General features: G+C 39.0%; 1 protein-coding gene across 11 annotated transcripts; it reads right to left on the minus strand.

The window, feature by feature from the left end:
• Positions 1-8,448: 8,448 nt before the first annotated feature.
• Positions 8,449-72,000, minus strand: DYNC1I2 (dynein cytoplasmic 1 intermediate chain 2). Of its 11 annotated transcripts, none has more exons than XM_033231137.1 (19): positions 71,419-72,000; positions 71,173-71,313; positions 68,802-68,918; positions 66,182-66,299; positions 51,864-51,954; positions 46,149-46,208; positions 44,936-44,959; positions 43,548-43,663; positions 33,377-33,472; positions 33,005-33,167; positions 32,794-32,893; positions 32,174-32,299; positions 31,131-31,277; positions 30,677-30,790; positions 30,241-30,374; positions 29,242-29,386; positions 14,531-14,671; positions 12,162-12,287; positions 8,449-10,362 (listed from the first exon to the last, which is right to left on the minus strand). In XM_033231137.1, exons 3-19 carry the CDS (start codon positions 68,907-68,909, stop codon positions 10,252-10,254), a joined length of 1,920 nt encoding a protein of 639 aa, XP_033087028.1. In that variant the 5' UTR covers positions 68,910-68,918; positions 71,173-71,313; positions 71,419-72,000; the 3' UTR covers positions 8,449-10,251. The 11 variants fall into 11 exon arrangements, with proteins under 11 accessions (XP_033087028.1, XP_033087026.1, XP_033087031.1 ...); XM_033231135.1 differs by having other exon boundaries at positions 8,449-10,365; XM_033231140.1 differs by lacking the exon at positions 44,936-44,959.
• Between the last annotated feature and the right edge of the window lie 72,179 nt (positions 72,001-144,179).

Below are 144,179 nucleotides of genomic sequence, written 5' to 3' on the forward strand. Positions count from 1 at the left end.
GAAGACAAGAAATAATTAAGATCAGAGCAGAACTGAAGGAGACAGAGACACAAAAAACCCTTCAAAAAAAATCAAGGAATCCAGGAGCTGGTTTTTTGAAAAGATCAACAAAATAGATAGACTACTAGCAAGACTAATAAACAAGAGAGAAGAATCAAATAGACGCAATAAGAGAAGGGGCTATCACCACTGATCCCACAGAAATACAAACTGCCATCAGAGAATACTATGAATACCTCTATGCAAATAAACTAGAAAATCTAGAAGAAATGACTAAATTCCTGGACACATACACCCTCCCAAGTCTACACCAGGAAGAAGTCGAATCCCTGAATAGACCAATAACAAGTTCTGAAATGAAGGCAGTAATAATCTACCAACCAAAAAAAGTCCAGGACCAGACGGATTCACAGCCAAATTCTACCAGAGGTACAAAGAGGAGCTGAGACCATTCCTTCTGAAACTGTTTCAAACAATAAAAAAGAAGGAATCCTCCCTAACTCATATTATGAGGCTAGCGTCATCCTGATACCAAAACCTGGCAGACACACAACAACAAAAAAGAAAATTTCAGGCCAATATCCCTGATGAACATCGATGCAAAAATCCTCAAAAAAATACTGGCAAACCGAATCCAGCAGCACATCAAAAAGCTTATCCACCACGATCAAGTTGGCTTCATCCCTGGGATGAAAGGCTGGTTCAACATACGCAAATCAATAAATGTAATCCATCACATAAAGAGAACCCATGACAAAAAACACATGATTATCTCAACAGATGCAGAAAAGGCCTTTGACAAAATTCAACATCCTTCATGTTAAAAGCTCTCAATAAACTAGGTATTGATGGAACGTATCTCAAAAGAATAAGAGCTATTTATGACAAACCCACAGCCAGTATCATACTGAATGGGCAAAAACTGGAAGCATTCCCTTTGAAAACTGGCACAAGACAAGGATGCCTTCTCTCACCACTCCTATCCAACATAGTGTTGGAAGTTCTGGCCACAGCAATCAGGCAAGAGAAAGAAATAAAGTGTATTCGATTAGGAAAACAGGAAGTCAAATTGTCTCTGTTTGCAGATGACATGATTGTATACTTAGAAAACCCCATCATCTCAGCCCAAAATCTCCTTAAGCTAATAAGCAATTCCAGCAAAGTCTCAGGATACAAAATCAGTGTGCAAAAATCACAACCATTTCTATAACCAATAATAGACAAACAGAGAGCCAAATCATGAGTGAACTTCCATTCACAATTGCTACAAAAAGAATTAAATACCTAGGAATACAACTTACAAGGGATGTGAAAGACCTCTTCAAAGAGAACTACAAACCACTGCTCAAGGAAATAAGAGAAGATACAAACAAATGGAAAAACATTCCATGCTCATGGATAGGAAGAATCAATATCATGAAAATGGCCATACTGCCCAAAGTAATTTACAGATTCAATGCTATCCCCATCAAGCTACCATTGACTTTCTTCACAGAATTAGAAAAAACTACTTTAAATTTTATATGGAACCAAAAAAGAGCCTGCATAGCCAAGACAATCGTAAGCAAAAAGAACAACGTTGGAGGCATCACACTCCTGACTTCAAACTATACTACAAGGCTACAGTAACCACACGGCATGGTACTGGTACCAAAACAGATATATATATATCAATGGAACAGATCAGAGGCTTCAGAAATAATACATCTACAATCATCTGATCTTTGACAAACGTGACAGAAACAAGCAATGGGGGAAGGATTCCCTATTTCATAAACGGTGTTGGGAAAACTGGCTAACCACATGCAGAAAACTGAAACTGGATGCCTTCCTTACACCTTATACAAAAATTAACTCAAGATGGATTAAAGACTTAAATGTAAGACCTAAAACCATAAAAACTGTAGAAGAAAACCTAGGCTATACCATTCTGGACAGAGGCATGGGCAAAGACTTCATGACTGAAATACCAAAAGCAATGGCAACAAAAGCCAAAATTGACAAATGGGATCTAATTAAACTACAAGAGCTTCTGTCCAGCAAAAGAAACTATCATGAAAGTGAACAGACAACCTACAGAATGGGAGAAAATTTTTGCAATCTATCCATCTGACAAGGGGCTAATATCCAGAATCTACAAAGAACTTAAACAAATTTACAAGAAACAAACAAACCCCATTAAAAAGTGGGCCAAAGTTATGAACAGACACTTCTCAAAAGAAGACAATGATGCGGCCAGCAAACATGAAAAAAAGCTCATCACTGCTCATTAGAGAAAATGCAAATCAAAACCACAATGAGATACCATCTCGCACCAGTCAGAATGGCAATCATTAAAAAGTCAGGAAACAACAGATGCTGGAGAGGATGTGAAGAAACAGAAATGCTTTTACACTGTTGGTGGGAGTGTAAATTAGTTCAACCATTGTGGAAGACAGTGTGGCAATTCCTGAAGGATCTAGAACCAGAAATACCACTTGACCCAGCAATTCCATTACTGGGTATATACCCAAAGGATTATAAATCATTCTACCGTAAAGACACATGCACATGTATGTTTACTGCGGCACTATTCACAATAGCAAAGACTTGGAACCAACCCAAATGCCCATCAATGATAGACTGGATATAGAAAATGTGGCACATATACACCATGGAGTACTATGCAGCCGTAAAAAAGGGATGAGTTCGTCCGGGTGTGGTTGCTCACGCCTGTAATCCCAGCACTTTGGGAGGCTGAAGCAGGCAGATCACAAGGTCAGGAGATCGAGACCATCCTGGCTAACATGGTGAAACCCCGTCTCTACTAAAAAATACAAAAAAAATTAGCCGTGCGAGGTGGCGGTTGTCTGTAGTCCCAGCTACTCAGGAGGCTGAGGCAGGAGAATGGCGTGAACCTGGGAGGCAGAGCTTGCAGTGAGTTGAAATCGCGCCACTGCACTCCAGCCTGGGCGACAGAGACTCCATCTCTAAATAAATAAATAAATGAATGAATGAATGAGTTCATATCCTTTGCAGGGACATGGATGAAGCTGGAAACCATCATTCTCAGCAAAGTAACACAAGAACAGAAAACCAAACACTGCATGTTCTCACTCCTAAGTGAACAATGAGAACACATGGATGCAGGGAGGGGAACATCACACACTGGGGCCTGTCTGGAGGTGGGGCGTTAGGGGAGGGATAGCATTAGGAGAAATATCTAATGTAGATGATGGGTTGATGGGTACAGCAAACCAGCATGGCACGTGTATACCTATGTAACAAACCTGCACGTTCTGCACATGTACCCCAGAACTTAAAAGTACTTTTTTAAAAAAGTTCTAGAATCAATTTCCTAGAAGCCAGAAGAGTAATCCTAGTTCCTCTCTCTCACAGAGTTGCTTTGTGGTCTTTTAAATATGCAGTATTATATGTAGGCCTATTTGAGCTGAAAGCTATCATAAAAGTACAGCAACTTGGTTAAGTACACAACTCTAAAATCAAGACTTTGTGTTTAGTTCCTAAACTATGACTCGCTTAATGCCCCTAGTCCCAGGGATATGCTGGACCTGGCTTGTACCAGTCCAATAAGAGGCCACTATGTGTGTATCTTCCCAATTCCATTTTCATTGATACTACATTTGTTGTTTACAATTGGCCATGGTGGGAACATTTACATCATGCAAACTGGCTACACACCAGTTTCCTCTTTTGTAAATCAGCAATCATATTTCCCACATCTGTGTGTGTGTATATATATATATATCATTTAATAAATGCTCAGTAAATAGCAGCAGTTATTACTACTACATGGTCAGAATGTACACAGGCCAGTTCTTTGTAAGGCAGAGGAAATGGTAACTTTAGAAACAGCTGTACATTTCCACAAAGTATAAAGTAATGGTAAAAGATCTTTGAGTGGGTTCTCATGTCACTCTCATCTCTGTTTTTTTTTTTTAAACTTACACTGATTTAGCGCTCTCTTTCAGAAGCAGAATAAAAAAGCTAAGATAAAGATTATAAGTGAATCCCAACTGGTCAGGAAGGCTTTGTGTGGTAAAGCAGCTGTGTCAGCAGAGATACCTGAACTTCTAGGAGCCTGTTTTTAACCTCTAACAGCCAGGAGACAGAGCCTGCAAAGCTTACAGGAGCTACTGAAGATCAGATACTGAATGTGTTGAAGGTTATTTACTTATTACCTTCCATAATACCAGTGCTTCATACCTGTATGGTGCTTCATAGATTAGCATGCATTTTCACATATATTCGGGTATAATTCTCATAACTTCTTTGAGAAGTGGTAGATGAAGGAATAGGCTTAGAGAGGTGAAAACATTTGTCCAAAGACATGGTTAACCGAGTTTCAACACAAGTTGACTCTTAAAATTCAAGGCTGTTAGAACTAGAAATATAAATTTCAAGACTACCATGTTTGAAAAGACTAATCTACCAACTAAATATTAATATTTGGAGTCAATTATTTCCTCTCGGTTGACATAATTCCAATTAAACCACATCTTCTTAACATTCATTTAGCATTTTGGGGCATCTGATCTACATGAATGTATTATTCCAGTTATTCCCTGGTAATGCTGATACTGCAGCACTCATTTTATAGCAAAGAGGGGGAAGGTCTAGAGAGAGGAAGAATTTGTCTAAGATGAGGAGCAGGAAACTCAGGGGCAGTCTTCTTTGCATCATACTGTATTATTCCTTATTGGACTTTAAGCACAAAATAAACATTTTTTCTTGACACAAATACTACTTAAGTAACTCCTGAGTTTGAGGAAAAATAAGGCTCATCATTTCTTTTACCTCTAGAAAATGAAGTTTCCTTCAAATCCATTTAAGAACCCTTAATGTACTGACAAATTCATGACTATAGCAAACATTATTAGAAATGAGGCCCGTTAATAAGGGGCTAGTCATTTTACCACGTTTCTTCCTCAGTGGGTATTTATTATATCAGGTTTTGACTTGTTTCTGGAAATCACATTTTGGATACAGTAAGAGAGATCCCTACCTGCCAATCCAGATGAGAAGCAGGTAAGAGCTATTTCTGCAGGACTGATCTCAAGGTGTCCTGTAAGCCCGACAGCCAATACACAGTTCCTTAAGGAACAAAGGTCTTCCTTTTAGTGATCATCTTCTCACATGAGCACACATTATTTCCAAGGGGACTAACCCTAGGGAGGGGAGAAGGACTATGTAAAGAGTGTTACAGCTGAATAGCTGTTGTTCCTAGATTTATAGAGAAGGGACTGATTCCGGTTCTGCCACTGTGTAACTATGTAGTCTTGAACCAAGTTTGTTCTCTCATTGATTCAAAAAAGGAGTTCCACTTCCCCTTTTCACAGGCTCCAGATACCACAGTCGATGTTCTGTATATAACTAACAGAAGAGCAACTGCTGAGTCTAGGACAGAAATTCAGAATGGGTCATTTTTTTCAACTAAGCATAATCTGTAACTTTATCACAGAATGTAATAAAACATTCCTAGAAAAAATATCACTGATCAAAAGCAATTAGTATTTTTCTCAGTTCACTGCTACTCCTGAACACCTGAGGATTCTGCTGAGGGTTTAAGTTATATGATTTCCTAGAATTAAAACATAATTTCTTGAACACCAACCCACTTTATCCTGAGCTTGTTACATTGCACAGAGGGGTACACAGATGGTCTCTCTCCATTCTTATACTCTTAAAAAGAAAATGAAAAATAAAATCCCTTATTTGTATAGTACTTTGTAATTTACAAAGGTCTTCACATATACATTTTCTCACATAATTGTCACAGAAAGCAAATATTTTCCTCATTTAAAAGATGATAATACTTACCCTTGTCCTAGATTACATTATTAGAAATGGGGGAAATCAGGAATAGAACTTGGGTCTTTTGTGCCTGGTGTTCTTTCTCTCATATACCAAGCCACTCTTAAATATAAGAAATTTTGTTTCAATGCATTTCCATTACCTTGTTCAGAAAAAAAAAAAACCTAGTACAAAAATTCAAAAAAGATAAAATTACTTGCTATCAAAGTCTTACCACTGGTATACCTGATTTCAGGAGTCACGGTGTCAGGTCTCTGCATGTTCAGCCCAACGCAGGTGTGTTCTACATCTATACAATCACTGCCCCACAGCTTTCTGACCAAATCAAGTACATTATAAGAGAGGCAGGATAATACATTACCAGAGACCTGAATAAGTGACCTCAAAAAGTGACAGACCTTTCAGAAAGCTTACCTGAGTGCAAGCTGTTCCATCCCCTGACTGGGAACTGGTAATGGAATATTAAGAAGCCAAAACTGGGATTCCTGCTATGAAACTAACAACACAAAATACCATAATTTTATAAAAGTTTGTAAAAGTCTGCTGATTGGCTATGTGGAAACTATCAGTGGCTAAAAGCTACATACTGAACACTTAAAATACCTGCCATCCATTTGAACTTTTAGAAGTTTGGGAATTGTGAACATGGCAGGCAGGAAGACAATCTAAATACCTAAAGTCCAACAAAAGGAATGAGAGAGCTGGCCTATTGTGAAAAGCATTCCAGTGTGAGGAGTTCTAAGTCTTATAGTTGGTATTCTGGCTAGCAGTGTAGGAGTTTTCTTTAAGATGGACTCCATAACATGTTTCCTATTTATGAAAAGGATTTACAAAATGTCATACAGTACACACAAATTACTGCCATTTGGGGGCTGTAAAACTTTTGAAAAAATTGGTTAAAGAATATTCCTAATTGTAATCTTCCCCTTCAAAAGAAATACTGAAAATGGCTGTTCTCTTAATATTGCCTTTGGGGCAATTTCTAATTCTTTGACAGCATTAGGAGCCCCTAGATTTGTAAGCCAGATCTCTAATAATTTCACAGCATCGATAATTTTTAATTAGTAAATGATAAGGTCCAAGTTGGGAGTGACTGTTCCTCAAACCTGTAAGGTCCTTAAGTTGCCAAGCAAAGGGGTCCCCAACCCCTGGGTTGCAAACCAGAACCAGCAGTGGTCCATGGCAGGCCACGTAACAGGAGGTGAGTGGCAGGTGGGCAGGCGGGTGAGCAACAGCACCTGAACTCCCCATCCTAGGGATCTAGGTTGTGTGAGCTCCTTCCTTATGAGAATCTAATAATGCCTGATGGTGATCTGAGGTGGAACAGTTTGATCCCGAAACCACCTCCCCAACCTCCCTGGTCCGTGGAAAAATTGTCTTCCTTGAAACTGGTGCCAAAAAGGCTGGGGACTGCTGGCCTAGCAATCAGCAAGATGGTATCGGGAAAGCAAGAACTCCTTTCTTGTTGCTGTGTAGCTTGGATTAAAAACAAAACTCAGTGGGAACCCCATCACTAAGTCATCAAGAAGAAGCAAAGCTGTTGGCTATTTAACCTTAGCTTATCCTGAAGACTGAGACATGACACCAGCACCCTAGATGATAAGCAGCATCTGGAGCTGCACTTGGAGCTCCATTCTCTTTAGCATACATTTAATTATACAGTCTTCTCATTTAGAAAACTATTAGAATATCAATGTTGAAACTCTGGGGTTGTGGAAAAGACATTTAAAAATGCACTGCCTAGTGAATGGCGGGTGACCACTGAAATTTATGACAGCGCTTTAGGAAAAAAAAAAACCTACTGTATTTCTGACTTAAAAATAATGCACTACTCAATATAAGGAAAAATAGTATGATATGCTTCACAACAGATTTTCACTCATCCATTCAAGTCTTTCTGTATGGTTCAAGGGGTGGATATTACAGTCTATCCACACTAGTACAGAACAGACTAAAACATTCTAACAACACTGAAAGACAAGGACCAATCATTCCTAAAACTACTTTCCTATAGTTCCTCCCACTAAATTTTAAGTCATCCATTCCTTCGAGATGCAGTATTTCAGCATTATTGTAACAACATTTTATATAAAGAGACTTTCTAAACTTTATAGGGAACTGGATCTGTAAATAGGAAGAAAGCTTCTACCAATGAATATTTGGTTTAAATACCAAAAAATGATTATTTCAGAGATTTATTGCAAGTTAATTGTCTGTGAAGCTGGATATTCCTTAACGTAAAGGTAATAAACTTTAATGTTCCATTCAAAAAGACAAAAACCAAACAACAAAAATTAAGAAATTAACCAGAAAGCTACAGCTTGTTTTCTTACTCAGAAAAAAAAGTACAACTGATAAGGTACAATTTCTGTAACTGCATATTTTTCAAAATTATAAGCCTTTTAGTTTTAAAAGTATAAAGAACTGTGATGCACTTCTAATCAACCTAATCCAAGCTTCTATATCCACACTGACAGTCTCAATACTTTCTCTTTTGCTATTATATAGTCAACTTTAAAGGTAATTCCTTAAAGTAAATTTGTGTGTTCCTAAAAATACAGATTAAAGTTGAATGGGCAAAGGTATACATCGCATTTTCTGGGGGAGAAGGTGAGAAGTCATTCCCAAAAAGTAAAACATTTAAACAATTTTATTCTTTCTTTCACAACTAAACACAACACCTGGAGTTTGAGGAACATCTGATTTGACATATGATTTCCAACCTTTTCTTATCCATTATATTTTAACACTTGTTTTCCCTACTTTTAGTCATTTTTACAAATCGAAGGTAAAGATACAGTAACTACATGAGTAGTGAGTACATGAATATTTCTATATAAAGACAGTGTGATTCTGCTAAAATTAAAGATTTGACTCACAGACACTGCTACAATGAGATAACTTGAGATGTTGTCTTTGGTATATAATGGGCAATTATGGGGTATCCATTTATGAAACTGAATATAGAAAAGCAAAGAATTGCCTACTTTTCTATATTCAGTTTCATATATTGATACCCCATAACTGAGTAGAGCTGAGAGAAAATTCAGAAATCATTAAATCAAAACTTAATTCCCACATATAAAGAATGAGGCACAGACTTGGCTAAAATCACACTTCTCATAGGTGCTTCAGTAAGAATGAGAGTTTGGGGCCAATAATTCCAGGTCAGTTGTTCCTTACACTATACACTACTCATTATTTGGAAATTTCTCTCCCAACAAATCTTTGTTACAATTATTAAAAGAAAAATGTTCAAATTCTGATTTCTAATCTTTCTTCCTAGTTCATGTTCTGTTGAATAAAAGACAGTTACACTTCAGAAGTACAAAAGGTTGGGATCAAGTAAATAGACAATTTAAAGTAGATAAAATCATGATCTGATCATGGTCCTTTCCTCTATTCCTGAAATTCACTGATTTCAATACTAATTCTTAGATATTTGTCACCTACCTTTCTGACTTGTAGACAATGTTGTGGCAACAGATCTCAAGATGTATATTTTAATGCCAAAGTATGGTCCATCTGAGCACTTTGCCTTTATGGCTACTGAAATTATGAAATCAATTTCTCTCAAAGGTTTTACTTTCAGTGAGGTCACATACATAGTTCTTAATCAGTGCTTACAGGCAGCTTTCTATTTATCCTTTAAAGGAAATATGTCTTAGATGGAAAGAATATAAAGTAGTAAAGCAAAAGTTAACCTAAGGGAAATTTTTTCACCAACAGATTATCTAGACATCAATTCACAATGCACTGGGAGATCTATAGTATATACCACATGGTATATTTAGAGCACACAGCTTTGAGATGGCTGCTTACAGCAGGAGCTTAAAGAAAGATATGGAAAAAACATATTTTATAAAAGATGGAAAAATTCAAGTTGTAAGGAGTAAAAATGAAAATTTGAAAAGTTAACGCATATTTGTTTTTATTTATAGTTAACTACCACATGAATTATAAAGACAACAAAGGATGTCAAAATGGAACATGGATAGGTGTATGCATACTACGGCCAAGGAGAAACAATGTTCCTATATATTATGGGTAGTGAGAACATTATCTGTATAACAGGGAACTGTGATCATTTAAAAATATGCAGAACTTATTTCATCTGTGCTTTAGAAATAACTGTATACAGTGTTGTAAGTTGAAAAGAATTCAAAATAACTAATACCAAATATACACCTGTGTATTAGAATTCAAAAAAGCTGCTTTCTGTGAAGTCAATCAGCTATATTAAAAAATGACACAAATCCAAAACGAGATGCATGTTATATATAAAAGGACATTGTAAGTTTCCTTACTGCATTAAACCCATGGTTTAATCCATGAAATTTCCTTATAATTATCATTTAGATAGAAGCATGCAAATAGTCTCAGGATCTACTTAAGAACCTTTCCCAAATCCACTAGTTACACTCCCCTTTTCAGGAACTAAGCAGGTATTCGGGTAGCTGCTTCCTCCTCTGCATCAGCTCGGTTTGCATTTATTTCTGCAAGTGTTCGGCCAAACCGTGCCCATTCATCATTGCGGGGAACAGCAATCTGCTATTAAAAGAAAGACAATGTTTTATATACAATGAAATAAAAGATCATTTTACCCACTATTATTCAGTTTGTGTTCAAATAATTTTTCTGTTAAAAAGTAATAATTGACCTGAATGGCCTTTCCATAATTATGGGGACTATAACAATGATTTACAACATTTCAAAACAAAAGACGGTGTTTGTGAAGTGTGTTGTGACAGCCTCAGAAATGACTTGGCTATTATCACCACCAATCCAAGAGAGAATGACAATGATGCTTTGTAAATATAACTCCTATGCACCATCTCATGGATTCTGCTGGAGAGGAATTCCTTAAAATTTTTTTTACTGTATTCTTGCATACAGTAAATAACTGAGTTTTTTTCTGTAAGAAACAATGTTTGAAGCATGGTTTCATAAGGGGGCTGGTTTCTTGTAAGTATTTTTGTTTGGAACATAAGGTAATCTTTCTTGATACCCTAACTCCTTCATCAAAAGCTATGCTACTATTCACTGCTTTAGTGTTGCACCGGTGGCAAAAGAGGCTTGTGATGCTTTACTTCATAGAGGCAGCTACATATATATATATATAGACACACACACACACATATATATAAAAAAAATTTTTTTTTGAGACAGAGTCTCAACTCTGTTGCCCAGGCTGGAGTGCAGTGGCACGATCTCGGCTCACTGTAACCTCTGCCTCCCAGGTTCAAGTGATTCTCCTGCCTCAGCCTCCCGAGTAGCTGGGATTACAGGCATGTGCCACCACGCCTGGCTAATTTTTGTATTTAAAGTAGAGACGGGGTTTTGCCATGTTGGCCAGGCTGGTCTCGAACTCCTGACCTCAGGTGATCCATCCGCCTCAGCCTCCCAAAGTGCTGGGATTATAGGTGTGAACCACGGCGCCCGGCCCCAATAACAAATATTTTCAATAACTGCCATTATAGTATCATAGGAGTCTGACACTGTCATGTTAGGGCACAAACCACTCACCGTGGCAAATGGCTGTGCCTGCTTCTAAATCTACACTATCCAGTAGGGTAGCTACTGGCCACATGTGATTATTTACATTAAAATTAATTAAAATTAAAAATTCAGTTCTTCAATTGTAGTAGCAGATATTACTTTTGGTTTCTACTACCTGGCTCAAATTAATGAATACAGAAAAATAAATCTTATTTCAATATCAAGAAAACCCCAAAGTCCACCTATAACTCCAAACTTCTCCCCAAAGAATTTATTTTTTTTTTTTGGAGACAGAGTCTCACTGTGTCGCCCAGGCTGGAGTGCAGTGGCCGGATCTCAGCTCACTGCAAGCTCCGCCTCCCGGGTTTACGCCATTCTCCTGCCTCAGCCTCCCGAGTAGCTGGGACTACAGGCGCCCGCCACCTCGCCTGGCTAGTTTTTTGTATTTTTTAGTAGAGACGGGGTTTCACCGTGTTAGCCAGGATGGTCTCGATCTCCTGACCTCGTGATCCGCCCATCTCGGCCTCCCAAAGTGCTGGGATTACAGGCTTGAGCCACCGCGCCCGGCCTAGAATTTCTAATTACCAGCAATGCATGCGTCAAGAAACAAGGTACTTTCAATGTCTTTATTATATTACCCTCAAAATCTGTTGCATGGGAGAAAGACCATTCAGTTTAGAAAGAAAATATTTCAAGAGTTGCTTCTGTGGTAGAAAGTAAATTTTATCTTTACAACCATATAGTTTATACAACTCATAAACCTCAAAGCCTAGGGTTAGCCACAAAGATGCCTTTACTACAACGCAACTAAATAGATGTGTCAAAATTATAGGCAGGGAGTCCCATACCTCTCCCACATCGTATATAACAATCTGTCCTTCAGAATCACCCACAGCAATCTCTCTGCCAGAATGGGTCCATCTCACACGATTAAGAGCAGGATTACCCTCCACAGAAATGCTGGCAGTTGGTACCTAAAGTCATTTAAAATAAAGGACAGTGTTAAAAGTTTCATCAAGATTTCTATAAACATGTAAAACAGTAATTCTTCTCTCAATCTGGCTACATTTTTAAAAACAAAGATGAAAATAAAGAATTTCCCCAACTTTTTTCTTCTTCAGTGATATATTATGAATGACATTATAGTCAATCCTTGAAAATGGTTTGCGAAAATAAGTCCTTGTATAAAAAATTCTCAGAAGATTAGTCACATTATTTTGAAAGGTCTTCTCTTGAATAAAGAGTCCCTTTTTGTTGTTTTAATGTCTTTAAGAAGTCAAGCTGGCCGGGCGCGGTGGCTCAAGCCTGTAATCCCAGCACTTTGGGAGGCCGAGACGGGCGGATCACAAGGTCAGGAGATCGAGACCATCCTGGCTAACACGGTGAAACCCCGTCTCTACTAAAAATACAAAAAAAACTAGCCGGGCGAGATGGCGGGCGCCTGTAGTCCCAGCTACTCGGGAGGCTGAGGCAGGAGAATGGCGTAAACCCGGGAGGCGGAGCTTGCAGTGAGCTGAGATCTGGCCACTGCACTCCAGTCCCGGCGAAAGAGCGAGACTCCGCCTCAAAAAAAAAAAAAAAAAAAAAAAAAAAAGAAGTCAAGCTGTTTGAAAACACATGCACATGGCCAAAACCCATTTAAAAATAAAACACTTCAAAAGCCCTCATAAACAGATTATGGTTCGATTGTAGAGGACAGGAATCACTTGTGTAGCGTGTATCTCTATTAGCTGAAACCTGTATTTGACTCATTGTTCCTAGAAACAGTTCATACTGAAGGTGCAGTATGAGTCTGTCTAAAGCCTCCTGTTCCATGAGCTAGTGGGATAGAACCAGGATGATGGCACCAAAACAATGGCACCAGCTCCCTGGAATCTGACTGTGCCTCTTCTTTGCTAAGGAAGAAGAGTTTTATTTGCTACATATGGAGCAAACATTCAGTGTTTGATTCAGACTAAAAGTATGATAAATTTTTTTTAATTTTTGAAATTTTACAAAAAAATCCTTTGTATTAGTCATCCCCAAATAATTTAACCCCATACACAGAATACCAAAATTGTTATAAAGAAATACTACATTTCAATCCACATTTAATTGTAATCTCAAACCTCTAAGACTGAAATCCAAATAAAGAAAACAAAACTGGTACCATTCTAGGTAACTAGGAAGAGATGTGGGAGATCTGAGTTGACTCTCTCTCAATAATTGTTATTGATAGAAATACTAATATTAATTCTATTACCAATAGCAATATAAAAGAATTCTAAGAACATTTTAAGCTTCTCTAAGCTGGTAAAAATACATGTGACTAAAAATAAGAGTTGCAATTAAATTTAATTGCTAATAAGTGATTTTAGTACAGCAATTAGGAAATTTGACAGTTTCTTTTTTTTTTTTTTTTTTTTGAGACGGAGTCTCACTCTGTCGCCCGGGCTGGAGTGCAGTGGCCGGATTTCAGCTCACTGCAAGCTCCGCCTCCCGGGTTCACGCCATTCTCCTGCCTCAGCCTCCCGAGTAGCTGGGACTACAGGCGCCCGCGACCTCACCCGGCTAGTTTTTTGTATTTTTTAGTAGAGACGGGGTTTCACAGTGTTAGCCAGGATGGTCTCGATCTCCTGACCTCGTGATCCGCCCATCTCGGCCTCCCAAAGTGCTGGGATTACAGGCTTGAGCCACCGCACCCGGCCGGAAATTCGACAGTTTCTATATTCATTTTATAGTAATACTCTGTTTTCAATCCTTCATGGAAAAAACTCATCAAAAATCAAAATACATTTTTCCTTCCTTCAAACAAATCAGGCTAAGATTAATGTTTATGGATGATATACAATGCTATCAAGGCTAAGAGATAATTTAGAAATTCAGAATTAAGGTTAACATACTTCAACAGTCTGAAACTATCTGCTTGCTAGCCTATGAATGAAAAATATCCCAGTTATCTTATGAATGAGACTTTGCCAGGACATTAGAGACATGATAGTGCTTTTCAGAAGTAAAAGGAAATGTCCCAGTGCTCCTGTCAACATTATTTCTCCCTTTAGTTCTTCACAGCATGCTGTTTATTATTTAGGGTACAAAGCTTATTTGAGTTCTTTGTGATGAAGCTACAATCACAGAGCCCTTTTACATTCTTTGGAATAAAAGGAATTTCGCAAGTTATTCAATAAATATCCAATTTTCTATTTTTCAATGCAATTTTTGTTATCTTCCTGCTCACCTCTGTGTCATTATTGAGATTCCACAAATCCAATCTCCCCATGCCATCCACACAGGCAAACAGGGCTGGGTGGGTAGGTGACCACATAACATCATAAACATAGTCTGCATTATCTTCAAATGAATACAAAGGCTTGTTATTCTGAAGGAGAAAAGTTGATTTTTAGCATAGTCCATATATGACATACAAATCATTAAACTACTTATCACTGTTAAAAAAAAGACACACATTCAACAAGTATAACATTTTATGATATTTAACTCAGCCTAGAAAAAGTTGCTATAATTTGTTTCACTACAGAATTACCTGGTATTATAAACTAAGAATCAACTATTGGTTGCATTTTCTTTTTTAACTTGTAGATGCCATACTGCTTAAAAAAAGAAATAGAACATGCTTCAAAAGCATCTGTCAATGAGAAGATTCTGGGAAGATAACAGCAATAGCAGTGTACTTTTTAAATCTCCTCTAGATCTCCCCATAAACTCAGATAAAGCAATGAGGGCGGGAAGAGCAAAGATTCACAGACAGCATCTACAGCAGAATCAGGAAACAAACTTCCAGATAAAATCAGGTGGAAACAAACCTCTGACAACTACGAGACTTGCATGGTATCAGTATCTGTGTGGGAAGAAGATGAAGGAAGGCACAAGAACTTCTGACAGGTGGAGAACAGAACCTCACAGTCATAGCAGATGCTCACTGGACAGTGTGGTGGGCCAATCTGAGAACAGCAGCAAAAACTAGGAGACAGTTTGGCACAATTCCATTTATAAATACATTTGACCCTTGAACCATACAGGTTTGAACTGCACAGATCCACTTATACTCATATTTTCTTCTGCCGTTGCCACCCCGGGACAGCACAACCAACCCTTCCTCTTTCTTTTCCTCCTCAGCCTACTCAACTGTGAAGATGACAAGGATGAAGACCTTTATGATGATCCACATCCACTTAATGCATAGTAAATATATTTTCTCTTCTTTATGATTTTCTTAACATCTTCATTTCTTTAGCTTGCCCTTAAGATGACAGTATATAACTCATATAACATAAAAACTGTGTTAACAGTTTATGTTGTCAGTAAAGTTTCTGATCAGCAGTAGACTATTAGTAGTTAAGTTTATTGGAAGTCAGAAGTTATATGTGGATTTTGAACTGCTGGGATGGGCGCTGGCACCCCTAACCCCTGCATTATTCAAGGGTCAACTGTAAACGCAAGCAGACTACAGTGCAGTAAAAGTAAGGTCTCATGGTACAGTCTGGGTGCTATAAACTCTCAAAATTAACAAATCAAAGTTCCTTTCCAAGACAAAGTCTCACAGAAGAGAAACTGCTGGGAGTAGAATCTGAGTTGTAGAATGCCGGACAAAAGACACAAAGCAAAAAGTTCAGATAGAAGTGGTGGAGAGAAGCAGAAAAGGCACATGTCAGAAAGCACAAGATACATGTATTTTCACTTTGCAAAAGCCAGAGAAGAGAGAGCTTTAACCTAGAAAATGAGCTAAGAAAGCTATCCTTGCCCATTCCCTCCCTCCTAAAAGTACAGAAAAATTCATTTCACTAGCAGACAATAGCAAAGAAAAGGATCTCAGCCAGATTCCATAAAACTTATTGTGGTGTCAAGAAAATTATATGGGAAAGGAATAGTCTTTTCAAGAAATGGTGCTGGGAAGACTAGATATACATATGCAAAAGAATAAAGCTGGCCCAGGTGCCATGGCTCATGCCTGTAATCCCAGCACTTTGGGAAGCCAAGGCGGGTGGATCACATGAGCTCAGGAGTTTGAGGCTAGCTTGGCAACATGGCAAAACCCCATCTCCATGAAAAATACAAAAATTAGCTGAGCATGGTGGCATGCACCTATAGTCTCAGCTACTTGGGGGGCTGAGATGGGTGGATGGCTTGAGCTCAGGATGTTGAGGCTGCAGTGAGCTGAGATCACGCCACTGCACTACAGCCTAGGCAATGGGAGTGAGACTTTGTCTCAAAAAAACTAAAAAAAATAAAACAAAGCTGGATCCCTCCTTCCTTAAGTCATACAGAAAAATTAACTCAAATGTATCAAAGATCTAAATGGAAAGTAAAACCATGAAACTTTTTTTGGTTCTTTTTTGAGACAGAGTCTCGCTCTGTCACCCAGGCTGGAGTGCAGTGGTGCGATCTCGGCTCACTGCAACCTCTGCCTCCTGGGTTCAAGTGATTCTCCTGCCTCAGCCTCCCAAGTAACCGGGATTACAGGCATGCACCACCATGCTCAGCTAATTTTTGTATTTTTAGTAGAGAAGGGGTTTCACCATGTTGGCCAGGCTGGTCTTGAACTCCTTACTTCAGGTGATCCACTCACCTCGGCCTCCCAAAGTGCTAGGATTATAAGCATGAGCCACTGCGCCTGGCCAAAACTATGAAACTCTTAAAGGAGGCATACAAGTAAATCTTTGTGACCTTGAAATCAGCAATGATTTCTCAGTTAAGAAGCCAAAAGCACAATGACAAAAGAAAAAGTAGGTAAACTGAGCTATATCAAAATTAAATACTTTTGGGCTTCAAATGATATCATCAAGAAAGTGAAAAGAGAACCTACAAAATGGGAGAAAATATTTGCAAAACCATGTATCTGATACATCACTGTGTCCACAGTGCTTACAACAGCCAATAAGTATTAATACATGAAAAGATGCTCAACACCATTAGTCGTGAGAGGAATGCAAATCAAAACCACAATGAGGTATCACTTCATACCACTAGGATAGCTAGAATAAAAAAGTAACAAACGTTGGTGAGGATATGGGAAATCAGAACTTTCATACCTTGCTGGGGAATGTAAAATGGTGCCGCCACTTGAAAATTAGTTTGGCAGTTCCTCAAAGTACTAATTAGTTACCATGTGACCCAACAATCCCACTCCTAGGGATATATCCGAGAGAAATAAAAACTTGCACATGCACAGCAACATTATTCACAATAGCCAAAAAGTAGAAGCAACTGAATTGTTCATCTGACGAATGGATAAACAAAAAGTGGTATATTTATACAATGGGGTATCATTCAGCTATAAAAGGAACAATACACCGATACAAGAAATATCAATATGAAGGGATGACCCTTGAAAACATTATGCAAAGTGAGAGAAGCCAGTACACAGTTGAATGATTCCATGAAATGTCCATGAACTGTCCATAACAGGCAGATCCAAAGAGACAGAAAGCAGACTGATTAGTGGTTTCCAGGAGCTGTGGGGGATAGGGGAGAATGTGGAGTGACTGCTAATGGGTATAACGTTTCTTTCTAAAATTTGAAAATGTTCTAAAATTAGATACTGGCAATAATGCATGCCTCTGTGAATATACTAAGAACCACTGAATTGTATACTTTAAAAGGGTGAATTTCATGGTGTAAGGATTTTGCTCAATAAAACTGTTATTTAAAAAGACACTAATTTTAAAAGAAGAGATAAGGTGATTTAGAAAAAGTGATAAAGAAGATCAGCAAAGGTACATCTACAATGGCAGGTCCCGAAGAAGAAAACCAAAGCAGTAATACAGAACAAATACCAAAAACAACTCAAAAGAACTCTCCTAAAATAAGACAGCTTGAAACTACATATTGAAAAGGTATCCTGCGTATCTAGGAACACTGACCCTTTAAAGAAAAGGGAAAAAATCATTTGATCACCCAGGTTTTTAAAGACCAAACTGCAAGTAGGGAAAAGAAAATCAGATTGTCATCAGACTTTGTGACAGCAATGCTTTTTTCCAGAAGTCCATAGAGTAACTAAGGTATGCAAAGAAAGAAAATGTAAGTCATGGATTTTATAAACAATCAAACTAACCTTCATAATCATATACTTTCGTGGAATATGGGAATAATGCACCTGTGGGCACCTTCTGCGTCATATACTATAGAATGAGCTTCAGATGACCAAAAAGACTGAAGAGACATTAACATAATGTCTGGTGGATAACCAAGTCATTTATGAGGGTAAACGTCTCATTATGGAAACAAACAATCTGCAACCACACACATTAATATGAATGACATCACAGGAATGCAAAATTGAGACTGAGAAACCCTACAGCACCAACTCAACAGAGACCAACCTGGTTTCTTCCTCAAGAATATAACAGCAAGAAAAAAAAGAGGGATGCAAACCCTACTTTAAAGAGGAACTTAGAAGATAATGTCAATTGTGGCCGGGCTTGGTGGCCCATGCCTGTAATCCCAGGACTTTGGGAGAGGAGAGCCGAGGAGAGCCGAGGAGAGCCGAGGAGAGCCGAGGAGGGCCGAGGCAGGCAGATCACTTGAGGCCAGGAGTTTGAGACCAGCCTGGACAACATGGTGAAACTGTCTCTACAAAAAATATAAAAATTAGCTGGGCATGGTGGTGGGCGCCTGTAATCCCAGCTACTCGGGGAGCTGAGGCATAAGAATCACTTGAACCTGGGAGACAGAGGTTGCAGTGAGCCGAGATCGCGCCACTGCGCTCCAGCCTGGGCAATAGAGTGAGATTCCATCTCAAAAAAAAAAAAAAAAAGATATGTCAATCGCAAATGGATGGCCTTCCTTGGGATCCTCTTCAAATACATAGTAAAAAGAAAAAAAAAAATTGAACACTGATAGGCCATTTGATGAAAATAAGGAGCCAATGTTCATTGTGGGGGGGTTTAATAATGATATGGTAGTATTTTTTTAAGAGGTTTTATTTTTTAGTGATACATACTGAATATTTATAGTTGAAATGGTATGTATAGGTTTGATTTTAAATAATGCAGAGATAAGTATAGACAAGATTGGTCATGTGTTAACTGTGGAAGCTGGGAACAATAATGGTTTTATTGTATTATTCCCTCTCCTTTTGTATCTGTGATTTTCCATAATGTTTTTAAATAGTGAATTAAAATTTTTGAGATATAGTAAATGTCAACAGCATGATCATTTTAATAGCCAAAAATGTTTGTTTTTAATTTAAAAACCAAAATTTTAATAAAACTTAAAACTAAGCTAAACACAAAAATTAAAAGCCTTTTTATGATCACTGTCTGTCACTCTCCCTGATAACACTACCAAACGAAGTCTCACTCTGAGAAGGTGGTTTTCTTTTTTTTTTGAGATGGAGTTTGACTCTTGTCACCCAGGCTGGAGTGCAATGGTATGTATGATCTTGGCTCACTGCAACCTCTGCCTCCCAGGTTCAAGTGATTCTCCTGCCTCAGTCTCTCGAGGAGCTGGGATTACAGGCATGCACCACCACACATGGCTAATTTTGTATTTTTAGTAGAGATGGGGTTTCACCATGTTGTCCAGGCTGGTCTCGAACTCCTGACCTCAGGTGATCCACCTGCCTCGGCCTCCCAAAGTGCTGGGATTACAGGCGTGAGTCACCATGCCCAGCTGAGAAGGTGGTTTTCAACCTAGGATGTGCAAAATCATTTGCAGAGCTTTTGAAAAATACAGATGCAGGGCTCAACTCCAGATGCACTTCATCAGATTCTGATGCACACCAATGATTAAGAACCACTGTGGTAAGGCCGCTGACTCTTGAGGTGATAGCGTACTTCAAAACAGCTTATTTTTAGGCAATGTTATGTCTTCCACCAAAGACCAAGTAATTCCACTCTAGGTATATACCCAACAGAAATGAGTACTTATGGCCATCAAAAGACATCCACAATTATGCTCACAACAACACTATTTGTAATGGTCCCAAACTGAAATTAATGCAAATACCATCAGCAGTAGAATGGATAAATTGTGGTATATTTACACAATGGAATAGTATACAGCAGAGAGAATAAATAATCTACAACTATACTAAAAAATATGAATGAATCTCACAAATATAACGTTAAGTAAAAGAAGTCAGACACAAATGAGTATTTTTTTTTTTCTGAGGTGGAGTTTCGTTCTTATCTCTCAGGCTGGAGTGCAATGGTGCGATCTCAGCTCACTGCAACCTCCACCTCCCGGTTTCTAGCGGTTGTTCTGCCTCAGCCTCCCGAGTAGCTGGGATTACAGGCGCCTTCCACCATGCCCAGGTAATTTTTGTAGTTTTAGTAGAGACGGGGTTTCACCACGTTGGCCAGGCTGGTCTCGAACTCCTGACCTCAGGTGATCCGCCCGCCCTGGCCTCCCAAAGTGCTGGAATTACAGTCATTAGCCACTGCGCCTGGCTGAGTATTTTATACTGTATGATTCCATTTTTATATGACACAAAATATGAAAAAAGCTACATGCAAATTAGATTAAAACTTACTTGTATTTATAATATAAAAGAAGATTGCTAAATGTATCAGGAAGTGGTTACTAGGCTGAGTACCTGGGTGATGGAATAATCTGTACAACAAACCCCCGTGACATGATTTTACCTATATAACAAACCTGCAAACATACCCCTGAACCTAAAAGTTAAAAAAAAATTCATCTACTCAGTGGACTGATACGCAGCCAGAGACAAAAACAGGATGCATTGTAACTGGGTAAAAGATTACAATAAAAAGAAAAACAGGGCTGGGCGTGGTGGTTCACACTATAACCCAACCACTTTGGGAGCCCGAGGCAGGCAGATCACTTGAGGCCAGGAGTTCGAGACCAGCCTGGCCAAGGATGGCAAAACCCTGTCTCTACTAAAAATGCAAAAACTAATTGGGCATGGTGGCACATGCCTATAATCCCAGCTGTCTGGGAGGTTGAGGCATGATAATCGCTTGAACCTGGGAGGTGGAGGTTGCAATGAACTGAGATCACCCCACTGAACTCCAGCCTGGGCAACAGAGTATGGTCACGAGTCAAGCCATATTTTTCCTAAGCTCTTTAAGGTTGTACGCTGAGTTGAATAGTGTCTTCCTAAAATTTGTATCTACCTGATAGCTGTAAATGTGACCTTATTTGGAAATAGGGCCTTTGCAGATGTAATCAAGTTAAGATGAGGTCATATTGAATTAGGGTAGGTCCTAAATCTAGCATGATTGGTATTCTTAAAAAAAGAGAAAAATTTGGACACAGAGACAAACAGGTAAAATGCCATCTGATCACAGAGGCAAAGGCTGGAGTGATGGTAGCTGCAAGTCAATGAACAGCAAGGACTGCTGGCAACCATCAGAAGCCAGGAGAGAGACAAGAAACAGATTCTCCTTCAGAATCTCCAAAAGTAGCTAGCCTGTCGACACCCTGATTTTGGACTTCTAGCCTCCAGAAATGTGAAAGAATAAATTTCTGTCGTTTTAAGCCACCCAGTTTGTGGTGATTTGTTATGGCAGCTTCGGGAAAAGAATATAGATTACTTTTCAAAGCTGGGGTAAGTGGGGAGTCCTAGATTAATAACAAAGACATACCCTACAGTGAACACGTGAAGATAATAGTGAGATGCTTCCTAGAGAACTGGGAAATAAATATGTCATCAATTTGGATCAGAAGAGCAATAAATGGATTTTCTTTCAAAAGAAATGAATTCCAAGGTCAGAAATACCTTTCTATATAACTTGACTGAATGTATTAACTTTCTGAGACCAAATGTGTCTAGTAAAATAGAAATACAAAGAACAGTCTTATAAGGAAAATGAAGACAGCATCCATTCAAGCATCGTCCAGGAGAAAGGAGTCTCAACCAATGGATTTTGAGAATTACTACCCCATGGCAAGGCTAGAATGAATCAGGCTATCTTAGCTTGGTGCCATTAAACATTCAAATTATAAAATTCCTTTTGTTCCAACTCCTTACTCACCAAGCAATCTTCTGATTATAATTTGGCTTCCCATGTGGATTGTCTACAGGGAAACAATGAGCTGGTCAGGCTCACAGGAGTATCTGGGCCTTCTGGCAGTTATGTTTTTCATTGTAAATTAATAAATTGACATTCTCCAACGTACCAGTGTCTTAGGAGCCTGTTAGCTCCAGTTAGCACTCCCTGTCTAATCAACTCTAGTGTACTGATTAAATTGAGTTTCTGAATATGCAAAGGAGGGGCTGGACATTGGCCAGCAGCAACTTACTGAGGCAAATGCTGCTGTGCAGGCCTGGGTCCACATGAATAGGCAGCCTTCCCTAAGAACACCCAACTTCAAAGCATTTTTTCATTTTAACTTGTCTATGCAGAGTTGTTATTCTAAGGACTAGTAGGAACTTTTAACCCTGTTTAAATCCTGGTGCCCTCTGAGAGTTAACTAAGTAAGCTATTAAAATAAGGAGGGGTTCTAAGACTTATCAGAAAGTGTGAATAATTTCAAGATGTGTATGGACTACAAAAGTGTGAAAACTCCCCCTTCCAGGAAATTACCACATTAACAATCTTAACTTCGTCACTTTATGGTAAATACGGTTCTGATAAGCATTTGTGCACACAGCTCAAAATCCATCTTGTCCCCAAGTAAATAATTCTTATGTTTTAACAGTAATCTGTAACAAGTATAGTTAAATGTGGTAGAACATTAAGCGAATCTACCAGGTTTACCCATAATCAAACTCTTCCAGAATCCTTGTTACCCTGCAGAAGCTTTCACTCCTTATTCTCCCAACCATTTTTCAGACCTGCCAAAGTGCTTCTGTTGTGAATTTAAAATTTGGTATTTTGAGATGGTAACAGAGTCTTTTAAATATATTAGAAGCACCGTCTTATTGGTTTAAACTTCCATATATGGAAAATAATCTATTTCTGTTTGTCTTCTATACAGGTTGAATATCCATTACCAGAAATGCTTGGAACCAGAAGTGTTTCAGATTTCAAATGTTTTTGGATTTTTGAATACCTGCATTAAACTTATGGTTGAGCATTCCTAATCTGAAATGTGAAATGCTTCAATGAACATTTCCTTTGAGTGTCACATTACTGGTCAAAAAGTTTTGAATTTTGGAGCATTTCAGACTTTGAATTTTCAGATTAGGGGGCTCAGCCTGTATTAAAAATAGTTGAGTTCAATAAAGTAATGAAAACAAGTTGATGAACCAGAACTCTGTGACTGAATTATAAATCTCTGGCTAGGCAAAGATTAGTGGCTAGCTGTAGATGACTTGAAACTAAATTTGAGGCTGTGCCAAACTGAGATTCCCAGGGATTTTTAGAGGACTCATAGAAAGAGAGAAAAGGAAGAAATCTTGTTTTGCTATCAGGACAGAGCCAGATCTTAAGGACACAAAGGTACAGCAATATCCCATGATTCAGCCTTCCAGTTTATGAGGACTCAACTCCTAGAGTCAGACAGCACTTAAAAAGTAGAGGCAGAGAAGCAAAACATTTCAAGTCTGTTAAATTCATGAGTGTGAAGACTTTGGTTTAAAATGAAATTGGAACAATGTTTTTAAAGAGAGATTATTTAAAAACACTGCCTATTACTCTTTATCTCATTATTAATTAACATTGCCCATCAGTCATTATTACAGCATAGAGGCTCTATCAGTTTTTCAGCAGGGCAGAAATAAATACCAGCAACACAATTAACCAGGAAGTGTAAATTGACACTGGAGCCACGGTATGGCTAAATATAAAAGAATTCATCAACAGACTGTTCCTTCTCTATCCTTCACAGAGTAGAACTACTTGTGTGCAGAAAGTTAGAATAAAGGGTGATTCTTCTGATAAAGTTTCAGAGGGTCCTTGGGCATTTGTAAAAACACCGTGTTCTACAGTGGCCCATCCTTTGTACACTAACATCGGAGGGACATTGGGGGCAGGGTGAGAGGCATGTATCACAATTGAATGAATAAACGAGTCTTCTATATAAGGCTCAAGGAAGGAAGCAATGCCTAGCCTAATTAGCAAAGAAAGAGATATGCCCACTTATCATCATTCTTATTCAGAAGGCACTTCTATGTTGAAACACATTAAAATACAAGACTAAAAATATCAACCGCCCCTCAACTAGCTGCGTAGTACCACAAAAGCAAGTATCAATCAGTCTGCTATCACAAGATAAATTATTCTTGATTAGTCAAGATGAACTCTTTATTTTCAAATCCTATTGTTAATGTATATAAGGATGGAAGCCTCAAATTTAAAGCCAAAGGATGCTGGCAAACTGACACCCTGAGATAGTAAGAAATAGATAAAAGATTCTTTCACACACAGACTGAGAACAGAATAGGGAACCCAGAAATAAGACCGCACACCTACAATCATCATCGTTGACAAACCTGACAAAAAACAAGCAATGGGGAATGGATTCCCTGTTTAATAATGGTGCTGAGAGAACTGGCTAGCCATATGCAGAAAACTGAAACTGGACCACTTCCTTACATCTTATACAAAAATTAACTCAAGATGGACTAAAGGCTTAAATGTAAAGCCCCAAACTACAAAAAACCTGGAAGAAAACCTAGACAATACCATTCAGTATATAGCCATGGGCAAAAATTTCATGATGAAGATGGCCAAAGCAATTGCAACAAAAGCAAAAATTGACAAATGGGATCTAATTAAAGAGCTTCTACACAGCAAAAAACAAAAACAACCCTGAAAAACAAAAAACTATCAAGTAAACAGACAATTTACAGAATGGGAGAAAAATTCTGCAACCTATGCATCTGACCAAGGTCTAATATCCAGCATCTATAAGGAACTTAAACAAATTTACAAGAAAACGACCCCATTAGAAAGAGGGCAAAGGACATGAACAGATATTTCTCAAAAGAAGACATACAAGTGGCCAACAATCATATCAAAAAAAGCTCAACATCACTGATCATTAGAGAAATACAAATCAAAGGCCGGGCGTGGTGGCTCAAGCCTGTAATCCCAGCACTTTGGGAGGCCGAGGCGGGTGGATCACGAGGTCAGGAGATTGAGACCATCCTGGCTAACATGGTGAAACCCCCGTCTCTACTAAAAAATACAAAAAACTAGCCGGGCGAGGTGGCGGGCGCCTGTAGTCCCAGCTACTCGGGAGGCTGAGGCAGGAGAATGGCGTGAACCCAGGAGGCGAAGCTTGCAGTGAGCTGAGATCTGGCCACTGCACTCCAGCCCAGGCCACAGAGCGAGACTCCGTCTCAAAAAAAAAAAAAAAAAAAAAAGAGAAATGCAAATCAAAACCACAATGAGATACCATCTCACACCAGTCAGAATGGCTATTATTAAAAAGAAAAAAAAAAAAGCTGGCAGGGTTGTGGAGAAAAAGGAATGTTTTTATACTGTTGGTGGGAGTATAAATTAGTTCAACCATTATGGAAGACAGTGTGGTGATTCCTCAAAGACCTAGAGACAGAAATACCTTTTGACCTAGCAATCCCATTACTGAGTATATACCCAAAAGAATATCAATCACTCTATCATAGAGACACTAGCAAAGACACGGAATCAACCTAAATGCCAATTAATGGTAGATGGGATAAAGAAAATGTGGTACATATACACCACAGAATACTATGCAGTCATAAAAAGGAATGAGATCATGTCCTATGTGGGGACACTGATGAAGCTCAAGGCCATTATCCTTAGCAAACCAATGCAGGAACAGAAAACCAAATACCACATGTTCTCACTTATAAATGGGAGCTAAACAACGAACATACACACAGACACACAGAGGAGAACAACTCACACTGGGGCCTATCGGAGGGTGAGGGTGAGGAGGGAGAGGCTGAAGAAAAATAACTACTGGATACCAGGCTTAATACCTGGGTGACACAATAATCTGTATGACAAATCCACACATCCTTTACATGTACCCTTGAATGTAAAATGAAAGTTTAAAAAAAAAAGATCACTTTCAATTACTGAAAAGGAAGTTGGCCAACAATCTAACAAAAATGTGTCTCCTGTGACTATACATAGGACTACTAAGATGAAAGCGCATCTAAAAATCTAGCAACTTACATGGCTGTATGAAGCCTTTAGAGAAATAGTTGGCTTCATCTCACCAATTCTGCATCTTGCTTTGGTTTTATAGGTTTATCTGAAATACTTGGAACCAGAAGCATTTGAGATTTTGGACTTTTTCAGATTTTAGAATACAGGAAGTCCTCACTTAACATCATTTATAGGTTCTTGGAAACTGTGATGTTAAGCAAAACAACACAAAACAAAACCAGTTTTACCACAGGCTAATTGATATAAACAAGAGTTAAGTTCTTATGGCATTTATCTGGTCACAAAAAATCACCAAATTTCTAAATAGTGACCCTAAACACTTCAAATATTAAACATTGAAATAAAATGTGAGCTATACATACAATCCAGAAAGATTATCATTACTTTTTCAGGTGGAGTTTTGCTCATCACCCAGGCTGGAGTGCAATGGTGCGATCTCGGCTCACTGCAACTTCCTCCTCCTGGGTTCAAGTGATTCTCCTGCCTCAGCCTCCCGAGTAGCTGGGATTACAGGTGCCCACTACCACGCCCAGCTCATTTTTGTATTTTCAGTAGAGATGTGGTTTCACCATGTTGGCCAGGCTAGTTTTCAAACTCCCGACCTCAGGTGATCCACCTGCCTCGGCCTCCCAAAGTGCTGGGATTACATGGCCACATTTCAGAAAGATTAATAAAAACAAGATAATTATTAACCCAATTTTTGGTGAACCAGTGAATGATGGTGGTAGTAGAGGTAGTAGGTTAAATCAAGGAATAAATGTTTTGCAAAGTAAAAATTGTAAGGAGCACACCCTATCACCAGGCAGTTCTACAACAATGACAAAGACAGCAGGTTCGCTGAGCGGTTTCACACTACATCCTTTAACTGTTGTGCCTTTATATGATTATTATGTATCTCACAAATTTTTATTTTACGACAATTTGTATTCATTCATTCATTCATTTTCCAACCTGCTTTTTGCAGTTCAAGGTCACAGCTGGTCAGAGCACAAGACAGGAACCCACCAGGGACAGGATGCTATTCTATCACAGGGCACACTCAGACACACCCACACTCATTCAGACTGGGACAATTTACACATGCCAGTTGAGCAATCCTCCCACCTCAGTCTCCTAAGTAACTAGGACCACAGGTGCGCACCACCATGCATGGCTAATTTTTAAATATTTTGTAAACGTAGGGTCTCCTTGTGTTACCCAGACTGGTCTTGAACTCCTGGGCTCAAGTAATCCTTCTGTCTCTGCCTCCCAAAGTGCTGGGATTACAGGAGTGAGCCACTGAGCCCGGCCAGTGTTTTTTCTTGTCAATTTTATGACAAAATACACTATTTGATGACCTGCTGTTTTTGTGTTATACTTATGGTTATACACCTCTAATCCAAAAATCCAAAATCCAAAATGCTCCAATCAATGTTTCCTTTGAGTGTCATGTCTGCGTTCAAAGAGTTTTGAATTCTGGAGCATTACAGATTAGGAATGCTCAACCTGTGCTAGCTAGATTATGCGTTTCTTTGCTTGTGAGCTTTGAGAATCTTCTACCTTTTCCCACTGTATAAATTTCATTAAAAGAACAAAAATTCAAGAACAACCCAAGAAAGGAAAGAGACGACTTATTAAATGTATTCAGGCTCTGTCTGATCTCCATTAAGAGGTAAAAGAGAAACTAAACATTGGTAAGTGCCTATTATTTGCTGGACACTGTGTTAAGCATCTCTCTGTCTCCTTTATTAGAGTTAAGGTAAACACTATTTTTATATCTCCTAATGACAAACTCGAAAATGCTCAATTTTAAAAGGCAAGCTTTTAGAGGCAAAGTTTTCTAACCCATTTCATTATTAGACAGAAAGGAGGCATCAAGAAAGGATAAGAATGCATAATGAGTTCATCCCAGACTTCTAAGGCCAACACTTGATAAATAATTAGGAGTTCACTAAAATAGTGAAGAACATCTCTTACATTAGGTTTTCTCACAGAAACTGAAGAACCAAAGACCTCTAAACTTTGTCTCATGATGGATTATTTAAAAAGTCAATATTTAGGATAAGGCAGATGGAAACAGAAAAAAAAACCTTAGAATTTAATTTAAATAGAATCTGATGCTGAGTATGCATTTTCCCAACAATAATGTAATACCACAGAAAAACTAGATAGCAAAGTTAAGGCACTTTCATTATAAAATGAGATTAAATGAAACTACAAGTCTATCACAGGAGGTAATGTTGCCTACTTGGATTTGTCTTGAGACTTTTTAACAGGTAAGACAATGTCACATTTATCTGGAACTGCTGGAGGATCAGGACTCATTTTATCACATAAATGGGTTTTTTAAATACTGAAGTTTATTAAAACCAAAATAAATGATTTAAATGGCTTATCATAGGATAACAAAAAATGTATGCATCCATGCTGTTACACAATGCTTTCCTAAGGATTCCAGTTTACTACATACAGCCGTATTATACACGACTTAATTATAAATCGGTTTCTCTCTCTTTTCCCTATTTCCCATCAACTCTGTGAACCACTGTAGTTATGAATAAGCTGTTAAAAACTCTCCAAAGGGCAAATGCATAGCTTTTGTGCTGAGCTGAATGACAACTATATGAGGTGCTATGCGAGATACTCAGGGCTTTTTCCCCAATGCAGTTCAGGGTAAACAGTTCTGTATTCAAAAAGACTGAAGTGGTGGGAAGACTGGTCTTTGATTCTGTGTAGGGTCACCATACTTGTTAGCATACTTTTATAAAAACTACAACATCTAGTAGTTCACTCATGCTCTGTGTAACTTCTTAGCAGGTTTCATCTATTAGTAAACAATTGTGATTTAAAAGGTTTTCATCATTCCTGTGTAGTATCAGCTCACCACCTTGTGTCAGAAACCTGAGCAAATAGCAGACATCTATATTTCAGATACCTTAGTTGTCCAAAGCTTTACTGTCCAGTCAAATGATGAAGTGACAAAAAGATGTGAGAAGTCTACTGCTCCAACAGCTGCATGACAATGGATGCCAGTGATTGGTCCTTGATGCCCTTCAAACATCTCACTGATTCCAGCTTTGCTAATTTCATAAAAGTGAAAATGTTAGCGAAGTCTCCTATAAGTAGACCAACTACACACACTTTTTATTATAGGTTTATATATCAGGCCTTGACTTAATTTTGACAGACTTAACTCTGTGCTCATAACTTATCACAATTAACTTTGTTGAGTGTTATTCCATCCACATTTAGTAACACTACTAAAGCAATAAGTGCCTTTGGAACTGTAAACATCATGCTGTTGACAACAGACCTCAAAAGTCCAGTATCTGAAATGGTGTAATAGAAACAAAGATACACTACATTTAAGAGAGACAATCGGGGCTACTTTTAAATCAAAAGCTTTGAAGTGAAGGTGATCTATATTTGAGATGAAATCTGGGCAATTTTTTTTTTAAGGAAGCAATAAGGTACAGCTAGACAATTTCAAAACAGACAGAATGGAAGGAGAAATATCACTCAGTTTAAAATATGTATGACATTACTGTACAATTATCAGGAGACTGAACTAATGCTGAAAGTTCAAATACACCAAAATGGGAAACAGCTGAAAATCTCATTTATAAGTCTATAGGTCAATATTGGCATGTGTATATTGTATTTGTAACTACTGAATGTTCCTGCCTATCACTAACTTATGTGAGTACATGCACACACACAAAACCACAACCCACAAAATCTAGAACACATCATGAATCCCAAATTATCTTTTATACAAAAAGGTATTAAGTTTTAATTTTATGTGCCTGAACACAAAAAATCTGTCACAAATAACAAGTAGATCTATGACAGATTTCTACTTAAATAAGGCAATTTGTTTCAACAGGATTAAAGGAAGAATTTTAAATTATTGCAAATTCCAGTTTAGGTTTACCTGCCATGGCGGCATGCTGTGTACACAGAACCTTCTTCACTCCCAACAACAAAGTTGTTGACATCTCCAACAGGGAAGGACATAGATGTCACAGCTACTGCTTTTGACTGTTTATGAACCAACTCCATGCTATCCTACACAGAAAAACCTGAGAAAATTAGTTTGTAAACTTGCAATTTTAAGTTTCTGTAGAAAAACTTCTAGTCTTTGATTGTAAACAATTCTTTTACTGTATTATTTACATAAATCTACCTCAATTAAATGAAGCAGGTTTCAAAGTAAAATATATACATAAAAAACTATATTAAACATGCTTCAGCTTATAAACTGTTGTAACACTACTATAAAACAGTTTATGAGAAACATAAGTTGAGGTATACATACACGTAAAACGTAACATTTACCTCAAAATTTCAGTTTCCCAAGTATAACCCACCTGTGGATGGGAAAGCATGTCCAGACTCCATGAACAAATTTTTCCATCAGTAGAGATGCTAATCAGATTGTGAGCATTTTGTGTTCCAACAACATTCACACAATATACAGGGTGCTAGCGATATTTAAAAAAAAAAGTTTTCAGGGATTATTTTACCAAAAAGCAAAACAAAATTTTTAGTCTAATTATAAGCATTCTGTTTATTATCAAGTCTCATAACTTGTGGGTATTCTTAATGTGAAGTTTGCTATTAACAGAAGGTTGTCACAGAAGAGAGATGAGTTTCCAATAAATCTCCAAGAAAAACGGCCTTCATTCTTGGTTGCTAAATGGTGAGGAATTCATACACCAAAGGAAGCACATTCTGAGATGACGCTGATGGCCACTACACTAAGTATTATAGCTAAGGGTGAAGGAACACAGAAGCCTAATGGAAATAACCTTATTTACTTACTGTGTGTGCAGCTGCTGACAGTGGAGTTCTTTGCACTGGAGTTCTTTTATTGCTACGGTTATCCCAAAGCACAATTTGGCCTGAATATGTACCACCAACAACAAGATTTGGATGAAATTTTGCAAATGTGGCAGACATCACAGCTGACTGCAAATAAGTAAGATTTTCATACTTGAGATTCAAATAAAAAAAGCCTGACAAGTTCTAAAAACCAATCTATTTCTGAAATATTTCTTTCTTCATTGTATGGTATTAGAGGTTATAAAAAACAACTAACTAAATTAATTAAAAGTTTTCACTGTTTCAGAAATATAAAAATGTATCTTTAAGATATTTTTTGCTTAAAAGTCCAATGTAATGACTATTTACATAAGTATATTTAACCAATTTATCAAAGAAAGCAAAAAGTTATTTAACTATAGTCTTAAAAAGATAACTAGCCCTGCATTAGCCTCTGAGACAGGAATCTAACAGTAGAGTACATGCTAGTTTGATTCAAGTAAGTGTTTACTCAAGATTATGACATTATTAAAATATTTTAACTTATGCCACCAGAAAAGGCTTCCAAATTCTAACCTTCTACTAAATCTACTTTAAAAATCTGCATCTGTTTTCTACTTCAACCATATGTTTCTACTTAAAACCATTTAGTTCCAATTCCTCAGGCCATGTATAAGTAATTCAGTGGGCCAACCATCTAATTGTATATTCACAAATAAGTTCCTGGGAAACTCCCTGTAGGAAAGACATTTTATAAAAGATTCCTTTTATACAGTCAATCACCATAAAAGAAAATCACAACTGCAAAGGACTTTAGGTGTGATTAAACATTATAAGAGATGTCAGAAAAGCTACAAAAGGCAGATCATGTTGAACTGAGAAGTCTTCAGTTTTCTGTTAACATCTGTTTGCAAATATGGAGTGGTTTAGTAAAATGCCAATCCAATGAAATCATTATGTTGACAAGAAAAGAAAAAAGGCACTTGTCTTAATTCATCAATGAATTCTTAAACTTGAGGAAGACTGTTAAAAGACCACCATACCTGGCAGTGAAACACATACTCTGGGGTAGTTTTTTTGTATTTCATATTCCATACAAGGGCCACACCATCAGGCTCATGAGGGGCATCTTCATTGTTATTATAGGAAGCTACAAGTAACTCCGGATACTGCTCAGAAGAATCAAGAGGAAAAGAAATGCTATGCATTATAATAAGAACTGTTTTATATTCCTAGTTATTTGTCTTTATCAGATTATTATTCTGAAAATACAAAAACCTAACATTTCATCGAGAGACATCTCTAGCGTTATGCTCACTAGGACATTAGTACAATTTTAAATTAGAACAGTTAATTATTTTAAATGTTTTAATGTTAAAACATTTAATTAAAATATGTGTCCAAATTTTACACAAAGGATTTGGTGAGCAACTGAAATTAGTAAAACTCGCCTATAGCATCAAGTCCTGAATTTTAAATATAAACAATGCTTCTAATCTTTCTTCCAAAGTACATAAGATGAGTATGTTAACATTAAAGCCATCATCCAATTAATTTTAAATCATATTGATTTATTACACAAAATTCCCATAATTAAAATAAAATGACCTGCTAATTACAATTTTAAAAATGAGTTAAGAGCAGCCATTTTGTTGTATTTTACCTGAGATGACCAATCCAAACAACTAACAACCCGATGCTTCGACCAACGCTCGTCAAAAAATTGTCGATTTAATGACAGTTTAGCACCTGCTTGAATCTCTCTACAAAAAAAGACCAACCCCCACAAAAGATGGTGTTATAATTTTTATCACTCTTAATCTTAAAGTAATTTAACATTATTGAAGCTAAAGATCTTAGCAATTCAACATTACCCTTCTTTGTCTTCTAAATCTCTCCCACTGTAGTCAAAGAAGATGTTAATCTGCTCAGAAAGAGCTCTTTCTACAATTCTTGTAGAATGGTCAAAGAAACTTAAAAATTCCTCAGAGTGCAAAATTTGTTGCTTTTCTTCTTCAGTCAGCTCATGAGGGGGAGCTGGAAAATAAATAATTTTTTGAAGTATGATTTAGGTCAGGCAAATCACATCAACTCACTATCACAGTATGGATCAATGAATGTTACACATTCTTTTTCAATCAGATTCATTTATTTGATTTACAGCATTTCAAACTACTTTAATACATAATAAAAGGAATCTTAACAGAAATCAACAAAATTTTTTAAAGTTTAATTCTTTAAGATACCTTTACTATCATTTTCCTCATCTTTCTTTAAAGTTTTTTCTTCTTCAGGTTCAATAGGTGGTTTAGGAGCCACTACATCATCATCTTCCTCTTCATCTGAAAAAAAAAAAAGAAGGATATAATAAATTATTTTAATGAAAACAGCTGGTAACTTTTGAGACAGTATTTCAGAAGGTATCACAACTCCCAAGATAAAAGTAAAACTAAACCACGGACAGGACAGAACAAGTACAAATAATAGGGATTTTTATCAACATAATCAAATAATTAAGTGGAACCTCTTGGTTTTTATACATACCTATGTGGTACCTCAGCAACAGCCACCCTAAATTCTGTAGCTACATAAACTGAAATAAGATATATAAGTAACTAGAATGAATTCCTCATGAAGTCTCTAAAAGCTTGCAAGCATTTATCATTCTAGACAGAACAACATGCAACTCCTGCATAGTTTTATATAGCATGCTGACACATTAATGCTGTAGAATGAGGAAAATCAAATGTCTAAAATAGCCTACAGAGCTGGCTGCTTACTTGTGATCTGAAACCATCAGTGTCTAATGGGTCTTCATATGGCATAAAGACGGCTTACATTAACTCTCAGGTTGCTATTTGAGAGGCAGATTTTGAAGATAATAGCTATAAGACCACATTTTCTATTCTGTCATTTTAAATGCAAGTCTCATCATCTATTGTTACATGATGTGGCAATAAGCACTTAAAATAATGTTTTCTTAATTTGAATAAAAGTATACATTGGGATAATATACAATGTTTATAAGACTTCTAAACAATTACTAAATCTCTTACATCCCAAACCAGGAAGTAATTTAAAATCATTTATTTTAAAATGTTATAGAACACATAACCCTGCCTACCTTTTCTTTTGCTACACACTGAGATGGGTTTTTATGAAGAAAATGTTTATTTTTATTGCCTAAACACATGAGTTATTTGTCTATAAGGGAAAGGCAGCAGGCATCTGCAGCAGAGTGCAGCTCAAGTAATGAGAGCCTATTCAATAAGGGAACTTCACTTGTTATAGTCATTTCCCTGACTCATGTTCAAAATTATCTAAAACACACATACATACGACGTACACAAAAGAATGGTCAAGAATGGGAACCAGCTGCCAAGTCATGGTCCCAGCAGCCAGGCCAGCTGACTAGATAGCAACAACCAGATGGCACTGCTGGGATTGTGTCTTTCTGCTACAAGGTGGCAATGGGATGGCATAACATTCTTCCGCTTCACTGCTTCCAATCCTGTGTCTCTCCCCAATGGCAGGCCTGTGCAATTACCAGCACTCCAGGAGGCCTAAAGACAAGCCTTTACCCTGCAAACAAAATGCAGCTTGTAGGCCACACCAGCTGCCAAACCACACACATAGTGTTAGGTTTAGAGAGCTATGAAAATCTTTCTAACTCTATAGTATAGACAATAAAAATATAACTGTACCTGTGGAAAGAAAGCTTTAAATGACACTGTATAATGCACACAATGATACAACCTCCAACTTAATCAAAATGATAATGACGTATGCCAATCCTACATTACTTGAAATTGAGCGATTTTTACGTTCTGACAAGTTTACAGAACTAGGATAAATGGCACGAGTGATTTCAATATATGCTCATACTTTTGAACCAAATGGTGAAGGTTAAAATTTTTCCTTTCAAGGGCCTCAATCAGCCACAAAGGAAAACAGTAATCACTGTCTTTTCAGCCAGCCCAACCACATTTGTCAGCCCTTTCTCCGTCAATGCAGCCAGAGCAATCAACCTGCCAAACATTCAGAATGGAAAAACAATCTGAAAATACAGGGTATAATGCACCTGCCAGTGAAAATGGCCATTTCAAGAAAAGCTAGTGATCTCAGTGACCCTGCTGAGGAGGCGGTGGTGCAAAGGGGAAAGAACACGTAAAAGAATTCTTAGTGATCGCCACTCTCTTGCACACTGACACTTCCTTACAAAGCATGCCAATTACAGCTTTTGTGCTACTTAAAAAAATGAAAAGCTTTTTGGGGCAAAATAATCACATAGAGAAACAGAAAGACACTACTCCTTTTTAGATGAATTCTCATATGCAATGAATTATTAATCTGAAAATAGTATAACTGGTAGCAATTCTATACTATATTACTCAAGCATTAGAATGAAATTCTTCCATAAAGTCACCTGCAGGTGTAATGTAATAAAATAATTTTATTACATTTAACTTACAAGTTGTCTTTTAGAATAATAGGACATCTACTTCAACTAAAAATTCACTGTAAGAATATACATATATTCTCCACTTTCTGCTAACGCTACTAGTTACCCTAATCAAGTTTGTTTACTAGTAGGGTTCACTGTATGTAAATCCTAAAATCAAAGATAGGAATTTTGAATCACCCAGGACGGGTCATTCTTGAGCACTGTGAATTATAAATTACAGCCTCCTACCCACATCTTATTCTCCTCCTTCAACTTTGTTGTATTATACGGCCTCTAAGTACCATTTCCAATGACAGGTGTCAAATTCCTGTCATAATGCATATGGTCAGTACTTTAGTGCTAAGTGACCTCATAATTTACATATTTAACAGAAAAGATCTTGTTTATAGACACTCTTTCCCTTTTAAAATTTAAAATGTAGATGAAATATGTCAGACAGTGATCTATATCTGTGTACTATACAGCATGTGCCATGCCTGTTTGTCCACATAAATTATTTCAGTTGTAGCTCAATGATGAGTATCAACTATTTAAACACATGCTCCCAGGGTTTTATTTTAGAATTAAAGTACATACCCTCCCTTTCTACATGGATTAAAACCAGATTTTAAAACTATCATTGGTACTTAAGCTTCATAAAAATGATGAAATTTCAAGGAACATAAAAACAAATAATGCTGTTCTTAAAAACTGTAAAATGTAATCTTTTTGCTGTAAGGTTGATCTTAATTATCAAATTTACTAAATATTTGGCAAAAATGCTTAACATCAATAACATCAGATTAAAGAATGTTCTTCTGAAACAAATACACTTTTCTTGTTATAAGCTAATATGATAGCTACCAAAGGACTATTAACATGGCCAAAAATATAAAATTACAGTTCTAAAGATTTTCTAAGCTAGTCCTTATTACATGATGAGCTATATTTAAAACTGGAAAAGACTGTAACAGAGCAGGAAGACTGAAAAATGGGGCTGCCATGTCACATCAATTTATTGATGAATATTCATTACAATATGCTAAGTGGTTAACTCCATGCTTTCTCTGACAAGGAATCTAAGGTTATAAACTGAGCAGTAAAGAGTGCATAAAAGTAGGAGTTACTTTTAAAATGACAAATCTCTTGTCAATGAATGCTAAAACTAGGTTTAATGAACCATTGAATTTTTACTGAGTTAACATCAAAATTGTGATGTATTTTGGTGAGACAGAAAGAAAAGCTGTTTTGTAAATTAAGCTGCACCTAGAAATAACACGAAAGAATGAAATTCCAGTTGTTGGAATAACCTGTTACAATGGAGTAGGTTAATCAAAGTTAAATCATCTGTGAAATGGGTGGCTTTTGTCAAACTGAAGGAAGGAGCCTTCAGAGCAAGTTTTCTCATCTGTACCTCAAGGTACATTTAAGATATATTTTACATTCAAGATACCTTTAAGATAAGCTAAGAGTATGCCACAAAGCATACTTTGAATTATTTTAAAATATTACAAGACATTTAAAAGGTAATACAGTATCTTAGAAAATCCTTACTGAACAAACATTGCTACTTATGAATCTATCACTTTTAATGATTAAATCTCAATAGGAAGTGAAAAACAAATCCCATCATTAGTGCACTGTTCTTTAGGAAATATGTTTGTTGTCCATCAATTTACTAATGTAGTTTTATTATACCGGTGCAACCCATTTTAAGATAATTTAATATCCTATGAAAAATTCCTAACTTATAAGGTAGTCTGATTATTCCTGGTATAAAGGAAGCTGACACTGAATTCTAAAAGTCAGGACATTTGCTGCATATAAAAATATGATTTGACTTATAAAAATTCAACTTATGAATAACTCCACAAACATCTATGAAAATATTAGAGGAAAATGCTTTAATCATTAGTTTAAAAATACAGATTACATAGGAATGATTTTCCTTTAATATTTTCAAAAAATCCCTTCTTTTCTGGGTGAATTTCATTTTGAATCACTCTATTTCAATCCATTTGTCCATCATTTCATCTTCTTATACCTTACTCTTTAAAATCAAATGTGTATTAAAGAAAATCTTCACTGGGACAAAGCTTCATGAATATATCAATGGAATCCATTCCTTTTCTTTATTTACACCATCTAGAATAAGATGCAAGGTCACTTGGCTTTCTTTGGCTTTTCAACAAGGGAAAAATACACAGCTGACTTTTTAATCAGAAATGATTTCAATATAGATATAACGCTAGCTTGAGGGGGGAAATAAGAAAGGACTAATAGTTTAATTATACCACTTCCTTTAACACAAAATTTGTCTCTCCATAGCCTTTTTGTTTTGTTTTTGTTTAAGAGATGGGGTCTTGCTATGTGCCTTGGCTGGCCTCAAAATCCTGGGCTCTAGTGATCCTCCTGTCTCAGCCTCCTGAGTGCCTGGAACTACAGGCGCACACCACCTTGACCAATCACAGTCCTTTTTATATAAAATTTGGGTTTCATTTTGGCAGTATTAGCATCCTTACACAGGTCATGTTATCTGTGATCTCATCAAATATTACATTTTTCTGAGGCCAGGGTTTCAGATATGCTGGTTAAAGTCTTTCAATCAAGATTAAGAACAAATGCTTCAATTTTCAATTATATTTATATTCTCACAGGTCCTCTGAGGGTTAAAACTAATTTATTAAATGTGTTATTCATTCCAGAATCTTTTAAAAATCCATTTTAATTAATTATTTATTTGAAATAGAGTCTCACTCTGTCACCCAGGCTTGAGTGCAATGGCACAATCTTGGCGCAATGCAACCTCTGCCTCCAGGGTTCAAGCCATTCTCCTGCCTCAGCCTCCCAAGTAGCTGGGATTACACGTGTGTGCCACCACACTTGGCTAATTTTTGTATTTTCAGTAGAGATGGGGTTTCACCATGTTGGCCAAGCTGGTCTCAAACTTCTGACCTCTGGTGATCTGCCCCACCTCGACCTCCCAAAGTGCTGGGATTACAGAAAAATCCATTTTAGGTAAGGACGATGTATTAACCAGAAGGCATACAAATTTGGTCTTCTGGGAGTGAATTCCAAATGTTAAGATCATGCAATAAGTGATTACAAGATATTCACATATAATAATTTTCTACACACTACGAGGCTAATCAACGGGTATTGAAGAAAACATATCTGGCTACTAAGCCAACACCAACAGTAATTATAAACTCCTTCACAGATAAGAAAGTGAAATGGAATAAGAGAAATGGCACTTCACTAGAAATCAAGTGCCAGTTTCTGGATGTATGCCTGATATTCTCTCAGACGGTAGACTCAGACTCACCAATTAATCCCCTTAAACCTCAGTTTCCTCAGAGATAAACAATCTGATTAGATTAGGTAACCATCAGGATTTCTTTTTCCTTTAATAATCTTTCAAAAAATAGCAAAATAAAAAAAAAATCCATACAGAAGAAGCGAATAAGAAAAAATAATGCCATTTTTCAAAAGAGGTAAAACTTTTAAAAGGTAAAGAAAGTAACTTTTTCAGGAGTATATCTGTGGGCACCACGTTCTTGCCAAGAGAAGCTTTCACCTGCCGAGAAGAAAATTGACCGAAGTCACGTGGTACTAGTCAATTTCATTCACAGTAGGTGCTTTAAGACAGCAAAGCACCGCAGTTCAGAAACAGTACTACCAACTTACAGAGTAAACTTGAAAGCAAGAAGGTGGCCAGAAGGGGGAAAAAGAAAAACAAGGCAGAATAAAAACTGCTTTTTTAAAGGAATAGGCTTGGCCATTTTTATTTAAAAAAAGAATACAAAAGAAAGGTAAGAGTTAAGTCTATCACCAATTTTTACCTTCAATTTGGTAAGTCACATTACTTCTGCATGGATTTTACTGCCTACCGAAGTTCAGTTTGCTGTCTGTTACACTCCAATTGTGATCTCACCAATTTTGTTTTACGGTGAGTTTTGGAATTCATTACATCATTCTTTTTTTTTTTTTTTTTGAGACAGTCTCGCTCTGTCGCCCGGGCTGGAGTGCAGTGGCCGGACCTCAGCTCACTGCAAGCTCCGCCTCCCGGGTTTACCGCCATTCTCCTGCCTCAGCCTCCGGAGTAGCTGGGACTACAGGCGCCCGCCACCTCACCCGGCTAGTTTTTTCTATGTTTTAGTAGAGACGGGGTTTCACAGTGTTAGCCAGGATGGTCTCGATCTCCTGACCTCGTGATCCGCCCGTCTCGGCCTCCCAAAGTGCTGGGATTACAGGCTTGAGCCACCGTGCCCGGCCTACATCATTCTTAAATGGGAACCAACCAGGCAAAGTTTGAGAACCACTATATTAAAGTGATGGGTAAGCAAAAGAACAGTTGAGCACACAGTGTTTCCATTATAAAACCTTAATTTCAAGATTTTTCTCTTTCCTTCTTTCTAAAACTTATAAAATTTGGGAAAAGAAACAATGTAAGAGGTCCAGACATGAAAATAACTATAATGATAGAGAAAAGAAATTATCTCATTTTTTTGCCCAAAGGATACTGCCCAAATATCTCATTTTTATAAATATTTCCAAAGGGTAAGGATAGCTCCATCGTATCAGGACACATTTTTTTCTTCCCCTTCACTTATATAACTCAACCTGTAACTAAAAGGATGACAAATCCAAAGAAAGGATAAGCTAGTGCCTCTATATAGAGCAAATAATCTATAAACGTGTAGAATCAGCGCTAGATAACATAAACTAAACTACTTACTACAGGTTACTATAGAAAAACAGGAGTTGCTACTTCAGTTGTGAGAGAAAGTACACCTTAGAATCAGTCATATTTGGTTTACAATCACAGCTACTAGCTATGTGATGCTCGATAAACTAACTCTTTCAGTTTCAGCTTCTTGGTGTGTAAACAAAACCAATACCTAACTTTCAGGGCTTTGGTGACAGCATTACTGATGACGTAAAGTGTCTCATACTATGCCTGATATGTGGTAGGCACTTCTTGGTGTTATAATTTTTAGTCACCAAGTTAAATAAGAAGTTTGGAGACATATTCATTGGAACCAAAACATTAACAATGGGTGGTACACAGCAGTATCAAAGACATTTCCTCTCTATATCCTTTCTGTACTTCTAAATTCTCCATGATATACCACTATAGTAATTAGAAAAAAATATTTTTTAAAAATGAAAGTCTTGGCTGGATGCAGCAGCTCATGCCTGTAATCCCACCACTTTGGGAGGATCACTTAAGGCTAGGAGTTTGAGACCAGCCTGGCCAACACGGTGAGACCCCCATCTCTACCAAAAGTACAAAAATTAGCTGGGAGTGGTGGCACATGCCTGTAGTCACTGCTACTCAGGAGGCTGAGGAGGGAGAATCACTTGAACCCAGGAGGTGGAGTTGCAGTGAGCTGAGATGGCACCACTGCACTCAAGCCTGTGTGACAAAGTGAGACTCTGTCCAAAAAAAAAAAAAAAAAGGCTTCACTTAAACTGGATATAACTATAGATATATTAGGCGTTACTCAAAATAGTTTCAGAATACTTTATATTTGAAACAATCCAAAATGCACTGTACCGTAAGTGTAATAGTGTAACTAAAAATACAATCTCCAAATTATCAGATGAAGAAAAAGGCCTAAATTTATTTTTTTAAATGAGTCACGGTGCCTTCGTTTTGGCTATTCTGCTCACTTTCTGAGTTAACATTATCTACTAAAGTAGCTCCTAAATGGCAGACATAATACTCACCAAATTAATATACTAGTTAACAAAATAGTATTTTCTAGAAATTACAGAATCCTGCAGTATTAGTATTCTCATACTGACAGCTCCACACTTTCTTTCCTTTCTTTTTTAAAAAAGTTGCTTATGTCTCAAGCAAGTTTATCATCAGTGTTTTTCTTCGGTTAGGATGAGGACCCTGCATCTACAAAAGCTATCTTACCAACCAATGGAGCAGCAAGAATGAAAAAAAATGAATACACAGAAAATTTACATGGCCAAGTAAAAAGTACTTGGACATGGCCGGGCACGGTAGCTCACGCCTGTAATCCCAGCACTTAGGGAGGCCAAGGTGGGTGGATCCCCTGAGGTCAAGAGTTCGAGACCAGCCTGGCCAACATGGTGAAACCCCATCTCTACTAAAAATACAAAAAATTAACCAGGCATGGTGGCAGGCACCTGTAATCCCAGCTACTCAGGAAGCGGAGGTGGGAGAACTGAGCCAAGATGGCGCCACTGCACTCCAGCCTGGGTGTCAGAGCAGGACTCCGTCTCAAAAAAACAAACAAACAAAAAACTTGAACAAAAATGTTATACCGATTTCCTCAAAATTTTGAAAGTGTAATTATATGTATCATAATGTTGTCGTCCCCTTTTGAGAAGAGTGAAAGGAAAAGTTTAATGTATTTATTTCATTTCCATCCACAGAGGACAGCAAAAGGAGAATAGTTAAAAGCGTCTGTGATGATCTACTATTAAGTCAAAAGGTTGTAAATAGCTACAACCCTAATTTTCTTTTTTTTTTTTTTTGAAACGGAGTCTCGCTCTGTTGCCCAGGCTGGAGTGCAGTGGCACAATCTTGGCTCACTGTAACCTCTGCCTCCTGGGTCAAGCAATTCTCCTGCCTCAGCCTCCTGAGTAGTTGGGATTACAGGCGCCCACCACCACACCCGGCTAATTTTTGTATTTTTAGTAGAGACAAGGTTTCACCATGTTGGTCAGGCTGGTCTTGAACTCCTGATCTCAAGCAATCCACCTGCCTTGGCCTCCCAAAGTGCTAGTACAGGTGTGAGCTACCACGCCCGGCCACAATCCTAATTTTTTTTTAGGTATATGCAAATATGAAATTTTAAAGATTTTCTTTGGCAGTAGACAGGGATTTCAAGGATTTCTCCTCGCTTCTGCTTACCTGTGTTTTCTGACTTTCTGCAATGAATATAACTTTTGTTTTTCCTTAATGGAGAAACACGGTAATTTAAATAAAAATTTAAAAATACATTAATTCAAACATTTGATAAAATTTCTATTCCAAAATTGTTAACAGCTCCAAAATCCATAACTCATTTGATGGTAAACTCTGACATGACCAGAGATAAAGCTATTTATAATCATTACTTCTCTCACTCAGTATGTTCACATGCTTTGCTGCCAAAATATTAATGCCCAAAATACTACTGCAGTGTTAACACATGATACATATGTTTTATTACTTTTATATAATCTGAAAAATTCAGAATTCTAATACATATGTGGCCCCAAAAGCTTCAGATAAGACACTGTGAAGTGTATTAGGGATCTCACATAAATCTTTTTTTTTTTTTTGGTATGATATAAATTCATTAGCCTTACTAGGAAATGAGATCATAGTACTTTATGCTTGAATCATTAGCTATTTGCAATGCTTTCTGGTTTAAGAACCAAAGGGTCTCCACATTCAATAGGTCTGTGCATACTTCCCCATATTATACACAAATTACAGGCTACTAACTAATCAACATAATAGAGCCACTATATCATAAAAGAAAAAGTTTAAGAATTGAGTCTAGATTTGTTCATTAGTATGAATAACATCAGGGTACAGTGTGCTATTCAGAAATAATTTACATGACTTTGTTTACTATGGGACCCACTCCCTTTTGGGGAAGAATTATGCTCAATGACAGAAATAGAACATTCTTAAGCTTTTTGGCTTCTAAAAGCAGTATATATTAATGACAAAATAAGGGCTGAAAGACTTAAATTTATGTCAACAAAATTAAGAAACCATACATACAGCTTACAACGTTAACTTCTAGTAAGTTTTAAAACTCCAAAAAATGACATAAATACAGAAACTGTAAAGCATTCGTTTTCTCATATTTCCCTAAGAAAATATGCCAAAATACAAAAGCAAAAAAGAAATAAAACAAAAATCAAAGGAAGAAAAAAAGAATCTATGTATTTAACATAGGTGCTCAATGACAATTATATTAAGGATAGATACTCACCTTCTTTGGGTTGAGCCATAACTGGAGTCTGAGTTTCCTTTGTATATGTGACAATTTCTCGAGGAGGAAAGTCGACTTGAGTGATTTTAGCCATTCCAAGTTTAATAGGTCCTCGTCTAAATTGAGTAAATACAAATAATACATTTTAACTACATCAAACCATGTTATTTTCAAAAATTAAGAATTAAACAGTCATTTGCACCCAACATTGTAATTTCAATCCATTTTATTCAAGAAATTTTAGATTAACAATTGGCTTTATTTTAGCAAAAGAATGAGAAGGTAGCAAAAGCAAAAGATATTTCTGAATTCTGAATCATTCAGTGTTTTTATTTTTCATTTTAAAAAGGCAAGTAATTTCATTATTTAGAACAAATGTGTGGGCAATAATGAAGTAAGAGAATAGGAACTTCAGAGTGGACCACTGAATAAGGTTGTTGTCAGAACTGGTTTCAGCCGGGATATGGTTCTTCCTGGATTTTTTTTTACAGAATCAGACATGGATATCACTCAGACCACATTTAGTTGATCTCGCCACTAGGAGAATTCAGCTTTACGACTGAAAAACAGGTTTCTACTGAAAGCTTTTTTTCTACTTTTATTTGGCAGAAATTGAGAATTACACTATCAATTTGGACTTTAAAATGAAATATTTAAAACTTTTAAATCTCTAATCTCTGCATGGTCAATACTGTCCTTGATTCATATATGGACAAACTAAGGTCCAGATATTCTACTTAGACTAAAGCAACAGATCTTTTGAATACCGTAAATCTACTAAAGTCACTTCTGTTTAAGTTAAATACAGGGAATACATTCTTTTTTGACAATGAAAGAGAGCTGTGGCTGAGGAAAATGAACCAAAAGAAAAATATATTTTATTACCTATCTGGAAGATCTTTTATTGGTTTTATTAGATGTTTAAATTGGAAACCAAATAAAGTAGGCTTCCAAACTCCCAAAAAAGTTCTCAGTGATGAAGCTGCCTTAAAAGGGTACACAATAAAGACACTGCTGCAACTTTCAGAATATAAGGCAGGCTATCACTGGTAATCTAACTTTTTTCTTATGTAAATATTCTCTTCAGTTTTGTTTAGTAACTAAATCCAAGTCCTATACAATCTAATAAAGCATAATAAAGTATTATAAAGTATAAATAAAATTAGTACATTTAAAAAATTAATGTTCCAAAATGTGGGCCGTAACAATTTTTAAATGTCTTTTCTAGTTTAGAAATAAAAACAAAAGGGAAAAAAGTATAGTCAAAGAACTACGTGGACGATTTAAGTAACCTGAAGTAATCTAGAAGTCTAAGAATAAAATTTGAAGTAAGAAACTTTATATTCTGATTTTTAAGATGCAAATTATATAAAAAGTAAATCACTCACATAGCTGGAAAAATATCGTCAAGCCTACAATATTAGGAACAAATTACCAACTTGAATGCATATAGAGTCTAACAGACAAAAACCGTAATATTAAACAAACAAAATATTCCAAGATTTTATAGGAGGAGGTGGGTAGGGAAGTAATACCTCACTTATCCAAAAGCTACTTTTACTGAAAATAAGGAAGCAATGGGAGGCAGGGGGGGAAGCCTCAGCATGGCCAATACAGAGGGCTTCCAGTTCATGTACAAGAAACTCATATTTTTCTTCTATGCCTCAAATCAAGGCTTATTTACCTTACTTTAGACACAATTTCAAAAGGTATATTCATATGTTTTAGAAGCTGTAAATTATCAGGGGAAAAGGGCTATCTGAGTCAGGCAAAATGGCAGCAGCAAACATTTATAATTTAAATTAGAATCTAGAATAACTGAATGAATGAATGGATGAATAATCTTATCTCTATGTCAACAAAATTGAAAAAAACCATACATACAGCTTACAGCATTAACTTCTAAAAGAACAAGTTTTAAAACTCTAAAAAACAAAGACATAAATACAGAAACTATAAAGCATCAGTTTTCTAATGTTTCACTAAGAAAATATGCAAAAAAAACCCAAATATAAACGGAAGAAAGAAAAGAATCTATTTATTTAACATAGGGGCTCAATGACAATTATATGAAGAATATTCATCCATACATTCTATGAATAATCTATTCATCCATTCATTCACTCACTTATTTATTCTAGATTCATGAAGTTTTATTCTAGATTCATGAATAAATAGTAATGAATGAACAGTGTAAGGACCAGTATCTCCGTTACTCTCAAAACCTTAGAAATCATCAGTGAATTTTAATACAGAAAAATAAATTAATATTCATATCAAGTAACCCTGAAAAGGTTCAATTACATGTAGAATATTAGAAAAAGTCTGAGAAGTTTTTCAATACATCCTGGAAAACTTGTATTAAAAATACAGAAATAATTTTAAAAGTTTGGACACTTAAATGGACTTAGGGTACCTAGAACATCACATAGAATATCCTTTCACTAAAGATACTGGATAAATGAGGTGTCACAGTAAAATGTAACTCTTGTCCTTACTACATGATACAATATTATAAACTTAAGCAAAATAAAATTAGGACAGTTTCACAAAGAATCAAATTCATTATAAAACAGGGAAGGTAAAAAATCTATTCAATACCCCAAATCGGAATCTGAGTGAAGCTGAAGAACTGATGGATCTGTATCCCAATGCAGCGTCCTAAATGGTTGTAGGACAACCATGAAGCATTAGCAAAGAAGGCCATAAGTTAGTCAAGCAAATACATTCTATGAATAGCTAAAGCTAAAGTACTATTCACAATTTAAAAACACATGTTCTGGTTAGTATTGAAAAAAAATCAAAAAACAAAACAAAAAATCCACCAGGTCACTCAACCATCTAGTACATGCAATAGGCTTCCTATTGTTAAAGATACAAGCACACAACCCAGAATAGTTAAAAGACATTATGTGCAGATTATGGGAAACTAATATTGTATAATAATAGATCTGCTTTAGAACAACTAAAGTCGGCCGGGCGCGGTGGCTCAAGCCTGTAATCCCAGCACTTTGGGAGGCCGAGACGGGCGGATCACGAGGTCAGGAGATCGAGACCATCCTGGCTAACACGGTGAAACCCCGTCTCTACTAAAAAATACAAAAAAACTAGCCGGGCGAGGTGGCGGGCGCCTGTAGTCCCAGCTACTCCGGAGGCTGAGGCAGGAGAATGGCGTAAACCCGGGAGACGGAGCTTGTAGTGAGCTGAGATCCGGCCACTGCACTCCAGCCTGGGCGACAGAGCGAGACTCCGTCTCAAAAAAAAAAAAAAAAAAAAAAAGAACAACTAAAGTCACACAACCCAAGTAATTATTTATGGATAACAAGCTAGCCTATAAAATGGTTGAAATTTTAAGATTCCCAATGAAAGCAAACACATTTAAACCTCTTAGTTAACATTTTAATCTTCCCCAAAGCATTCAATGTGTGCAGGAAATTGTCATACTGGTAAAGGAAATGAGTCAACACATAAGCCTTTTGGTAACAAAACCAAAGACTATCCCACTGGGATACAAAATAGCTGAAGTTTCCAAAATGTGACCCTTCTATAATCTATGGGTTAAGCACTGCCTTGGGCTTACATATCATCTGCTTAAAGAACACAACTAAAGATTTCTGTCTCTAGGAAAAAATAGATTTTTCCCTGGAAAAATATTTTATGTTCAAATATCAATCCTAAATATTCAGTGATAAGTTTTAGCATCGCCTGCTGGCTAAGTAACTTACAGAGCCAAACTTAGTTACTAATAGAACAAAAGGTACTTTATCATACTGACATTTATATAGGTCAGCAATATATAAGATAATTATGTATGGTACTGTATAACGTTCACAGTCCCCACTAAAAAAAGTTAAGCACAATACATTTAGTATTACCATTTTTGTCAAATATATTTTTCACTTACGTAAGACGTTATAATGTACAACTAGTTTTAGTTGCTGCAATGTTTTAATACAACAAATAGTTTCTCTACCTGCCTATATAATTTATCAAGAAAAATAATAATCAATCTAGAGAAGTCCTTCATTTTAAAACATATAAAAATAGATCTTGGAATTTAAACAAGGTTATGTGTATGCAATGTAAGAAGCAGCCACAGTGAAGATCTACTTTGTACTAAGCCATGAATAGCAACAAGCTTAGGCTTTGTTAAATCGAAAGTTCTATGAGATGGTCTCCAAGAAATGTGCTGTCAACAGCCTTTACATTATGTAAGTAAGAGCTCTGTTACCAATGACATAAAATTCCTTGTTGAGGATGTCATTTTAGTCTAAAATCAAGTAAGATTGTACCTCAAAATACAGCCAGTACTGAAAACGCACTGGACATACATGTACATGATTACATTTATTAGGGGCATCTTCAGGCATATAGAGTACAATTGCAAGTACAAAGCTTGAGAAGTACACTGATCAAAAACGGAAAAATGGGCCAGGCGCGATGGCTCACACTGGTAATCCTGGCACTTTGGGAGGCCGAGGTGGGCAGATGACTTGAGGTCAGGAGTTCGAGACCAGCCTGGCCAACGTGGTGAAACCCGATCTCTACTAAAAATCAGAAAGTAGCTGGTGTGGTATGGTGACACACACCTGTAATTCCAGCTACTGGGGAGACTGAGGCAGGAGAATTGCTTGAACCCAGAAGGCAGAGATTGAAGTGAGGTGAAATCACGCCATTGCACCCTAGCCTGGACAACAGAGCAAGACTCCAACTCAAAAAAAAAAAAAAAAAAAAGGAACAAGAGGCCTGGATTACCCCATTGAATAATTGTTCCTAAATTTTTGAGATAACAAATGTAATGCAGCTTCCTAATCTGCAAAGTTAGAGAGAGATCATTTCTCATGGCCTTTTATATTTATTCATAAATTACCACCAGTCCCGACAGAAATTCTTGGCACTCAGAGTGATTCAAACATGTTTAAATAGCATATTTTATAATGTCTTATCTATTCCTACTCCCTGAGTGTACTAATCTTAGACCATCTTGGCCAACTGAAACTACATGTACACGTGCATACACATATCTCACATTTCTTCATGCATTTTCCTATTATATTTCTTCTAACTGTCTTTATTCTTACATTAACATTGTGTTTGCTCAATATGAGTTCCTTAGGTTTCATTCTCAGACCTGGGCACTCTTTTTAAATGTCACATATTGAGAAATGCATTATTTCACTGCCAATATCACCATCACAATTATAACTGCCTCTATGAAAGCTGGATATGATTTAGTAGAATTCATCATTTTCTATTATTGTGTGTGCGTGTATGTATACATAAAAAAGAATATACTCAGCCCTCTTGAAAATTAATGTTTCCAAGTGAGTCTGTGCTCTCAAAGGAGACAATGTACATATTAAGGTTAAAAAGATGTGGCTGGGTATGGTGGCTCAAGCCTGCAACCCCAGCACTTTGAGAGGCTGAGATGGGTGGATCACCTGAGGTCAGGAGCTCAAGACCAGCCTAGCCAACATAGCGAAACCCTGTCTTTACTAAAAATACAAAATTAGTTGGGCACGGTGGTGCATGCCTGTAATCCCAGTTACTTTGGAGGCTGAGGCAGGAGAATCGCTTGAACCCAGGAGGTGGAGGTTGCAGTGAGCCAAGATCTTGCCACTGCACTCCAGCCTGGGCAACAAGAAGGAAATGCCATCTCAAAGAAAAAAAAAAAAGAAATGTAAGGTCACCTCATTCAAAAAGAGGATTTTTCTCTTTGTTAAACTCACAAGAAACGAACTTTGTATTCATTATCTAACAAGAACAAATACTTTAAAAAATATTAACTATTTGTTTTTGTGTTTTACAATTTATCATTTAAAAAAAAACTACGCTTCACATTAAACATAGATTAGCACATTACCCTTACGGCTTTTCAATAAAGCCAACAGTATCTTTAAATTCATGATGTAATCACTACAATGTAAATTCTATGAAAGCAAGGACCATGAATGTTTTATCTTCTGTGGTAAGCCATAGTATTTAATAAAGTTGGTAACTTAATATTTGCTCTATAGACGAATAAATATTTTTCTTACCAGTATTACTCCCTCTGTTAATTTACAATATTCTAAAAGGTCTCTAATAATCTCTGGCTTGTCCATAAAACTCATGGGGACATGTTTTAATTCACATTAATTTAAAAAACTTAAGTAGGTGTCAAAGTACTTTTGAAAGCAACCTTGCTGACACCGAATTAAAATAATCTACTATTCAAAATCAGGAACAACGTGTCATAATGTACACAGTATAGTATCTACATAAAATAATAATATCAAATAAAGACATTTAATAAATATAAAAATTTTTTATATTGGGAAATATTTTTACTATGGTAATGTTGTAGAAGGGAAAAAAAAAACCCTTCACTTAAAAATGCCAGTTGATTATTAATTATCTAAAGGAACAGTGGCTGGGTGCAGTGGCTCATGCCAATAACCCCAGCACTTTGGGAGGCCAAGGTGGGTGGATCACTTGAGTCTGGGAATTCGAGTCCAGCCTGGGCAACATGGCAAAATCCTGCCTCTGCAAAAAACACAAAAATTAGCCAGGCATGGTGGCGCGTGCCTGTAGTCCCAGCTACTCGGGAGGCTGATGTGGGAGGATCGTTTGAGCCCAGGAGGCACAGGTTGCAGTGAGCCAAGACTGCGCCACTGCACTCCAGCCTGGGTGACAGAGACCCTGTCTGCAAAAAAAAAATAAAAAATAAAGGAATAATGACATATTTGTATAAAAATACAGAAGTACAAAATACGAAAAAAAATTTAACCTATAAAAGTGAATTTACATTAGACAAATTGTCCTTATTCTGTAACACATACTATATTATAAGCTAATAACATTATTTCTAAAAATAAAATTTTGATTTTTCTTCAATGAAAGAGTTATGTCATTTACCTCCAAAGAGAGTATAGCTTAGATTTGCAATTTTGGTTCTATTTGGAAAGCACTTCTCAAATTCAAGCTGGCAAGCTTTATGTGCCTTTTAATCATTAATGATAACCTGATTATTCAAGAGCTGACTGCAGTATTGAGTTTACAGATCATCTAGTCACCTTGCTTCTTTTTTCTTGCCCTGTCTTTTAGATATTTATTACTGGTTTGCAACTTCAACTAGAGGGACTAGACAAAAAAAGGATAAAACTTCTAACAGTTTATGTCTTATTAAAAGGTGTGTTAGAGATATTCTTGGTGAGGACATGCAACTTCCTGGCCCAAAATAAGCATTCTTAATCAGCTGTAGATTTTGACTACCTATGTTTAATTTCATTTCAGAAGTCAAAAAGTACAATACCATTAAATACTATTTTGAGTGTGTGTGTGTATGCGTGTGACAAAGAATAAGTAGTGATACTTTTCCCAATATGATCTTTGAAAGAAAGCTGAAATCTTTTTTTTTTTTTTTTTTTTTGAGACGGAGTCTGGCTCTGTCGCCCGGGCTGGAGTGCAGTGGCCGGATCTCAGCTCACTGCAAGCTCCGCCTCCAGGGTTTACGCCATTCTCCTGCCTCAGCCTCCCGAGTAGCTGGGACTACAGGCGCCCGCCACCTCGCCCAGATAGTTTTTTGTATTTTTAGTAGAGACGGAGTTTCACCGTGTTAGCCAGGATGGTCTCGATCTCCTGACCTCGTGATCCACCCGTCTCGGCCTCCCAAAGTGCTGGGATTACAGGCTTGAGCCACCGCGCCCGGCGAAAGCTGAAATCTTACTGAACTTTTGAAAAGCAAGACCCAACATGTATGCGGGATCCTAAAACAAACATGAAATGTAATTTTACAAGGAAGATGCAAGTTCAGGAATACTTGACAGTAAACATTCTTAATGTTGTCCTTAGCAGTTACTCCTTACTCTTGACATTTTATGCATTATTATTCACTATCTTAATTAGCAGAACTAATGACTTAATAGAACAGAATTGAGCTGTTTAACAGAATTGTTTACATTTTCAATTACTGAATGGGGAATCAAGCACAAGAGAGAGGTTTTACCCTATTTACACCCAAAACATTCACATGATAACCAACAAAAAGTTTGTTTAAACAGAAAAATCTAAATCCATTAATATCACTATTTTTAATATAAAATAATTAGCATAAAACCGGTTGACTAGTACTAATTAAATGTGACGCTCAAAATATTATTAACAAAAAAAAAGTTTTTTTCTGCCAATGTCCAACAGAGAATTTCTATACCATTTTAGATTTTAAAATGTTAGGACTAACTTGACACAATTATTTAGAGGCCCTTTAAAGTATCAACAGTATTTGGGCACTGAATGCATTCTATCATTAAAATATTAAAAGGAAAATTACTGTACCTAGATCCCACGGCGCCATCTCCAGAGTCTTGGCTTCCAGCTTCACTTGGAGTGCTCACAGATTTGGAGGATGGAGACATAGGAGGAGGGACTAAATAGTGAAATAGACAGGTATCCGCTGTTACTACACGGAGAGGTTGCTCAGCTTATGACGTTTCAAAAATAATTTAACATGAAGTAATTAACAAAAAAGAAAAAAATGGCAAACCAAAAATCAAAAATATATGAATGAAAATGAACAGCAGAAAAGAAAGGGGAAAAGACAAAAAGTTAACAACACATGCTGAAGATTCATGCAATTTTTCTGGCAAAATGCATTTGAGCTTTATAATTTTTTTAAAAAGGCAAAATTATGGAAGGATGCATCTTCATCTCATTCACCACCAAATGTGGCCACTAATTTTCAAAGGAGAGCATTCCTTCTCCCCTTTGTAACTTTTCACTTTTAATATCACCAGATTATAAATACTATTTACAATTGCTGCCAAAATTCAACTCTGAAATATGTTTCATTAAGTTATTTAATCTCTGGTTTCTCAAGATTTATTTTAAAATATTAACTTTTGCCTAATAATTTTTTTCTTCAAAAAGTAATGTTTAAAATGATTTCAGTCCTCCCAACCCCCCCAAAAAGATGTCAGTTTAGAGAAATGACTGCAGCTAAAGGAATGGCTCCTTTAAAACGTTCATTAGTTTCCAGCAATTTGGGTGAAAAATGCAAACAGGCCATAAAACAGCATGCCTTCTAGACATTATGCATAACATAAAGTGACGCATGCAAATAAACAAGGCAAGACTTATGGGAACTTCCTTACCCCAGTATTCAGAAAAAACTGAAGTGTACAGACAAAGATACAGACACCCAAAATATTCTTAATCCCTTCTTATAGAAAAATACACATTTTTCATAGTATATAAAATAAACAGCAAGTGCTTTCCCCTAGATCCTCAACTTTTAACATTATATAACAACAGCTGAACGTGCACATTTCATGCTATGACATTTGTAAAACTTTTTGATTACCGTTGCAGGGAGTATAGGAGGATCATCACTGCCATCTTCTGGTTAAATATTACCATAAATGTCCCCAATCCCAAGTATCTTTCCAAAATAATTTTTCAGTGTATGATATTAAGTGACTAATACAGTTTATGTTGAGCTGAAAGCCCTTCTTTTAATAGTCTACTGAAAAGAAGGCAAGTTCCTAGTTATAGAAATAAGTAAACTAAAGAAATAAGTATTTAATTAAAAGTCTGTGTTTTTTAGGATAGTCACATCCATTGAACCTTAAAATTAGGTCTAAATGTTTATACATGCTGCAGTAAAAACAGTGGGTTTGGTAATGTAATGAAATGTATAATATATTATGATGACTTGCATCTTAAACATAGGTATAAAACTGATAATCCTTATTTTTTCAATGGCAAATTCTAATTGACACCAATAAGATTAGAAGAAAAAAATCACAACTAGAATATTTCTTTCCTAAGATACAGTGACTAACTGCTTAAATTTCAAAGGACTATAAAAACATAATGTTTCTAATATTGTGATTACATCTGTCAGAAAAAAACTGTAAGACCAGATAGCTTCCTATAGTTTACATGTAGATGATACTGTGCTAGGTGCTATATGTATAATTCAAAGTAGCTAAAAATGATTTTTATCTAAAGTAGAAGAATATTAATGTCCCTTAATTTACCTTAGGTTACATTTCCTCATCTTTTTGTCCATCTTTCACTGTGAGGCTTCCCCTAGTCTAAGTCCCAACTGATACAGGAATAGAGTAATACTTAACAGTTGTTTGCCTACTGTGCTGTAAACACAAATAAATGTTTATTAAATTATAGTGAGGCACCACAAAAATGTTTTCAAGATTTTTAAAGAAGAAATTTTGTACGCTTTAAATTACATACTTAATTTCATACTCAGAAAAACAATTTTTCCAAGTGTACATATCAGAGGGGTTGAAGGAAAATTAGTAAAATTCCCATCAATCTATTTGTGATGAACTAGAGAATTCTTTTTCAGTTTAACATGCTTTTCCCTCTTTCTGATGATTTCAAGTATCAATGACTCCACTGAACAAGTTCAACAGTATTTCACTTGGTTAAAGACTACATTTTTTAAAAATGTTAATCAAAATTCTTCACAGAAACAGGTTAAATATTAATTATACAGACATAAATATACACATTAACATAGCCAGTTCTGAAATAAAAGTTTCAGAAATAAAAAATAAATCCAAAGGGTGATGCTACCATATTATCCCAGTTTCTTAGCCAAACAAAGGCAAAATAAATCAGTGACTTCAAATTTGTAATTATATAAATATCTCCATCCCAGAACTATCTTCTTTCTACCAAAAGATAGTTTCAAGCCAAATGATGGAAAAGACTCTATAAAGGACTCTTAGCTATTATCTGAGCCACAGCTACATCTTGCAATAATAAATAATGTATACCACAGAAGGGACAATCCTAGAAAAAAATTACTATCATTATAAAAGGAGGAAAATTAATTTTTAAAAAGAGAAATGATAGTGTTATTTGGTGACTGCTACATTTTAACCCAATTAGTCTAGAAAAATCAAAGAATACTATAATTACACAATAAGGCAAATACCACTATATTCCCAGACTTCAATAAACCCCTGAGAACAAATGAATGCATGCATTCAGGAGGCAAAAACAAAACAGAAACACTATTCAACTCATAGGTTCTCAAACGTAAGAAAAGACTCGCTTCTGGAACTCATTTTTAAGGATGGTTTTTAAGTCTGATCAGCCTTGAAAATAACATAAACCATTAATAATTTTTGACAAGTATCTGAGATATGATCTGCTTAGTAAGAACAGTGATTCAATCAGATTACCTTTACTCCACAGTTCTGTATATAAAACAGCCTAAAACAGGCTTTAAATGGTATAAAATAAAGGAATTAATATAAAATAAAGGAATTAATATAAACATAGATGAGTATGTTAATGAATTTCAGCTTCTTAGAAGTTTCGAGCACAGACACCTGTTTTCTTTGACAACCATTGCAGAAGAAAAAAAAAAAAAACAGCTAAACCATGGCAGTCACTGACCATATAAGTAATGTGAAAAAGACTGTACCTCTGTACCTCTTTAACTCTCCAGGACAAAAAGCCAATCAAGAAAGCCTTTCCTGTCAGCTTAGACCTTGGCCTTCCAAGGATATAAAATTAACACTGCTGGATTTTGGCCTGTGAAGAAACAACTAGAATATTTTTAGACCACAAAGGACCTGGGAATGCACCTAGATTTAGAATTAGCATTAAGTCTGGGTCAACCACTCAGAACTACACAGAAGTCTCAAGGGCAAAGGATGGCATATAGCTGAATTATTTTTCGAGTAGAAGAAAGCCTCTGGCAAGAAGGGGTTTTTATCAGGAAGAAAGACCTGGAAAAGCTAGACAGCCAAGGAAGGTGAATGTAGGGATTGGGAGTGTTGGTAGAAGACAGTGAAATGCAAGGAGTGAGCTTTTGGGATGCATGTAACCCAAAGTTGTGAAGTCTCTTCTAAGCTCATCAATGATACTCAGTACTCAAACATAGCCCACATTACAATAATGCCCCCTTCTGGACACAAGTGTTCTTAGTGTGGATTATTAAAATTTAAATAACTATCTATTTTTCATACCTTACTCTTTTTTTTTTTGACCTTCTGAAAGATGTTACTTTAAATCTTAACTCTCTGAAATATTAATTTATCCCTTCCCCTTGCTCCTTCTTTTCATAATGAGGTTTAAATATCTTCTACTAATCTCTCTTGTGTTTCATTTCCTTTATTTTCCTTTTCAATGTGATTCAGAGCATTACATTAAAAAAAAAAAGAAATTAATAAGTGAAAATAAAATTTTAGCCCGGGTGTGGTGTGTCATGCCTATAATCTCAGCACTTTGGGGGACTGAGGCAAAAGGATTCCTTGATCCCAGAAATTCAAAACAAGCCTGGCCAGCATAACAAGACTCTGTCTCTACAAAAAATTAGCTGGGCATCGTGGCACATGGCTGTAGTCCCAGCTACTCAGTAGGCTGAGGCGAGAGGACTGCTTGAGCCCAGGAGGTCAAGGCTGCAGTGAGCCATGACTGTACCACTGTATTCTAGCCCGGGTAACAGAGTCAGGCCCTGTCTCAAAAAATAATTGAACTAAATTAAAATACGATTTAGTTGTTGTCCTAATGCAGAATGGCTTTAATTTGCCCTTACCAGGTGGTAAGACATACATGACCTAGAAATAATGGAACAAAAATTTAGGTGTCTAGCCTGTGCTGGTACCAGAGGTAAAAATATAAGTAATATCTTCCGCTTGCTCTCAAGAATCTCTAACAAAAAGTAGTCAAGTCAGCAGGGAATTAAGAATCTACCAGTAGGAAGGGATGGTGACTGATGCCTGTAATCCCAGCATCTTGGAAGGTCAAGGCAGGAGGATCGCTTAAAGCCAGGAGTTTAATACCAGCCTGCACAACATGGTGAGTCCCCATTTCTACAAAAATAAAAAAATTAGGTGGCTATGGTAGTCGAAGCTACTCGGGAGGCTGAGGTGAAAGGATTGCTTGAACCTGGAGGCAGAAGCTGTAGTTTGTGCTACTGTACTCCAGCCTGAACAACACAGTGAGACTCTGTTAAAAAAAAAAAAAAAAACTACCAGCAAAGAAAAGTTATGAGAGGTTTGATTAACTGTATCTCTTTTTTCTTTAAACAAATTCTTTTTAGTAGGAAAAAAAACCCACTTTAGGAAAACAATAGATTGATTTTTTTTAAATTACCCCAGTGTTTTTATACTACTATGATTTAAAAATATTTAATAAATACTCAAGGAGTACATTCTACATTCAAAAGAACAACAAGTATCCATCCTGAGTCATGATACAAAATAGATTTTTTACTGTAGTTTACTGTCAAAAAAGGTTTGAAAGCCATTGCCTTCATCTGTATCCTGTATTTTTCAGGCCAAATTATAAATAAGTACTGGACTTGTAGGCATATGTTTTAAGGACTATGACAGGCACTTAGCCTAATTTTCTAAAGGTAATGAGATCTTCAGAAAGCCTTTAACCCTTCACAGATTCCATTATAATGGTAAATCTGCCAACAAGAAAGGGAAAAATCGTTTAGAAATAAGAACCTCAAAGAAAGGGAAAGATGTCTGTAGATCTAACTTGGAAACTTAAACTCTTAAATCTAAACACAGTGTTAACCTTTTCTGGGAAGGAACAGTCAACACTCTGTTTATAGCTATTTGAGGAAACTGGTAATTCGATTGTTAATCAGCTCAAGCTGCTTTGATAAACACAATCTCACATGCCTTCACATTATTGAAAAGTTCAAATCGATATAAGCTAAATAAATTAAAGCAATGACATTTGGATTGTTTTTCAAAGCATATTTATTTACTGCTCCCTACAATGTTGTATCCTCACCAGAATTGAGTCTCCACTCTTAATTACTGACAGCTAAAAACTCTAAAGTTAAATAGTTCACAATAGATAAGCTAATATTTAATCAAGAGGAAGATACTATTCCGCCCCACTGAGAAAAACCTTGGTTGAAAATTATGCCAGAAAATACATTCTGCAAAAAAAAAATTTTATTAATAATCTATTTATAAAATGACTGGAAATAAAATATGCTACCTTCCCCACTGTCCTGCAACTAATCCAAATATTCAACTAAGTTTAAATCACATATAAAATGTTCTTCAAAACCTTTATATAGCCAATCATGTTCACTAAGGACATTTTTATTTTAAAAAGTGGCTACTTACTAAATTATCTCTCCATGGCTTAATTTAGTAATAACATTAAACTAACAGTATGAGGTTTAGTGATATCTTTCTTCCTTCTCCCTTTCTCTCTCATATCTACACTCATAAACAACAAAAAAAAGTTGGCATAAAGAAACAAGGGGCTGGGCGAAGTGGTTCACGCCTGTAATCCCAGCACTTTGGGAGGACCAGGTGGGCAGATCACTTGAGGTCAGGAGTTCGAGACTAGCCTGGCCAACATGGTGAAACCCTGTCTCTACCCAAAATACAAAAATTAGCTGGGCTTGGTGGAAGATGCCTGTAATCCCAGCTACTCAGGTGGCTGAGGCAGGGGAATCACTTGAACCTGGGAGACGGAGATCGCACCATTGCACTCCAGACTGGGAGACAGCAAGACTCCGTCTCCAAAAAAAATAAAAATAGCAAGGGAACGATATCTTCTAAAGTTTATAGTCTAAACACGCCCATTCAAGATAAATATAAAAATAAAATACTAATACTACAATATTTACTCCCAGCAAAAAGCTTTTTTTTGAGTTCTAATCAATTAAGATAAAATCAGTTTGTTATTGGCTACAAATGGTTTATCAAGACATATTTTTTATCTTAACCAACTTTTCTCAGAGTCAACTCTCAAAAATCAGAGTCACCTAAGAGAGGCTATAAAACTAGGATAATTGGCTAGGCACGGTGGCTCACGCCTATAATCCCAGCACTTTGAGAGGTCGAGGTATGCGGTCAGGAGATCGAGACCATCCTGGCTAACACAGTGAAACCCCATCTCTACTAAAAATACAAAAAATTAGCCGGGCGTGGTGGCGGGCGCCTGTAGTCCCAGATACTTGGGAGGCTGAGGCAGGAGAATGGCGTGAACCCGGGAGGCGGAGCTTGCAGTGAGCCAAGATCGCACCGCTGCACTTCAGCCTGGGTGACAGAGCAAGACTCCGTCTCAAAAAAACAAACAAACAAAGTAGGATAATTGAAAGCTGGTTATAGCTACGATTAAACAAGTCAGTCTTTAGTCTCTACAGTAGTTTGGTTTAATGACCCATCTAAGACACTACCCTGCTTAAAACTCTATGAAAATGCCTTTCATCACCTATAAGGCTACAATTTTTTAAAATGTTGAAATCTCTCAGAAAATCCCTCAAAAATTTGTGACTCTGATTTATGGGTAAATTCTCTGTGAATGTGGGCTGGACTTAGTGTTTCTCTTCTAATGGACAGATGTGGCAAAGGTGATGCTTTGTGACTTCCAAATCTGAGTCATAAAAAGGACAGTTTTCTTCTGACTCTCTTTTTCTCTTGGACTGTTCACTCTGGGAGAACCCAGCTAACATGCTACAAGGATACTCCAGTAGATCTGTGGAGTGGCCCACAAGGATGGGAACTCAGCTGTCCCACTAGCAACCAACACCAACTTGCCAGCCATGTGAATGAACCACCATGAAAGCAAGTTCTCGAGCCTCCGTCAAGACTTAAGATCACTAAAGCTCTAACTGAAATATTGACTTTGACCCAATGAGAAAACCTAGGCCAGAACTACCTAGCTAAGCTGCTACCAAATTCTTGACCAGCAGAAACTATGAGAGATAATAAATGTTTATTGTTATTTTGGGGAGAAAAAACAGATATAAGAAGAAATAGAAAATCTGAAGAGACTATAACTATTTAAAAAACTTGAGCAGTTAGGGAGGCCAAGGCTGGAGGATCACTTGAGGCCAGGAGTTTGAAACCAGCCTGGGTAACATAGCGAGACCCCCATCTCTACAAAAAATTTTTTAAAAACTAGCCAGGCATGGTGATACCTGCCTGTAGTCCCAGCTACTTAGGAGATTAGGCAGGAGAAGGACTTGAGCCCACGAGTTTGAAGCTACAGTGAGTTGAGATCACACCACTGCACTCCAGTCTGGGCCACAGACTGAGACCCTGTCTCTAAACTGCACCCCCACCCGCCGCCGCCACACACACACACACACACACACACACACACACACACACACACACACACACTCCAAATGAATAACCCCTGCTCTCTACTCTCTGTAGAAAAAAGTCATAATCCAAGGCAGTTCTACAATGGAAATCTATCGAGTTTTTAAGAAACAGGCATCTTTTATAAATTATTCTACAAAATAGCAAAAGCAAAAACTGACCAATTTATTTTAAAACCATAACCATGATGAAAAATGAACATGGACAGTACAAGAAAATCAAAGGCAAATTACATTCATTAGTACATATACAAAAAACCCTCAATAAAGTATTAGCTAAACTTTTTTCTTTTTTTTCTCGAGACGGAGTCTCGCTCTGTGGCTCAGGCTGGAGTGCAGTGGTGCCATCTCTGCTCGCTGCAAGCTCCGCCTCCCGGGTTCACACCATTCTTCTGCCTCAGCCTCCTGAGTAGCTGGGACTACAGGTGCCCGCCACCACGCCCAGCTAATTTTTTATAGTTTTAGTAGAGACAGGGTTTCACCATTAGCCAGGATGGTCTCGATCTCTTGACCTCGTGATCCACCTGCCTCGGCCTCCCAAAGTGCTGGGATTACAGGCGTGAGCCACCGAGCCTAGCCTGTGAGACCCTGTTTCTACTAAAAATACAAAAATTAGCTGGATGTGGTGGCAGCACGTTCCTGTAGTCCCAGCTACTCGGGTGGTTGAGGTGGGAGAATTGCTTAAGCCTGGGAGGCAGAGGTTGCAGGGAGCCAAAACCACACCACTGCACTCCAGCATGGGTGACAAAGTGAAACTCTGTCTCAAAAAAATAAATAAAAAAAGATAAAATACATGCGAAACTCATCTGCCATGCCTGGAGGTGACTATTAGTAACTAAAGCAAAAAAGTAAACATGTCTCCTGCTTTTCTACCATTTAGGGTAACCAAAAAGCCCTAGTTATTGAGGAAACGCTCCCCTTTACAGAAGAGCTTTAGCCAATAAATGCAGAAAGAATGGCAGAATTACAAAAACAATGTTGCAACTCCTAATTAAATAACTTAGATGAGGATCGTCAATGAGTATTAATTCCATCAGATAAAAGGCTGATAAAGAAATGAATAGTCACATAGTGCCCAAGTATCACCCTCAGATATTACCTATTAGTCACAAGGGGGTAATTATGATGGAGAGATCAGCTTATCACAATTGTAACCCAATAATCAAGCTTAGCATCGCTCAATAGCCAGAGAGATGTGCTACTGATGTGATACAATATGAAGGACACAACATCACTTATGAGATTTTCTTGCCAAAAAAGTTCAGCCTAAAGTGAATCAAGCTAATTTTCTTTTCTTTTTTTTGAGATAGGGTCTTGCTGTGTCTCCCAGGCTGGAGTTGAGTAGTGCGATCACGGACAGCACCTCAACCTTGCAAATTCAATTGATCCTCCCACCTCAACCTCCACAGTAGCTGGGACTATAAGTGCCTGCTATCACGCCTGGCTAATTTTTTTTTTTTGTAGAGACAGGGTCTTGCCATATTGCCCACGCTGGTCTTGAACTCCTGGGCTTAAGCGATCCACCCACCTCAGTCTCCCAAAGCAATGGGATGACAGGTGTGAACCACCACGCACAGTTCGAATTAGATCAAAATCAAGCTTTTTAATCTAACTTCCAGTTCAAAGGAAATATAAGGGATAAAAGCTAAATGTGAGAATGCCATCAGACAAACCCAGGAGGGGAGACAGCCTACAAACCAATTGGCCCACCCTCTTCAACAAGTAGATATCATGAGGCAAAAAGTAGTATGTGTGTGGAGAATATTCTAGATTTTTTAAAATTAGGAAGGGTATAGTGGCTCATGCCTGTAATCCCAGCACCTTGGGAGGCCAAGGCAGAAGGATCGCTTGAGCCCAGGAGTTCAAGGCCAGCCCTGGCAGCACAGTGAGACCCCATCTCTACAAAAAAAAAAAAAAAAAAAAAATTAGTTGGGCATGGTGGTGTGCACCTATGGTCCCAGCTACTTAGGAGACTGAGGTGAGAGGATCGCTTGAGCCTGGGAGGTTGAGGCTATAGCAAGACATGGTTGCACCATTGCATTCCAGCCTAGGTGACAGAGCAAAACCTTGTCTCAAAAAATAGTAATAAAAATTCAAAAAATAAAAACATATAGCAATGCAATGTATGTATGGTACAGCAACACTCTAGAGGGAAACAAACCAAATTTCTTGAGGGGAAGAAAAATGTTTGTGAACCTAGGACTATTCTGTAAAAGGAACACAGGGGATGATTTTCTATACCAGATATTAGAATATAACACAAAGGTAGAGTAATTAAAACTGGGTTGTGTAGAATCAAGCAAATAGATTCATAGTGAAAATAGAGCCCAGAAATGCCCATAAATATATGGGAATTTACTGTATGACAAAGTTGGCATCCAGACTTCAGTGGGGCGGGAAAGATAGACTAATAAATGGCATTGAGAAAATTAGCTAACTATACAGAGAAAAATTAGGTTGGATCCCTACCTCATATTTAAAAAAATATAACCCAAATATCTACATGTGAAGGGTACAACTATAAAATTAATATGAAAAACACAGAAAAATATATTTGCATCCACAACATAGGAAAGGATTTCTTTTTAAAAAGACCAAAAGCACACAAAAAAGGGTCATACAGGTTGAGTATCCCTTATCCAAAACGCTTGGGACCAAAGGTGATAGATTATTTTGGATTTTGCAATATTTGCATTATACCTAGCAGTTCAGTATCCTAACTTAAAAATCTGAAATCTGAAATTCTCTAATCAGTATTTCTTTTGAGTGTCATGTTGGTGCTTAAAATGTTTCAGATTTTGGGGCATTCTGAATGCTGAATTTTTGAATTAGGAATACTTAGCCTATAATTGCTAGATTTGACCATATCAAAATGAAGGATTTGACCATATCAAAATAAAGGATTCTGTTCAATGAAGAATACTATAAACAGTTAACAGGTAACAGATTAGGAGAAGGGTTTTTTAAAAGACTAAAACAGACAAAAGTCCTCCCTAAAATATACAAAATACACAAAGAATGCCTACAAATCAGAAGATAAAGAACCTCAATCGTAGTAAATGGGGAGAAGGATATGAATATGCAATTCACAGAAGGGAAAACTTGAATGGTTAAAAGATATATAAAGAGGTGGTCAACCTCACTGTAATCAGATAAATGTATATTAAAACATTTCGATGTACCACTTTATATTCATCAAGTTAGCAAAAATTAGAAAGCTGGATAACATCCGGTCATGACGTGAATATGGTAAAGCAGTTACTTTTTCAGGCACTGGTAGTGGGAGGGTAAACTTTATAGCCATTCTGGAGAGTGATACGCAGAACCTAATTAAGCTAAGTCTTATATACAATAACACAGCAAGTCAATTCTTGGGCATACACCCCAGAGAAAGTATTCCACAGTCCTCAAGGGAGAAAATATATATTTTTTGCAGTGTTGTTTATGATGGTAAAGTAAAGAGACAAAAGGAAACTGAGTGCATAGCACTGGGGGAATGGATAAGTAAAATGTGGTACATAATAGGATAGAGTATATTAGAAATAAATAACTAAATTTGTATATAGCAACATGGAATAAACAAAAGACACACAGCACTATGCCATTTATGTATATAAAGTGTGTATACACAGATATGTGAAATCTCGAAAAACAGAGGATAATCTGAAGGATGTATGTTAAAAATTCAAAAGTGGGCCGGGCATGGTGACTAACGACTGTAATCCAAACATCTTGGGAGGCCGAAGAGGGCAGATCACGAAGTCAGGAATTCGAGACCAGCCTGGCCAACATGGTGAAAGCCCATCTATACTAAAGACACAAAAAATCAGCCAGGTGTGGTGGCATGCGCCTGTAATCCCAGCTACTTGGGAGGCTGAGGCAGGAGAATCGCTTGAACCCGGGAGGTGAAGGTTGCAGTGAACTGAGATCATGCCACTGCACTCCAGTCTGGGCGACAGGGCAAGGCTCCATCTCAAAAAACAAAACAAAAAACGAAAAACAAATAAAAAAAAACTGCAAAAGCGGGCACTTAATGCATTAGTGGGAATGAGAATGGAATTAGATATGACAAATAAGGGACACATACACAAACCCTAAAGAATGGTCTTTCGGCCGGGCGCGGTGGCTCAAGCCTGTAATCCCAGCACTTTGGGAGGCCGAGACGGGCGGATCACGAGGTCAGGAGATCGAGACCATCCTGGCTAACACGGTGAAACCCCGTCTCTACTAAAATATACAAAAAATTAGCCGGCGAGGTGGCGAGCGCCTGTAGTCCCAGCTACTCGGGAGGCTGAGGCGAGAGAATGGCGTAAACCCGGGAGGCGGAGCTTGCAGTGAGCTGCTGAGATCCGGCCACTGCACTCCAGCCTGGGCGACAGAGCGAGACTCCGTCTCAAAAAAAAAAAAAAAAAAAAAAAAAAAAAAAGAATGGTCTTTCAAGAATTAATGATGGAGCTGGACCATAGATACAGTTTGGACATCCCCTCCAAATCTCTTGTTGAGATATAATCCCCAGTGTTGGAAGCGGGGTCTACTGGGAGTTGTTTGGGTCATGGGGGCGGACCCCTCATGGTTTTGTTTAAAACTGTGTGGCACCTTCTCCCACTTCTTGCTCTTGCTCACTGCATGAGACATGCTGACACCCCTTTGCCTTCTGCCATGATTAGAAGCTTCCTGAGGCCTCGCCAGAAGTCAGCACCGTGCTTCCTATAAAGCTTGCAGAACCATGAGCCAATTAATCCTCTTTTCTTTTGTTTTGAGACAGTGTTTCACTCCTGTTGCCCAAGCTGGAGTACAATGGCCAGATCTCCGCTTACCACAACCTCTGCCTCCCGGGTCCAAGGAATTCTCCTGCCTCAGCCTCCCGAGTAGCTGGGATTATAGGCATGCGCCACCAAGCCTGGCTAATTTTGTATTTTTAGTAGAGATGGGGTTTCTCCGTGTTGCTCAGGCTAGTCTCAAACTCCCGACCTCAGGTGATCTGCCCACGTCAGCCTCCCAAAGTGCTGGGATTACAGGCGTGAGCCACCCCACCCGGCCACCTCTTTTCTTTATAAGTTAACCAACCTCAGTATTCCTTCATAGCAACACAAAGAACTAACCCAGCCATAAATTAGGAAATATGAACACTTTGGGGGTGGGCAGATCATGAGGCCAGGAGTTTGAGACCAGCCTGGCCAATATGGTGAAACCCTGTCTCTACTAAAAGTACAAAAATTAGCCAGGCATGGTGGCGTAAGCCTGTAGTCCCAGCTACTCAGGAGGCTGAGGCAGAACTGCTTGAACTCAGGAGGAAGCGGTTACAGTGAGCTGAGATTGTGCCACTGCACTCCAGCCTGGGAGAGAGAGTGAGACTCAGTCTCAAAAAAAAAAAAAAAAAGAAAGAAAGAAATATGAACAAGTGAGTTCAGTGAAACTAAAGTCTTTAGAAGAACATAAAAGAAAAAAAAATCCTATAGGAGAAAAACTAAAGCCAATGCACAGAAAAAAAGGTAACTCAAACAAAGGCTAACAAGCAACTTGGTTTAGTTACAAGAAAAAAGTGTTCTGATTCATTTACTTTGAAAATTCCATATTCAACATAAGTTTATTGAATAAATACATAAAATTAATATACTCCAGTCTTCAAATTCTACAAGAAAAGAAAAGGAGCTGAAAGAAATAATTAAGCTGACCATAAGAGTAGCCAGCCTTTTCAACTTGAAACCTTTTAGAAATATCAGCTCTAAGGACAGTTATGTTGTAGTTTCACAACAAGCATAGAGCATTTACAATCTCCAGTATTTGTTCCCTGGACTAGATAAAATTAGCCCACAAACTAGCCCTAAAATGTTAGGTCTCTAGAGGATAGAGGCCATGTTAAACTAAAATACTATTAACAGCACCCAGCACAGAATCATTTTAAGTAAGCATTTATTCCTGATATGTAACTAGATTGTCCTGTGTATCTCTACTATTTCAGCTTTTTTAGTCTAGTACAGTTATCAAAATTAATAACCCAGAAAAATAGTAAGATTAAGTCAAATCACTGCCAAAATAAGCTACCAAAATTATCTCCCTTATTAGCATTGACAGCAGAAGGCTATAAGCTTATCCTTCCAATCCTGTACCTTTGAATATTAATATATTTTGCATACTAACAATGTAATTTTGATTGTATCTCTCTCTAATCTCCAGAAAGGAATATAGAGTTCAGATCAGGAATCCCAGTTATCTTTGAGCTTAACACAGTATGGCACACAAAACTTGCTTAACAAATGTTTGTTGAAATAAATTACTGATTTAATAAGAGAAGTCAATTGGTAGTTCAGTATATGTTAATAATTACTCTTGCAGCTCTTTTGAACAAATAAAAAAACCATGTACTAGCATATCTGGAAAAAAGACAATTCCAAATAAATTACAAGATTAATAATTTTAGAGACACAAGGAAAATATGTAAAATATATCAAGTCAACCCACTCAGCTATGTCTGAGCTGAACAGAATCTATGCCTATCTCTTATAAATGGATATATTCTTAACCTTACCAATGGGGGATTCTGGAGTTAGCCCCATGCTTTGAAGCAATGCTTCAGCTTCTCTTCTTTTTTTTTCAAGATCCGATTCTTCTTGCACAGGAGCAACAGCTTCCTTCTTCTGATCAGTCTAAAATTTTTAGGTTAAAAACTTATGTTTACATACAGTATGAAACATTTATTTGCAAAAATGTTTTAAATAATACGCTAACACCGTATACTTTCAAGGCATGAACTTAGTTTTGAGTACAGGTTAAGTTTTTTTTATAGTCATTAAATGAAAATCATTCTCAACAGAGTTCTAGTAAATAACCTCCAAATGATATGTACTAAACTGCTCTATTTTATATGTAATCAAGGAGTTTCCACAAAAATTCTCCTAACAGATACACTCAAGAAGTACAGTCAACTTCAAATTATCTACAGTATGAAATTGCTGTCTATGGTCAGGAATAATAGACAATTTTCCCCAAGTGGCACAAAAGGTTGGATACAATATCACATACAATGAAAAAATTAAAGTGTAATTATTTAAGAGGTAATAAATTTTAAGTAAATGACAATATTTGTTGAAAAACAGTACCACAGACTTCTGTATAATGTCTTCATTTTATTTGGGATTGGGTTTTGTAAAATTAAACTTACTTTTGCATAGCACAAAACATTTTGTTATGAAAATTTTTGCCAGCTTTTATCTCAGCCATTTATAGTTTTAGCACAATCTTCTGGTTAAACTAAATAAACCTCAATACTCTCAGATCATCCAAGACATCTCAAGTAAGCTTTCCAAGGAAAAGTTTTTTTTATGTAAATCTCAAATCCCTATGCCAACTAGACAACTATTACTCAGATATTGTCTGGAGTGAATTTTGTTAGCCATAACATTCTATACCATTTTGACTTAAAAGTCATCAGAAAAATTAATCAAAATAATGAAACAGGTTGTAGTATCAAGCTGATGCTTCACTGTTGATAAAAATATATTAATAAACTCACAGTTTAATACCATTGTGTTATCTCTTATAACATTTTTATAAACTTTGTTTTTTCCCATTGGTCTGTGTGACTCAATAGTTTTATAAACTTTAAATTAGGTATAAATCATGCAATAGATATGCCTTAGAAGCCACTTTTGCCAGTTATGGCCATCATTAGAAAACAAAACTGAAATCTGCTCTCAGCACAGAAATGTTTAGGGCTATAAACATTTTTTTGGAATAGCTCTGCCAACCTGAATCATGCTTCTACCAGTCAGCTTTTCATCTAATAGCTAATGTAAAGATCCAACCCTCTTATAATGTATCACAGAAAGGTGCAGAATAATCTAGCAAATTCTACAATTACAGGCCTTTACAGCATCATAGTAAAGCTGCACATAAATTGTACCTTCAACTTTTCTACTACTTATTTTTCTCTTAGTCCCCAAGAGATCGTTCTGGCAGTCTTGGCTATTATTTACGCTACCATATATAAAAACTTGGTCCTAAAGACACACAGGAAAAAGTACCTTACACTAGCTATTTAAAACATATCTGCAGTAAAAGTACACAGATATGTTTAAAGAGTTTCCACAGGGATAAAAGTATATTTCAATGCAGGAACAAGTAAAATGTCTCCAGCTCAGGGTCAACGTACATTTGCTGTATATAACATGATGTGTATTTCTGATACAAAAAATCAAAAGAAGTACCTGGTCCACCTTTATGGTACCATCATACCTACTACTCGGTAAAAATATTTCAATGACTAACTCATAAGAGATAAGAACAAATCCCTTAGTCAATTAAATCATCTATTATGTATATTTTATTTGCCATTAATATTATCCATTCTTACAAATTAGCAGTTCAGAATAGCAAAATATTCAGATAAATTCAAAGTCCAAACTAAGTTATGATATCTATACATACCATATTTAGGAGCTATTATAATATAGACCTCTTGGCTGAGTGTGGTGGCTCACGCCTGTAATCCTAACACTTTGGGAGGCTGAGGCAGGAGGACTGTTTGAGCTCAGCAGTTGGAGACCAGCCTGGGTAACATGGCAAAACCCTGTCTCTACAAAAAATACAAAAATTAGCCTAGCATAGTGACATGTGCCATGTGCCTGTAGTCCCAGCTACTCCAGAGGCTGAAGTGGAAGGATTACCTGAGTCAGGGGAGATTGAGGCTGCAGTGAGTTGTGATCACACCACTGCACTCCAGTCTGAGTGACACAGTGAGACGCTGTCTCAAAAAAAAAAAAAAAAAACCCCAAAACAAAAAAAAATACAGATGCACCTTACTTTATAATATATTCCCAGAAGACTAAATATGTAAACTGAACTTTTATAAATCAAATTTCAGAAATGCATCAATCTATATGAAATTGTTTTTAAAAATCATATTTTATCAGTTTTGTCATTTTCACATATCTTGCTTCTTTCAAGATTCACTTATAGTGCTATGTCTGCAGTCAGAACTGCTAGATTTTTAAGTATCCTGAAATTATTAGGTTTGTGCAAAAGTAACTGCAGTTTTTGCCATTACTTTTAACCACGATTACTTTTGCACCAATCTATATGTAAATATATAAATATGTGAAATAAAACACAATTACTTTATGTTGTTTAAGAAAAAAAATGAAACATACTTCTTTTTTTTTCCTTTCTTCTTCTTTTCTCTTCTTTTCCTCTCTGATTTGGGCCAGTCGCTGCTTCTTACGTTCCAACTCAGCCTTTAATTCACTTTTGTCTGACATGTTTGTGACCTTAGAAACACGTAATCGTTACATTAGTAAAAGCAGTACAGTTGAAAAAACTAGTGTTCCAAGAAGAGAACTGTCCCAAAAGGCCATATAGTTCAATGCTATCTCAAAAGAGCACAAAAATCTTACTTTTAAAATAATGGGGCTGGGCAGTAGCTTACTTTGGGAGGCTAAAGTGGGAGGACTGCTTTCAGGCCATGAGTTTGAGACCAGCCTGGGCAACACAGCAAGACCCCGTCTCTACAAAAAAAAAAAAAAGGCAAGAAAAATGAAAAATTAGGGGGGGCATGGTGGCATGTGCCTGTAGTCCCAACTACTTGGAAGGATTGCTGGAGCCCAGGAAGCCAAGGCTGCAGTGAGCCGTGATCATGCCAAAGCACTCCAGCTTAGGCAGCAGAGTGTCTCTAAAAAATAAACTTTTAAAAAATAAAATAAAGGAAGCATATATATTATTACTAAGACTTTAAAAATGTATAAACAAATATATATAACATTACCTAGAGCAGAGCATAGTAGCTAGCCCATAGTAAGCACTTTAATGTTTGCATACACAATGTCTCAAACTTTTTGATGACAATATAGTAGATACCCAAGATAAAGGTCAAAACTGGCTCTTAAAACAGAGGACAACGTTTGGCAGTTAGAAGCTCTTAAGCTATATGACAGGGATCAAAACTATTACCCATTCTACTGCATTCACAGAAACTTGATAAAAAACAATAGGAAGTCAAACTGAAAATTTCTGTAAGTTCTAAAAGTGCTGTAGTAATACTAAAGACAAGCAAAATGCCGGAGTCACCATCATTAGCTATCAAATCAAATGACTTTGTATTTCTCCACAACAACACCTTACCTATATCTTGTGATGGCACTTTTAGTACAATTATTTGTGGATATACCTGAAATGTTCCCTATTAGATTGTAACGTACTTGAAATCAGGGACTGTTTTTTAGTTATTTTTGTCGTCTTCACAACATCCGGCAGAAGGATCGTAACATTACAATTGACAATGGCTAATCAATAATAGATACGGTAGATAGAATTACAAACTGAGCTTCAAAAACCAATTGCATAAACACTACTTCAGCTTGAGCTTTAGGAAGAAGCAATGAATTAGGATTTTTTTTCTTAAAGTAGCCTAGCAGCTGAGCATAAGGCAGGAGCCAGGAACTCGTTACCTTTTCCACAGGATTGACTTATTGCCTAATGATCAATCTCTTTCAATGCCTCTGTACAAGTGAAGTATTAAATGCTTTAGATCAAGAAAACTAGGAGAATAACCTCTGACAGTTTTGTATTCTCAGAGGTTAGGGGAAATCTCTTAAAAAGCACAATTGTTAAATCTGAATAAAGGTAAGTCAGTCAAGAGGAGAAATTCACCCACTAACAAATGGATAAAGTAAATTTCAGCTACTAAACTCCATTAAGACTGGCAAGCGAACTGACAATTTTCAACCATACGAAAAGGATGAAAAGTTGACATGGCAGACCCTGAAATATATACACAATATTTGTTTGAACAAACTAAAAGCAAGAGACCGTGTTTCTTACTCCACCCTTTCTACACCTCTAAACAGCTCCATCCAAACGGCTGAAGAGAACTTCCATACCTAATTGTATGCTATGCTAGGCATATTATGCTTTGTTCAACGTCAACTGTAAAATAGATATACCAACACTAACTGATATTAAAACAAGCGCATTTTTAGTTAAAGCCCAACAACAAAGTCTTGACCAGCTGAACTATAGCTGACCAATCCTTTCATCCTTACAGAAGCCAGAGCCTTCCTCCATGACTGACATGTTCACGTTCTTAAAACTCAAGAGAAGAGAGACTCTAGAGTTGTGTGCTAGAACCTCCGTGTTCGGGGACTTTCCATCACACTGACGGTGTGGGGCGACACTATCAAGGCAAGTAGAGATGGCCTTAATTTGTAAAATGGGGCAAGGCGAAAAGTAATCACTTTCTCCCCTGGGGTCACCGCCAGGAGGGCGCGGTCCAGGGCAGGGAGTCCGGGAGAAGCCAGTGGGCGCCGGACAAGCCTCAAGGCTCCCTAGGCCGCCTTTGGAGGGTCGAGAAGGGAAAAGAGTGGACTCCTCTCGCCGCGCCGCCAAGAGTCACCGCACCCGGGTCTCCCCGCCTTTCCTCCCCAAAGCCGGGCCGGGCGGGGCTGTCAGCAGGAACTGCCAAGCCGCCCTTCGAATTGCGACGTGGAACACAGGCGGGGAGGCCTTGGGGAACAACAGTCAACCCACCTGCCAGGTGACTGGATAACGAAGAATCCTCCCGCCTGCAACTTCCCGGTAACGTCTCTCGCCTAAGCCCCCAACACCAACTGCAGCCACCACCAGCTCCGCAGCTTTCCAAAGCACACAAAGAGGGATGGGCGGCGGCTGCTACGGCGAGAGCTTAGGGACAAATACACTCACCAGAACGAGGTCGCTCCCAGAAATAAAAGGTGGGGCCCTGCTACAAGGAATGATAGCTCCTCCGTGACTTACCTGTCGTAAAGGAGAAGCCGGTAGATAAAACAAAGAACCCAGCAAACCCAGGGGCCTTAAGTATTTCCGCTTTGCCAAAAACTGGAAAACTACGCCTAATATCCTCGGGCCAGGAATCCAACTACCGCCCTTGCCTTACAAACTGACACGACCAGGAAGAACTACAAGCCCCGGCAACAAGGAAAATCTGCGTGCGACGAGCAGTGCATTCTGGGAATTGCGGTCGCTGGGCGTTGCAAGGTGTGCTGGGACATGTAGTGTGTCCCCTCCTTTAGGTTTCCAACTCCAAGGCTTTCTTCCGTCGAGAAGCTTCTCTATATTTTCGTCTGTTGATCCGTGCTCACAGTGTAGTATGTGCTGTAGTGTAAGATCTTTGACCCAACATTGGCGGAATTTTAAGAAGGGCTATTTTCCAGTGGTGAACCTGTGAATCACACTGCTGCACATTTGGTGAAGACACGAAGTAGACTTTTTAGGATGTAAAACATATATATATATGTACATACGTATGTAAGTTTTAGGGAAAAAATGTCTTATAGAGGCTTCATGTGGCATCTTAGGCAAAATCTAAATAAAAATATGTCAACCAACATAGCAAATAATTCTTCAGTATTTTGTTGCAGTGTGGTAGCATTTTGGTTTTCTCTCAAAGAATTTTAGGAAATAAAGCATTTTGTACTATTAGACTCTCCAACCAAGCTAGAATGTTTTCCACAGTTAGATTTTTAACATATAAAGAAAACAAAAGTTACTGGAACTGAATTTACCAGCAATGTATGCGTTGATACACCTTTTTAAAGTTTAAATAATTTAAAGCATTATTTGGCAGGAGTTAGCTTTAACTAACATCAAGGCAATATCTTTCCTAATGTTAAAGAAAACTGATTGTTCTAGAAGTTGTAGATATTGCCCAAGTCTAGAATGAACCTTTATGATTCAAATTCCAAGTCCTTGGGTTTGTGGTCTTTTTCTTACCTTTCTCTGTATTATCTGTGGCCTTTTGTATAGAAAAAAAAATTCTAAAAATGAATTTGAGAAAAAAATCCTTGGCTTTCCACAGCTTTTCCCAATAACCTAACATTCAAAGAGCTTTATAGCTATGTTATTTTCTTACTTCTTTCCTAATATTTAGTTTTCATTTATTAATTTGAAAAAATATATTATTGATTGCCTACCATGTGCCAGGAATGGTGATGGGTGCTGTATTAAGAGCTAAAATGGACCAGGCGCGGTGGCTCACACATGTAATCCCACACTTTGGGAGGCCGAGGCAGGCAGATCACCTGAGTTCAGGAGTTAGAGACCAACCTGGGCAACATGGTGAAACCTCGTCTGTACGAAAAATAGAAAAATTAGCAGGGTGTGTGGCGTGTGCCTGTAGTCCCAGCTACTCACGAGGCTGAGGCAGGAGGATGGCTTGCGCCTAGGAGGCGGAAGTTACAGTGAGCTGAGATTGCACAATTGCATTCCAGCCTGGGAGACAGAGCAAGACCCCGCCTGAAAAAAAAAGAAAAAAACTGCACATCCTTCTTCTCAAGGGAGAAAGACAGGACACTCACTCAACTAATTATGGATGGTTCCTGACTGATAGTTTAACTTATGATTTTTTTTTCTCATTACAATGGGCTTATTAGAGTAAAATGCATTTTCAACATATATTTTCGACTTAAAATGGGTTTATCAGGACATAACTCAAGGAGCATCTCTGTAATGATGGGATTAGGTAAGGAAGTCATAGAAACACCTGGAAAAACTTTTCAGGAAAATTCTGGAAGGAGGTGATTCTAGAGCTAAGTCTTTGATTCTCAGAGGCTGAGTAGAAGAAGTTAGCCAGGCGGAGAAGATTCAGAAAGGTGCCTTGAGAAGAGAAAAGAATATGGACAAAGGACAGAGGTGTGAGAGCATAGAATGCTGGTGAATCTGGAAATAATTCACAATGGCCATAGGCTAAGACAGGAACTGAGGAATGAAGCCATAAGCAGGGGCAAAGTCGCACATCCCAGTTTAGATTTAGTCCTACAGATTATGTAAATCCACTGATAGATTTTAAGCAGGTGCATGGTATGAAAAGGTTTGCATTTTAGGTAGCTGACCTTTCAAAGTAGTCTGGAGAAAGACTAACATGCTGGTTATTTTCTTTGCCCCCCAGATTCATTTCCTGCCCTTCTCTGCTAAGCTCTATGCCTCTAAGGGTTGACCTCAGTTTCTCTAAGGACTGCCTTGTAATTGGACATAAAGAGGCCAAGGCAAGGATATCAGAAGGTGGGTAGAAAGGGAAATTGGGGCATCTCTTCCTTGCTCCTTCCTTCTTTGAGTGTCACATGTCCGGCAACAGCTTCAATTCCTTCATGACTGTAGTACCTGCCAGATGGCTCTTTCTCCATGGCTCTAGTTTTCCCCAGGCTCTCTGGTGATTTTATGTTCTCCTTTTATCTCTTGAACACCTCCTCTGTAGCTAGTCTCTGAGTGCCTCATCATCTCTTGTTTGTTCCCTTACTACCTGCTCACCCCTCTGTAACTCGTCCTTTCATTAAAGTATTTTCATATGAACTATCTTGTGAATTCTGTTTCTTGTTGAGACCCTTATTGATACAGCTTGCCTAGAGGGATGAGAGGTGGAGAAAAGAGGTGAGGTAGAGACTGGAAGCAGGGAATGCAACTGGAAGACTTTTGGGTAGAGCCAGCATTTATAAATGCATGAACTATTGCATCATCAGTGAGAATTAAGAAAAGCAGATGGAGTGGAGAGATGTTAAGATTATGTGAGACTTCTACAGCAGTAAAACAGACTAGATACCCCTTCCCACTGAAAACCACTAAATATGCTGCCTGGATAATATAGCTTTTAGGTGAGTACAGTGGCTCTTGCCTGTAATCCCAGCACTTTGGGAGGCCAAGGTGGAAGGATCACTTGAGTGCAGGAGTTTGAGACCAGACTGGGCAAGATGGCAAAACCCCATTTCTATAAAAAATTTAAAAATTAGGTATGATGGCACTCACCTGTAGGCCCAGCGACTTGGGAGGCTGAGGGCAGGAGGATTGCTTGAATCCAGGCATTTGAGGCTGCAGTGAGCTATAATCACACCATTGCACTCCAGTCTGGGTGACAGAGTGACATCCTGTTGCTTAAATAAATAAATAAAATTTAAAAAATGTTTTAAGATATAAAATATGTAACTAAAAATCCCCCATGTTTTTGTTGTTTTATTTTTAACACTTTTTTGAAGAAACGCATTATCAGCACTGATTAGAAAGACTGTACCGGCCGAGTGCGGTGGCTCAAGCCTGTAATCCCAGCACTTTGGGAGGCCGAGACGGGCGGATCACGAGGTCAGGAGATCGAGACCATCCTGGCTAACATGGTGAAACCCCGTCTCTACTAAAAAATACAAAAAACTAGCCGGGCGAGGTGGCGGGCGCCTGTAGTCCCAGCTACTCAGGAGGCTGAGGCAGGAGAATGGCGTGAACCCGGGAGGTGGAGCTTGCAATGAGCTGAGATCCAGCCACTGCACTCCAGCCCCGGCGACAGAGCGAGACTCCGTCTCAAAAAAAAAAAAAAAAAAAAGAATAAGACTGTGCCCTGGACATTACATAGTTCAAACCACTATGTCTTCCTACTTTTTAAGTTGGAAGGGCTGGGGAGGAATCCTAATAAGCATATGTGCTGCAGGGTGTTTTCGAAAGGGAGAATTTGCATTTTAAACATTCTTATAATGGTTTGTAGGAGAGGGTTGAAATATATACAGATGAATTTGTTGAACAAATTCATATCTGGATTTACATTTGAGTTCAATATGGCAATGTTTGCAAAATTTTAATACCATTAATATATTGACATAATGCAGGATTTCATTTACATAGAATGCAAAAGCAGGTAAAACTAATGAAATGTCAGAATGGTGGCTATTGAGGTATAGGGATATTGATGGCAAGGGACATGGGGAGGCTTCTGTGGTGCTGGGAATGTTTCATTTCTTCATCTGGTGGGGGTTATACACGTTTACATATCGGTAAAACATTCATTGACCTCTACCCTCAACATGGGTCCTTTTTATTGTATGTATGTTACATTCAAAAAATAATTAAGAAAAAAGTAGCTATTAAACCATGGGACTTAAACAAATGTATAAAACATCAAAAAGATGTAGCAAACACCAAATTGGAAGAGGAAGGAATTTGAAGGGGTTAAAAATGTATTCTGCTACCCAGCAGTTCAGGCATCTCAAAATATTCCAGGAACTCTAGTACGTCCCAAGTAATCAGCTAGAGCATCTATAGCCATTTGTTGACAACCTTGTTATATACATCCTCATCATACAAGTTTTTAATGAAATTATGTTGGGAAAAGAAGTTGTGGCTCCACAGCAATGCATGAAACTTTCTGGTAATTATACTTTCAGTGTTCTTGTGTAAATGTCACTTGATTGGTTTATAACTTTGCTAAAATGACATGTAAAATTTAATGCACACATTCTTGTGACCTTCTTACCGTGCAAAGAACATATTTCCAGGACCTTTTCATAAATATTGGATCGTTATTATTTTTTCCACATTTTGGTCAGAGGCCCTCTAAGATTTCACCTTGGTTAACTTCACAAGGTTTCTACCAGATTGCCTGTGGAATCTTAAGATTGTTCGTTCTTCGCATGTTAACAGCTCTTTCTGAGTCACTGTGTTTTTAATTTTTTTGTAAATATTTCCACTTCACCTTCGGGAAATGTATTTGACGCTTTTAGAAACATTGGCATAAGAAAATATTTTCTTCCAACTTTGGAAACTACCTTGACTTTCCCATTTCCTCTCATGTCTAAGAGAAGCTCTTTAAGAAACTATCTTCACTCAGGGGAGTGTTCACGAGCTGACCAGCAAGTCTCTGATAATTTAACAGCATTACTTTTCTATTATCCTTATTATTGTTCTAGTCTGTATTTTTCCCTTTGCAGTGTTTGCTGCATTGTTAACTTAATATAGGTTTTTTTTTTCATTATTACCTCTACTTGTCTTGATGCACATATTTTCTCTCTTAGTGTCAAAATAAGGTGATGGTGAATTATGAGTCCCTTCTGAGCCTAGAATACTTTTGTAATCTGGTAACCTTTGGCATGAAGCACATATCCTAGTGAATGATGGAGCACTTAAGAGTGATTCACCACTGAGCATTACAGAAAATAGGCTGAGGGGCTCACAAATTCAAGGCAAGTTCCTTCTACTCAGCATGGTGTATATACTGCACTCTCACTTTCCTACCCCCTATTATGTGGTTAAGAGAGAGAACATAATGATGGCTTCTTAAAGTTACTGATAATGCACTAAAAAAAACTCCGTTAGATGTAATGGTTTTAAAAGGCAGAATGAAAACACAGCTAGGAGATCAACACAAAAGGAATCATTTTCTGATAGAGATGGTGAGCCTGTGCTCTTGATAACACACACACACACAGCTCCCATTAACTATAATGGGAATTATGAGTGCCCCGTTAAAGGAGCATATACCCCCAAAATGTGGTAGGGGGATACTCTTTCTTCACCAGAGTTCCTTGTATTGATTTAGTTTCTTATGGTAGAATAAAATATTGTATTATATTTTTAATTCCTCTTGACTATTCAATATATCATCTTTTGAATGTGGGAATGTAAAATAAAAATTGCTAATTGGCAGGTAGAATGTATTTAAACAACCACAAACCCTATGTAAAGCCCAAACCAGACCCAGATTGATTAATTTTCAGGCTAGAAGCATTGACCTGTAATACTCCTCATTGAATAAATATTTATTCAACATTTGACCTTACTGACTTTAGATAAATTTAAGAGTGGTTAAGACTTTCAACATTAATGTTGAAATGAGCTTCTAATTATGGAGAGCTGTTGATTAACAACATGCACAGATTTGCATAATGAGAAAAGAGCTGTGGTTTGCTCGGTGATCTTTCCAGCTATACGTAAGTATAGAAATATAGAAATCTTGATCACTGGCAGAATTTTAGGGTTGTTTTGTTTTGTTTTGTTTTTGAGATGGAGTCTCGCTGTGTCACCCAGGCTGGAGTGCAGTGGCGGGATCGGGGGAGGGGGTTCAAGCCGTTCTCCTGCGTCAGCCTCCTGAGTAGCTGGGACTACTGGCACCCGCCACCACACCTGGCTAATTTTTTTTTTTTTGTCGTATTTTTAGTCGAGATGGGGTTTCACCATGTTAGCCAGGATGGTCTCGATCTCCTGACCTCGTGATCCGCCCACCTCGGCCTCCCAAAGTGCTGGGATTACAGGCGTGAGCCACCGCACCCAGCCAGAATTTTAGTTCTTAAAATGTTGTTTGTGGATATGCTTGAATGTGTGTGTGTGTGCACACATGCACAGAGAAATATTCGCACAAATGTAACACCATTTCCTGAGTTCCCAAGCCGTGCATCCAACTCTCCACTGGATATCTCCTGGAGATCCTGCAGGCTTCTCAAATTCTACATGTCTAAAACTGAGTTGTCACCTTTCCTAACAAGCCTGTTCCTCCTCCCCTGTTTCCAACCTCACTGATGAAACCATCAGTCAACCAAGCCACAATCTTCAAAATCATCCTATTTCAAATTTCATATCCCCCACATTTGTTGATTCCATCTCCTACATATTTTCTGGAGACAACAGGAAGACATTTGTGGTGTGAGTGGGCAGGCTGTAGCAAGCATGAATCTAGCATCAGATCTAGGCAGATGGTCTTCCTGAGAGAAGTGTGAACACAGGAAGTGAGAATCCAGCCACGGGACTGGCAGTGCGGAAATTCAGGCAAGATAGTCCCAAGCTCAGATAACTAATAGATTAGTGGGGAAAGGAAGCAGTAATGAGCAAATGCCAGGGTTAGAGACGTAAGATGGGGAATATATTCCTGGAACTGGGATGGCAAGCAGGACGTGGTGAAATATGGCCTAAATGGTCACTTGCTACAAGTAAGATAAAAGGTCACAACTGGGCCAGCAGTAAACACTTCTATTAATGCAGAGCCACAAAGCTCTGGATCCGTAGTCCTTACATTTCCCTGGCCTGGGAGCCAAATTAAGCTCAGAGGCTGGAGTAGGAATGCAGGAGCAGATGGGAGCTGGGTGGTCCCAGCTTCCAGCTTCTGGGACTTTGCGGCCAGAAAGGTCATCACATAGCTATCTCTGGATGCTATCTGTGTGTCATTAACAGCTCCCTTATCATTTTAATTTATTGCTTAAGATATTTTTCTCTGAATAATTTCACAGTTTCAAAAGAACAGTGTTTGTGCCATGTGTTAATATTTGGCTGTTCTCGGGTATATACTAGATTACCAAGGTACCTAGATTAGGACAGTAAATTGCAAGAGGGCAAATGCCTCATCTTGCTTGGCCACCACTGTTTCCCCAGCCTTAAGAATAGTATCTAGCCCATGGGGGGTATACAAGAAACAGTCATTAATTTTGGTTGAATAACTATGTAATTGTAATGGTATTTGTTACTTTGGACCTTACAGATTTAGATTCTAATAGTTAAGACATCACAAACTGTAACCTTGCTTTTCTCATTGTAACAAAGTAAACAAGGAAAACTAGGAGTGATGTTCAATATATTGTTTTCAAGCAGTTCTATAGCAAAACATTTGAATTAATAAAGATGCTACTTATAAATTATTTTTGAGGGACCAGATGTGGTGGCTTATACCTATAATCCTAGCACTTTGGGAGGCCAAGGCGAGAGTATCACTTGAGCTCACAAGCTCAAGACCAGCCTAGGCAACATAGTGAGACCTCATATCAAATAAATAAATAAATAAATAAATAAATAAATAAATAAATATTGACGTTCCAAACACTCATAGAAATCATAGAAAAATACTAGTACTCTCAGGTATGAGAGGGTGTGAGATAACCACAAGTGATACTGCGGGAACCAGCACAGAGCCCACAGCTGTGGGGGCATCAACACCCCCAAGACCTGAAGAAAGGGAGAGAGAGTAACAGAAACCCGACCCAAGAACATTGTACAGGATGAGGTGTCTTGAACCCAGGCAGCTCAGGTGATCTCACAGGGAGGAAACCAAGGGAATAAGTGACCCTGACTTCACTCTGATCTCCTGGGGCTTCCCATTGGCCAAACCCTACTGGAAGCCAGTAGGCACAGGAGACCATTCACCCAGGTCAGCCTCCTGAGGCCGAAATCAGGGTGGAGAAGGGTGAAAGTGCATCTGGAGGGGCAAAGGGAAGGTATCAGATGACATGTTACAGGTGGTAATGGTAAGCACTTGTTCCTGGTAGACAGCCATGCATTCTTAAGTTTTCAATTTAAGCTGACTGGGCCGGGCGCGGTGGCTCAAGCCTGTAATCCCAGCACTTTGGGAGGCTGAGACGGGCGGATCACGAGGTCAGGAGATCGAGACCATCCTGGCTAACACGGTGAAACCCCGTCTCTACTAAAAAAAATACAAAAAACTAGCCGGGCGAGGTGGCGGGCGCCTGTAATCCCAGCTACTCCAGAGGCTGAGGCAGGAGAATGGTGTGAATCCGGGAGGCAGAGCTTGCAGTGAGCCGAGATCGCGCCACTGCACTCCAGCCTGGGTGACAGAGCGAGACTCCGTCTCAAAAAAAATAAAAATAAAAATAAATCAATTTAAGCTGACTGGAGCTACTGGCTTCAGGCAAATAATAGCTCATCTCAAGGTAGCTACATGTCACAAAACACTCAATGGGGATTGGAACAATGCCTGTAAGGAGTTTGTGTGTGTGTGTGTGTTGTTTGTTACTATTCAAGGAAATATTTTCCAGGAATAAGACCAATGTACATTTTGCCACTCATATAAGAAGTTGCATGTGAAACCCTGAGGTAATTGGCACCATGTTTCTAATTAATTCTAATAATAATTAGAATCCTTTAATTGGGCTCCCTGAGCAATGACCCAACACTGTCCTTTATTGTGAACTGATTAGACATAAGAAAGTAGAGGGAGATGAAGGACTTAAGAATTATTTAAAGACAATGTATTTGATGGGGTAGATATGTAACACTGCTTTTTCTCTAGCCAAATTTAGAACTATTTGAGAGAGAGAAAGAGACAGAGACAGAGAGACAGAGGCAGGGACAAATAACTCAGGCAGGTCCCTTTGGAGGGTCTGCTTGTATGAAACTCATAGCAGAGAACAGACAGCAATGTATGTGTGCTTTCTTTAGGTGCACAGATGCCAAAGGAAAGAATAAAGTAGAGAGAAAGTAGGAAGCTGCTTGTACCAAGGATTTTTTCTCCCAAATTCACCAATCAGATAATTCTCTCCTCCTCCTGCAGGGAGGAGTAAGGGAGGGGATGGAGAGAGGGCGAGGATGGTACTCTGGAGAGATCCCACTACAAAAAAAACTAAGATGAGGAGAGAGGAAGTGCTTCTCCAATAGAAGACAATATCTTGGCTTACTGGATGCCATTAGAGAATATACAAGGAAAGGAAAAATAGTGACTTGGTTTGAGAAATGTTTGACTTTAGTTGCTAGTGAACGTTAAGTTGGGAATATACAGTAGGAAGGTGCATATATGGATCTGGAGTTCAAGAGAGATGTTGGGCTGGAAATGTAGATTTGAGAGTCATATACATATGGATAAATAATAGTTGGAGATAGATATGAATAACAATGATTTGGATTTATGTATATAAAAAGAGGAGAAGATAACTCTTTGGAATCCTGGAGAACACCAGCACTCAAGGAATAGGTGAGAAGAAGTGAATATAAAAAGGTAATGGAGAAAAGTAGGTAGAAGAAAATCCAAGAGTGGCTAGGCACAGTGATTCATGCCTGTAATCCCAGCACTTTGGGAGGCTGAGTTGGGTGGATCACTTGAGGTCAGGAGTTTGAGACCAACCTGGCCAACATGGCAAAACCCTGTCTCTACTAAAAAGTACAACAAATTAGCTGAATGTGGTGGCATGCGCCTGTAGTCCCAGCTACTTGGGAGGCTGAGGCAGGAGAATCATTTGAACCTGGGAGGCTGAGGTTACAGTGAGCCGAGATTGTGCCACTGCACTCTAGCCTGGGCCACAGAGCAAAACCTGTCTCCAAAACAAAACAAAACAAGAAAGCCAAGAGAAAGTGGTATTTTTAAAAATTTGATTCATTTGGATTTATTTCTTTGTTCTGTTGACAGGTTATAGGGCATCCCAAGTATAATACATATGAAAATATAAAATAACAAATATTAACAGTTGAACTGTTGTATTCAACTATAGTGTTGAGCACTAATGATCAATGACACAATTTGGGCATAAAGACCAAAATTTAATTATTTTATTTTATTTTAAAGTTCCGGGTTATATGTGCAGGATGTGCATGTTTGTTCCTTGTAGATTCTGGATATTAGAATCTGGATATTAGCATCTACTTGGATTGTTTTTCCATCTGTTTGTGTTCTCTCTGATTTCCTTGAGCAGTGGTTTGTAGTTCTCCTTGAAGAGGTCCTTCACTTCCCTTGTTATCTGTATTCCTACGTATTTTATTCTCTTTGTGGCAATTGTGATGGGATTTCATTCATGATTTGGCTCTCTGCTTGTCTGTTATTCATGTATAGGAATGTTTGTGTATGTGTACTCTCACATTTACTGTAGCACTATTCACAAAAGCTAAGATTTGGAATCAACCTAAGGGTCCATCAACAGATGAATGGATAAAAATGTGGTACTTATACTCCATGAGGTACAATTCAGCCATAAAAAAGAATGAGATCCTATCATTTGCAACAACATGGATGGAACTGGAGATCATTATGTTAAGTGAAATAACCCAGGCACAGAAAGACAAACATCACATGTTCTTGCTTATTTGTGGGATCTAAAAATCAAAACAATTGAACTAATGGAGATAGAGAATAGGATTATTACTGGAGGCTAGGAAGGGTGGTGGGAGGGTAGGGGAGACGTGGGAATGGTTAATGGGTATTAAAAAAATAGTTAAAAAGAATGAAAAGAACTAGCATTTGATAGCACAGCAGCATGACTATAGTGAAAAATAATTTAATTGTACATTTAAAAATGACCAAAAGAGTATAATTGGATTGTTTATAACACAACGGATAAATGTTGAGGTTACCATTTACCCTGATATAATGATTATACCTTGCATGCCTGTATCAAAATATCTTGTGTACCCCATAAATATATATACCTACTATGTATCTACAAAATTAAAAAGTAAAAGTTAAAAATTAAAAATACATATTTTTGGTAGTTGTATAGAAGATGGATGAGTGGGGAATCTGGAGCAGGGGTAGGGAGACCAATTAATAATTTAAATGAGAAACGATGAGATGAAAGAAGACAATGAGAGAGTTGGGAATAGATCTGAGGAATATTTATAAGGAGAAGCAGTAGGGTTCCATGACTAATTTAGGGTATGGGACACATAAAAGTTCTGAGCAGCAAAATAATTTAGTTCACCATTTATTAAATGGGTTTAGAAACAAAGAAATTTTCTATGAATACAATTTGAAGATAGAAACAATTGAACATAGAAATTCATATACTAGTTTACTTTCACTGACTAAAGCAGAGCCAGTAGGCTAAAATAGATAATACATGCAAATTAGGATAATCCAAGGAGGGTTCATTTGCCCTGGGGACTATAATTATCGACTGTGATAAGTGCTGCAAAGGAACAAACCAGGTGCAGATAATAACAGACTGAAGATCTTTTAAGATAAGGTGGTTGAGGGAAGCCCTCTTTGAGGTGTTAGTTCAACAAAGACCTCTGTAAAGAGGTCAGTCTTGAAAAGGCAAGCAAGGAAATAACAGAGGAGTGAAATTTTTTGGCTGCCTAGCATCTGAATTCTTTTCTTGTGTGTGAGGACTTTCCACTATGTGGGTCTTGGTAGGAGGCGGGCTTCTCCAAAGCCCATTTACTCACTTTCTTAGCCTTCTTAGCAGTTAGGGTATGAGCACTTGAGCCAGGCTTGGATCAGAGTCACCTGCCCAAGTCAGTGAATCAAGAACTAGTGCTACTCAGAAGCACAGCAGAGAAATGGTTTTGGTGGCAGTGACTGTGGTAGCAACCTCCAGTTTCTGGAGCAACCACTCCAGGATTCCTTTATCTATGACAGCTTTACCGACAGAGGCAAAAGCAACAGGGGCCTCTTAGACTGGGTTCAGGTGTGATCTTGCCTGAAGCTCTGTTTGTCCAGGCTTGCTTTGTTTCTTCCTGTTCTCCAAACCTGATATTCCAGCCCTCCTGGAAATTCTGTGAGCCACTCAATGCACTCCAATACATTTCTTTTAGGCTTAAATCAGCCCGAGTCAGTTTCTGGTGATTCCATCAAAAATCCTGATGAATATGGGGGGTAGGGGGAGGAATTGGAGTACACGGCAGTGTTGGAGGACATTGGGATTACAGGAATGTGCAGAAGCCCTGAAGTGGGAGTGGAGGTGGAGAGAGAGCTTGGATTACTTGAGGAACTGAGAAAGAAACTAAAGTGGTTGGGGTTAGTGAAAAGGTGGCAAGTGGATAAGATGGGTGCAAGTGGGCGAGCTAGGCAAGAGTCCAAGCTAGCAGGTACCCATGATAGAAGCAGGAAATGTGCTGGGCCTATTCTTTTCTCAGCCAGACTCAACTGTCCCGTGTGTCCTGATCAGATGGGTCTCCACTGGTCAGCAGGACTCCAGGGCCGTTCTAGTGTGGTGGTATCTACTCTGCTGTGCCAAGAAATTCCAAACCATGTCCTACACAGAAGGGTAAGCCTTGGGCTTTCCACTTCCAACCCAATGAAATCTCTCTCCTTTGAAGACCAAGATATGTTTATGTATCTCTAAAGACATTTATAACATTCAGCTTTTGTTGTATGTTTTTGAGAATTTGTCATATACCTTACTAGATAGTTAACTCCCTGAGAACAGAGTGGGGAGGTGGAATGATTACATGCTTTGGCAAAAATACATCTGGAATTAAAAAATTTTTTGGTCCTTTCAATTACACATTATATGATCGCAGACAAATTGGTTCACCTCTCTGAACTTCAGTTTTCTTATCTGAAAAATAAGCATACTAGTATCTACTTTTTAGGAATATATCGAGGGTTATTTTTACTGCAAATCACCACACAATGCCCCCAACATAGGAGGCACTCTAAATCACACAAAAGGCACTCTGTAAATGTTAGTTCCTTTGTGTCTTCTGTAGTATTTCATTGAACAGAATAAAATCTGCTGGATTTAGGAAAACAAAATAAAATCCTTGCTTTTTGTGCTTACCTCATTGTGAAATGCTAATTTAAAATAATGTAGTTACACTGCTTTCTCAGTTCAGAATTTGATCAGGAAAAATTTCTTTTTCTTAAAAATTTCCTTTTTCTTAAAAACTATTTTAAAGCATTATCGGCTGGGTGTGGTGACTCACGCCTGTAATCCCAGCACTTTAGAAGGCCAAGGCAGGCAGATCACCAGAGTTCAGGAGTTCAAGACCAGCTTGGCCAACATGGTGAAACCCTGTCTCTACTAAAAATACAAAAATTACCTGGGCATGGTCGAGAGCGCCTGTAGTCCCAGCTACTCAAGAGGCTGAGGCAGGAGAATCTCTTGAACTCAGGAGGCAGAGATTGCAGTGAGCTGGGATCACATCGCTGCACTCCAGCCTGGGCAATAGAGTGAGACCCTGTCTTAAAAAAAAAAAAAAGTTATTGCCATTCACTCAGTTCACTTCAGAAAGTGTAGTGATTTTTAAAAATCAACAACTTATTTTCTTCAGACATCTCTGGAGACACGATCTAGGGTATAAACAAAACACTGAGTCCAAAACCAGAAGGCAGATTTTATTATCTTGAGAATGCAGGAGGATATTACTCAAGTCCTGATTATCTTAACCAAAAACACTTCCTTATGCAAAATTCCCTCTTTTCCATTTTAAGAACTTGAAATCATATATGCTCTATATGATTGTCATTAACTGATCGAATATGTAACTCGGCTGTTAAGTTAAACATTTTAAAACATTATAAGACAAAAATCTTAGAGTCTGTCAAGCCCCTTGCTTCCTGACTTGCTTAAGCAACTTACCTAATGGAATGAATAGAGGTCTTTCAGAACGCTTTTCTTTCCTCCTTGCCCTGATCCTTCAACATACATTTCCTGATCTCCATCTTCTGATTTCTTTCTTCTGTCTCCTAGGATTTTGGTGCAGTTTCTTTTTTCACATCTGGGAATAGGTAAAGAATAAAAGTTTGCATTGTAAATGCATGGTGTTTCACTTCAAATCGCAAATAAGACAAGGCAGATTGGACAGAAGATTCATCCACCTTTTTATCTCTAGTTACTTTCTATAAACCACAATAACTTACAACCAGTGAGGGACCAGTCAAGGAAAAGCTTGATTACATAAGGTTGTTGTTTAATGATATTTTTAAAAACATGTAGCCCTCTCTTTAAAAATTCCCATATTCTCAGGCTGGGCACAGTGGCTCATACTTATGATCCTAGCACATTAGGAGGCAGAGGTGGGTGGATTGCTTGAGCACAGGAGTTCCAGACCAACCTGGGATGGTGAAATTCCATCTTTACCAAAATATATTTAAAAATTAGCTGGGCATGGTGGTGTGTGCCTGTAGTCCCAGCTACTCAGGAGGCTGAGGTGGGAAGATGGCTTGAGCCCGGGAAGCTAAGGCTACCATGAGCTGTGATCATGCCACTGCACTCCATCCTGGATGACAGAGTAAGATGCTGTCTCAAAAATAAATGAACAAGTAAATAAATAAATAAATATTCTCGACACTAGCGACGTTCCCAACACTGAAAATACCCCCATAGCCCTGGCGATTGAAGCCTGAGGTGAAAACATTATTGCAACTTTCTGCAGAGGGAAGGGAAGAACCTTTTGTTATTTCTAAATACAAATGTGACAAATAATTAACCGCTGAAAAATAAATAATCAGGCCCTTGTCATCAATTCTTGGCATGTTTGCCTTGGAATTCTAAATCACTAAAAATAACAGTTCAGATTCTCAGAGAAAAGACTTGCAAAGACCTCAGGCAAACAAATGGAAACACTTATTGCCAAGAAAAGCACACATACAGAAAGATATATTTGTTGCATGTAAAAAGGATATGCAGGTGAGCATTGGTGTTCTTTTTGTATTGGCCCTGAGGTTGTTTTAGGAGGATTTAACCAAGTTGACTTTGAAAGCATCTGGTCTTCGTAGGAAGGATTCCTTTTGTCAAGTTGGGAGGAATCGAAGAACAATCCTGCTCTTTTGTTGTAGGTTTTGTGCCCAAATAGATCACTGATTTCCAGATTTCCAAGACCAAACTCCAGTTGATGAGAGGAAATAAAACTGTTAACAAACAGATTAATTTATGATGCTTGAACAATTATTCTGTTCTTGTTTAGCTATAGGTTTTAGGTGGCATATATCAGTGGCTTTAAAGGACAAGCCAGTATCAAGAAATTTGAACAAATATTTTTTCACACACTTTAAACTCAATCAGGTTAATATACCTTGTGCCAGATTCTCTCAGAACACAAACTTCTCCCTAGCGCTTCAGTAGGTCGGCTGATTCAGTGCAGGTGTGCGTGTCTATGCATCTCTGTGTGTTTGATGGTTACTAGCAATGGGTAGAGTTAAGTCATTTGTATTCAACTCAAAAGTTGGAAGTCCATTGCTTAAGAAAAAATACATAGGCTGGTTGGGCATGGTGGTTCACTCCCAGCACTTTGGGAGACCAAGGCAAGGCAGATTGCTTCAACCCAGAAGTTCAAGATCAGCCTGGGCAACATGGCTCCACAAAAAAATACAAAAATTAGCTGGGCATGGAGGCACACGCATGTAGTCCCAGCCACTCTGGAGTTCGAGTAGGAGGATCAGCCTGGGAGATTAAGGCTACAGTCTGTCGAAGGAAGGAAGGAAGGAAGGAAGGAAGGAAGGAAGGACGGACTTAAGTTGTACTCTTTAAAATGATTGCTATTTTAAATGGAATTTTTGACAAAACAATAGAAACATAGAGCATCACAACCCAAATTTCATTTAAATTCATACCTGATGAGTATATAAGCCTCTTATGCAAAGGCAAATATCTTTCTCTATTTTCCATCTTTCCTATTCAATTACTGGAGCACTGGAATTGACCCAATGAAATGTCAAATCTAAGGTGTCTTGTAGTGCCTGGTATGTTGTACATGTTTAACGAATGTTAGCTACTACCTTTTCCTTTCTCCGCTATTGCCTTTTAAATTTTTGATCCAAACAACACAGTTTAAGCATATAATAATTACATAATCTTATTCATTGAAACTGCTAATATTGTGTATGTATTCATCTTATCTCCTTGTATTAGTTTCTTATTGTTGCTGTAACAGATCACCACACACTTGGTTGCTTTAAACAATACAAACATTATCTTACAGTTTTGTAGTTCAGATGTCTAAAATGAGCCTTACTAGGCCAAAATCAAGGTACCGACGGGGCTGTATTTCTTCCTGGAGGCTGCCAGAGAAAGTCTGTTTTCTTACCTTTCCCATATTTTAGAGAAGGTCCGCGTTCCTTCCGTCTTCAAAGTCAGCAATTGCCAGCGTCTTTTTCACATTGCATCGCTCTGACACTCTGACTTCTGCCTCCCCCTCCCATATTTAGGGACCCTGGTGATTTCATTGACCCCACTAGTCATCAGCAGCAGCAGCATCTTACATGCTGTAAGCTTCATATATGTCTCATATTTTTATCTGTATTTCTCATAGCAACAAGAATAGTTCTAACTATGTGTTTTTGGTTATTTCTTAAGCTAATAGAATAAGAGTTCTTAAAGGGCAGTCTGAAAAGCTCTGGTGATCTTTGACTTCAGGTAGTATGCAAGTTGCATTAAAATTCAACACAGAAAAATATGTAGCTTAAAAAACCCAAAAGAACATTTTTTAATATTACAACAAATTTGTAATATATATATATAAAGAAAATTTAACAACACTGCTCAACAAAATAAGAGAGTATGCCAAGGAAGAAGACATGGGACCTGGAAAGAATTATCTAGGCCAGGGGGGAATGGAGTTCTTAGCATACAGCAGGCCTGGACACAAGCCAGATATGAGCCTGAGAATGCAGTAGAGACATGGCTAAAATGATTATAATGAAACTGCTAGATTACTTGAAATGTCCAAAGGTATTAGAAGGATATTTATATGTCTTTTAGAGAGTTTAATGATGACTCATAGTGAATTAATCAAATAAAAAACGAGGAAATTATACCATCAAGAAACTGTATTTATAGTATACTATGTAGTTTAGCTCTGAATAATATTAACAAAATGATAATAATATAAACATTGAATATTGGTTGAATGAAAATTATGTCAAAACTACATAAGAGGATGAAAAGAGAAAGAAGATATACCGGGGGTGAGGAAGGTGAGGCTATATGAGGGTAACAATCAATTCTCATTTATCATAGTAGGAAGTCAGAAAAAAAAAATCAAAATATTGGAAGAAACAACTAAAAGTACAGATATTATTACTGCGGAGGTTCAGGACGGGACCCTTCTATTACTATTTGACTGTGTGAATGACATATGTGTGTTATTTTGGCAAAATTTACAATTAAGACAAAAATTTACCTGTATTTATTTTGAAAATAAAAAAGCAGAGATTATTATTATTTTTTTTTTTTTTATAAAGAAAAAGAGATTTAATGGATTCACAGTTCCGCATGGCTGGGGAAGACTCACAATCATGGCAGAAAGCAAAGGAGAAGCAAAGACATGTCTTACATGGCAGCAGGCAAGAGAGCTTGTCCAGGTGAACTCCCATTTATAAAACCATCAGATTTCATGAGACTTATTCGAGTTAAGTCTACCACAAAAACAGTATGAGGAAAACCGTCCCCATGATTCAATTATCTCCACCTGGCCCCACCCTTAAAGCAGAGATTATTTACAAGGGCAAAATCCCTCCAAGTGTTTTTGCAAGTGTTGTTTCTTTTCTTTCTTTCTTTTTTCTGCCTCTGGCAAGTAGCAGTTTCCAGAAACTTTTATTCTAACCAAAGTGATTTTATTGCTGTTGTTCTTTGGTTCCAGAAGTTGAAAGACTTCCGTATGACTTAACCAATTAATAAACATGACTAGCCGCAATGAGACAGTCCAGGTAAAGTCCTCAGACAGTGCCTGTACAAAATGATCAGGAAACACTGTACTAGAAGTGGCAAAGTGTTTAGGAAGAATATTACCAGAGGCAAAGATAATATTGAAAAGGGAACATTCTTGCTTATATTTCTGTCAGACTGAACTATTCCAAGTTTACAAAATGTGTTGTATTTTCTTAGCTACCGATTTTTCATATATACTTTATGAGGCAACCATATTTAGTCCTGCCGCTCCTGGTATTACCTTTTTACCTTATCTGTAGGAGGCTGTCCATACGTGATGGAGTTTTTAATAATTAACAGAATGACATATCTAAAGGAGATAATTTAGTTCAAATTAAGCTTGGGTAGAGCCTTTACCTCCTTCCTGCTCTCTTAGTTTTTTGCTCTCCCTACCTTCCAGTCTGTGATGAGCACATGGGCAGCCAATGACTTAAGGGACAGGGAGACAAGATACTTAAAATCAAAACTGTTTCAGGAATTCCAGCAAATATGACTCTCAATTGTGTAGATTTCTTTTAATGTACCAAGGTTTGGGCAGGATGATAAATTCACAGGTTATTTTTCTTCTATTTGTTTTCCCAGTTAAGAGGCCCCATTACTCATTATACATTTTCCCATTAAGTTGCACAGTTGGATTAGCTGATTCCAGAAAAAGGTGTCTGGATGCAGAAGGAGCCGCAGCAACCAGCCCCAAAAAGTCAGTCAAAGAATGGCTGGCTACTGATACAACCCAAGGCAAAGCAACTGTTTCCATGACTAAACAATGAGGACGACTCTGTTCTATTGCAGTTTATTCATTCAGACAATATTTATTGAGTATCCTAGTGCCTGGCACTGTTCTAGATACTGGGGACACAGCTGTGGAGACAGTGACACAGTTCTGCCTAATTGTATCCTTTTCAGATTCAACCATGAAAATTAAGAAGAGTACAGTTGAATTTTTCAGCCCCTAATCAAAGTCCAATCCAGATTTTGCCAATTCTTACTTGGCAGTATTTAACCAAAAGTTTCGTAGGAATGAGGCTTTCTCATGAATTTGCAATATTCCCGGATTCTGATCCTTCAGGAAAAACAAACTTTATTTCTGCAGTACTTTGTCCTCTTCTGTGTGTTCCACTACCTCGCCACCTCTCAGATAAAGAACTAAATTCCCTGAAAAGCCACAACTACCTTGTAGTAGAAATCGGTCCCTAATGATATTACACTTGCACAAATTGAAATGGGGTTAAAAGCTCACATTGTGGATTCTTAGATTTCTTGCTAAGCTGGAAGCTTTTATGGGGCTCACTTTAAATTGAGAGGCAGAGTTTAGACCCTTTTGTTACTTAAGAGATTGAGCAAATTAGCAAGTCCAAGGCAAATCTTTTTTGATTACTGAACTATTACAAACATCTCCTGGCCAAAGAATAACCTCTCTCCACAGAGAAATCTTCAGCAGGACCTTTTGCTTAAATTCATAAAATCTGTTAAAGCAAATCTCTCACATTTCCATTAAGTCAGTAAATTACTTCTAGGGGAAAAAGAAAATGCTGGTGATAAAATGGCTGGACTATATTAATGATGGGAGGTGGGGCTGCAGAGGTGGAAGAATTGATGCCACATTTACAGTGCAGAGAATTTCAGCCTTTTTCACGTGTTGGGCTAAATGTAAATGATGTCACCTCCTCCCCCCTGAGTGAGAGGCAAAGTTATCAGGCCGTAGAGGCTTCACAGAACGCTTTCTGTGGCTGACACTAAAATGACTACAAGGTTATTTCTTTCCATATCTATTCTCTTGGAATTTTTTTCAAGATTTTATTGTAGATGGGAAAAATGCATAATGCTTACAGAAACAAAGCCCTAGCTACATTCTTGCTACTGGATTATTGTCATTCTATCTCAATGCTGATTGAAATCCAAGACTTCGTATCGAAGCCTTAATGAGATGCTGGCAAATATCTTTCTGCCCCACTGGAAATGTAATCTTTCTATTGAACATTTTGTACCAGTGAATTTCATCTGCAATAGCATTTTGCATTTGAATCAGAGAGGTCACTGCTTGAGAGCAGACCATGTGGTACTGGCTTGGTTCACTTTTGGGTGAAATTGATCCCTAAAGGTGTTGAGAGTATAACAGTGAGTCATTGTAGATAATTAGCTCATTGTTTCATTCAGATGATTAGAGTCATAATACCAGTGTGCAATCTGTTATATTTCTAAATATCAGATTTTCCCATAAAAATGAACTGCCAAATCTCATGTTCACAGTGCATCAAGTAGATTGAATTAGTGTATTATCTTTTAATGCATCTTGTTTATTTACATGAGATTTACTTAGGGAGACTCATGCATGTCATAACAGTTGTCCCTAAAATGGTAATATTTTTCTAGTTTTTTCTCAGTTTCGTGTGAATGAAGTCGTTTATGCTGTGAACATAGGCTAAAATACAAAGTAGAAATACTTTCTCCCTTGCCTAACCATCAACATTTTCTTGGCCTTTAGACAGTTAATCATCAAGGAAAAGTGCTAAATTGTACTCTTGTTTGCTAAGGTTGAGATAGCAGAAAAGGAAGCAACTACGGTCGTTTATACAGATAAGAAGCAATAACAAAACACATTTTCAAATATTTGGCTTGGTAGTTAAATTTTTTATTTCATGTCTATAAGCAATAAAGCATATCATGGTAGGAAATGCATATATATATGTATGCATGTTTTTAAAGTAAATGTATGCCACCAAAATATAAAATCTGTTGCTTTTCATGCTGTGCTAATATCAAAAGACTGAGCATTTAACTGCTATATGGACATGGCTTTTCAAGTAAGTTTGCAAATCAAAAAGGCCTAGCATTGCCTTCATTGAATTCACTTAAATAGTGGCAGCTTACTGTTCTATGCAATATGATCAAGTTAATCAAAAGATGAATAGCACTACAAAAGAGATTTACCTGTATTAAGAGACCAAAAGATTGGGCTATAAAACCCAATTATTGGTATTCCAAGTGTGGAAGAAATTCAAGAAAGCGTGAAGCTAGTAAATAATGGAAGAATTTTAACTTTGAGTAAAAATAAAACCTACAATTTCAGAATAGTAAGTTCATCACCATCATAATGTAATAACCTTGTTATGATGCTGTTAGGTATAGAGAAATAAACTGAAAATTTTGGTATAATTATTTAAAAGGCCAATATAATTTTCTGTAAGTAGAAACATTATTTATAAAAATATTTAAATGTACCTTTTGAAATTTGCAATATATATTTAAAAGAACATTGGACGAATAGTTTGTTTTTTAAGTATTTATTTTTAAAATTATATATATATTTATTTCAGTAGCTTTGGGGTTACAAGTGATTTCTGGTTACATGAATGAATTGTATAATGGTGAAGGCTGAGATTTTAGTGTGCATTGTATCTAATATGTAGTTTTTTTTATCCCTCACCCACCTCCCATGGACCTTCCTTCTGAGTCTCCAGTGTCTATTATACCACGCTATATGCCTTTTGTACAAATACTTTTAACCAGCAAGTCCATGTTTCAGAAATTACACTAAGGAATTTAAGAGTTTAATAAGAAGGTTTAAAAGGAATTTGGCCACAATTATCATAGTGCTTTTAATTATAACAACAAAAACTTAGAAAAGCCTCAGGATCCACACTAATGATTTGGTTGTGCATATTACTTATAATATAGAACATACAGATTCTATATAATAGAGTACTATGTAGAGATTATAAATGATGTTGCAAAAATATAATTGCAGAAATGTATTTGTTGATATGGAAATGTACTTGCAATGTTATGCTATGCAAAAAAAAAAAAAAAACCCCGGTTTACATAAGTGTTTATAGATAATGATCCTATATATATGAATATACGTGTGTGTGTGTGTGTGTGTGTGTGTGTGTGTTCAGGAAAAGTAGTCACCAAAATACTGAGTGGTTATCTCTGAGGGGTGGTTTATATCTGATTTTTATTTTCATTTTGCTTCTGTATTTTTGATTTGCATAATTTTTTAAAAATTACAAGTACAAAAGGAATAAATTGTTCCATAGTGCCAGAAATGTTATACAGTATATTATTCTAAGTAGAATTAAATACAGTATATTATTCTTTTTTTTTTTTTTTGAGATGGAGTCTTGCTTTGTCACCCAGGCTAGAGTACAATAGTACAATCTCGGCTCACTGCAACCTCCGCCTCCCAGATGCAAGCAATTCTCTTGCCTCAGCCTCCCGAGTAGCTGGGACTACAGGCGCTTACCACCATGCCCGGCTAATTTTTGTATTTTTAGTACAGACAGGGTTTCACCATATTGGCCAGGCCAGTCTCAAACTCCTGACCTCAGGTGATCAACCTTCCTCGGCCTCCCAAAGTGCTGGAATTACAGGCGTGAGCCACCACACCCAGTGTAATGGCTTATTTTACAGCAAGAAGTGGTCAGTTGTCTTCCATGTTCACTAAAGACAGGTTAAGAGCCTGAATTACAGCCTCAGAAAGCTCCATTATCATTTCAAAGAGCTAGACAATTGTGTATTGATTATCTGTATTTCCCCTCAGTGTTAAAATCATCTCTTTATCAAGCACTTACTATGCATTAGTTTCTCTAAACACTTCACATGCTTTTTTCTCCATTACATGTTTATATCCACCCTGTACAGTAGCCATTATCTACCCTGATTTATGGACAAAAGGACTCATGTTTAAAGATTTCAATTATTTCTCAAGTTTACATAGTACAAGTTAGATGGCAGAAGCAGGTCTATTTCAAACCCTTGTTCTTAAACGCTACTTTTATATCATTTTGGATGCATTTGGCTGCAAGTAACAGAAAATCTCAACTCACATTGTCTTAAAGAAAATGTCATAACTCACAAAACCAGAGATGCGGAGGTCATGTGGCTCCAGGGCACCTTGTCAGGGCATCAGTTTCTCTTGGCAGGGATTCTATTGGCTTTTCCCTCCTCTATGTCTTGGCTTCATTCTCAGGCTGATAGCAAAACACTTGTCAATTCCAAGCATGATATCCAACCACAACACCATCCAGCGAAAGAAAGGAACCAAACCTTTCTTCTCTTTCATTTAAGAATAAGGAGACTTCCTGGAAATCTCTCCTCCCCCACAGACTTTCTCCTGTGTCTGTTTTATCAGAATTCAGTCATGTATAGATTCTTAAAACACTTACTAACAAGAGGTAGGATTACTGTGATTGACTTAGATTTGTTATCTCGGATGAAGTAGACTCTGATGACTAGGAACTTGGACCACTCTATTGCCTTCTATAAAAGTAGTTATTATCAATTAATTGGAATGCTCAGAGCCAGATTCCAGGCCTCCCACTAGCAATTTATGAACTTTGGATATTAACATTACACTGTGCTTTATCTTATTCTCTACTTCAGTTTTCTCACATCATGTTTATTTTTTAAAATATTGAAATGTGTGTCTTACTGTAAGTGACCTTGAATCCTTTATGGAATGAGGTGGAGTAAAAATAATGGTTAAGTAGCTATTTAAACATTTCAAATTAAAAAAAGTACTGATTTTATTTCTAACCTGGTTTATTATCTGCGAACTACTTACAAAGAAAAGGGCTAGTACAAATTATGTGCATATTTATGAAATTTTGGGGCTATTCTGTAAAGCTGGGTTATTTTTTAGGAGGATCTCCTTGACAGTGATTATTGTTAAGCCTAGGATTCAAGTGATGAGGGACATTATTTCCTCTGGAGGTCTGCATATAAAAAATTAAGAACCTTGACTACCTACATGATTGGAGCAGTTTCGCTAGATGAAGAGAGCTCAATCAATCAATTATTTATTCAAAATCTTACTTCTTATTTTTCTACACACTGAGCGGGGCAGAAAAATATGAGATTCAGATCTTGCCCAAAAGGAATTTACAAATGAAATGGAAAGACACCCCCCAGCCCCATATATACAACAACCAGATAGAAGTCCCATACTCTACATGATGAAGGCAGCTATGGGATGAACTCCCAGTTTTCCCATTTGTCGTACAAGGAATTTGGGCTGGCTGGATAATTCCTTGGTTCTGGCAGTGCTTTAACCTTCTGAAATCCTGTGGTGCTTCTAACACTGGAAGTCTATCATTTCTTCTCCACTTACCCATTTTAATAAGGTTAAAAGATAGACCTTAAACAACACAGAAAATCCAGAACCTAGGCAGATCCTGACAGATCAGACCACTCAAGTGATATATTTTGTAGGTACCTTTATTGGGGGAAAAACTGCATATCACTGCAGGAAAAAGCTTATGTTAGGTTGGGATTTATTCAAAACAAAAGATAACTTCTAGGATAAATTGTAAGTTCCTGTCTTAAACCTTTAAGATCTACAACTAAAAAATGAGGCTCAGGATGGTTAGTTTGAGGCACTAGAAGATCCTGATTTACAAAAGATTCAAATATGATCACTGTGCCATACTTGTGAAATAAAGCACATGGCACACAGTAGGTACTCAATAAATGTTTATTGAATGAAATAAAATGAATGAGTGAATGAATAAAGGAGTGAATGAATGAATGAATGAATGCTTTTCATCTAAGTGTTTCAAGCTGGATTCCCTGTGAAGCTGAGTCAGAAGACACTGACCAGGAGGACCAGGGAGACGAAGAAGGGGAGGACGAAGGCCAAGGAGAAGTTGAGCCTGGTGCAGTCCTAATGAAGGCCTCAGCTCACCATAGTGTGAGCTCTGGAACTGGAGTAGTTCTGAAGTATAGCTCCAAGCTGGCCTTTGTACCCATTTTGACCAGTTTTGGCTATGAGCTCCCCCTAGAAGGAACCCTGACCATGGACAAGGCAGCTTATTTCAGCTGAGGCAATCCCCAAAGAAGGCTAACAGCTGAGACTTCCTTCGGGCAGCTCTCCCAGGAGTCCAGGGAATAAGTCTGCAATGGATTGAATGGTGGCCCCCCAAAATATATGTCCCCATCGTAACCCCCAAAACCTGTGAATGTGACTTCATTTGGAAAAAGGATCTTTGTAGCTGTAAATAAGGACCCCGAGATGAGATCATCCTGGATTACCTGGGGGGGGTCCCTAAATCCAATGACAAGTGTCCCTTTAAGAGATAGAAGAGGAGACAACCCAGAGACACAGAGGAAAAAGCCATGTGAAGACAGAGGCAGAGACTGGAGTTATACAACCACAAGCCAAGAAATGCCTGGAGCCATGAGAAGCTAGAAGAAACATAGAGGATTCTCCTCTAAAGCCTTCAGAGAGAGCACGGCCCTGCCTACACATTGATGTCACACTTTTGGCCTTCGTGGCTTTGAAAAAATAAGCCCATGTTGTTTCAGGCCATTCAGTTTGTGGTAATTTTTGTGACAGCCCTAGGAAACTAACACAAAGTCCTTCTTCCTGACAGACATCTAGGTAACTTATCACAGTGTCCACGAAAGATTGAGTTTAATGGGATTTCTGGTTAGACCTATGAAAACTCAGAAAACTTTCTTTTAGGATATTTCAAGTCAATTAAGTTTTTTTTTTTTTGTTTTTGTTTTTGTTTTTGGTGAGGGGGTACTGCTCAAAAGAAGTGATAAAAAAAATGGACACTAGTAATCTTAACAATCATTATTCACACCCATAGAATTAATCTAGACTCCGAGGTTGGTATCTGTTCTCATTGTAAAATGACCGAATTAACTGACAGGACCCCCACAGAATTCCTGAAGAGGAAGGCTTAACTGGTATTCTTTCAGAAAGATCTACCCTACTTACTTTACATCTTACCTGAAAATGGTATTTTTGCTATAGTGTATTTCCAAAAAGAACTATTTCTTGGTTTGAATGTAGCAGCATTTATAGATTTTTACCCAAAGAAATCCAAATTACACACATTATATGACTATAATTACTTAAAACTATGTATGCTATAATTTAATTGTATTTTGAATAAGCGATTTGCATTTTGTAAAGAGCATTTGGTATTTAGCCACTAAGTCACTGGGAGAAAACTTCCATATTGATATGGAAGGTTTTAAAATATTTACATTTCAACTAAGTAAAGGGGGGAAGCATCCCAGGTTTTTCTTACAGAGAATTAAAGTAATCTTTACCATCCAGAAATAATGCCCCATCAAGAAAATTGCATTTGTGCTATTTGAAAGGAGAGGGAGGATATCTATGAAACATAAAGCGTAGAATTGAAGGTTTATAGAAAAACCTGGAAAATCAGCATAGCTTATTTGTGAAAAGGCTCTTGTTCTCATTAAACTTTTGATGTATTCTTTACATCCCGGAATTGTTTCCCTTCGTTGTTGAGTGTCACAAGGCAGAGAAATCTGGAAGTACCACGTCATGAATGGGACTGAATTCATTTCAAAAATATTTCAAAATAGGTAATTACAAACAGATAATTGAAATTCTCATTTAGCAATCACTATTATTTCAGACGACTACCAGATTTCTTTTTTCACAGCTAGGCAGTACAAATTGGTTACATCAAACACACACACAAATGTTATATTTGGGAATGTTAAAAACATTGATTAAAATAAAAATCCTGATGCCTGGGCTTCAGGTCAATTTTGTAATGCTTTTAAATCAAAGGTCGTCTTACTGGTGGTATAGGAAAGGAAAAAGAAAGTGAATATAGCAGGAAGGAACAAAGAGAGCAACAGGGAGAGGAAGAGATGGGAGAAAGGAAGACTGGGGAGAGGGGAGGAGGGGAATCGAATGAAAACCACAGACAGACGAACATTCAAGGAGCAGAGATTTTCAGTCTTAAACTCTTCTAGAGAATAAACAGATTAAGAAAATGACTTAACTCATTTTATGAAGCTAGCATGGCCTTAATACCAAAAGCAAACAAGGGCAGTAGAAGAAGGAAAATTTACAGAGCAGTTTTTCTCATGAATATAGGTGTACAAATCACAGATAAAGTATAGGCAACCCAATCCGGGTGTAGTGGTGCAGGCTGTAGTGGGAGACCAAGGTGGGAGGATCTCTTGAGCCCAGGAGTTCGAGGCTGCAGTGAGCTATAATGATGCCACTGCACTACAGCCTGGGCAACAGAATGAGACCCCATCTAAACAAACAAACAAAAATTTGGCAGCCTGAACCCAGCAATGTATTAAAAAGATAATAAGCCATGATGAGGTTAGTTTTATTTCAGGAAAGCAGTTAGTTTAACATCAGAAAATCTTTTTATGGTTATCATATTAACAAAATAAAGGAGAAAATACATATGACTATTTTGATCAATGTAGAAAAAGGGTTTGGTATCCATTAAGGTTTCATGATTTTAAACCTTAGCAAACCAGGAATAGACAGGAACTTTTTAACCTTATAAAAGATACCTAGCAATTATATAAACATTAAATGTAAAATGCTAAAATAATTCTCTTTAAGACAAGTGTCACATGTTCTGACTTTTATGTAGAAGCTAAAATATTTGAACACATGGAGGCAGAGAGTGTATAAATAGATAACAGAGACTAGGAAGAGTGAGTGGGTTAGGTGAGGAGGATGAAGAGAAGTGGGCTAACGGGTACAAACATACAGTAAAATAGAAGGCATAAATGCATGCAATGTTTGATAGCAGAGTAGGATGACTATACTTACAAAAAAGTATTGTACTCATGTGATGGACACCCTAATATTCCGACTTGGTCACTACGCATTATATACATATAAAAAATTTTTTATGTACCCCATAAATTGGCACAAATTTAAAAAATGACTTAAATAGATGCAGAAATACATTATGTTCATAGGTCAGAATATTCAAATTTATAAAATGTTTACAAAAATTAGATTAACCAAGTAAAGGAAAAATCATATCATATTGAAAGATGGGAAAAATATTCTATAAAATTCAGTGTATTTGTTTATAATTTAAACAAATAACCCTCTTAGCAAACTAGGAATAGGAGGAAACTTCCTTAATACATAGCAAACAATATATTCAATATTGGAATACTAGCATTTTCTGCAAACTAAGGACAAATAAATGGTGTTATTTTGGTTGAACATTTTATTGGAGGATCTAGGTTGTACAATAAGATTAGGAAAAGTAGTCAGTTACAGTCAAATTATCAGAATTAATAAGAGGTTATCAAGGTTGTTTTATACAAGATATATATAAATACTAAATTTTATTTCTAAATACCAGTAGCAAAGATTTTAAAATATAATTTAGGGCCAGGCATGGTGGCTCATGCCTATAATCCCAGGGCTTTGGGAGGCCAAGATGGGCAGATCACGAGGTCAGGATATAGAGACCAACCTGGCCAACATGGTGAAACCCTGACTCTGCTAAAAATACAAAAATTAGCCAGGTGTGGTGGCCTGCACCTGTAATCCCAGCTACTTGGGAGGCTGAGGCAGGAGAATCACTCTAACCCGGGAGGCGGAGGTTGCAGTGAGCCAAGATCGCACCATTGCACTCCAGCCTGGGCGACAAGGCAAAAAAAAAAAAAAAGTAAGAAGAACAAAAAGCCGGGCGCGGTGGCTCAAGCCTGTAATCCCAGCACTTTGGGAGGCTGAGACGGGCGGATCACGAGGTCAGGAGATCGAGACCATCCTGGCCAAAATGGTGAAACCCCGTCTCTACTAAAAAAATACAAAAACCTAGCCGGGCGAGGTGGTGGGCGCCTGTAGTCCCAGCTACTCGGGAGGCTGAGGCAGGAGAATGGCGTAAACCCGGGAGGCGGAGCTTGCAGTGAGCTGAGATCCGGCCACTGCACTCCAGCCTGGGCGACAGAGCGAGACTCCGTCTCAAAAAAAAAGAAAAAAAAAAAAAAAGAACAAAAAACGTAATGTACCTAAGAATTAACCTAACAATATGCATGTAAGATCATTATAGACAAAATTATAAAACTCAATAGAAAGATATTAAGACCTAAATAAAAGAAGTATGAAATCATAGGAAGAGAGAATCAGTATAAGAGTGTGAATATTCTCCAAATTGATCTAAAGAGTCCATGTAACTTCAATTAAAATCTTAACAGAGCTTGTCACAGAACTGGTAAACTGACTTTAAAATTACATATACAACAGCAAAGGTCAAGAATAGCCAAGGCCAGGCGCGGTGGCTCAAGCCTGTAATCCCAGCACTTTGGGAGGCCGAGATGGGCGGATCACGAGGTCAGGAGATCGAGACCATCCTGCCTAACACGGTGAAACCCCATCTCTACTAAAAATACAAAAACGAGCTGGGCGAGGTGGCGGGCGCCTGTAGTCCCAGCTACTCAGGAGGCTGAGGCAGGAGAATGGCATAAACCCGGGAGGCGGAGCTTGCAGTGAGCTGAGATCTGGCCACTGCATTCCAGTCCGGGCAACAGAGCGAGACTCCGCCTCAAAAAAAAAAAAAAAAAGAATAGCCAAGACACTCTTGAAGAATAGGAGACCTGCTCTACCCAAATATCAAAACTTAATAGAAAGCCACAGTAATCACTGACATAGAGGTAGACAGAATGGAGAGCCCAGAAATAGACACACATATGTGAAAACTTGCTCTGTCACACATCTGGTATTGCAGATCATTTAGGAAAGAAGGGTCTAAACAAGCAATACTACTGGAAAAGTGGATATCCATATAGGAAAAAAAAAAAAGTGAAATTGGACTCCTACCTCACACCATACCCCAAATTTCTTTCTTTTCTTTTTTTTTTTTTTAACTTTTATTGTAAGTTGGGGGCACATGTGAAGGTTTGTTTTATGGGGAAGCTTGTGTTATGGGGGTTTGTTGTACAGATTATTTCATCACCCAGGTATTAAGCCCAGTACCCAACAGTTATTTTTTTCTGCTGCTCTCCCTTCTCCCACCCTCCACCCTCAAGTAGGCCCCCGTGTCTATTGTTGCCTTCTTTGTGTTCATGAGTTCTCATCATTTAGCTCCCACTTATAAATGGAAACATGCGGTATTTGGTTTTCTGTTCCTGCATTAGTTTGCTAAGAATAATGGCCTCCAGCTCCATCCTTGTTCCTGCAAAAGACATGATCTCATTCTTTTTTACTGCACACCAAATTTCAATTCCAGTTTAAATTAAAGATGCAAACGTGAAAAGCTAAATTTTTAGAATAAGTTATGAGAAAATATTTTATGACCTTAGTTTTCTTAAATAAGATACACAAAGTTCTAACTGAGAAAGTATGATGAATTTTACTACATTAAAATTAAGAACTCCTCATCATCAAAAGACCACCATTGAGAAAATGAAAAGACAAGTCATAATCTGGAAGAAGATATTTGCAACACACATAACCAACAAATCACTGGCATCTAGAATTTATGAAAATTTTACAAATCAATATAAAAAGGAAAAACAGTCTGATAGAAAAATGAGCAGAAAGCATGAACAAACATTTCACAGACAGGAAATAGGAATGACCAATAAACATGAAAAGATGCTTAACCTTATTAGTAATCAGGGAAATACAAATTAAGATAATGAGGAGATACCATTTACATCCACCATATTGGCACATACTTAAAAGTTGGAAAATATCAAATGCTAGCAAGACAGTGAAGCAACTGGAATGTTCATATAACACTGATGGGAATATAAATGGATACAGCTACTTTGGAAAACAGTTTGCCGTTATGTAATAAAGGTAAATGTGGGCATACTCTGTGACTCTACTCACCGTATGTATAACCAATAGAAATCCATTTATATCTTCACAAAAACATATATATTCATAACATATATAATGAATGTATTGAGTTTCTAACCCAAATGTCCCCCAACAAAAGGATGGATATGAAATGGTGTTTATGCTGTAGATTCCCATGAACAATATAAATGAACTACAGCTACTCAGATAGAGATGAATTTTTTTAAATGCAGTCTTTTTAAAATTTTTAATTATTGTGGGCACATAGTAGGTGTATATATTTATAGGGTACATGAGATGTTTGACACAGGCATGCAATGTGAAATAAGCACATTATGGAGAATGCGGTGTCCATCTCCTCAAGCATTAATCTTTGAGCTACAAACAATCCAATTACACTCTTTACAGTTATTTTAAAATATGCTATTAAGTTAATGTGCTATCAATTAGCAGGTCTTACTCTTTTTATTTTTTCTTCCTTCCTTCTTTCCTTTCTTCTTTCTTTCCTTCCTTCCTTCCTTCCCTTCCCTTCCTTCCTTCTCTCTCTCCCTCTCTCTTTCTGTCTCTCACTCTCTCTTTCTCTCTCTCACTCTCTCTTTCTCTCTTTCTTTCCTGTCTTGCTCTGTCACCCAGGTTGGAGTGCAGTGACACAATCTCAGCTCGCTGCAATCTCTACTTCCCAGGTTCAAGAGATTCTCCTGCCTCAGCCACCCAAGTAGCTGGGATTACAGGCATTCACCAACATGCCTGGTTAATTTTTATATTTTTGTAGAGATGCAGTTCCACCATGCTGGCCAGGCTGGTCTCAAACTCCTGACTTCAAGTGATCTGCCTTCCTTGGCCTCCTAAAGTGCTAGGATTACAGGCATGAGCCACTGTACCCAACCTTATTCATTCTTTCTAATTATTTTCGTAGCCATTCTTCTAATATCTATGTCCATGAGTTCAATTGTTTTGATTTTTAGATCCCACAAATACGTAAGAACATGTGAAGTTTGTCTTTCCCTGCCTGGCTTATTCCATTCAACATAATGATCTCCAATTCCATCCACGTTGTTGCAAATGACAGGATCTTTTTTTCTTTTTTTAATGACTGACTACTACTCCTTTGTGTATATGTACCACATTTTCTTTATCCATTCATCTGTTGATGGACACTTAGGTTGATTCCAAATCTTAGCTATTGTAAACAGTGCTGCAACAAACACTGGAGTGCAAATATCTCTTTGATATACTCATTTCCTTTCTTTTGGGTATATACCCAGCAGTGGAACTGCTGGATCATATAGTAGTTCAATTTTTAATTTTTTTAGGAACCTTCAAACTGTTCTCCATAATAGTTGTACTAATTTACATTCCCAGCAACAGTGCAAGAGAGTTTTCTTTTCTCCACATCCTTGACAGCATTGGTTATTGCCTGTCTTTTTGATATAAACCATTTTGACTGGGGTTTGAGATAGAGGCTTGCTCTGTTGCCCAGGCTGCCGTACAGTGGTGCAATGATGGCTTACTGCAGCTTTGACCTCCCAGGCTCAAGGAATCCTCCCACCTCAGCCTCCAGAGTAGCTAGAACTACAGGCATGCACCAGTATGCCTGGCTAATACTTAAAAATTATTTTTTGTAGAGATAGGGTCTCACTATATTGCCCAGGATGGTCCCGAACTCTTGGCCTCAAGTGATCCTCATGCGTAGGCCTCCCAAAATGCTTGGATTATATGCCTGGCCAAGAGCTGAATCTTATAAACATAGTATTGAGAAGAAAAGCCAGTTGCCAAGGTATTTACAAAGTATATTAAATAAAGTCTAAAAACAAAAGATATCATATAAAGTCTAAAAACATGCACAAATGAACCATTTATTATTTAGGGTTATAATAATATATGGTAAAAACAATAACATGAAAACAAGAGAATCATAAGCAATTTCAGGATAATGGTTATCTGAGAGTAAGGTTGGGACTAGGGAGAGGCAAACAAGGGGCAAACATGGGCACATGGAGTTCATTTTATTTTTTAAATTTAATTCACTAATACGTACATGTTATAGTACATGTAGTTTATAAAATATTTCAGATGGATGAAACTAAGACTATCTTAGCTATACTCTTAGAACTAAAATAATTCTGATTTTATAAATGGGGCAACTGAGGCTTTTGGTTGTATTTATCACATTAATCTAAATCTGGGAAGTATTGATGTTAAATCTTAATAACCTGAGAAAAAAGGAACAAAATGCCAGGAGAAAGAGGAAGTTAGAAAAGAGGAAATAGGCCGGGCGTGGTGGCTCAAGCCTGTAATCCCAGAACTTTGGGAGGCCGAGATGGGCGGATCACAAGGTCAGGAGATCGAGACCATCCTGGCTAACCCGGTGAAACCCCGTCTCTACTAAAAAATACAAAAAACTAGCCGGGCGAGGTGGCGGGCGCCTGTAGTCCCAGCTACTCGGGAGGCTGAGGCAGGAGAATGGCGTAAACCCGGGAGGCGGAGCTTGCAGTGAGCTGAGATCCGGCCACTGCACTCCAGCCCGGGCGACAGAGCGAGACTCTGTTTCAAAAAAAAAAAAAAAAAAAAAAAGAAAAGAGGAAGTAGAGTGATGGACAGAGAGACAGAGAAGAGAAAGAAGAGATGTCTGGACAGAGCTAATTTAGGAATACATTTTGGTGTTTTTAAAATCCAGTTACCACCTGCTTAACTTCTCTGCTAAAAATAATGCACTTAGTAACATCACCAGTCTATATTCTCTAATGCAGAGTAAACATTTCCCTGGTATCTTGCCTCTAAATGTCTCTAGATACAGAACACTGGTTACCTGGGAGAACCCATAGTCTTCTTCCACTGTCACGCTGTAACACTGGTTAGTTAACCATATTAGTTGAAGCCTTGGACCTAGAGAAGATGAAAGTTGGAGCCAGCTAAACTGGAGGAATGGTGTGGCAGGGAAAGAAGGGAGCCCAGGAGGTTGGGCACAGTAATCCCAGACTGGAGAACACACAGGGAGGATGAGAAAACAGAAATTTGGGTGCCTAGAAATCTGGCCCTAGAAAAGGGAAGGGATAGTTTTGTCCAAGATCAGTCCTAGCCTGAAAAAAGAAGTAAAGAAAAGGGAGAACAGACCATCATCATGTCAACTCCATTAACTTTGTGTGTGTTTCCATTCATGAAGTTTTGTTATAAACTGGTGATAGGAAACTTAAAAAATCTAATATTACCTAAGGTGGGATTACATGATCCATTATAAGAGGCTGACATGTGGTATGATTTGGGGATATTGGAGATGGTCCCAAATCTTAGCTTAAAGTATGTCCACAGTCCCCATTAGGTGTCTGAAATTCCCTTAGGGAAGGTCTTCATGACTTCTCTTCCCTCTGCCAAGGAAAATGGCAAATGCTTCTTTCTAGAAGTGCTTTTACTTTGAAGGCAGAAAGTTTTATGGGCTGACCTGCTGAGTTTAGCCTAGAAGCTGAGCCTGACATAAAATTTTAGGAGATAACTTAAAGGGCCATCAATCTTAAGTGAAAAGGATGCAGGGCAACTTTTCAATCTGCAGACCCTCTCGTCCCAGGAAAAGCCAGCACAAATGGAAACCCTCAGGTGGATACCAGCTGGCTCTTTGCCACCACACCCTCCTGCTCTCTCTGATCTGTTCTGCCTCAGGCCTCTTGGCAGACAAAACCCATTAGATATTTAGTTTGTCAGTTTAAGGCTTTGCCTCATCCAGCAAATCTTTTTTTTTTTTTTTTAGACAGAGTTTCACTCTTGTTGCCTAGGTTGGAGCACAATGGCCCGATCTTGGCTCACCACAACCTCCGCCTCCTGGTTTCAAGCAATTCTCCTGCCTCAGCCTCCTGAGTAGCTGGGATTACAAGTATGCTCCACCACGCCCAGCTAATTTTGTATTTTTAGTAGAGACAGGGTTTCTCCATGTTGGTCAGGCTGGTCTGGAACTCCCGACCTCAGGTGATCCACCTGCCTCAGCCTCCCAAAGTGCTAGGATTACAGATATGAGCCACCGCACCCAGCCCAGCAAACCTAAGTGACATCTATTGAAGGATTAACATGGTAAGAAAAAATATGCTACTGACGTCTTGGTGAGAATGAGTTGGTTATATTCTTTCCTTCTTGAAACCCAGAGATGAGCAGGGCATAGAGGGAATAGAAATGTAGTTGGGGTCATGGAAAAGAAAGGAATCAACTTTGAAGTGCGGAGTAAAGTCCAGGAGGAGTGGTCTACGTGATGCCAGAATGCAAGCAAGGTCTTAGCATCAGGGAGGTAGGTAATGGCAAAGAAAGCCTGGGAGACCACCCAAAGGACTTGAGAGGACCCAAAGACAAAGCCTTGTGCCATAGTGCATTACTACCGGAGTTCCATAGACATACGTGTCAGATTTCAAAGATCTGAAAAGTTTCTTCAAACTTGCTAAATAACTTTACATGTGTCTATATTGTATATAGTAAAGAATTATGGTGGGATGTGCACAAAGTATTAACAGTGCTATACGTTGGTTGTGTCTAAGGAATTTTAAGGCTGTCTCACTCTTCCTTTATTATTTATTTTTCAGGTTCTCATGGTTGAATTTCTACAATGAATTTCTACACTTCCTAAGTAGTCACTTCTTAGGAAGTAGCTTGACTCCTCCAAATTCCTTCTTTTCTAAGAATATTCCCAACGTGTAGAAGTAGGCCCCAAGGGAATTTGTCTGCAACATATAACCATGTCTCCCTTCCACTGATGACGAATGAAAATTAAATCAAGCCGAGTCAATCCAATTCTCTCTCCTTGAGTATCAATTAGGATACTCTGGGCCACAAGTAACAGAAAACCTCAAGTCCACTGTTTTAAACACTAAGGGCAATTACTACCTCATATAACAAGATACTCAGGGACAGAGTAGTTACATAATGACACCAAGGAAGCAGGGATATACTACAATGACATAAAAAAACACAGCTTCCTTCCCACTTTCAGTGTGGACTCAATCATGTTAGCTTTGATCTTGGCTAGCATTCCTTATTGCTGCAAAATGGCATGATCTAGACTCACTGCAACCTCCGCCTCCTGAGTTCAAGCAATATTCCTGCCTCAGCCTCCCGAGTAGCTGTGATACAGGTGTGCACCACCACGCCCAGCTAATTTTGTATTTTTAGTAAAGTCTGGGTTTTACCATGTTGGCCAGGTTAGTCTCAAACTCCTGACAGGTAATCTGCCCGCCTTGGCATCCCAAAGTGCTGGGATTACAGCAAGCCTCGCCACTGTGGGCTAAAGAGCTCTGGGGTTCTAAATAAACTTGAAAGGCAGTATAGGCATGAGGACTGCAATTCCTGGGCAAGTCCTGGATTCAGAGCCAGTGGACTTGGGATGCATGTGACCTGGTGAGACACCAGCTGGGGCAACCAAGGGAGTGTTTGTCCCACCCCTTCACCAACCCCAGATAGGAAAGCTCTCAGCTCCGGGAGACATTTTTTGTTCTGCTTGAGGAGAGGAAGGGGAGGGTAAAGAGGACTTTGTCTTGCAACATGGATACCAGCTTCGCCACAGTAGGACAGGACATCAGGAAGAGTCCTGAGGTCCCTATTCCAGGCCCTAGTTTCCAGACGACATTTATACACACCATGGGCCAGAAGGGAACCTGCTGCCTTTAAGGGAAGGACCCCATCCTGGCAAGATTCATCACATGCTAACTAAAGAGCCTGAATAATCAGCAGTGGTAGTCAGGCAGTAGTCTCTGAGGGCCTTGGGTGAGACTCGGGGTTGTGCTGACTTCAGGTCTGACTCAGCACAGTCCCAGTGGTGGTGGCCCCAGGGGTGCTTATGTCATCCCTGTCCTGGCTCCAGACAGCTCAGCAAACAGAGAGAGACTCTGTTTGGGGGAAAGTAAGAGAAGAGAACAAAAGTCTCTGCCTGGGATTTTAGAAAATTCTTCTGGATCTTATCCATGACCACCAAGGTAGTACCTCTGTGGATCTGCAAGAGCCACAATATTACTGGGCTTGGGGTGCTTCCTAATGGAGATATGCCTACAGTGACCAAAGAGTTAGATCACAATACACAGGTCCCTTAGAATACTTGGAAGCCTTCCCAATAAGGACAGGTACAAACAAACCCAGACTGCAAAGACTACAATAAATACCTAACTTTTTAATGCCCAGACACTGACAAACATACACAAGCATCAAGACCATATGGGAAAACATGACCTCACCAAGCAAACTAAATAAGGCACCAGTGACCAGTCCCAGAGGAACAGAAATTTGTGACCTTTCAGACAGAGAATTCAAAATAGCTATTTTGAGGAAGCTCAACAAAATTCAAGATAACACAGAGAAGAAATTCAGAATCCTATCAGATAAATTTTACAAAGAGATCTAAATAATTTAAAAGAATTGGGCAGAAATTCTGGAGCTGAAAAGTATAACTGACATTTTAAAGAAAGGATCAGAATCTCTTAACAGCAGAACTGATCACGCAGAAGAAAGAATTAGTGAACTTGAAGACAGGCTATTTGAAAATACAGAGTCAGAGGAGAAAAAGGAAAAAGGAATAAAAAAAGAACGAAGCACACCTACAAGATAGAGAAAATAGCCTGAAATGGGCAAACCTAAGAGTTATTTGGCCTTAAAGAGGAGGCAGAGAGAGAAAGAGAGATCAGGGTAGAAAGTTTATCCAAAGGAACAATAACAGAGACCTTCCCAAACTTAGAGAAACATATCAATATTCAAGTACAAGAAAGTTATAGAACATCAAGCAGATTTAACCCAAATAAGGCTACCTCAAGACATTTAATAATGAAACTCCCAAAGGTCAAGGATAAAGAAAGGATCCTAAAAGTAGCAATAGAAAAGAAACAAACAAATAACGTACAAAGGTGGCTGGGCATGGTGGCTCATGCCTGTAATCCCAGCACTTTGGGAGGCTGTGGCAGGCGGATCATTTGGGGTCAGGAGTTTGAGATTAGCCTGGCCAACATGATAAAACCTGGTGTCTACTAAAAATACAAAAGTTAGCTAGCCGTGGTGGCACATGCCTGTAATTCCAGCTACTTGAGAGGCAGAGGCAGGAAACTCACTTGAACCCAGAAGGTGGAGGTTGCAATGAGCCGAGATTGCACTACTACACTGCAGCCTGGGTGATAGAGCGAGACCCTGTCTCAAAAACAACAACAAAACAAAACAAAACCCATACAAAGGAGCTGTAATACATCTGGCAGCAGACTTCACAGTGGAAACTTTACAAGCCAGGAGAGAGTGGCATGACGTATATAAAGTGCTGAATGAAAAAGTTTTTGTCCTAGAATAGTATATTCAGCAAAAATATCCCTCAAAATCATGCTTGAAGGATATACTATTCTTTATATCATCAACAATAAAGACATTCTCAGACAAACAAAAGCTGAGGGATTTCATCAACACCAGACCTATCCTACAAAAAATGCTAAAGGGAGTTCTTTAATCTGAAAGAAAAGGATGTTAATGAGCAATAAGAAATCATCTGAAGATACAAAACTCTCTGATAATAGTAAGCACACAGAAAACACAGACTATTATAACACTGTAATTGTAGGGGTAAACGACTCATATTTTGAATAGCAAGACTAAAAAATGGAATTATCAGATATAATAACTACAATAACTTTTCTAGACATAGAATAATAAGACATAAATAGAAACAACCAAAACTGAAAAAGCAGAGGGATGAAGTTAAAGTGTAGAGTTCTAATTAGTTTTCTCTGTACTTGTTTGTTAATTTGTTTATGCAATCAGTGTTAAGTTGTCATCAGTTTAAATAACAGGTTATTAGACATTATTTGTAAGCTTCATGGTACCCTCAAATAAAAAAAATATACAACAGACACACAAAAAATAAAAACCAAGAAATTAAAACATATCACCAGAGAAGGTAGGAAAGGAGGAAGAGAAATCCACAAAACAACCAGAAACAAATAACAAAATGACAGGAGTAAGTTCTTACCTACCAATAACATTGGATGTAAGTTTATGACCAGCCTGGGCAACATGGTGAAACCCCATCTCCACTAAAAATACAAAAATTAGCCGGGCATAGTGATGCGTGCCTGTAGTTTTAGTTATGCAGGAGGCTGAAGTGGAAGGATTGTTTGAACCCAGGAGGTGGAGGCTGCAGTGAGCTGAGATCATGACACTGTACTCTAGCTTCAGCAGAGCAAGACCCTGTCTCAAAAATAAATAAACAAACAACAACAACAACAACAAAGCCAGGTATAGACTGAAAATAAAGGAATGGAAAAGATACTCCATGCCAATGGAAACCAAAAAAGAGCAGGAGTAGCTATATTTGTATCAGACAAAATAGACTTCAAGACAGAAACTATAAAAACAGGCAAAGAAAGCCTTTATATAATGATAAAGGGATTGATTCTGCAAGAGAATATAACAACTGTGCGTATATATGTACCCAACACTGGAGTACCGAGATATAGAAAACAAATATTTTTAGAGCAAAAGAGAGAGAGGGAGACCCCAAACAGTAAGAGCTGGAGACCACAACATCCCACTTTCAGCATTGGACAAATCTGCCAGACAGAAGATCAACAAAGAAACATTGGACTTAATCTGCACTACAGAGCAAATGGACCTAACAGATATTACAGAATATTTCATCCAGTAGCTGCAGAATATACACTCTTTTCCTCAGTACATAGATCATTCTCAAGAATAGATCATATCTTAGACTACAAAACAAGTCTTAAAACATTCAAATAATTGAAATAATATCAAGCATCTTCTCTGACCACAATGGAATAAAACTGGAAATCAATAACAAGAGAAATTATGGCAAGTATTCAAACACATGAAAAATAAACGCTATACTCTTGAATGACCAGTGAGTCAATGAAGAAATTAAGAAAATTTAAAAATTTCTTGAAGCAAATGATAATGGAAACACAACATACCAAAACCTATGGGATACAGCAAAAGCAGTACTGAGAGCAAAGCTTATAGTAGCAAGTGGCAACATCAAAACAATACAAAAACTTCAAATAAACACCCTAATGATGCATCTTAAAGAGCTCAAAATGCAAGAGTAACAAAACCCAAAATGGGTAGAAGGAAAGAAATAATAAAGAGCAGAGCAGAAATAAATGAAATTGAAACAATAAATAATACAGAAGATCAGTGAAATGAAAAGTTGTTTTTTTTTTTGAAAAGATAAACAAATTTGACAAATCTTTAGCCAGATTAACTAAAAAAAAAGAGGGAAGACAGAAATAAATAAAATCAGAAATGAAAAAGGAGACATTACAACTGATACTGCAGAAAGTCAAAGGATCAACGGAGGCTACTTAGAGTAACTGTATGCCAGCAAATTGGAAAACCTAGAAGAACTGGATAAACTCGTAGACACATGCAACCTACCAAGATTGAACCACGAAGAAATTCAATGCCTGAACAGACCAGTAATGAGTAATGATAATGAAGTCATAATAAAGTCCAGGACCCCATGTTTTCACTGCTGATTATTGTGAGAAATTTAGAGAATTGAGTCCTACTCAAACTACTCCAAAAAATAGAGGAAGAGAAGAAAACATTTCCAGACTCATTCTATGAGGCCAGCATTATTCTGACACCAAAACCAGACAAAGACACCTTAAAAAAAAAAACTACAAGCCAATATCCCTCATGAATACTGATTCAAAAATCCTCAACAAAATACTAGCAAACCAAATTCAACAGCATATTAAAAACATCATTCATCATGACCAAGTGGGATTTATCCCAGGGATGCAAGGATGTTAACGTATATAATCAATCAATGTGATAAATCATGTCTCCAGAAAGAAGGACAAAAACCATATAATCATTTCAATTGATGCTGAAAAAGCATTTGATCAAATTCAACATTTCTTCATGATAAAAACCCTCAAAAAATTCAGTATAGAAGGAACACATCACAACACAAAAAAGCCATATATGATAGGTCCACAGCTAGTATCATACTGAATGGGGAAAAGCTGAAAGTCTTTCCTGTAAGATCTGGGACACAACAAAGATGCCCACTGTCACCACTGTTATTCAACATAGTAATGGAAGTCCTCGCTACAGCAATCAGACAAGAGAAAGAAAAGAACATCCAACTGAAAAGGAAGAAGTCAAATTATCCTTGTTTGCAGATGATATAAGCTTATATTTGGAAAAACCTAAAGGTTTCACCAAAAAAAACATTAAAACTGATAAACAAATTCAGTAAAATTGCAGGTCACAAAATCGACATACAAAAATCACTCTGGCCTTGGCAACAGAGTGAGACTTTGTCTCAGAAAAAAAAAAAAAAAGAAAAAGTAAACATAGAGTACACAAAGCAGTGAAATACGCATTTGTCTGAGGTAGGGGGAGACGATTTCTAATATCCTCTTGTTGCGGGAACCAAGGAACTGGAGAGACCAATAGGTGGAATAGGAGGATTTTATTTAGGTGCACTGGCTCAGCAGATTCACATCCAAAAGTCTGAGCCCTGAACAAAGACAGGGCTTGACTTTTATTCATGCATCTGTGGTGCGAAATGCAGTGGTGCGAAAGCAGGTTTACAGAAGCAGAACAAAGGCAGTTTATCAAACAGGGACAGGCTCATAACTCAGGCTTTCATGTGACTCTTGCTATGTGGGCCAGGTGGCTGTTACCTAGGCTTGCTCAAGTTGCCTGCACAATCTTATCTCATGTCCTCAGCTATGGCACCCAGATGGCTGCAATCTAAGATTGCTCAAGCATGTCTCATGACCTCCATGGTGCTACTCAGATGAAAAACAGAGACTTACAGACACTAGTTACAGAAAACAGGAACCTATAAACTCATAAAAACTTGCAGAGCAGAGTACAATTGCACAAGTGAGGAGGGATTCAAGGGGAAAGCTGCTTATACTTAAGGAAAGGAAGAAAATGTGTTTTTTCTTCTACATCGCCTGCTTTACTCTTGTCCTGCACCCATGGAGATAAGCTGTTAATTTTCATTGTCAGGGTTGGGATGGGAGGTCCCCTGTGGAGACATGTGGCCTTTTATCTGTACCTTTCAGTTTAGGAGCAAAAGGAAAGGCAGTTTTTTTGTTGCTGTTTTTTGTGACTCACCTTTCAAGCTTAACTTTTCCCTTTTGGCATAATGAATTGGGAGTCCCTAGTTTTTATTTTTCTTTCACAGTGAAATGATCTGGAAGTCAATCTAAAGCAATGAGTTTACTGGATGTGGGGGTTGGTAGGTGACAATGTCACCTTTGAATGTCGGATGGTTTAGAAGACTGTGTTTAAGTGTATATGTGGGTCCATTTCCAATTCAGAAATAGATATTGTAGAGGAGGAAAAAAACTCCTGTTTCACTCATCTTAAGTTCTCCAGCTGGTGCCATATAAATTAGGCTGGCCAAAGACAGATTAACAAGAAAAAAATAAACAGACGTTTATTAGCATATGACTGGTGCTTACATATGGGCATACTCAGAATTGAGCAACTCCATTATGTGGTTAGAAGTTGACTTTCTATCATCTTAGGCTTAAACAAGGAAAGAAGAGTTTTAGGCTTCTGCATGGGGGAGGCAAGTTAGGGGTAAGTGACCAGGAAAAGTATGGTAAACAGGGGTTGTTGGTGTGCTATGCAGATGGAAGTGCCTTCTCCATTGACAGGCATTGTTAAGGATCCTCTTCCTCCTGGTACAGAGGGAAGCACCATTTCTAAATGTAAATTGACTTTCTAAATGTAATTTCCTAGTCTTCTGGTTCTCAGTGGCCTTTAGCTCAAAATAAGTCAAATACCAAATAGGCATATTTTAGGTTGGCATATTCTGGTACTCCTCAATATTCATATGAAGCTGAATATAAACTGTCTTGGAGACTGACTCTCAAATGTTCGAGAAGCTCAGCTCCAGAAGGGCTGCTACCAGAATGAGGCCTGCAGAATCTGCATTCAGAAATGTAACTGTCTTGGAGAATTAAGAGAAAGAGAAAGAGGAAGACACCAATCCAGCTATTCAAATGGCTTTTGATGTATAGGGGCTAAATTCTCACATCTGGGTGTGAATAAGTAAATATGCTAAAACAACACATCTGTAAAATTGAGGGTTTTGTCCCGAGACTGAAACAATAAATTATATAAAAAAGGGGGGATTTGTTTTAGAAATGTATTATTTAGAAATATATTCATGCTAAAATATCTTTTTAATTTCTAAAGTTACTATGGATGTCTACATCCCTGTATTCCCCCCCAGCCACCATTTTTTTTTAAAAGACACAGTCTTACTCTTTCACAGAGGCTGCCATGCAGTGATGCAATCATAGCTCACTGCAGCCTGGAACTCCTGGGCTCAAGCGATTCTCCCACTTCAGCCTCGTGAACTACCACAGCCAGCTAATTTTTAATTTTGTAGAGATTGGGTCTCACTGTGTTGCCCAGACTGCCCTTGAACTCATGGCCTCAAGTGATCCTCCTGCCTTGGTCCCCCAAAGTGCTGGGATTATAGGCATGAGCCACCACACCAGCCCTTCTTCATTTCTTATTCTGAGAGACTGAGACTAAATGGAGAAGAAGAAGAATGGATGTAGTCTGGAAGTATAGAATTATTCAATTTGGCTACATCTATGTTTAAACTGAGAAAAGAAAAATAGCTCAGGACACTTTGAGCTATCGGTGGAATGCAACATTTAACAGGACCAGAGAGACACGACGATAGAACTTCAGTAATAGTCCTGCTGCCCAACATGCCCAGGGGCAATTCTTTGAATTTTATTCTTTCTTTTCTTCTCTGTAGTTTCCTCACTAGCTGCCTCACTCATTATCTTCATGTTTTTAGAATTTGGGATACAAGGAACGATGTAATGCAAGGAACAAGCCAATCAACAGCTTATGTTATCTTAATGGAAGTTCTTGGTAAACAACTTAGAAACTGCCTCTTCTTTTTTTCCTTTAAAAACCAACTTGTGACCAGGTGCAGTGGCTCAGGTCTGTAATCCAAGGAATGTGGGAGGCCAAGGTGGGTGGGTCACTGGAGGTCAGGAGTTCCAGACAAGCCTGGGCAACATGGTGAAACTCTGTTTCTACTAAAAATACAAAAATTAGCCAGGCATGGTGGCATGTACCTGTAATCCCAGCTACTCAGGAGGCTGAGGCCAGAGGATTGCTTGAGCCCAGGCGTTTGAGGTTACAGTGAGCTATGATCACATCATCGCACTCTAGCCTGGGCAAGTGAGTGAGATTCCTATTGTCATGGAATCCCTGGGGTGTTGCTTCACGAGCCAGAAACCTCTGTGGCTGGCAGTATGTTCTGCCTGAGTGTTGCTTGCACCCACTGGGCTCATTCTGCCCACTCAGCCTGGCAGGCTGTGCTCGGCTTGCACTACCGGCCTGGATCCCACACCTGCCAAAGGCAAGCCAGGCAGAGTGGTAAGGGGTGTGTAGGTGAGCGAACACGAGGTGAGATCACTGTGCACAGCCAGGGACGCTGGCTGCTGCAACAGGGCAGGCAGCTCCAGGCTCAGGCACAGGTGCCGGCTCCATGTGAGGCTGTGACTGGACAAGATGTACCACACACAGCTTCTGCTGCAGGCATCCACATCTGGATGAGTGGAATGTGGTGGTACCTGGAAGCTCGGAGATGCCAGGAACCATTGAGCCCCAAAGAGGGTGTCACAGCTCTGGCTTGGGGATCCCCTAGGTCTGGGCTCCCTGAAGGGCCACAGCTCTTTTCCCCTTCTCGTTGCCCACAGTGTGGCAAGCAGGGAGGTGGGGCATGTGTTTCAGCCCTGTTTGTGTTACAGCTCTTTCAGTCCTGCCATTCGGCAGTTCCTGAATCCTTGTCCCACATACAGGAAGAATGAGATACACAGACCACTGCAGGGCAAGCAAAGCAGAGAGGAGTTTCATTGAGCAACAGAACAGCTCTCAGGGGATCCAAAGTGAGTAGCTCCTTTCTGCAGGCAGGTTGTCCCAATAAGTGTCCAGCTGTCAGGAGAGAGAAGACCCAGAGTGGGTAGCTCCTATTCACAGGCAGGTCGTCCTTACATCTGTCTGAGTCCAGGGTTTTTATGGGCTTAGAAGGGAGGAAATGCATTCTAATTGGCCCATGGGTGGTCATGGATGGGCTCGGAAAAAGCACCGAGTTCTTTTTCCAGGTGTGGACTCCACCTGGAAATGGTAGCCCAGCCCCCAGGTTTCAGGCCATCCCTGGCTTGAAGGTGGGTAGGGACCTGCTCTTTTCCACCCAGGAACCTGTCTACCTCCCACCATCAACATTCCATCCATGGCACCCAGGCTGTTCATGCTAAGGGGCATCTGCAGGCCCACACTGAGCTGCCCTCAGCACTCCCCGCCACCTCCCTCCTGCACTCGTCAGTGCCCAAAGTCCAAAGGGGGCCAGGGCAGCATGTCAGCACCACCCCAAGTGCACACACACCTGGCTGGGTCACAACAGCATCTGGCTTTGGCCACAACTTTGCTTCTGCAACAGAGTGGGCACTGAGTACAGGGAGAGGCCAGGGAGTGACAGCAGGCACTTCTGAGAATGTGGGGTCAGGGGGCACTTCCTGGGCACCCAAGAGCTCAGGGATGCCTGGGTCTGGAGCTGTAGCTGGGCAGCTGCAGCTATACTCAGGGAGCACAGGGTTCCCGCCCTGCCAACTTGGAAGCAGGCAGGGCTCCTGCCTGTTCCTAGCTCCTGCTGGCTCCATGGAACACATGGCCCTGGCCGTACTTCCCCCACTACAGCCAGCATCTTCACAGCAGCTGCTCCAGACAGGCTGCCACTGCCATCACTGTCTAAAAAATAAGAAAAAGTCAAACCCTCTCTTTCCTCTAAGAGGGCTTTCGTCTCTGTGTCTGGATGGGAGATTTGGGTAAAGAGCTCTGCAGAGAACTGCCTTCTCTGCCTCTGCCTCAGGGCAAGAAGTTCAGGTTATGGTATGGGCAGTCTGGTACCAATAGTTACACTTGTTTTGGCCTAAAATTACATAGCATGCTTTTAAAATGGCAGCTATTGGCTGGGTGCAGTGGCATCTCTGCGAAAAATTTAAAAATTAGCCAGATGCAATAGCGTGTAGCTGCAGTCCCAGCTCCTTGGGATGCTGAGGCAAGAGGACTGCCTAAGCCCTGGAATTCAAGGCAACAGTGAGCTATGGTGGTACTTCTACACTCTAGCCTAGGGTCCAGAGTGGAAGCCCATCTCAATCAATGAATAAATAAAGTAAAATAAAATAAAATTGCAGCTGCTATCCATTCCTTGTAATTTAGACTTGATTTTCACTTGTGACCAATTCCTGTTAGTTTCAATCTGAAAGGTGCATAGCATGAGCTTTCTCGCCTCCAAGAGAAGAGGCAACTGCTCCCTCTGGCCCGTTCAGGTATTCTATGTGACTAGAGATTTTATAGAGGTGTCAGGACTATTGTCTAGGATGAGAAGCAACCTCATAGGGCATTTGTCACCAGAAGAACATTTTAGGGAATCTAACTCATCAGGAAAGGTAAAAATTAAGGAATTCGTTACCCCAATACCTTGAGCACCCTACTGCCACCTGGCAGTTAGAGGCAGTCTGGGACACATAACAGAGAAATTCCTGACTTTTGGGTGACACCCTGAGGAGTGACACTCCTAAGAAGCACATTTCTCAAAGCAAAATGCATTTCTGGCCTTGGTCACTTTTGAAAAGTTCCTAAATTATGGGAATTCAAGGTTCAAAATTGTAGTGCTCTTGTAAGGGACAGCCTCCTTTAGAAACACCAGCTGGTTTTTATGTACAACACTTACAGGGTATCCTCTTGTAATATCTAGGAAAACGGACCCACATGACCCAGGATGGTCATAAGCAGCAATGGTTGAAATGAGGGTCCTTTGAAACGCCTAGAGTAACTCATGTATGTGTACAATTGGAAAAGGCTGGTTTTAGAACCAGACAAATTGAAGGAGAACTACTCTCTGTTTGTGCTGGCTGAAATCTGATAAAAGGTTTGAATTTTTTTTTTCTTTTTAAGTTATATGGTCAGAAGTCAATTTAATTAAAAGCTGGTATTTAGGCTATAATTTTTTTTTGGAAAAAATGTCTCTCTGCTTTTTCTATTTGAGGTCCTGTTTCTGAGAATTTTTCTCAGTCAACTGAAACCCTTCGTAAAATAAGTTTGGTCCCTCTGTTTCTTGCTTTCCTGTTGACACGATTCTACTGAGACAAATGTAAAACTGCATCAGCCTTTTAGAAAGCTTAAAACCTCCCAAATTGGCTACTCTAGACTTACTCTTCTATTTCCTTCTACTTCTGCTCCTCTTCACTTTTTCCACTTTTAAAGCTACATGAAAAAATCTAGGGGACCAGCCTGATCAACATGGTAAAACCCCTCTCTACTAAAAAAGAAAAAAAAATTAGCTGGGTGTGTGGCACGTGCCTCTAATCCCAACTACTCAGGAGGCTAAGGCAGGAGAATTGCTTGAACCCAGGAGGCAGAGGTTGCAGTGAGCCAAGTTCATGCCACTGCACTCCAGCCTGGGGCAACAGAGTGAGTGAGACTGTCTTAAAAAATAAATAAATAAATAACATAAAAAATAAATCTAGGGGAGACTTCTAGCAGCCTGGATACCCCTTGAGGAATACAGAAAAAGGTGTCCTACCCACCCACACACACGCCTCCTCTTGGGGGTCCTCTCTCTCCTTTATGTTGTCTCAAGAGGGCATGGGCAGGTGCCTCTCATATGTAAAGCTCTGCTCTTAGTTGTATTGAGTTTCCTAATCTCTTTGGCTTTTGGGGTACAAAAGATTACTTTGTACAGTGAGAGAGAACTTAACTTTGATGGGTGTGATGGCTGGCAAGTCACTGGTAGGGAACTCCTTGTTTCTTTGCACGATCAGATAATAAAGGTGTGATTTGAATACATGGAGGCTGTGGAAACACTTGCCGCCAAGGGATGAGAATCCCATGGGGAATGGGTGATCACAGAGTGGGCTGATTGGTGTTTGTCACCACTGGCCTTGGGGGAATGTTTTTATAGTGAGGAGCACTGCGGAATATTGTGCAGCCCTGTTGCATGGTGTTTCCCTCTTTTGGGTGACCCGGAATTTGGTATAAAAATGGAATCCTTGATTCTGAAAGATCTAGATATTCTGACTTCTGGTTGTGCCTGCTTTTCACATATTTACATATTAGGCCCTGAAAACTACAAATACTTCCTTTACGCTTTACACTAAAGGGCTCCACCCTGAAGTCAGTAATGGAATTAAGAAAGATGCTAAATGAATAAGGCCACCATTCTAACTAAATCAGTCTCCAAAATATAACTTTCTGATATTTAGCTATTTTGAAACTCTTTGTAAAAGAAAATTATATCTATTAAGGAAATTTCCATTTGTAAAGGTATCTGTACCTAAACCATTGGACACTTTTATCATAGGGAATACATTGGCTTAAAGTTTATGTAACATACCTTACCTATTTAAGATACTTTTCCTAGCAATCTTAAACTGGGCATCTATCTATTCTCTTCTTTGTCTCAGCAAATAATGGTGTTCATATCTAAATTCTGTGCCTTTGAGATATAAATTTTCTACCTTGTTTCAGCTGAGTTGTGTCTTTGCCAATGCAAACTTAGGGTTGCCTAACTGACAATTGTTTAGGGCAATGGAACGGGTAATCACAAGATTGATAGTCTACAGCAGGGAGAACAGCTTTTGAAAACTGGTTAGAGTAGAGTAGTAGAGCAGGCAGTTAGGCAGACATGAGCAGGGCAGAAAATCTTCTCCCCAAGCCCAGGAACATCAAGCAACCATCAGGTGATGGTCAGGGGGTTGTTAAACTGTTTCTCGAAAAATAATAATTGTTTGCAGCTGGCACCATGGAAGGCCAGCCTCCCAATGAATAGAAAACACCTGAAGCTGGTGATTAGCGGCTTCCCAATAAGATTTCAGGAGTTGGGTGGGCTCAAGCATGGGCATTAAGAGGCAAATGGTGGAGTTTAACTGGTATATGATCTTCTTCTAGAACACCTGACAGTTAAGGGAAAAATGTCTCAAATGAGCATGCACACAACTGTAGCAAACACACTGCACAAGCAGCCCCTCCCAAGTGCTGGCCGGCCACCCTGCATGTGGACAGCCTGCTCCAAGGGAACAATTGAGGGAGAAGAAATGAAAACCCTCCAACCATGCCAATGTATAAAACCCAAGTCAAGGGCCAGATGGGGCACTTGGATCTCTCATCTCCCACTTGGCCCTCTTCCAAGTATATTTTACTTCCTTTTGTTCCTGCTCTAAAACTTTTTTTTTTTTTTGAGATGGAATCTCACTCTATTGCCCAGGCTGGAGTACAGTGGCACTATCTCAGCTCACTGCAACCTCTACCTCCCAGGTTCAAGCGATTCTTGGGTCTCAGCCTCCTAAATAGCTGGGATTACAGGCACGTGCCACCACGCCTGGCTAATTTTTGGATTTTTAGTAGAGACAGCATTTCGCCATGTGGGCCTGGCTGGTCTGGAACTCCTGAACTCAAATGATCTGCCTGCCTCAGCCTACCAAAGTGCTGCTGCTGCCGCTGCTGCTGCTGCTGATTATCTTGTATGGTCAAAGTTGATTGAGATTGGATGGATCATTGTTTCCATTGTGCAAACCACCCTCAGTCTTCCAGAATGGTGTAATGCACAAATGAGATAATAAAAAATCAGTTGGAAAAGTTTAAAGAAACATTTACCCTTCCCTGGCCTAAGGCTCTTGCATTTTCTTTTCTTTTTTATTTTATTTATTTATTTATTTATTTTGAGACAGGATCTCACCTCGTCACCCATCACCCAGGCTAGATTGCAGAGGTGCAATCTCAGCTCACTGCAGCCTCAACCTCCTGGGCTCAAGCGGTCCTCCCACCTCAGCCCTCCAAGTAGCCAGGACTACAGGCACACATCATCACACCCAGCTAATTTTTTGTAGAGACAGGATTTGACCACATTGCCCAGGCTGGTCTTGAACAGCAGAGCTCAAGCAATCTACCTGCCTAGGCCTCCCAAAGTGCTAGAATTACAGGCATGAGTCATCATGCCCAGCCTCTTCCATTTTCTTAACTTATACTCTACCCTGTTTGGAAAATAGCAACTTTCTCCATTTGAAATAATAATTGCAAGACCCATGCACCTGGATGAAGGAGCCTATAAACCAGCTCTCCTTAAATGTGATGTTCCTCATTTTTGCCAAGGCCTTATAAGCTTCTGGTTAAAGTTTCTAAACTAGTTAAGGATTCTTTTAACATTGAGCTCCTAGGAGAGGAAGACATCAAAGATCCTGGCCTACAACTTGGAGATTTTGTTTACTGGAAATGACATCAAATAAAGGGACTATATCAAGTATTGTTAACCAATCCTTGTGCAGCCAAACTCAAGGCCATCTACTCATGAATTCACGTTTCTCATTTTAAAAAGTTAGCCCCACCTGAGCAGATATCGTCCATCACTGGAGAAGATCTCCAACTGGAGCTGACCTGCAGCTAGTCACCTTGTTCTACAGACCAGGATGAAAAGTAGAAATTCAGTTAGAAAGAATTACCCAAAAGACTAAATGGCTACAAGACATTAGAAAGACAAACCCCTTACATGATTTACTTGATTGGTTACCTTAAGAAATAAAAACACCTTTCAGATCTGGATTTCAACTTGTTTTGTTAATAATTGTCCTTATTTGCATCATATTGATACAGAACAGCTGGGCTCCCAGCTAACCACCACCCTCAAGCCTGAACCCTCAGCCCTAAGTAAAAACAGCTGACCCCATTTTTCTGCCCGAGTGATTGCATTTTTGGCCTGCTATTCCCCTATCCAGTGCCCATAAAAAGACTTCAGCTGGCAGAGCAACACAAGTGGCTGATACAAGTGGTTGGGGATAAAAGCTGCTGAAAGTTGGAGATACATGTGACTGAGCTTCAGGGACCCATGCAGCTGAGTGTCAGAAACTACAAATAGATGCCACTAACTTCAGACAGTGCAGCTTCAGGGAAAGATCACCTTCTTCCCACGCCATCCCCTTTCAAATTCCCCATCCCACTGAGATCCACTTTATTGTCCAATAAATCTTCCAGATACACTATCCTTCAAATAGTTCATGTGACCATCATCTTCCTGGACACCGAACGAGAACTCAAGTGTCAAAAAGGGCAGGTGCAGGAGGATGTCACCCTGACCCTTCACTGAGGTGTTACACTTAGCCATCCATGGACTGCAGGCTGAGTGAAATGAGCCACTCCAGTTTCTGTTCATGAAGAGGGTCAAGGTCAGGGGGAGAATCCCATCTCAATATTTTTGGTCGTTAAATTGATTATGCTTTGTATTCCTAGATGTGTAACATCAAGAAAGAAGTGATCCAACATGCTGTGGCTCCCCTGAAGGTGGGTGGCCTAGATCTTGTTACTCTGTCCCTTTGCGTTGCCAGTCAATTCAGCCCTGAGACCTCTCCAAATTCTTAAGTTTAAAGTTTTAAATTTTTTTATTTTATATTTTTATGTAGAGATGGGGGTCTTGCTATGTTGCACAAGCTAGTCTTGAACTCCTGAGCTCAAGTGATCATCCCACCTCGGCCTCCCAAAGTGCTGGGATTATAGGTGTGAGCCACAGTGCCTGGCCATCACTAAATTTCTTAAGCCATAGTACCTGTCCTCTTTCCCTCAGACATGGAATGAGATTACCTGGGAATGAGCCTTCCCAATGACATGAGACAAACATCTAAAATTTTGATCATCAATGCTTTCAGAAGAGAAAGATTTTGATCAAAAGGGGGAAATGAGAAAAGAAAGAACAATGTTTAGCCAATCAATACCTTAGGTTACTTTAGTGTAAATTCTTGATAAACAACTTACAAACTTGCCTCTTCTCTTTTCCTTTAAAAACCCACTTGTAACTTCTGCTAATTGGAGCATATATTCAGGCAACTTGAATCTGTGTTCCTTGGTTGCAGTCCTCAAACTTGACCCAAATACACCCTCTACTTATGTTAATTTAGCCTCAATGTTTTTCCTGTAAGTCAACAAAGCTATTCTCCAGAAAGCAATACAGATATACAATTTGACCTCTGGTTTTCATTATTCTACATGTTTATATTTCTTTTAATAATATCTTTTGTGTGTGTGTGTGCCCAGGCAAAGAAATTCAGACTTTCTTTTTAAAAAGCAGCAACAAGGCTGGGTGCAGGGGCTCATGCCTGTAATCCTAACACTTTGGAAAGCCAAGGTGGGAGGATCACTTGAGACCAGTAGTTCAAGACTAGCCTGGACAAGACAGTGAGACCCCCACCTCGCTACAAAAAATAAAAAAAAATTAGCTGGGCACCGTAGTGCATGCCCGTAATCCCAGCTACTCAGGAGGCTGAAGCAGGAGGAGAATTGCTTAAGCCTGGGAGTTCGAGGTTGTAGTGAGCTATAATTACAACACTGCACTCCAATCTGGATGATGGAGTGTGACCTTTTCTCAAACAAACAAACAACAAACAAAAAACCCCACAGCAACAACACTGTATGCTTAAGGAAAATGTTTGGATGGTAAAATGAAAGCAATAACCTAAACCAAGGTTATGATTTATTTGAAAAGTATTTGTTGAACTTCTGTGTGAATGGCACTATGATGATTAATAAGAAAATGTGGTAGTAGGCAGAGCACAGTAGCCCACACCTGTAATCCTAGCACTTTGGCAGGCCAAGGCAGGAGGATTGCTTTAGGCCAGGTTTGAGACCAGAATGGACAAAATGATGAGATGCCATCTCTACAAAAAATTTAAAAATTAGCCAGGCATAGTGGCATGCACGTGTAGTCCCAGCTTCTTTGGAGGCTCAAGTGGAAGCATTGCTTGAGCCCAGGTCGTTGAGGCTGCAGTGAACCATGATCACACCACTACACTCCAGCCTGAGCAACAGAGTGAGACCCTATCTCTAAGTTAAAAAAAAAAGAAAATGTGAAATGTGGAAGTCCTTGCAATATTAGTGTGGACTCTCAAGGTTAGTTTAAAAGGAAAGAAATACCATTCAAACCATCTCAAGTGATTAAGGACATTTATTGGCTCATGTTACTGAAAAGTTTGAGAATTGCTTCAGGCACTGCTGGATCCAGAGGCTTAATGTCATACCTGTCTTTCTATCTTTAGACTGCCTTCCTCTGAAGGACTTAGATGAACTAGAAAAGAAACCCACAGTTTAGAGAGTCTAAGGTATTTCCAGTCACCATTAAGGAAAATTTCCCTTGAGATTTATGTCTCCAGGTCCCACTTTGTCTTTAGAATTAAGGAATTGAACTATGATTTGCAAGGTTCCTTCTGGCTTCAACATTTAGATTTAGCAAATAAAAATACAGGACACCCAGTTAAGTTTGAATTTCAGGTAAACAATGAGTAATTTTTTGGTGTAAGTATGTACCAAATATTGTATGGTACATTTTTACACTAAAAATTGTTTGGAACATGAATTTTATTGTTCCAATATTATTACTCATACAGCAATAGTTACCACTAGTGGTTTTGGTGTGAAATAGCTGCCATTCAGTAAAATATTGTTTCTTGAAGTTATCCTGGGTATATTGAAACTTGAATATTTATAAATGTGACATTAATATGTACTTTTACAGGTTTTTCATCTGTCAAACAAGAATCATCATAGAATTTGCGACTCTCCCATCAATGTGGGGTTGAGAGAGTTAATGTCCTTAGGGCTTCTTGAAAGTAGCTAAAAACAAATATAGATTTTGATTATTATTGCTACTTTTATAGCTGATATTTCTTTTTTAACACATTAACTTCCCTTCACTGAGCAAACCTCAGTTGTTGGAAGGACTCATGTCATCGTCCCTCTTTTCTCAATGTGTCTTGCTGCTGTTGAGCTAAACAATTCTTTAGCTCCCAGGGTGCTTATTTAATAAATGATGCTGTGAAGTTCCCAAAGAAAGACTTTCAATTTCCCTCTTGTGTGATGGCTGTGATCAAGCTGCAGCACCCTGTGGTCTGCGTCAATGGAATGTATACTTGGAACTCATTCACTAACTTGCTTTCTGTATTTAATCTGTTAAGTTCTATAAACTGTAGAAATACCTCATGCTCTTTTTCTTCCCTCAATAATTTTCTCCTCTACTTATCCTCAAATTTGGAAATAAAGGTTAATTGCTATATATTTTTGAGCTAATTTTCTCTTTCACGAGATGCTTGGAAGTCATCAGTATTTTAAAATGCACACACACACCATCCTGTAGCTGATTCTACAATTTCAGCTCATCAGCTATTATTTACACTCAAGCTAGAGTGTAAATAGCTTACACTCGAGCTAGAAGTTGAGTATAAATAACAGTTGATGAGCTGAAATTGCAGAGTCATGGAGTTATTAGAGAATTTTGAGATTAAGTCAGATTTCTTCCTTTCACAGGTAAGGAAACTGAGGCTCAGAGAGATTACATGCTATAGTCAAGATCACACAACACAGGTGACACTAAACTTGGGCCCTCCATGAACCAAATCCAGCCCCCCACTGCCTGTTTATGGAAATAAAGTTTTATTGCCACACAGCTGCACCCATTTGTTGCATTGCCTATGACTGCATTTGTACTACAATTAGAGAATTGAGTAGTTGCGAGAGTTGCCCACAAAGCCTAAAATATTTACTATCCAGCTCTTTAAATAAACAGGTTGCCCACCCCTCTCTAGGCCTCCGGAGTCCTCTGCCTCCAGCTAGAAGAAAGGGAACAGGCATGGAGACGTATACATGAAGCAGGGACTGGGGAGGTGGTAGGGACAGCCAGACCTGGAGTGGGGCACATCATTTCCGCCCATGTTCCATTGATGAACATGAATCATATGGCTTCACTTAGTTGCAAGGGCTGGGAAATATAGTCCTTTGAGACACAGTCCAAAGTAACTGATTCCCAGTGCAATTCTACCCCATGGAAGTGGAGGCATGGCTTCTGATAGGTAGGTAGTTTTCTGGAGCACAGTTGGTCAGTACCGTTAGTCTCTTGTAGCATAATAGACACATTTGGTAGGTATCTGCTCAGCACATGGCCCCCATCTCCAAGAACTGCAGAATCTCAGAGGATGGGGCCCTGTGGCGGTGTCTTTATTATCTGACCCCACCAGTTGTCACAGATCATTACTGAATTAAAGAGCAATAACTAGCTCAAAGGATCCTTCCAGAGATTTTGGTCAGATACTAAGAGATACTTGTCAGTCTCTGGGTTTTAAAAACAAATGTTCTTCATTTACTAAGCATTTTAACTAAAATGATATATGTACACTCTCACTAGAGACAATGTTTTGTTTTTAATCTATTCCAAAATTTTATATGTTACTGGGCCTTTTTTCCTAGAAATAGTTTTTTAAGCCCTAAAGACTTAAAACAGACTGATGTTTTACATTCTGACCTCTATGTTATGCCCTTCCTCCAATCCCTCTTCATTTAAAGAAAGCTACTACACCGATCCCTTGGGCTGTTTTGTGTGTGTGCATGTGTGTGTTTATCTTCAAGTATTTAGGGAGTACAAGTGCAGATGTCTCACATGCATCTATTGTGTCATGGTGAAGTGTTGGCTTTCAATGTACCCATTACCCAGATAGAGAAGATTGCACCCAACAGGTGATTTTTCAACTCTTATCCCCTCCCAATCTCCCACCTTTTGGAGTCTCCAATATCAATTATTCCACTCTGTATGTCCATGTGTACTCATTGTTCAGCTCCCATTTATAAGTGAGAACATGCAGCATTTGACTTTCTGAGTTATTTCACTTAGGATAATAGCCTCAGTCCCTTCCATATTGCTGCAAAAGACATGATTTCATTTCTTAAAAATTATTTTATATTTTACCATCATTTGGTGGTCGAGCTTTATTCTTTTTTATGGCTGGGTAGTATTCCATGGTGTCTGTGTGTGTGTGTGTGTGTGTGTCTGCAAATACAATACATTTTCTTTATCCAATTCTCCATTGATGGACACTTAGGTCGATTCCACATTGTATTTCCATTCTTGCATTGTTATAAAGAAATACCTGAGACTGAGTAATTTATAAGAAAATAAATTTAATTAGCTCACAGTTCTGCAGGCTGTACAGGAAGCATAGTTCGGGCATCTGCTTCAAGGGAGGCCTCGGGAAGCTTTTACTCATGGCAGAAGGTGAAGCAGGAGCAGGCATATCACTTGGCAAGAGCGGGAGCAGAAGCGAGTGCAGGGGGAGGTGCCACACATTTTTAAATGACCAGATCTCATGAGAACTCACTCATTATTGCAAAGACAGTGGCAAACCACCAGAAATCCACCCCCACGAGCCAAACATCTCCTACCAGGCCCCACCTCCAGTACTGGGGACTACAATTCAACATGAGATTTGGGTGGGAACAAACATTCCAAATATATCACACGTCTTTGCTATTGTGAATAGTGCTGTGATAAACATACAAGTGCAGGTATCTTTTTGATATTAATATAAAGATTTCTTTCCTTTTGGGTAAATACCCAATAGTGGGATTGCTGGATTGAATGGTAGTTCTATTTTTAATTCTTGGAGAAATCTCCACACTATTTTCCATTAAGGTTTTACTAATTTACATTCCCACCAGCAGTATAAAAGTGTTCCTTTATCTCCACATTCTTGCCAACATCTGTTGTTTTTTGACTTTTTAGTGACAGCTGTTGTGACTAGTGTAAGATGGTATCTCATTGTGGTTTCAGTTTGCATTTTTCTGATGATTAGTGACGTTGAGCATTTTTTCATAAGATTTTTGGCTGCCCGTATGTCTTCTTTTGAAAAATGTCTGTTCATGTTCTTTGCCCACTTTTTTTTTTTTTTTTTTGAGACAGGGTCTCACTCTGTCACCCAGGCTGGAGTACAGTGGCATGAACATGGCTCACTGTAGCCTCAACCTCTCTCACCTCAGCCTCCCGAGTAGGTGGGACCACAGGTGCATGCTACCACACCCAGATAATTTTTTACTATTTGTAGAGATGAGGTCTCACCAAGTTGCTCAGGTTGTTTGCCCATGTTTCTTTCTTTTTTTTTTTTTTAATTTAATTAATTTATTTTTGAGTCAGAGTCTCACTCTGTCATCCAGGCGGTAGTACAGTAGCACAATCTCAACTCACTGCAACATCCAATCCTGGGTTCCAGCGATTCTCCTGCCTCAGCCTCCCGGGTAGCTGGGATTATAGGCACACACCACCACACACGGCTAATTTTCATATTTTTAGTAGAGGTGGGGTTTCACCATGTTGGCCAGGCTGGTCTCGAACTCCTGACCTCAGGTGATCTGCCTGCCTCAGCCTCCCAAAGTGCTAGGATTACAGGCGTGAGCCACCGCGCCCAGTCTGCCCACATTTCAATGGGGTTATTTTTTGCTTGTTGAGCTATTTGACTTCCTTGTAGATTCTGGATATTAACCCTTTGTCAGATGCACAGTTTGCAAATACTTTTTTCCCATTTTGTAGGTTGCTTGTTTACTCTGTGGATTGTTTCTTTTGCTGTGCAAAAGTTTTTTAGTTTAAGTCCCATTTGCCTATTTTTGTTTTTGTTACATTTGCTTTTGAGAACTTGGTCATAAATTCTTTGCCTAGGCCAACGTCCAGAAGAGTTTTTCCCAGGTTTTCTTCTAGGATTTTTATAGCTTACGGTCTTATGTTTAGGACTTTAATCCATCTTGATTCAATTTTTGTCCGTGATGAGATGTGTAGGTTTCATTCTTCTGTATACAGCTATCCAAATTTTCCAGCACCATTTATTGAATAGAGTTTCCCTTCCCTATTGTCTATTTTTGTCATTTTTGTCAAAGATCAATTGGTTATAGGCATGTGGCTTTATTTATGGGTTCTCTATTCTGTTCTATTGATCTATATGTCTATTTTTATAACAGTACCATGCCATTTTGGTTACTATAGCCTTTTTTTGTTTTGTTTTGTTTTGTTTTGTTTTTGAGATGAAGTCTCGCTCTGTCACCAGGCTGGAGTGCAGTGGCACAATCTTGGCTCACTGCAACCTCTGCCTCCCGCGTTCAAGCAATTCTCCTGCCTCAGCCTCCTGAGTAGCTGGGACTACAGACGCGTGCCACCACACCCAGCTAATTTTTGTATTTTTAGTAGAGACGGAGTTTCACCATGTTGGCCAGGATGGTCTCGATTTCTTGACCTCATGATCCGCCGCCTCAGCCTCCCAAAGTGCAGGGATTACAGGCGTGAGCCACCGTGCCCGGCCGCCTCATAGTATAATTTGAAGTCAGGTAATGTGAGGCCTCCAGCTTTGTTCTGTTTGCTTAGGATTGCTTTAGCTATCTGGGCTCCTTTTTAGTTCCATATGAATTTTGGAAGTGTTTTTTCTCATTCTGTGAAAAATGACATTGGTAGTTTGATAGGGATTACATTAAATCTGTAGACTGCTTTGGGCAGTATGGTCATTTTAACAATACTTGTTCTTCCAATCCATGAGCATGAGATGTCTTTCCACTTGTTGGGTGTCATCTACTATTTCTTTCATCAGTGTTTTATAGTTCTCTTTATAGAGCTCTACCACCATTGATATCTGTCTATATGGGTGTAGCAATTGCTTGTTTCAATTTCTTGACATTACTTTTGTAGGGAAATTTTTTCCTGAGTAGTATGTTTGTTGTTGGCTGAGTAGGATACTTTGACTTTTATTTTGGGTGCCTGAAATAGCATAATCTTTTTACAACTTTTTCAGCAGTGCAAAGGGCCACTGGTATACGTGATTCCCTCAGTGGCTTAGGGCACACTTATTAGTTGAGGTTGTGATAGTTTTGCTGGGAACTTGGACACCAACTGAACCAGTCTTCATGCCCTGGTATTAGCAGCAATGGGGTGAATGTGGCTGTTTTTAGACACTAGAGCAGCTTACACTGGCTCTGATGTTAGTTAGCCCTGGAGGGCTGATTTTTGGGCCAACCTCCAGTTGGCTTGCTTAGAAGCTAGTAGTGGGAGAGGTGGGCTGGGTAGTGGGTGGATTCTCAGGCAGCTGGTGTGGTGTGGGTGATGGTCGTACTGTAACCCACAAGTTGAAACCCTGTGGGTTGTCTGTGCTGGTGTTCCTGGTAGCTTAACGTGTTGAGCAGGCTAGTCTCAGCCCTACAGCCACCCATACCAGTGTGGTAGGTATTGTCCTAAGTGTGCTTGGGAGAGCATAGTCTCCTCTGCCCCTCCCCTGGCTTAGTGGTGGCTACAGCTGTGTCACCTCAAACTTGACCCGAGGATGGGGCACAACCCAGTGGGGAAGCTCTGAAAATGGTGCTAGCTGTGGGCTTGTGATCAGAGAGAGCAAGGACCTTCTCAGGTGAGCAGCATGAGCAAGAAGCTGTGGGGAGTGTGGTCTGCTTGAGTGTTAGTCTCACAGCAGCAGGGCAGTGGATATTGTCCTAGGTGTATGTAGGACAGCCTGGTTTCCTTGTCCTTCCTTGGCCAGGCAGCAACTGCAGCCATGTAGACTTGAATTTGGCCTGAGGGTGGGATGCAGACCAGCATTAAACCCTCCAAATGGTACGTTGGGCCTGTGACCAGAAAGGGTAGAGTATCTCCCAGGCAAACAGCATGGGCAGGACACTGTAGGGAGTGCTATCTCAGTTCCACAGCAGCTCATTGCAGGGTAGTAGGTGTTATCTTAGATGTACATAGGAGGGCTTGGTTTCTCTGGCTTTCCTTGGCTGGGTGGTGGCTTGTGTTAACCCATTTTGTGTTGCCATAAGGAAGTACCCGAGGCTGGGTAATGTATAAAGAAAAGAGGTTTGGCCAGGCATGGTAGTTCACACCTGTAATCCCGGCACTTTGGGAGGCTGAGGTGGGTGGATCACTTGAAGCCAGGAGCTTGAGACCAGCCTGGCCAACATGGTGAAACCCTGTCTCTACTAAAAATACAAAAATTAGCCATGTGTGGTGGTGTGTGCCTGTAATCCCAGCTATTTGGGAGGCTGAGACATGAGAATAGCTTGAACCTGGGAGGCAGAGGTTGCACTGAACTGAGATCACATGCCACTGCACTCCAGTTTGGGCAACAGAGGGAGATTCTGTCTCAAAACAAGAGAAAAGAGAAGAGAAGGGAAAAGAAGGGAAGGGAAGGAAGGGAAGGGGAGGGGAGGGGAGGGGAGGGGAGGGGAGGGGAGGGGTTCATTTGGCCCACGGTTCTGCAGGCTATACACGAAGCGTAGTGCCAGCGTCTACATCTGATGAGAGCCTCAGGAAGCTTACAATCATGCGGAAGGTGAAGGGGAGCCAGGGTGTCACATGGCAAGACAGGGAGCAAGGGAAGGAGGGGAAAGGTGCCAGGTTCTTTAAACAACCGGTTCTCGATTGAACTCACAGATTAAGAACTCACTCATCACCAAGGGGATGACACCAAGCCATTTATGAGGGATCCACCCCCATGACTCTAAAACCTCCCACCAGGATCCACCTTCAACATTGGAAATCACATTTCAACATGATAGTTAGAGGACAAACATCCAAAGTCTATCATGGCAGCAGCTGAGTGAACTCAAACTCAGCCTGAGGGCCGGGTGCAACCCAGCATTAAACTCAAAATGGCACCTTGAGCCTGGGACCAGAGAGGGTGGGGTCCCTCCCAGGCAAGCAGCTTGGGCAGGCAGCTGTGGGAAGTGTGGTCCGCTCATGTCTCAGTCTCAACAGCAGCCCACTGCAGGGTGGTAGGGACCCTCCTAGGGGTGTGTGTGAGTGTCCAGTCTCCTGTCTTGCTCCTTGGAGCAGTGGCAACAGCCATGTCTGTAGATCCTCAGTATGTAGGCTCTCAGTATGGCGCCTGGCTGAGGCTGCTCTAGGCTTGGGTGCCTGTGAGATTCTGTGTGGGTTCCCATTGTGGAGCAATATCTCTGTGCAATCTTTAGGCAGCTCCGTATGTCAGACCCAAGGCACTAGCTAATGAGTTGAGGGTTTCTCTTATAGCCAAGCTTGTAAAAGCTGAGCCCTGGGGTTTCACTCTTAGTCTGTTTACCAATGTATAGAAGATTCCTGGCTCACAGGCAGTCCCTGGCCAGGCAAGCTGCCTTGAACCCTCTCCTTACTTCTGGTGTTTCCCATCTCTTCTCTGGTGAATCCCAGCACTCTTTGCTGGATGATCGGTTTGAAATCTATCTACTTACTATTCAGGTTCCTCCCTGAGGAGGAGGCACACACTACCTGTATCTAGGCAGCCATTTTGATCCCTCATCTCTGGGCCTTTTAAAATAATACACGGGAGGCGGAGCAAGATGGCCGAATAGGAGCAGCTCCAGTCTCCAACTCCCAGCGCGAGCGACACAGAAGACCGGTGATTTCTGCGTTTTCAACTGAGGCAAACAGGGTCTGGAGTGGACCTCAAGCAATCTCCAACAGACCAACAGACAGTCCTTCTGACTGTCAGACGGAAAACTATCAAACAGGAAGGACACCTATACCAAAACCCCATCCGTACGTCACCATCATCAAAGTCCAGAGACAGATAAAATCACAAAGATGGGGAAGAAGCAGGGCAGAAAAGCTGGAAATTCAAAAATAAGAGCGCATCTCCCCCTGCAAAGGAGCGCAGCCCATCGCCAGCAACGGATCAAAGCTGGTCAGAGAATGACTTTGACGAGATGAGAGAAGAAGGCTTCAGTCCATCAAACCTCTCAGAGCTAAAGGAGGATTACGTACCCAGCGCAAAGAAACTAAAAATCTTGAAAAAAAAGTGGAAGAATTGACAGCTAGACTAATTAATGCAGAGAAGATCATAAACGAAATGACAGAGATGAAAACCATGACACGAGAAATACGTGACAAATGCACAAGCTTCAGTAACCGACTGGATCAACTGGAAGAAAGAGTATCAGCGATTGAGGATCAAATGAATGAAATGAAGCGAGAAGAGAAACCAAAAGAAAAAAGAAGAAAAAGAAATGAACAAAGCCTGCAAGAAGTATGGGATTATGTAAAAAGACCAAATCTACGTCTGATTGGGGTGCCTGAAAGTGAGGGGGAAAATGGAACCAAGTTGGAAAACACTCTTCAGGATATCATCCAGGAGAACTTCCCCAACCTAGTAGGGCAGGCCAACATTCAAATTCAGGAAATACAGAGAACGCCACAAAGATACTCCTCCAGAAGAGCAACTCCAAGACACATAATTGCCAGATTCACCAAAGTTGAAATGAAGAAAAAATCTTAGGGCAGCCAGAGAGAAAGGTCGGGTTACCCACAAAGGGAAGCCCATCAGAATAACAGCAGACCTCTCGCAGAAACTCTACAAGCCAGAAGAGAGTGGGGGCCAATATTCAACGTTCTTAAAGAAAAGAATTTTCAACCCAGAATTTCATATCCAGCCAAACTAAGCTTCATCAGTGAAGGAGAAATAAAATCCTTTACAGATAAGCAAATGCTTAGAGATTTTGTCACCACCAGGCCTGCCTTACAAGAGACCCTGAAGGAAGCCCTAAACATGGAAAGGAACAACCGGTACCAGCCATTGCAAAAACATGCCAAAATGTAAAGACCATCGAGGCTAGGAAGAAACTGCATCAACTAACGAGCAAAATAACCAGTTAATATCATAATGACAGGATCAAGTTCACACATAACAATATTAACCTTAAATGTCAATGGACTAAATGCTCCAATTAAAAGACACAGACTGGCAAACTGGATCAAGAGTCAAGACCCATCAGTCTGCTGTATTCAGGAGACCCATCTCACATGCAGAGACATACATAGGCTCAAAATAAAGGGATGGAGGAAGATCTACCAAGCAAATGGAGAACAAAAAAAAGCAGGGGTTGCAATCCTAGTCTCTGATAAAACAGACTTTAAACCATCAAAGATCAAAAGAGACAAAGAAGGCCATTACATAATGGTAAAGGGATCAATTCAACAGGAAGAGCTAACTCTCCTAAATATATATGCACCCAATACAGGAGCACCCAGATTCATAAAGCAAGTCCTTAGAGACTTACAAAGAGACTTAGACTCCCATACAATAATAATGGGAGACTTTAACACTCCACTGTCAACATTAGACAGATCAACGAGACAGAAAGTTAACAAGGATATCCAGGAATTGAACTCATCTCTGCACCAAGCGGACCTAATAGACATCTATAGAACTCTCCACCCCAAATCAACAGAATATACATTCTTCTCAGCACCACATCGCACTTATTCCAAAATTGACCACATAATTGGAAGTAAAGCACTCCTCAGCAAATGTACAAGAACAGAAATTATAACAAACTGTCTCTCAGACCACAGTGCAATCAAACTAGAACTCAGGACTAAGAAACTCAATCAAAACCGCTCAACTACATGGAAACTGAACAACCTGCTCCTGAATGACTACTGGGTACATAACGAAATGAAAGCAGAAATAAAGATGTTCTTTGAAACCAATGAGAACAAAGATACAACATACCAGAATCTCTGGGACACATTTAAAGCAGTGTGTAGAGGGAAATTTATAGCACTAAATGCCCACAAGAGAAAGCAGGAGAGATCTAAAATTGACACTCTAACATCACAATTAAAAGAACTAGAGAGGCAAGAGCAAACACATTCAAAAGCTAGCAGAAGGCAAGAAATAACTAAGATCAGAGCAGAACTGAAGGAGATAGAGACACAAAAAACCCTCCAAAAATCAATGAATCCAGGAGTTGGTTTTTTGAAAAGATCAACAAAATTGACAGACCGCTAACTAGACTAATAAAGAAGAAAAGAGAGAGGAATCAAATAGACGCAATAAAAAATGATAAAGGGGATATCACCACCGACCCCACAGAAATACAAACAACCATCAGAATACTATAAATGCCTCTACGCAAATCAACTAGAAAATCTAGAAGAAATGGATAATTTCCTGGACACTTACACTCTCCCAAGACTAAACCAGGAAGAAGTTGAATCCCTGAATAGACCAATAGCAGGCTCTGAAATTGAGGCAACAATTAATAGCCTACCCACCAAAAAAAGTCCAGGACCAGATGGATTCACAGCTGAATTCTACCAGAGGTACAAGGAGGAGCTGGTACCATTCCTTCTGAAACTATTTCAATCAATAGAAAAAGAGGGAATCCTCCCTATCTCTTTTTATGAGGCCAACATCATCCTGATACCAAAGCCTGGCAGAGACACAACAAAAAAAGAGAATTTTAGACCAATATCCCTGATGAACATCGATGCAAAAATCCTCAATAAAATACTGGCAAACCGGATTCAGCAGCACATCAAAAAGCTTATCCACCATGATCAAGTGGGCTTCATCCCTGGGATGCAAGGCTGGTTCAACATTCGCAAATCAATAAACGTAATCCAGCATATAAACAGAACCAAAGACAAGAACCACATGATTATCTCAATAGATGCAGAAAAGGCTTTTGACAAAATTCAACAGCCCTTTATGCTAAAAACGCTCAATAAATTTGGTATTGATGGAACGTACCTCAAAATAATAAGAGCTATTTATGACAAACCCACAGCTAATATCATACTGAATGGGCAAAAACTGGAAAAATTCCCTTTGAAAACTGGCACAAGACAGGGATGCCCTCTCTCACCACTCCTATTCAACATAGTGTTGGAAGTTCTGGCTAGGGCAATCAGGCAAGAGAAAGAAATCAAGGGTATCCAGTTAGGAAAAGAAGAAGTCAAATTGTCCCTGTTTGCAGATGACATGATTGTATATTTAGAAAACCCCATTGTCTCAGCCCAAAATCTCCTTAAGCTGATAAGCAACTTCAGCAAAGTCTCAGGATACAAAATTAATGTGCAAAAATCACAAGCATTCTTATACACCAGTAACAGACAAGCAGAGAGCCAAATCAGGAATGAACTTCCATTCACAATTGCTTCAAAGAGAATCAAATACCTAGGAATCCAGCTTACAAGGGATGTAAAGGACCTCTTCAAGGAGAACTACAAACCACTGCTCAGTGAAATCAAAGAGGACACAAACAAATGGAAGAACATACCATGCTCATGGATAGGAAGAATCAATATCGTGAAAATGGCCATACTGCCCAAGGTGATTTATAGATTCAATGCCATCCCCATCAAGCTACCAATGACTTTCTTCACAGAATTGGAAAAAACGGCTTTAAAGTTCATATGGAACCAAAAAAGAGCCCGCATTGCCAAGACAATCCTAAGTCAAAAGGACAAAGCTGGAGGCGTCACGCTACCTGACTTCAAACTATACTACAGGCTACAGTAACCAAAACAGCATGGTACTGGTACCACAACAGAGATATAGACCAATGGAACAGAACAGAGTCCTCAGAAATAATACCACACATCTACAGCCATCTGATCTTTGACAAACCTGAGAGAAACAAGAAATGGGGAAAGGATTCCCTATTTAATAAATGGTGCTGGGAAAATTGGCTAGCCATAAGTAGAAAGCTGAAACTGGATCCTTTCCTTACCCCTTATACGAAGATTAATTCAAGATGGATTAGAGACTTAAATGTTAGACCTAATACCATAAAAACCCTAGAAGAAAATCTAGGTAGTACCATTCAGGACATAGGCATGGGCAAGGACTTCATGTCTAAAACACCAAAAGCAACGGCAGCAAAAGCAAAAATTGACACATGGGATCTAATTAAACTAAAGAGCTTTTGCACAGCTAAAGAAACTACCATCAGAGTGAACAGGCAACCTACAGAATGGGAAAAAATTTTTGCAACCTACTCATCTGACAAAGGGCTAATATCCAGAATCTACCAAGAACTCAAACAAATATACAAGAAAAAAACAAACAACCCCATCAAAAAGTGGGGAAAGGATATGAACAGACATTTCTCAAAAGAAGACATCCATACAGCCAACAGACACATGAAAAAATGCTCATCATCACTGGCCATCAGAGAAATGCAAATCAAAACCACAATGAGATACCATCTCACACCAGTTAGAATGGCAATCATTAAGAAGTCAGGAAACAACAGGTGTTGGAGAGGATGTGGAGAAATAGGAACACTTTTACACTGTTGGTGGGATTGTAAACTAGTTCAACCATTATGGAAAACAGTATGGCGATTCCTCAAGGATCTAGAACTAGATGTACCATATGACCCAGCCATCCCACTACTGGTATATACCCAAAGGATTATAATTACTCTACTACAAAGATACATGCACACATATGTTATTGCGGCACTATTCACAATAGCAAAGACTTGGAATCAACCCAAATGTCCATCTGTGACAGACTGGATTAAGAAAATGTGGCACATATACACCATGGAATACTATGCAGCCATCAAAAAGGATGAGTTTGCGTCCTTTGTAGGGACATGGATGCAGCTGGAAACCATCATTCTTAGCAAACTATCACAAGAAGAGAAAACCAAACACCGCATGTTCTCACTCATAGGTGGGAACTGAACAATGAGATCACTTGGACTCGGGAAGGGGAACATCACACACTGGGGCCTATCATGGGGAGGGGGGAGGAGGGAGGGATTGCATTGGGGAGTTATACATGATATAAACGTCATGCACATGTACCCTAGAACTTAAAGTATAATAAATAAATAAATAAATAAATAGAAATGTTCTTCTTCCTTCAAGGAGCATAAATTGTAAAAAAAATAAATAAATAAATAAATAAATAAAAGAAATGTTCTTCTTCCTTCAAGGAGCATAAATTGTAAAAAAAATAAAATAAAATAAATAAATAAATAAATAAAATAATACACATAGCTTATTAGGCTAGGAAAGGAATATAGCATCATAAAGACAAAAATTGCCTGTAATTAGTAATACAAAATTTTAATAGTAAGTCAAAAGACTACTATCTTAATATTCTTCAGCACAATATAAAATGTGAGCATAATGATATTGTAAGCATTTTAGTAGGGAAAACATAAGCACAGAAGCTGCAGAGCAACCACCCCACAAAATTGAGCCCCCACAGAAAGGCCTAGAAAGCTATACTGCAGAATGAGCAAACAATGAAGCAGGTACACAGAGAAGGGTAGAGTCAAAAGAGACAAAATGGCTCCATCAGGAAAGGAGCTCCTGCTAGTTTTTGAGTTCCTGGTTCTAGTTCTGCATGAGGCCCATTTGTGCTTCCTAACTTTGAGTTTTAAGACACCCACTACTATAGTGGACAGATATGGTTTTGTCTACACTGCACTCCCTTTTTTTTTTGAGATGGAGTCCTGCTCTGTCACCCAGGTGGAGTGCAGTGGCGCGATCTTGGCTCATTGCAACCTCTGCCTCCCGGGTTCAAGCAATTCTCCTGCCTCAGCCTCCTGAGTAGCTGGGATTACAGGTGCACGCCACCATGCCTGGCTAATTTTTGTATTTTTTTAGTAGAGACGGGGTTTCACCATGTTGGCCAGGCTGGTCTCAAACTCCTGACCTTGTGATCCACCCACCTTGGCCTCCCAAAATGCTGGGATTACAGGTGTGAGCCACCATGCCCGGCCCCCTTCTTTATTTGGGAGAACAACTCCTCCTCCACCCTTGATGAGTTCTAATACGTAATGACATGGCCTTGCTTTTTTGTCTACAGTGACATACACAGAGGACAAGCACATGACCCAAGCCAGGACAATCAGAGTCTTCGGGGATGTTTTTGAAATAGAAATGAGAGAACAAAGTTCTTTTCTCCAAAGAATGGGTCATCAAACTATGCCTGGGCCAAATTCAGCCCACTGTCTGTTTTGCTTTTGTTTTTTGAAATATTAAAGTAGGGAGTTCCCCATCCCCACCACCTAGCTTCACCCAGTGATAGCATCTTATGTAACTGTACAGTAGTACATCCTCAGCACCATGTAACACTGGCACAATACAATTAACTCGATCACAGGCCTTACGCAGATTTCACCAGTTTTTCACTCTGTTTTTATGTCTTTGTATATAATTCTATATTTATCATAGCTATAGAATTATATAGCCCACATCACAATTAAGACAAAGAACTGTTCTGTCACTTCCTCTACCCTATTATACTCACACATTCCCCTCCTCCTTCCCTAGTGTTTGACAATCACTGATCTGCTCTTCATCTCTATAATGTGGCCATTTCAAGAAGGTTATATAAATGGGATCACAGAGCATGCAGCATTTTGAAATTGGCTTTTTTCTTTCTTTCTAAAGAAAATTTATTTGTGCTGGGCACGGTGGCTCATGCCTGTAATCCTAGCACTTTGGGAGGCCGAGGCAGTGGATCACAAGGTCAGGAGATCGAGACCACCCTGGCTAATACAGTGAAACCCTGTCTCTACTAAAAATACAAAAAATTAGCCGGGTGTGGTGGCAGGCACTTCTTGTGCCAGCTACCCGGGAGGCTGAGGCAGGAGACTAGTGTGAACCCTGGAGGCAGAGCTTGCAGTGAGCCGAGATCTCACCACTGCACTTCAGCCTGGGTGACAGAGCAAGCCTCCATCTCAAAAAAAAAAAAAAAAAAAAAAAAAAGAGACAAGGTATTGTATGTTGCCCAGGCTGGTTTCAAACTCCTGGCCTGAAGTGATCTGATCCTCCCACCTTGGCCTCCCAAAGCACTGGGATTACAGGCATGAGCCACCACACCCAGCCAAAATTGGCTTTTTTCACTCCACAGAATGCCTTTGAGAGTCATTTAAGCTGTCGTATGTAACAACAGTTCATTCCTTTTTCTTTCTGAGTAGTACTCCATTGTATGGATGTATCACAGTTTAACCATTCACCTGTTGAAGGACATTTAGGTTGTTTCCAGTTTGAGGTTATTACAAATAAATATGTGTATGCAAGTTTTTGTGTGAATATGTTTTCATTTCTCTGGGATAAATGCTCAGGAATGTAACTGCTGGATCATTTGGTAAATATATATAGAACTTTTTAAGAAATTGCCACACATAGTTCCACAGTGGCTGTATCATTTAACATTCCCACCAGCAATGTACAAGCAATCCAGTTTCTTTGCATCCTTGCTAGCATTTAGTACTGCTGAGCATTCGGTACTGCTGATGTTTTTATTTTGGTCATTCTATTACGTGTATAATGGTATGTCGTTTTGGTTTTAATTTGAGTTTCCCAAATGGCCAGCAATTTTTAATTTTGAAACAGGGTCTCACTCTGTTGCCCAGGCTGGAGTGCAGTAGCATGATTACAGCTCACTGCAGCCTTGAGCTCCCAGGCTCAAGTGCTCCTCCCACCTCAACCTCCCAAGTAACTTGGACTACAGGTGTATGCTACTATGCTCAGCTTTTTTTTTAAGAAATGGGGTCTCTCTATGTTGCCCAGGCTGGTCTTGAACTCCTGGACTCAAGCAATCCTCCTGCCTCAGCCTCTCAAAATGCTGGGATTACAGACATAAGCCACTATGCTTGGTGCTGGCTAGCAATTTTGAATGTCCTTTCATGTGTTCAGTTACTATCTGTATGTCTTGAACTCACATTTGGGCCACTCTCACCATCGCTTCCAGGAAGCAGCTTTAGTTTACCCCCTTCAAGGGCAAAAACTGGAGTAGCCTCTACAATAGGGAAGCTCTTAACCTCCCTCCCTAAAGAAGGGAGTGATGGAGGGTTGGGGAGTGAGAGTGATGGTGTGTAAGGGCTGGGCAAAAAAATCCTGGATCCAAGAATTTAAGAGTTTGGCTCTTGCAGGAGGCTGGAAGAGAGGAGAATTAGGTTTTTATTCTTTAGAATCTCCTACAACTGTGGGACAATACATACTTAAATAGCTCTGTCAATTGCCCTGGACATGACTTTTATTCATTTCTTGAGAAGATCAGACCCAAGTCAGATGGTGGAGAGGGGACTTGGCAGAGTCATGCATCTGGGTCCTCATTGTAACATTGCTGTTATTTATAGATATTTGTTGAATAAATATACAAATTACTTCAGTGATGTGGGTTTATTATCACCTCTTACTACCTCTCTTGCCTCACTTGGAAAACAGAAATGGTCATTATACCATTGTTCTACCTCTCCTGGAGAATAATTACTGTAAAGATTTTTTAAAGTGGAAAATGATAATTTTGAATGAGTGCAAAGATTGGTTACTATGGTAGATAGAATATGCCCTATGCCCCTATCCCCAGATTATAGAAAAAAGAGGTAAAATTGCAAATGGAATTAAGGTTGCTAATCAGCTGACCTTGAAATAGAGAGAGTATCCTGGATTATCCAAGTGAGCCCAATGTAGTCATAGGGTCTTTATATGTGGAAGAGGGAGGCAGAAGTGTCAGTGTCAGAGGAATGTGATATGAGAAAGACTCAACCAGCCATTTAAAGCCATCAATCTGGCTTTAAAGATGGAAGGAGACCCCAAGCCAAGGAATGCTAGTGGGCTCCAGAACCTGAAAAAGGCCAGAAAAGAGAGTTTCCTTTACAGCCTGCAGAGGGAACACAGCCCTACAAGCACTTTGATTTTAGCCAAGAGAGACCCATTTTGGACTCCTTCCAAAACTGTCAGAAAATAAATTTGGGTTGTTTCAAGTCACTAAATTTGCAGTGATCTGGTACAGCAACAACGGGAAAACTAATACAAGTACTTTCAAATGTTTTAGAACAGGAGTGGGCCTTTCTTGATCATTACCATAATCAGGCGTTTGTCATGAAAACTAAGTCCCCCATGGGTAAGGTTCTGCGTCCCAGTTAATTGAATAGACCCTAATATTGGCCAGGTGTGGTGGCTCACACCTATAATCTCAGCATTTTGGGAGGCCAAGGCAGACAGATCACTTGAGGTCAGGAGTTCGAGGCCAGCCTGGCCAACATAGTGAAACCCTGTCTCTACTGAAAATACAAAAAATTAGCCAGACATGGTGGTGCACACCTGTAATCCCACTTGGGAAGCTGAGGCGGGAGAATTGTTTGAATCTGGGAGGTAGAGGTTGCAGTGAACCAAGATTGTACCACTGTACTCCAGCCTGGGTGATAGACAGACTCTCAAAAAAAGAAAAAGAAAAAAAAATACCATAGTATTGATATGGACAGGAGGCAGGGAAATACTGAATAGAAGAACATCCCTAAATGAAACCATACATTCCTGTTTTCCTGTCCAAATGTTGCCTTTTCCAAAACCACTGTGGCCCACCACGCCCCCCACCCTGTAGCCATAAAAACCCTGAGCTCCAATGGCAGAGAAGCAGAGCAGCATAGAAAGAGTGAAGAGAAGAAGCATTTGAATGTCAAGAAGAAGCATTTGAATGTCAAGAAGAAGCATTTCAATGTCAGTTGAACACCAGAGACTATGGTCAGAGAGGAGTTTGGCCAGGGACGGTTGGAGAGGGATTCGGCTGGGGATGGCTAAACTTCAGGGGAAGATTATCTTCCCTCTCCATCCCCTTTCCAGCTCCCATCCCACTTGATCCACTTCCATCACTCAATAAAATCCTCTGCATACACCACCCTTCAATCTGTTTGTGTGACCTGATTCTTCCTGGACACCAACAAGAATTCGGGATGAACTGGGTATAGGAACCCAAAAAGGCAGTCACACTGACTCTTCACTGAGCTCTTTAATACTTAAGCTGTCCACAGATGGCAAAAGCTAAAACATGCCCTCTGGGGCTCCACAGGTCACGAGCAACCCCTAGACACTGCCACAGGCCGGTACAGGGTTTGTTCCTGCCGCTGCCCAAGGCACTCGCCCCAGCTCCTGCAGTCTCTCACCTGTGTGCTCCCATTTCTGCAAGGGGTTTGAGCAGCCAAGTAAACAAACCACACCCCTGTCACAAGTCCTACGAAGGGGTGACAGGAACTCTCCCATCTCAGTATCAGCCATCAAGCACATTCTATTGAAATCCATTTCACATGTTTTTGCTATGGATAGCAGTGTTTCTGAAAGTGAGGACTGAGGGCGTATTAGTCCCCTAGGGCTGCCATGACAAACTGGCATAGTTTAAAATAATAGAAATTTGTCCATGTGTGGTGGCTCATGCCTGTAATCCCAACACTTTGGGAAGTTGAGGCAGGCGGATCACCTGAGATCAGGAGTTCAAGACCGGCCTGGCCAACATGGTGAAACCCCATCTCCACTAAAAATACAAAATTAGCCAGGCATGGTGGCACACGCCTGTAATCCCAGCTATTTGGGAAGTTGAGGCAGGAGAATCACTTGAATCCGGGAGGCGGAGGTTGCAGTGAGCTGAGATCGTGCCACTGCACTCTAGCCTAGGTAACAGAGTGAGACTCCATCTCAAAAATAAATAAAATAAAATAATAAAATAACAGAAATTTATTCTCTCACAGTTCTAGAGGCTAGAAGTCTGAAGTCAAGGTGTCAGGAGGGACAGGCTCCCTCTGAAGGTTCTAGAGAAGAATCCCTCCTTACCTCTGTTAGCACCTAGAGGTTGCTGGCAGTCTTTGATGTTCCTTGGCTTGTGGCAGCATAACTCCAATCTATAAGTACATCTTCACATGGCCTTTTTATATGTGTGTTTGTCTTCAAATCTCTTTCTTTTTATATGAATACCAGTCATTTAATTTAGAGCCCCCCCAATCCAATATAACCTAATTTTAACTAGATTGCATCTGCAAAGACCCTTTTTCCAAATAAGGTCTCATTCAGTGGTACTGGGGCTTAGGACTTCAGCATATCTTACTAGGGGACATAATTCAAGGCCACAAAAGACGGCCACTTCCTCAAAATTCCCTGGTGTGCTTGTTAAAGATGCAGATTCTGGGGCCCACCGCAGACTACTTGATTGGGTTTCTAGGGTTCAGGTCTAAGAATGTGCTTATTGAATAATCCCCTCTGGCTGGGCACAGTGGCTCAAGATTGCAATCCCAGCACTTTGGGAAGTTGAGGTGGGCAGCTAACCTGAGGTCAGGAGTTGGAGACCAGCCTGGACAACATGGTGAAACTCCATCTCTACTAAAAATACAAGAATTAGCCAGGCGTGGTGGCACAAACCTGTAGTCCTGGCTACTCAGGAGGCTGAGGCAGGAGAATCCCTTGAACCTGGGAGGTGGAGGTTGCAGTGAGTTGAGATCACATCACTGCACTCCAGCCTGGGTGACAGAGTGAGACTATCTCAAAAAAACAAAAAACAAAAAGCAAAAAACCACCCTCTACCCTCTCATGAATATCACTTATCCTAACATTTAAGAACCATTGATATTTTTAATGATTTTGGTTTTCATAGTTTAAAAATAGGGGAAGACAGCAGGCTGGCCACCATGGCTCACGCCTGTAATCCCAGCACTTTGGGAGGCCGAGAGGGGTGGATCACGAGGTC

The sequence above is a fragment of the Trachypithecus francoisi genome, unplaced genomic scaffold, assembly GCF_009764315.1.
Source record: "Trachypithecus francoisi isolate TF-2019V2 unplaced genomic scaffold, Tfra_2.0 Lachesis_group13, whole genome shotgun sequence".
Taxonomy (NCBI): Eukaryota; Metazoa; Chordata; class Mammalia; order Primates; family Cercopithecidae; genus Trachypithecus; species Trachypithecus francoisi.

What these genes read in the sequence shown, in the direction of transcription:
- DYNC1I2 (XM_033231135.1), bottom strand. Translation starts at nt 68,909, where the DNA reads ATGTCAGACAAAAGTGAATTAAAGGCTGAGTTGGAACGTAAGAAGCAG. An exon ending in GTTTGGATTGGTCATCTCAG is followed by an intron (nt 32,300 to 32,793) that starts GTAAAATACAAC and finishes TCTTCTGAGCAG; the next exon opens with TATCCGGAGTTACTTGTAGC. An exon ending in ACAGCATGCCGCCATGGCAG is followed by an intron (nt 29,387 to 30,240) that starts GTAAACCTAAAC and finishes TTATGAAATTAG; the next exon opens with CAAAGCTGGAATCAGTGAGA.